The 110,042-nt window shown below is 47.0% G+C and overlaps 4 protein-coding genes and 1 pseudogene across 5 annotated transcripts; 2 read left to right on the plus strand and 3 right to left on the minus strand.

The window, feature by feature from the left end:
* Positions 1-862: 862 nt before the first annotated feature.
* On the minus strand, positions 863-7,906 carry LOC146176203 (protein argonaute-2-like). Its single transcript, XM_084580933.1, has 3 exons — positions 5,885-7,906; positions 5,474-5,701; positions 863-1,180 (listed from the first exon to the last, which is right to left on the minus strand). The coding sequence occupies exons 1-3, from the start codon at positions 7,901-7,903 to the stop codon at positions 869-871; spliced, it is 2,559 nt and encodes an 852-aa protein (XP_084437059.1). The 5' UTR covers positions 7,904-7,906; the 3' UTR covers positions 863-868.
* A 24,109-nt stretch (positions 7,907-32,015) lies between these two features.
* Positions 32,016-32,789, plus strand: LOC146176204 (uncharacterized). The gene has a single exon (XM_084581277.1). The coding sequence runs from the start codon at positions 32,016-32,018 to the stop codon at positions 32,787-32,789; it is 774 nt and encodes a 257-aa protein (XP_084437403.1).
* Positions 32,790-39,261: 6,472 nt separating this feature from the next.
* LOC146176205 (protein argonaute-2-like) lies at positions 39,262-46,379 on the plus strand. Its single transcript, XM_084581278.1, has 4 exons — positions 39,262-39,507; positions 40,907-42,940; positions 43,123-43,350; positions 46,068-46,379. The coding sequence occupies exons 1-4, from the start codon at positions 39,262-39,264 to the stop codon at positions 46,377-46,379; spliced, it is 2,820 nt and encodes a 939-aa protein (XP_084437404.1).
* A 3,120-nt stretch (positions 46,380-49,499) lies between these two features.
* Positions 49,500-95,476, minus strand: LOC146176206 (histone-lysine N-methyltransferase SMYD3-like). Of its 2 annotated transcripts, XM_084582522.1 has the most exons (12): positions 95,204-95,476; positions 95,076-95,139; positions 91,403-91,513; positions 89,957-90,026; positions 86,125-86,252; positions 78,407-78,474; positions 75,925-76,033; positions 71,528-71,632; positions 67,202-67,280; positions 63,873-64,059; positions 57,927-58,035; positions 49,500-54,165 (listed from the first exon to the last, which is right to left on the minus strand). In XM_084582522.1, exons 1-12 carry the CDS (start codon positions 95,326-95,328, stop codon positions 54,010-54,012), a joined length of 1,311 nt encoding a protein of 436 aa, XP_084438648.1. In that variant the 5' UTR covers positions 95,329-95,476; the 3' UTR covers positions 49,500-54,009. The 2 variants fall into 2 exon arrangements, with proteins under 2 accessions (XP_084438648.1, XP_084438650.1); XM_084582524.1 differs by lacking the exons at positions 91,403-91,513; positions 95,076-95,139; positions 95,204-95,476 and adding an exon at positions 90,550-90,715.
* LOC146176207 (uncharacterized) lies at positions 72,596-73,306 on the minus strand (annotated as a pseudogene).
* Positions 95,477-110,042: the final 14,566 nt, after the last annotated feature.

The following is a 110,042-nucleotide window of genomic DNA, read 5'->3' on the forward strand; positions in this document are numbered from 1 at the left end:
ATGATTAAACTGCAATTCTGTACCAAGAACATAGCCTTATTTTCAGGAGTTTCGGGAACATCACCGAAAACCATTTTTGCCATCCCGCCGGGGTGGTGCAGTGGTAAGACGCCCGACCACTGTTCTGAATTCCCGGGTTCGAACCCGACCACGGCAGCTGCGTTCCGATGCAGGCGAAACGAAGTGGCGTCCGTGTGCTGTGCGATGTCAGCGCACGTTAAGGATCCCCAGGTGGTCGAAATTACTCCGCAGCCCTCCATTACGGCTCCCCTTTCTCTTTCCACTTTCACTCCCACCTTCATCCCTTCCCTTACGGTGCGGTTCAGGTGTCCACACCGAGTTCCTATTCCAAATTGGGTCCAGGACTCGCGGCATCAGAACGGGGGAATTTCGTGAATTTTCGTGTCCACATAGCAAGTGTAACAGATACTGCGCCTTTTCCTTCCTGTGAAGCAGTTGCATTATATTGCATTATAATTCATGGAAAAAGATATAATCACCCTTGTACGCAATCGGTCAGTTTGCACCGTTCTTTCTGTGCCTTTGTTCAACCACCCTCATGCCGAGGCGCTGTCTCTTACGCCCTCTAATGATTGCTTCTTGTTCAGCTGATCTGCAATGCAAACCCATTGCATTCGACAGTAGACTGCCGAGTATCTGCACCCAGGATGGAATCCTGGCCTCGACGGACGCTAGGCAGAACCCCCTTCCAACATCTTCCCCTTATAGTCAGTAGTTACCCCAGAGCCCTGCACTATGACGCCTGATGTCCCATACGTTACAAAACAATGCCACACCAAAGTTTATAAGGTAGTGTCAAGAAATGTTAAGTGAACAGTGAATTTCGCTCACCTGGCAGCGGTCCTTCTCAGACGAAGTACATGGCGGTCTGGAGGGAGTCGAGTACCTTTACAGCTTCTATGTACTGGCTCGTGGACACCGAGTCCCCGCTGCCACCGGACGACTCGCTACTGGAGCTGGATATGTCCACCTTGCTCATCACGTGGTTCTTGGCGCGGTACGCAGCCAGGTGAGCGTAGTACACAGGCGCCGGGATGCTCACGCTGCGAGCGCAGCGGGCATAGGTGTGGCAGAGGTAATAGCTCAACTTCTCCAGGTCGTCCGCCGTGAAGTGTGAATCGTCCCAGACGACATAGTAGTGTGAAGGCTTGCTCGTGCCCTGCGCCCCAACAAAAGCCATGGTCAGGCGATAGTAAAAGCAGATCAATCCACGTCATATGTCTGTCAGGTGATGTCGCATCACAACGCCCAAGACATACAATAGAGCAAACTCGTAACGTAGCTGACTCTGAAGTTAATTTCGGACAGTTGAGGCCTTTTTTAAACACATCGCACTCTGCGGGTAGTTTCAGTGGCTGTTGCGCCACAAAGCACACACGCACAAAAAAAAAACGCATGACATGTGACCTATGATATCAGCGAGATGCAGTGGTGCTGCTGTCACGAGGCAGACCCTGCAAGGGAAAGGCTTAGCGCACACAGGAATACATACAACCATAATTTTTCAATTGCGTTTTCTCACTTCACATTGCGCCCGTGATCACACTCGGGGGGGGGGGGGGGGGGGTAGAGTAATCATGAACATCCCAGAACAGATTGTGAAAGTAATAAATGCACAGCGTTTTCAAGAGATTCGGAAACGTATAGTGGTACGAGATGTGCACCCCGTGAAAATACATGTAATGAAGAGAAAATAATTATCCGCTTTCCGAGAGTACCAGCAAACGTGGTGGGTTAACTCAAAGCTAGCGTGTGCTCTAAGGGAAAATGCGACACACTTATGGATAGAGGATGGACAATTGATACAAAGAAAGAAAACATATCTGGCGCTCTACATCTATGGTTTTGCCCACAAATTTGTAAAAAGCACGGCATTCAAATTATTGCTACGGCTCCAGACAAAGCCATAAGTTTGTGTGCGCGAGTGAATGGGAAAGAATACATTAAGATGTGAAACAGTGCCCCGAAGGATATATTCAGAATGTAATCAAAAGATAGTACATCCGATTCCCCTGTTCTGTGACAACAAATAGATTGGCGAGACGGGGAGTGGGGAGCTAGATGTATCAACGACAGGATAAGAGAACACGGTACTGCAATATTGAACAAATATGGAGTTAATAACGCAGTTTGTTTTGAGAATGAATAAGGATAATTCGGAAGCCTGGGCGATATCTTTGGGTGGTGAGTATTGCGTTAAATAAAACAAGGAGAAAGTATCTTTAGATCACTGGGAGGACAGTGAAGGAAGAAGTGATGTGCACATAGTAACAGTTGAGAAAGAAGGTGTGCGGGTATAAATCATTAGTTATTAGCGCAGCATCGTCCTTGTCTACGTGTGTGTGTGTGTTTGTGCGTGTCATCTCTGCATTGTCAATTCAGGTGCATGTTTCATCATGTCCGAAGTCCAACGTACTAGCTCAACGTTCTGTGTTATGTTACGATAATTTTAGTGAACCGCGACATATCCTTGAAAGAGTCATAAACTGAGGGCTCTCCATCGCACAAGCCTCTCGCGTATTTGGACATCCTGCCACGCAAACTTTTATTTATTTATTTATTTATTGATACTGCAATCCCAGTGTTGGGATTTTAGCAGGGTGGGAATACAAACTATGTAGTATACAAAACAGGCAAAAAATAAACAATAATTACAGTACAAGTTGAAGCTCTTCTGAACAATTAATAATAAAACCAAACATATACAACACAGCAGTGAAATAACAAAAGCAATAAAAAGAAACTAGGTTATATGTTGCGAGAACAACGTCAGTGATGGCTGCAGCACTTCATTGTTAGTGAGGTTATTCCAATCGGAAATAGTTCGTGGAAGGAATGAGTATTTAAAGCAGTTATTTCGAACGCGAAAAGGAGTTAAAGTTAGCTGGTGTCGTTGTCGGGTTGCGTATCCGGACGAAAAAACAAGCAAATCGGTGAGTTCTTATCTGTAGTGTCCTTTAATTAATTGGTACAGAAATTTAAGTCGTGCACAACGATTTCGCTCAGTTATTGTCGGAAGGCCAGCTTGAATTAAAAGGTGAGTTACTGATGTACGCCGGTAATTATTATATATGTATCGTGCCGCCCTCTTTTGAACTTTCTCTAATTTATTCATGTTAGTTTGCGTGAATGGATCCCAAATGATTGAAGCATAATCTAAGGTAGGCAGAACAATAGATTTGTAAGCAAGCAGGCGTACAGATGGGGTAGACAACCGCAATGCCCGTCTCAAGAAAAAGAGTTTACGGAAAGCATTACACGTTATGAGATCAACATGTTTATTCCAACTAAGATTGTTACTGACCCAGAGCCCTAGATATTTATATTCAGCCACTTCAGTTAGTGTCATGCCGTTAATACAATAATCGAAGGGTAAGACTTTCTTTTTGTGAGTGATTCGCATTAGTACAGTTTTTTCAAAGTTAATGGACATTTGCCATGCTTCACACCATGCAAAAACTGTTTGTAACGCACTATTAAGTAGTTGTTGATCAGACACATTTCTCACTTCTGTATAAATAACACAGTCATCAGCGTAAAGTCTAATTTTTACAGGAATGTTAACAACAATATCATTAATATATATTAAAAATAGCAAAGGACCAAGAACAGAGCCCTGAGGGACGCCAGAGTGAACTGTAAGCCTGTCAGAAGAATGATGGTTAAAGACAACGAATTGTTCTCTATTTGAAAGGTAGGCTGATATCCATTTTACTAATTGTTTGTTATGAAGTATTGTATCCAGCTTATAAATTAACTTTTCGTTAATTTTCGTTAATTTTCGTTAACTACCTTCTCTCTTGAATTTACTGCCTGAAGTCGTGAAGTCGTCGATAGCCCTGCCATGGCTGGTTTCGATGGAGGCTTTGAAACGAAGAGGCGTCAGTGTTTTGTGCGATATCAGCGCCCGTTAAAGATCTCCAGGCGGTCGGAATTACTCCGTAGCCCTCCACTATGGCACCTTTCTCTCTCCACTTTCACTACCACCTTCTTCCCTTCCCTTACGGCGCGGTTCAGGTGTCCATAGAAAGAAGTGCGACAGATAATGCGCCTTTCCATTCCTGCGAACCAATTATATATTCTCATAAAGGCTGTCTTGCTTAGTTGGACACGGACAAAAGAAGATGTTCCAACTAGCCCAGTCCCAAGTAAGTAAGCGCAGCAGCAGTAGACGAACCAAGCCCATCTGGAAACAAAGGTTGCGTTCGTGGACGCCGTAGCCATCGGCCCTCGAATCTAGCGTTGTCTACGCCGCGGTCTGCTGCAGTGCGCCGCAGTCTTGTTTTCTTGCCATGACTTTGCAGGTTCTTTTAATGCAGTTCTGACTTTGCTATATAATTTGAACGAAAAGATCGTGTTATGCACGAGAAGCTTGCGCGATTCTGGTAAACACCCGGCGCGGAAATGGAGACGATTTCGGGGTATATCTGGCTTCACAAACATTTAGAGCCGCGTTTTGAAAACACTGTTCGAATTACGAAGCGTACTTTGTCAAACATTTCTTCAAAGCGCTCGTCAGCATTTAACAATCTGCGATCTCCACTGGTGCTTTGAGGATACGGGAAGTTCTGCATAAGCGTATTTCTCTGCATGGGTCGCACTCTCGACTTTTGCCCGTATAGGTTGCGGTTTCGATGGAGGCCGACGCGGATGAGCATTTTGACAAAGTTGTCCAGGCTGTCTCGCTGAGCGAAGCGGCTCAGGCAGAGTAATGTCCAGCGGGTCATCGTGGCCGACTTGTAGAAGTGGCGGCCGCGCAGGTCCCAGGTTCCGTCGCGGGGTTTGACGACGGAATTGTTTGAAACCACATTGCAGTTGTTCTACGACAAAGAACATCGAACGTGCCCTATGAAAACAAAAGCCGGCTTTGAAATCAATCGGTTTCGGGACTTTCTAAGCGGGTTTTTTATGACTACCCTCGGTGTGTCGCGGCGTCTGCGATCGCCCCCTTCGTTTCTAAACACCAAAAACCATAAGACACCCTGAGCCCCGTTCTAAGGTATCCCGTAGCAACTGCATCATTTCAGGTTTTGCAGCATAGCGAAACAAAGCTTGTCGAGAGGAACGGGCAAACACTGCGTTGAACAGACAACAAACTTTGTTGGCCTCGTGCCGTTACGCTGCACCGTCTGAAGCTACGTCTGATCAACTAGTCCATCAGTTGATGTTGCACTGCATCGTGCTAGTGGACATAATGCCACAAACCCACAGGTTCTTGGCTATCCGAGCTCCTTTTTCTATACGTTAGAGAGTTCAGCGACCCGATTATCCTCTCTCTATTATACATATCTACAAATATTATTAATGGCATTTCTTTATCGCGACACCGCCTACCTGAATGCCGAAGTCACCACCGTTTGTTTGGAATCATTACTTTCAGCCATCCTATGAGCCTCAACAAAGCTACCGGCAAATACCCAATAGTGGCATTTCAATGCCAAACACTTCCCACCTGAATGCCGAAGTGGCTGCAGAGATAGAAGTCAAAGTCAAGTGGATGAGTCACCACGGAGTCGACGATGGTGCCGGGAGGCACGTTGCGGCACTTGCCCACCCCGTCCCGGTCACTGACGGGCATGAAACGTGTGTGGTGGCGCTTTTGGACCACGATGAACGTCAGCGCAGGCTCGTACGTCTCGTTCGGGGACAGCTCCTGGCAGGCCAGTCGGATGGCGCTTACCTGGACAAGCAAGAATCAGGGAAGAGGAGCTAGTGGCATCTAATTTAAGAACCATCTGCTACCACGGTAGATGCGTTCGATGAACCAACGAGCCGATAAGATGCCGCCCTATCTATCGGTGAGTTCAGGCCAAAGAAATACCGGCGCAATGTTCGGCGAACTAGTTTCGCTTTTCAGACTCACCTCGCGGTTGCGGACCTCCATGAACTGCCCCTCGCTCACACCATCCCGGTAGAAGATGATGCGCTCCGGCTTATGCCTTGTCGCTCGGTAGAATGCCTTCATCATGTCTTTCATCATGTCCTTGAGGTCCTTGATGATCTCCAGGCGCGAAGTTGCGGCAGAGTCCTCCATCTGCACGCGAATGGAGGCGTAAAACTTGGACGGGATGGCGTCGAGGCTGCCGACACAAGCAGCGATCGAGGGCCTCAGCTTGTCTCCGGGCGCCGGGTGAGTCACATCCGCGCCAATGACGATCACCGGCTTCTGGAAGATAGGCGGCTTCTCCTGGGTCAATAGGCCGTTGTTGGTGCCGCCAAGCTTGGCGTTGATCTTCTGGCACAGGTTGGTGATGAGCGCAGCGTTGCACTTCTTGATAACATTGTTGTCCATCACGCACTGGGTGCGCAACCCAATCTCGGTCTCGGCCACCTGCTTGATCTCGGCGTAGTTCGAGTTCTTGGTGAGCACGATGATGACCATCTCTAGGTTAGCAGCCTTGCGCTGTTCATCGAGCAGAATCATCCGCATGGGCTTGCGGTTCGCGTCGGTCGTGGTCACGTCCAGCGGCTGTTCCACATGCATGCCAAGCTCCCGGCCGACACGAATGAGCATTTTGACAAAGTTGTCCAGGCTGTCTCGCTGAGCGAAGCGGCTCAGGCAGAGTAATGTCCAGCGGGTCAGCGTGGCCGACTTGTAGAAGTGGCGGCCGCGCAGGTCCCAGGTTCCGTCGCGGGGTTTGACGACGGAATTGTTCTCAAAGACGAGGGATGGCGCGTCGAGCACACGGCCCTTCAGCTGAGTCGGCTCGGTGCTAATCTTAATGCCGAACTCGCGCAGGCACGGATCGCTGTTGCTGACCAGGTCCTGTACCGACTGGCGGATCTCGTTGAAACGCTTGGCTGGTGGCTGCGCAGTGCGCTTGATCATCTCCGACGTCTGGTTCTCGTCAAGTTTCTTCTTGCAGTGTTGTCCTTCGACAATCGTGCAGACCTCCAGCGGGAGGTAAACCGGATTAGTTGCGCTGCCGGTCTGGATGCAGGGTAGGTGGGGGTACGTGAGGCGGCCGTAGCGGCTCATAAAATAGTCAGCCACAGAGCAGCGGGAACCGTCTTCCATGCTGAAAAAGAGCTTCCTCGCTGGTTCCTTCGTGACGCGCAACACCTTGTACTTGCGCGGGTAGGGAAGGTGTGTAACCTTAACACGCAGGCCCTTCAGCTCCTTGTTGAGACGAACGTTCTGGAAGTCGCGCAGATCCCTGATGTCTCCAAGCGACATCTCGCGCCGGCCCTCGCTGAACAGCTTGCACATGAAGTCGATAACTGGTAGAGGCTCGTAGAACGCAGTGGCCGACATGTCAACAATGAGCATGGGCTTCCACTGAGCTGCCCGGACGCTCGTGTAGTAGCCGAACCACACTTCGCGGCCACCTCCGAGGGTGTTGTCACTTGACCGAGGCGCCTTGAAGAAGGACCGTCCAACAGGCGTCAGTTTGATTGAAGGCCCGTGCCGCAGAACGATGTCCACGGCCTGGAGAACCTCCTGGGGAACCTGGTTGACGCAGTTACCAAAGACGCCATGCAAGGCGTCCAGACTGACGGTGGCCGCGTACTGGATCTTGACAAAAAACTTCTTAATCCGTTGGTCTTCTTCGAAATCGACCGTGAAGGTACGCTCGCGGAACTTCAGCTCCCGCCTCGTGTATAGGTTCTTGCGGCCGTCGAAAGCAGGCAAGCAGCCGCTGAGGTCGAGCCGGTACTTCTTGACAAGCATCTCGATGACCAGACGATTGATCTTGGTGCTGATGCAGCGGTACTTGCGCTCATCGGGGACTTTGGCCTCCTTGCGTGTTTCGGAGCAGATCTCCACATCGTAGTGGTACACGTTCCCGGTAGGGATCTCCACGTTGAAATGGTTGGCGGTCAACTGGATCGACCGGCCCAGACTGCCCTGAGCAGGCCGGCGTGGAAAGTGAGACGGCATGGTCCGCACAATTTCCTGCAGAGAGCACAGGAACAGATCGCGGCAGTCAAGCTGCACTTCTTGGACTAGTTTGACTTCATGCCTACGGGACTCGGCGCACAAAGACAAAGCCTAAGAACAAGGACGTCAGGACGAAGGGCTTCATCCTTGTTCACTGTGCGCCCAGTCTCGCAGGCGCGGCAGTCTCAGAATCCAGCTCCAACACTACATTACCGCTTACGAGTGCTGATAAGGCTTTCGAAAGGTTTGATAAGTTTTTGTACGTTCAATCGGCCGTATCACACCTGTTGATCACCTCAGTGGCACAGGCGAGCATACCGTATCGAGATGTCGGCTCCGTCTCTTATTTTAACTTTTGAATGCCATAAATTTTTATTGAAACTATAATTCGAGACCTCTCTCTCCTAGGAGAAGTAACAGCTATAGACAGCCCAAGGAAGTTTGTCGTGTCAATTCCAGCTCACTGTACATCGCTCACCAGGAGCTTGAGCTCGTCGTTTTGCCACTTTATGTTCCCAATGCCATTGCGGGCCCGCATAGGCGTGGCCATGGGCGACGGCGAGCTGGTGGGCGAGCCCTCAGTGGGAGCCACGGAGCGCGTGCCGTTGCCCTGGTTTGCGCCCCCACCGCGGGTGATGACGGCGGTAACAGTGGTGACGGAGGCGACGTTCGCGACTGCGGTGACTGTGGAGGAACGCAGCTGGGGAGGCGCCGCTGTAACCACGAGCTGCTGCATGGCGTGCCCGAATGAACTTCGCGAGGCGCCATTGAAAGTGAGAGCCGATGGGGAGACCTGTATGCATCCATTAGGTCCTCCTGGAAAAAAAGGAAAGCATCGCTGACGTTCATAAGAAGTACCAGTGTGTGAGCCTGACCACTCCATGATTAAGACCCGCCGAAGAAAGACGAATGCGGTCCACCAAAGTAAGGAAGACGACCGCTCAGTAGTAGTGCACAGGTAATGATACTTGTTACTCAATACATGCATCGCAGCGGGACATAAAACAGTCGTGGCAGGAGCTGCAACGAAAAAGGGGCATTGAAATACTTCTGGCTTCAGCATGACCTAAGAGTAGATTCGTGCTTTCCGACAACCTTTAGTCGCGAAGGTGCCGCATGGCAAGCCAGTTGCAAAGCCTAGCGTTAGGCCTATCAGGCTAGCGCAAGTGATAAAGATTTATAAATTTTAGAAGCGCTCATCAAAGCTCTTAAAAGAGCATCTGAGTCGGAAACAACCATGATGAAATAATCTTTCGCCGACAGCAGCATCAGGATTGATTACCCTGAAGGCGGGTTGAAGTGCTCAATCGTCATACTTTTGCCCTGCCTGCCAAATGCAGGGGAGCCGTAGCGGCCCCGTACACTCCTGACGACATCGCGGACTACGTGGTTATTGGATGGGCTGACGGCCAGCGATTACCGAAAAAAAATGCGCGCCATGAAATGCACTCACCTCTCCCGCGGCCTCTCGGCCGCGCTAGCGGGACGGTCTCCATTTGGGAAAAGGCACGTTTGTAGCGACACCGAAGGGGGGAGTCCTCTGGACAGTTGAGGGGGACAGGGCACCTTAGCCGCGAAATCGCAGCGACCGTCCGGCAGATGAACGAGCTCCTTCTGAAGCGAGCTGATGGAACGTGCCTCGCGCCTAGCCCCTGCCCCGGATGGGCAAGACCCCGGCCAAGGCCAATAGGGCATCGAGCCATTGTTGAACTCGCGCTGTGACGTCAGATACGAAGGGCAGGGTCGCGCACACGCTATCACGCCCACCTACTCGTGGCATGTGCTACTTCGTCCTCTTCGCATCCTCTTCGTCCTCTTTGCCGTCCTCTTGACCATGTCGTAGTCGACACGGTCAAGTGTAGCTCCGATCTTTCGTTCAGGACGTCACCGTGTAGGTGGTCGAGAAAAAAAGATATCCTAAGCTTTGCTTAGAGGAATAGAAATTAAATGGTGATGGGCTTAGTAGAGTGTATTGGCGCAAGGGCATCTGAGGACAAAGAGTGCCAGTAACAGTATAGTATGCAGTATGCTTTCCTTTTGTTACTATGTGAAATAACAAATAGTCATGAGATTCTGTGAATGTAGAAAAAGGATTTAGTCCACTGTAAATTGGTGGAAATATAAACGGAAAACGTATGACAAAAACAATGTGATCGCCCAGTAAAGAAAGGTAGCATGTTTTAAGAAAGTTGCAATGTTTGCAATGAGCAATAAGGCGGAAACATTCTCACCGTGCGTAACACAGAAGCATCAATGTGAACACTTCCGCATCATATTACTTTAGGAGTCTTCGCTATAAAGAGTACGGGAGGCACTCATTTCATCCCTGCAATGGATTTTATTGACGTAAGGCGCAGTAAGTGTTGGATTTCCCGGCGAACACTTGAACCGTGTCTTGGGGTAAAGAATGAACTGAAAGAAAATTGCCGCAGTCCCAGGAGCACTCCAGAATACTTCGGCCACCTGGAGACTTAAACGTGCACTGGCATCGCTTGGCACACGCATTCATCTCGCGCTTTGCCTCCATTGAAAAGCGGCCGGGTTCGGATCCGGAAACTCCGACTTAGTAGCCGAACGCTCTCACCACTGAACCACCGTGACGGGCGATGTCCGTACACTCGCGCCGTCGAAGATGTAGAAGGGAGGAGTCAGGACTGCGAGAGTGAGACGTGAGGTCCGCGGGCATCCAACGACGTCCGCAGGAACCGCTCGCTTTACGTATATTTTCCGTTGCTTTCGTGAGCGCCCTCTAAGCCGCTGCATTTCGAAGATGCCCAAATCAAGCGATGGAAATAGGGTTCCGCTGAGGGCAAGTCCTAAGATGTAAAGAGCATACCTTAGCATGACGTGAGCACGTGTGGTCGGTGTTACGGCACTAGGCTAAATTACAAATGTTAGAAGTCGTACTAGACAACTAAAGTGATACTCGGAGATTAGGGAGTTGAACAAGGTTCACATAATCTTTGCCTTCTGGTGCGCGTCTGGTCTGCGTGTCCGTTCGCCAGCTTGCCTCGACGATGTGTCTCTTCTGCTCCCCCTTGAGGCTAGCAGGGTCTCTCGATATAACAAGTAATCTCCACGGTCCCTCCGTCTGTCACCAGTCGGCGCTAGTCGTTCGTAGCGGGCGCACCAAAGGAACACAAACTCTGACTCACATGCCCCTCACTCATGTTGATCTGTCCTCAGATCACAAAATCCTTGAGATGTGCTGGGATGCGGCGTGTCCGTATGGAACGTGGTAGTGCTATTTGGGGCTGCATATCTTGTGTTATTTCACCCGGGTCAGAAGCTGTCCCATCACCGTCGGGAGGCTCTTGATTGTAGCTGTGATGGAGATGTTCAGTCAGCTCTGTTCTTTCACTGTCTTCGTTGCCTGCAAACTCACGTCCAATGAAAGAGACTCCGAGTTCAGGGAAGCTGGCTTCTCTTAGGGTATGTTTCCTCAGTTGCTCCGTGTTGGTGACTCTTTCTACTACTTTGTGCAACGTCCGATGTACACGTTTACTTCACAGTGTTCTTTCCCAAGATTTCAGAAATTTCATAAGGGCCGTCAAACAGGGGGTCGAGAGTTGATGATCGGGAGATGAGCGTGCACTAGACGATGTCACCAATTTGGAAGTTAGGTGCCTTGCGAGTTTCGTCATAACGTTCTTTGGCTTTCTTCTAGCTCTCCTCGAGGTTCTCTTTCGCTCGTGGCTTCTTCCAGATCTTCTTCAACATCTGAAAGGTGGAGTTGTCCAGGAAGCCGGGGAGTGTAGCCATGCATGAGTTCGAACGGAGTGTATGGCGTCGACTTGTTCTTCGAGGCGTTTACAGCAAGTACAGCTTCTGGGAGCTTCTTGTACTAGCCGATGCGTGTCTCTAGAATCTTTCGAAGTATGTTCAACACTCCCACTACTCGCTCCACCAAATCGTTGGCTTGAGACCATTATGGCGGCTTTGTGATGTGAGCGATTTCGAGACGGTGATGCATGGCAGCTGTCTTTTTGTTGATGAACATCTGTCACAATCATTTTGGGGATTCCGAATCATGGTATCCATCTGTTTAACATGTAGTCTATATAGTAGACTGCAGTTGTTGAAGGCACGGGGACTGCGCCCATGTAGCGTGTGGCATGGTCGACGCACACGAGTACGTAGTGATCGAGTGATTTGACTGTGTTTGAAAAGGTTGGGATGCTTCTAGGTTGCAAACAACCCTCCGCTATGGTCGTCCTTCGGTTCACCCTCTTGCAAGTGTCGCAAGACCTAACATAGTTATTCACTTCCCGTTGCATCTTTGGCCACCACTATCGTCTGGGAATTTGGCTTAAGAGTGCGCTGTGCATCCACGTGTCCCATGGAATCGTGACACATTTGAAGTACTAAGTCCCTCAAGACTAAGTACTACAACCTTGGCACCCTTTCCGTCTGCAGTATCCCTCAAGGATATTACTTCTCACTACAAATTCTGTTTTCTTTTTCAGCCTGTTGGCGTAGTTGTTCACAGACCGGGCCAGATTTCTGTAACTCACGCAGGCTGCTGCTACCTGTTCCTACTGCCATGCAGATGCTTGTTTCACTTGCCGTCCGGGGAAGTTAGAGAGACTCCGACTCTCCGGTGGGATTGTCTAGCCTGGAAAGTGCGTCTGCTTTGTATAGTTTCCTTGGGTGATGACGAACCTCAAAGTCATGCTCTGCTAGGTCCATATTCCATAGTGCCAATCGGCGATTTGTCGCAGCTTTTTGTGCCAGATACGTGAGGATCAGGTTGTCTGTCAGTACCGTGAACCGTGGTCCTCCTTTCAGGTAAATGGCAATTTTTTTCCGTGGCAGCCCAGTACAAAGACATACATTCTACTAAGTTGGAGTGGAGTTGGCTGTCATGTGCGTTTAGAACACGACTGGCATATTCGATCACACGCTCTTGCGAGTCTTGCACGTAAGTCAAGATAGCTCCAAGTCCATGCTGGCTAGCATCAGTGTGCACTGTAGACTAACAGTCGTTTCGAAAGTTGGCAAGCACTGGCGGATTGATCAGAGCATACTTGAATGTATCACATATCGTCTGATGTTCTTCAGTCCGTGTGAACTCATTGCCTTTGGCCAGTAGCTTCCATAGTGGTGAAGTCTGCAGAAAATCCTTGGATGAATTTTCTGAAATGGTTCGCAAACTGCAGGAACGAGTAAAGGTGCTTGGCATCCTTAGATGGCGTGAACTTGTTAATGGCTTCTATGCGTTTAGGGTCTGGGATGCGTCCTTCTTTCGTGAGCACATAGCCTAGAAAGGAAGTCTGGCTGCGCGCAAACTGGCACTTTTCAATGTCCATTGTCAGGCCATTGATATTTATGCGGCGTAAAACTTCTTCCAGAAGTTCTAGGGCCTCTGGGATGGATTTGCACCTTGCGCAATATCATCTATATGTGTACTTGTTCGTGGCAGGCCATCGAGTGTCTTTCTCATTAGTTTGCATTATTTGTGGGGCTTCACAAAATCCAAATGCAATACGAATGTATTCGTACTCCCCATCTGGCGTGACGAAAGCTGTTTTATGCGTGTCCTCAGGTATGACACGGATTGTGAGGAATGCTGCCTTGATAGCCATGGCCATGAAGTAACGTGAGCGATCTCGCATGACTTCATCCTCAGCATCTTCTATTAGCGGCATCGGATGTTGCGGGTCCACTATTTTGGCATTGAGTTTGCGGTAGTCATGATTCATGAACCATTCTCCTAGGTGTCGTTGGGTGGTTTGGCTGGTCTACGACAAGCAGCCGCTCGAGCCCTGGACTAGGGACCCCACCTACACATCCCCTCCCTTAAATCTACTCAATAATGTTTTTCACTCACTCACTCACGACGAGCGTCGGTGCAGCATATTCGCTTTGACTTGGTCTGACTATTCCTAGTCTGATGTATTCGTCGACATTTTTCTTCATGAACTCGCGATCTGTATATGAGGCACGGTATGGGCCTGATGTTAGAGGAATGCTGTCTCTCGATTCGATCGAGTGTTCTGTGTGTGGACACATTCCCAACTTATACTCCTTCGTAGCAAAGGCTTTGTGGTGAATCGTCAAGATTTCATGTAATCTCTCGCGCTCGTCTGGGGTTGCATCAGATGTCATGAGTGCAACTGCTTCTGTGATCTTCTCCCTAAGTTCAGGGTTTGTCTTCGGTTGCAAAGGATATGTGCTTCTGCCTCACCTGCAGGCTTCGAATGCTGGTCCTCCGCGACTGTACTACCGTCTACTGGAAGCTTCACTAAGGTCACGTTGTTGGACACATGAAAGGTGACATCGACATTAGCCCTTTTCCTCCAGTCTGAACCGATATGAATGTCCATCGTAGGTGGAAGGGGCAAAACAGACTTCAGGCACACTGATGCACACCTTGCCGACGCTGACTGACACGCATGTCTTCCACTCAGGCACAAGTGGCCGGTCCACAACGGTAACTTGTTCACTTGTTCCATTCCTGTACAGGCACCCTCCTCGAAGTCGGAAGACAGCACCTTGTGGTATATGATGAAAACGTTTGCTCCCGTATCAATGCATGCTCCCACTGGAGTGTTCCTATCGAAGTAGGCGGTGACGATCGGAAGTGTGTCCCCATGTGTGCGCAGGAAACAATGCACATTTCTGTCGTGGTTCTCGTTCAGCCTCCTGTTCCTTTTCTCTGCTCGTAGAGTTGCCTGCCTCCTTGGTTGCGGGCATTCTCGTGATATATGTCCCATTCCCGAACAGTTATAGCACTTGCGTTCTCTCTGTTGGTAGTTGTCCTGTGTCCTCAAGTTTAACTGTTCTCGCCGTTGCAGTAGGCGATGACTCGGCTGGCGTCCTAATTCTTGTCGTGGCATTGTGAGATGCCTTTGTTGGCGTCCTAGCACCCTGTATGCACTGGGGTGCCTTCCTTCGGGTGGCACCTGCTGCAGTTGTCGGCGACTGTCGAGGTTCGCGGCTCGATCGATGAGCTCTAGCACAAAATGACAGTTCTTGGCAGCCAGAAGAGTCGCCCACTTGTCTTCGTGAATGCCGCTCCGCATAAGAGATATGCGTTCTTCGGGGCTGAGGTTGTGCGGCGCTTTTTTCAACATTGCGTTTTTGGCATACATATACTGGACAAAGATTTCGTCTGGCCGAAGTGTGCGTTCATTTTGAAATTCTAGGAATTCTTGGAGGGCCATTTTCCGTTGAAATCGTTCAGCAATAGCTTGCTCCCATATTCTCCAATCATGAATATGGCTACCGTAAGACGCTTGCCAATGGCGTACTGCTTCGCGAAGTAGCGAGATAGTATTGAGCATCGTGAGATGAGTTCGCAAGAGATGCCACACGTTCAACCTCTTCGAGCCACGCTTTTAGGCTCTCTCGTACAGTACCTTCAAAGACGCGGATCGCTGCGGCCGTGTCGCCAGATGAATGTACTTGAAACCATATAGTTCCTTACACTGCCTATAGGGAAAGCTGAGGGCGCTGCACTTCAGCCACCATGGGCGCGCTAAGAATCATGGGCCGGTGTGCTACTTGTTGCGAGACAGTCGGTTTTTCTCGGGTACGTGGAGTGGCGTTACTGCGATGTTTCTTTTTCGTCATCATCATCATCTGAAGGTGCGTACATAGACCGCAAAAACCATAGTAGCGAAGGTGCAAAAGCAGACGTCGCCAATAAATGGTTTCTGTTTCCCGAAATGCCACTGAAAACTTCCTTAAGTGATTGCACAACCATAAATATTTTCATAACGTTTTTTTTATTTCAAAGTTTGGGTATTAGGTGCGAAATATTGGTATTTGTGCTGCTCAAAACTAAGCCAATAGGAGAAAGAGCCATCGCTTATATTGGATAAATCTCACCCTGACATGCTGTTTCTCTCTTTTTTTGCAATTTATAGTCAAAATATTCAGTCTTAGGACATTATTTACGGTAGAGCAATGTTTATCTTTGCATTAGTTTTGACCAAAAGTTGTAGTTCTGCACTCGGTAGCTCTCCGGCCCATAATGCTTTGACCGCCCATGGTGGCTGAACTGGCCGTCTGGAAACTCCATGTAAACTCCCATAGACGGCAGCATAGCTTTCCCTCTAGGTAAGAGTAAGAAACTCTATGCTTGAAACGGACGCATGTTCTGCTGCATGGCTTGGGCTAGCTGTCGCTGCGTTTCTGCTATCACGCCGAGGATGTCGCTTGAACTTCGAGGCCGTGTCCTACAGTCTTCGTCTGCGCAGACGGATTCGTGCGTTTCGTGGACGCCGCTCGTTGCAGTGCCGGGTCCTTCGTACCGTGGCTGCAGCCGTTCGCGTCTTGCATGCGAGACGCGTACCGCTCCCCCGGCTCGTTGATCTTGACCGTGATCGTTTTCGAGGTTCAAGGCGTGCAGTAGCGTCTGTAGCTGCGTCTGGATGTCCTTGACTTCATTGTGAAGATCTTTATTGGGGCTTCGCTCAGCTTCTGAGGTCGAGTGCGCCATATTACAAGTCGTACTAGACAACTAAATTAATACTCGAAGATTAAAGAGTTCAACTGGGTTTATGAACCAATGAAAAAGTTTACATAATCTGCCTTCTGATGCATGTCTGCGTGTCCATTCGCCAGCTCGCCTCGGCGATGATGATGATGATGATGATGAAGATGTTGGCCAGTCCCTTTGTATCGGGTGGCCACCAGGTTGGTGCGATGTCTCTCTTGTGCTCCCCCTTGCGGCTAGCAGCGTCTCTTGATAGCCACGCCGAGGTGGTGCAGTGGTAAGACTCCCGACTACTGTGCCGATGTACCCGGGTTCAAACCCGACCTCGACGGCTGCGTTTCGATGGAGGCGAAACGAAGAGGCGTCCGTGTGCTGAGCGATGTCAACGCACGTTAAAGATCCCCAGGTGGTCGAAATTACTCCGTAGCCCTCCACTACGGCTCCTCTTCTTTCTCTTTCCCCTTTCACTGCCACCTTCCTCCCTTCCCTTACGGTGCGGTTGAGGTGTCCACAGAAAACAAGTGAGACAGTTACCGTGCCTTTCCCTTCCTATAAATCAATCCTCCTCTCGATAAAACACGTGATCTCCACGGTCCCTCTGTTTGTCACCAGTCGGCGCTAGTCGATCATAGCGGGCGTACTAAAGGAACACAAACTCTAGCTCACAAAAATTACTCATCAAGACAACCATATGTCAGAAATATATGAGTACGAGCAAGCAAAAGGACATGAAAACCAAACCTTAGAGTGGCCTATAAAGGTTTTGTTCAATGAACAAGAAAAAAGTCAATTCGTGAAAAGGCAAAGCAAACATCCGAGAATAAAATTTACAGTCCAGTGCGCGAGTAGAAACTAGGAATATAGGACAAAGGTGGAACTATTTCCCTATATTACCCATTCCATTCATCATTAAACAAAACTCTTCACTGCTCCAATGAGCCACAATAGTGGCATGGCCAATCCGCACCTTATATCTGCGATTGCAAACTACACGTCGACGAATAAGCGCAATTTGCCAACATAGTGCGAACCGAAGTAACCGAGCCCCCTGTGAGGCTGCGGCAACCAATAAATGTGCGCGCGACGCGTATCACTGTTGCACAAGTCCGCCTATAGGTAGCAAAAAGCATTGAAAAGATGCTAGTCTTTAATGATGCCTTTAAATCACTACTCATTACGAAATTATTCGTCTCCTCGTTTAGGTTAAGTACGAATCGCAAGAAAAAGCATAAACCATGAGCAGCTGTTCCAAGGGTGGAACACTAGTACTGCCATGTCAACGATCATGAGAGTCTTCTATGAAACGTAAACGCATTCGCACCACGAAAACTTCAAAAGAACAAACCATGGAGGAAGCAAACAACTTAGGAGAGGCCCTTGCCACTCCCAATGCATTGGAGAAAGTGTGGCGGAAGTGACGTCAAAATTAAGGGTTAGTTAAGTCGGGCAATAAGCAACGGCGAGGCTGTTGCTATGAAAACTCGGGCCACTAGCAACAGCGTTGCTAAGGGCTCTAGGTGCGTGAGCGTCGCGAACAAAGAAAATGTGGAGGGTAAAGAAGGAGGAGAGACGTTGCAGCGTCCGGTCACTGCGCGGCCGCGCCGGCTTCAAAAAAAAATTACGTCAGAGCCTCTCCTAAGTTCTTTCCTTTCTGCATGGAGCAAACCCATGGAAGTTTCCCTCAACATTTGTTCTCGTTACGTTGAATAATTCTCGATAACCCGCCCAAGCCAGCAATTATAGTGTTTGACTCATCCCCGCGCTAGATCAAAAGAATGCAACAAAATACGTATTTTAACCTGGCGACCGGACGGCTCCTAATTATGCGAAAGAATGGACAACGGGTAGTGCTGTTGTAGTGCGAGGTTATTTGCGTTTCAAGGCAACGCCCGCGCATTTCGAACGTATGTTCTCTCGCGCTTCGGAGGTGCCCCGTGGTGAAGCACCAGGAAAAACTCGAGTGAAAAAAAAAATAAATCTACTCACTGCGAACTCCCCGCATGACTTCAACTTTCGACATCTTGTCTTCTTCGAGTTGCTGAAGAAGAAATCCAAATCCTTGTTGTGGGGACGTTGACTACGCCGGGTCCCTCGCAGATTTCGTCTTCGTCCGTCCTATGCCAGCAATGGTGGTGCCCTGCACGAAATAAAAGACGATGTAAGAAGAGCACAGTCACTGCCGCAGTTGTTGGAGCATAGGTTACAAATAGGAGATGGGGCATAAACTGGGAACCAGAAAATTACGCATAAATGTGCGAGCACTGACAGAATTGACGCAAAGGAGAGTCAACCCTCCCTGCAGTCCTGCGCGACTAGAAAGATGACACTGAAATGACCGTCCGCGCTTTCGTCTACTTGTGATGGCGTGGCATATCGTAGTCTCGTGACCTACTTGTGGCGCCACGCTACTGGCTGAAACCTCGGGACACGCACGTTTTTTTCCAGTTCTACCAATGTCAAGTAGACACGAAGAAGGCGTGCGCGCGTGTTCGCGCCCTTGCTTGTGCTAATGCATTCTTCTTCTTCTTCCTTAATAAATGGCACATACCCACGAAGGGGATTGGCCAGGGTTCAGTGTGGACTGCCAAACGTCCTACAGATACTGAATTAGCGTATTAAATTAAATATCAAGTAATAAAAAACTAAGATTTAGGATCACAAAATTGAATGAAAGGAAAAAAAAAATGGAGCAAAAATTTTGAAGTTTGTAAATTTGGAATACAATTAGCAAGAAAATCTGACCTTAGCTGTGATGTAGCTATGCAAATACTGACAAATTTGAGGCAAAGCAAATTGTGTGTTTCTTTTAGCCCTGCAGAGTCGATTTGCAGGTTAAAGTGCCGCCCGCGACAATGTGGTAAACTAAAACTTTTGGAAACTCCGGTCATTCATTCCTTCATAAATCTTTATTGAGCATGTTAAGAATAGTTATAGCGTTTGGTTTGGTTATAGGTGGCGCCATTATGTGGTAGTCAGGTTATATATATATATATATATATATATATATATATATTGCCGCGAAACCTTCAAAACAGTATTTGCTGTATTTTTAACAGCCGCCGGCATACAGGCTTATCACTCTGATTCTGGACCGCGTATCAGTTCCGTAATTTTGTTTGTTAATGCTCGATGTCGCCAGTCACACCTTTATCAGTTTTGTTGTAGCGAAAGATGCACCGAGATCTGTCTCGAAGGTTCCGGCCACTCGGGTGTCTTTCCACAATGTTCCAGCCCGTGCTGGTAGCTGTTTGCGACGTTATCTAGATTGTTCTGTGCAGCCTTTAAATTGAGCGTTGACGAGTGTGACAAGCATTCTTTGTTCGACGATCGACCAGCACGTTTGTTGCTATCGCCGCCGCCGAGTTGCTTAGTTGTTTTGCGGGCGCAAGTCAGCCCAAATAAAGTTTCTTTAGTGCAATCATCGACCCTTCATTTGTGTCGTCGACCTCGTCACCACTACGTGACAATATATATATAACTAAATAACTAACCTAACTAACGGACATCCTGAGTCAATGACGCCGAACCAAGTGTTGCAGGTCTATACCAAGATCAACTGCCCCAACTGCCCTGCTGACTCCGTTAACCTGCAGCACTTGATCTGGGCCTGTCCTGGCACGGCTAGCCTCCGCGCACGCTACACGTCTGCTCACCACTTTCAGACTTACGAAGACTGGACAGCCCCCAATACCAACGCCAAGCGCAAGCTTAGTGCCCTGCTAGACTTCATTTTGGAGTCTGGCACCCTCACCTTCACCTAACCCACCCCCTTCCCTTCTAGGCCTCAGGTCATCCTCATGAATAAAGGTTTATGAATGAATGAATGAATGAATGAATGAATGAATGAATGAATGAATGAATGAATGAATGAATGAATGAATGAATGAATGACCAGAGTTTCCAAACTCGCTCGTTTAATAAAGTGTTTTCCTCCTCCTCCAAGAATTCCTGCAGATTGACTATGCAGCGCTAGAAAGAAGCGGCGACACGTTACAAAAAGCATGGCCACAGGAGGGTTGCAAAGTTTCTCAGGATTTTTGACTGAAGGCCTCAACCATTTCTTTAGAATGTACTAATCTTAGCTGGCTGTTTTCTTTGAGTCCCCTGTTCTTGACAGATACCTTCTGATGAGACCCGTTACTTGCGCACCGTAGTTCTGTAGTTTGAATATTAGGGACCCGTTTCTGCCGTTTGCCTGGATAATGAGTCCAAGGATCCTAATCTGATTCACCTGGCGCACGTTTTGACAATCCAGTGTGATTTCGAAGCTTGTTTTCTCCTTTTTAATTGTTCGTGTATATAAGTAGCTGCAATTTTTGCGGTGAACAGTTGAGGCCAATATTTTCCGCGTACTTTGTGACCGTTCTATCCGCGCGCTGGAGCTTCTCCTGTATTTCTGCGTCTGAGCCTGTGTTTATCCAGATGTTGATATCGTCTGCGTAGAGGCTTAACGTGATACCTGGTATTGTTTTGAGCAGGGGCGAGATGTTAATCATTGTTATGTTGGAGAGCAATGGGGAGAGCACCGAACATTGTGGTGAGCCCCTGCATGTTGTCCTGATGATGGGAGATTCTGTCTCTAGGAACTTAAGTCTTCTCTTTGTGAGAAAGCTGCTTACGTAAGCAAAGGTTCTTGCACCAATGTTTAGCTCTTCAAGGTTCTTGAGGATTGCATCGTGCCTTACATTATCGAAGGATTTAGTTAAGTACAGGCTTATAATGACTTTTGTGTGTTTGGATGTTCTCTTGTTCATGATGCCATTTTTGAGTCTCAGCATGACTTCTTACGTACGGAGGAGCCTTCAGAAGCCAATCTTGGAGCCATAATTTTTCTGCATCCATATTGTTGACAATTCTTGTCTGGACCACTTTCTCCATCAGCTTAAGATGGGTCTTAGATTTTCTAACGTGTCGTTTCCCTGGCTTCGGTATAAAGATAACGTCTGCTGATCTGTATTGTATGGGGAGCTCCAGTTTCTCCCACATTTTCCGAATGTACTTGGTCAGGCTGACAATGCAATCGTCGTCTAATTTTCAGATTAATTTGTTGGTTTTACCATCCGGTCCAGGAGCGGAGTTTTTTTTGAGGCTGCCTATCTCTGCCCTGACCTCGGATTCTGTTATGGATCAGTATCATCCCGGGTTGTCTTGTCCACAATATGTCGGCAGGTTTTGGTTGATGCCATCTCCAACGTAGATGACTTTGAGCTGATTGAAGAAGTCCTCATCCGTGCCCTCAAAGACGTGCCTTATCTTCCGCTGGTTTATGCTCGAGTTGGTTTTGGACTGCTCGGGGCATAACAGGCAGCGAAAGATGTTCCACGTTTTGGGGAGTGCCATTTGTTTCTCCATATTGTCGCAATTGGTAAGCCAATTTTGCTCACATAGTTTAGGGCATAATTTTCCATCTCTGTTGATTGCGTGCATTTTTCTTAGGTTTTTATTCCATCTATGTCCATTTAGTCTCTTTTCCATGCTCCTTTTGGCCTCCCCCATGATGATGATGATGATGATGACCTGAGACAAAATGGCCCATACCCACGGCGGGGGATCGGCCAGGGTGCATTGTAGTTTGTAAATAATTATGTTCAAGAACTGGAGTATTCAGATAAATATGTATTTTTAACTAGAATTTGGAAAAAAATAAAAAGGAAAAGAAAAGATAATGAAATCGTACCTAGCATAGGAATCTACCTGTTGAAATTATGTAATCATGAATGAAATAGCAAACTGGTTTTAAGGCATATCCCTTGACGCTAGCTCCGAAGGAGAGAACTGGAATGGTTAGTTGAAGGCCTAATCACGAAAGGGGAGTTGCTAAGTAAATTTTGCAGAGAGATGCGAACCTCCGGCAGAAAAGAAAAAAAATGATCTATGGATCCACACCCCCATGTGTAGGAGGTGCGGATTCATGATGGCGGGGGCGTCATCTTCTTCCACGATATTTGTATTGTTTCTGACGAGCGTGCGAATCTGTTCAGTCTATTTTTCTGTCCTCGATTCTCCCAGACGATGTGTTCTGGGTTCTCTCTTCCCTAAATTTATCCCAGTCAATCAGTTTTTGTGGGTTTCCTCTTTTTTCTCCAAATTTCCTGTCTTGAGGGATCATGTGTTTTAGAATGAAGTGGTCGCTGCCCAGATTATGGGTAGTGTTTACCCATTTGAGACCCTCAAGTTTTTTTTTTTTTTTTGCTTTTTCTTTTTTTTTGGGGGGGGGGGGTAGGGGGGATCCAATGGATGGAGGTTTGGTTCCCGGCGGAGTCAAGGTTTATTTACTTTTATTGTGCGCTCTCGGAAGTGTGACACCCTCTACCGACAGCCCCTATTTACAAGATGAGGTATTAAAGGCTTTCGTCTTAATAAATAAACCTCGTCTCCACCGGGAATCGAACCTCCATCCTTTGGATCCCCAGCCGAGCCCTTTACCAACAGCGCCATGCCTCGGATCGCGAAACGTTCATCATAATTCCCTTTGTCCACCGCGAGGATAGCGGGATTCCGCGAGTGACAGATACTGCGCCTTTTTTTCCTTTAAACGAATTATAGAAAGCCGGTGAAACTGGATGCATTTAATGGAATGCTGGTTGCGTTCGACAAGAGGCGCGCCTTGTACCGTCACGACTGGTCATGACGTCACAAGGCGATTCATGCATAGACGAAGCTGACCCTGCCGGCCGTCCGATCCAGACATCCATGCGACGTCTTTCATTTGGCGCTTCCTCGAACACCGCACCACACAGCAAACAGAAGCAGACCACGACGTCTAGGAGACGTTAGTGCAGCAGGTATCGGCGGAGTTTGAAATTGATTTACAGGACAGATAAGGCGCAGTATTTGTCACAATTAACCGCGGACACATCTACCACGCCGTAAATGAATGGAGAAAAATGATGAATATAAAGCCTGCGAGGCGATAGGGGCCCTCGACCATATACTTTGGGAATGCCCTAAGTCTCCGGGCGCTAGGGACAACATTAGTAAAGAAGCCTCGGTAACCCTCCTGCGAAGCGACGTCCCCGCTGACCAGCAAAGAACCGTCCGCCTGACGGCTGAAACCGCAAATAACCAATGTATATTCGCCAGCCCTTAGTCGCGGAGGTTCCATCCCCCGTTCCTCAGGCTTGCGTGCCAGGAGCTGGGAGTAGCGGGCCTCCTAAATCGGTGGATTGGATTGCAAAACATTTATTTCGTCGCTCAAGCTGGTGTAAGGAGAGACGTACTAGATGACCGCTAGTCCATGGCTGGCGGTGACCTCAGTAGCCCGCTCGATGGCCCGTAGTTGAATCTTTATTTATTTTATCGATCAATCAGGAAGGTGGCAGTAAAAGATGAGAAGGAGGTAGGGGTGCCTTAGTGGAGGGCTACAATCCACCGCGCTATAATGGCTTTCGCCTCATCGCACTTTAGCTGTCCAAAGAGCCCACAAGAATTTTTGGGAAGTATTGAGCAGGACCTCTCCAGGTGTTGGAATATGCTACCGTTCGCCGCACCTCACTGTGCATTTCTACAGACGGACGTTTTCTCCTAAAGGCATGATATGATAGTGACCATGCTCTTTGTAACGGGTCGCCGCTTCCTTGTAACGCTGCAGAGTCAATTTGCAGGTTAAATTGCCGCCCGTGGCAATATAGTGAACTGAACTTTTTGGAACCTCTGAGAATTCATTCATGCATATATCTTTATTGAAGAATAGTTATAGCGTTTGGTCGTAGGTGGCGCCGGAGGAACACTAGTAGTTCAAGAAAAGGCGCAGTAAACCAATTATATAAAACCTGAACTACCACAAGCTATACCTATTCTTACCATTAGCAATAGATTTATGAGTGAATGAATGAATGAATGAATGAATGAATGAATGAATGAATGAATGAATGACCAGTCATTCATTCATTCCTTCCTTTATAAACCTTTATTCCAAAAATTTTAGTTCACAATATTGCCGCGGGCGGCAGTTTAACCTGCAAATCGACTTCCAATCCCCCTTCGTGGGTATGTGCCATTTATCAAGGAAGAAGAAGAATGCATTAGCACAAACAAGGGCGCGAACACGCGCACATGCCTTCTTCGTGTCTACTTGACATTGACTGATAGGAGCATGATAGCTACTGCTACCACCCTGTTTCAAAGGGGACGCTCCTATATTCCATCCATCCATCCATCCGACTCTTCAGCGCTAAAAGGAAGCGGCAACCTTACATATATGAGCTGCTGCACGCACACAGAAACACACAATTAGCGTTGCCTCAACGTTGTCAGTATTTACATAGCTATACATCACAACTACGGACAGATTTCTTTGCTAACTGTATTCCAAATTTACAAACTTCCAAATTTTTGCTCCATATATTTTTCCTTTCATTCAATTTTGTGATCTTAAATCGTAAGTTTCTGTTTACTTGATAGTTATTTTAATACACTAATTCAGTATCTGTAGGTCATTTGGCAGTCCACACTGAACCCTGGTCAATCCCCCTTAGTGGGTATGTGCCATTTATCAAGGAAGAAGAAGAAGAATGCATAAGCACAAGCAAGGGCCCGTACACGCGCACATGCCTTCTTCGTGTCTACTTGACATTGGTAGACCTGGAAAGAACGTGCGAGTCCCGAGGTTTCAGCCAGTAGCGTGGCGACACAAGTAGGTCACGAGACTACGATACGCCACGCCATTACAAGTAGGCGAAAGCGCGGACGGTCATTTCAGTGTCATCATTCTACTCTCGCAGGACTGCAGGGCGGGTCCAGGCGTTCGATTCATTCGAATCGATTCTCCTTTCCGTCAGCGGCCGACCAAATTGTGTCAGTGCTCGTACATTTATTCGTCGTTTTCTGGTTCTCAGTATATACCCCATCTCTTATTTGTAACATATGCTCCAACAACTGCGGCAGTCGCTGTGCTCTCCTGACATCGTATTTTATTTCGTGCAGGGCACCACCATGGCTTGCATAGCACGGACGAAGACGAAATCTGCGAGGGACCCGGCGTAGTCAACGGCACCACAACTAGGATTTGGATTTCTTCAGCAACTTGAAGGAGACAAGATGTCGAAACTTGAAGTAATACGGGGAGTTCGCAGTGAGTAGATTTTTCATTTCACCTCGAGATTTTTCTGGTTGTTTACCACTGGGCCCCTTCCTCCGAAGCGCGAGAGAACATGATGCGTTCTAAATGCGCGGGCTTCGCCTTCAAACGCAAATAACCTCGCACTACAACAGCACCACCCGTTTTCCATTCTTTCGCATAATTAGAAGCCGTACGGTCGGGAGGTTAAAACTACAAACTTTGTTCTTTTGACCTATCGCGGTGGTGAGTCAACATTATTGCTGGCTTGGGCGAGTTATCGAGAATTATACAACGTAACGAGAACAAATGTGGAGGGAAATTTCCATGGGGTCGCTCTTTTGAAGTGTTCGCGAAGCGAATGTGTTTACGTTTGATAGAACACTCTCTCAGGATCTTCTGACATGGCAGTATTAGTGTTCCACCGTTGGAAAAGCTGCTCGTGGTTTATGCTATTTCCTTGCGATTCCCAGTTAACCTAAACGAGGAGACGAGCAGATTCGTAACGAGTAGTGATTTAAAGGCATTTCTTTAAAGAGTAGCATCTTTTCGATGCTTTTTTGTTACCTAGGCGGACTTAAACCTTCGCAACAGTGATACGCGTGGTGCGCACATTTATTTGTTGTCATGGCCTCACTGGGGGCCGGTTACTTCGGCTCGCGCTATAGTGGCAAATTGCACTTATTCGTCGACGTGTAGTTTTTCAGTGCACTCGCAGATTTAAGGTTAGATTTTGAAGTGTCATGTGACTGCACTGTGACCGTCTGGAATCAGTGTCGCGTGGGAGTGCTGCTCTCTGTTTAAAAAGGCGAGCGAGCACATCGCTCAAACTGCGTGAAAGGTGGCAGTTCCTGGCCCTACGGGGCTGGGACGGTAGGTCAACGCCGCTTGCGGCGGGGGCTAGCAGCCACCGAATTTTCTGTTGTAGGCGGTCATTGCACCCGTCACTGCTTCGGTGGTAAACGACGGCTGTTGTTGTGGCGCTCGTCTTTCTTTCCCTCTTCTTTTTCATTTCTTGTCTATTTTGTCTTCTGTCCGTACGAGGCAGGGGAGGTGGCTCAGCAACAGAGCCAGTAGCAGGCCCGTGCACTTTCTTTTCCTTCTTCCTACAGCCACAACGTCGCTCAAACTAGTGGGAGAGGGAAGAGTAGCTGTTCCTGGCCCTACGGGGCTGGGACGGTAGGTCAACGCCGCTTGCGGTGGAGGCTAGCCAGCCACCGAATTTTTCTGTGGTAGGCCGTCATTGCACCCGCCACCGCTTATGTTGTGGCTGTAGGAACAAGGAAAAGAAAATGCACGGGCCTGCTACTGGCTCTGTAGCTGAGCCACCTTCGCTGCCTCGTGCAGACAGAAGAGATTGATTTATTGTTGAGCGGTAGCCGACGAAGCCGGAGAGCTGCTAACACAGTCTTTATTCGAGCCCGGCGTAAGCCTAACTGCGCCGCACGAGCCGCGCCGAAGCTCCTGCTAGCTTCCGCAAGCGCACAGCAGCGCCTCCCAGGCTATCCAAGACGAGCCACTGCAAGTGGCTACTGCTTACGACATCTCCCCTGGAATGACGCAACATCCACACTGTGTGCTAGTGGGAGGCGTCAGCGCAAACTGTGTGTGAATCTCTTGGAGAAACTGAAACCTCCGGGAGCGTTAGGTCCGTGCCGTCACCTTCATGTGTGTCTTCATGTAGAGAAACCTCATAGACATCTTGGTTATCTCGCTTCTCTTCCGCAGGCTTGAGAAAAGGGACAAGATGGGTCCGATTTCGCCACAGAATGCCGTCTCAGGTGTCAACCATAAACGATCTAGGCTCGCCCAAGGGTGCCACCACGGTTCCTTTTCGCTTTAAGTCCGTCACCCATACTTCATCCCCTGCCAAAAGGTTGGGAAGTTGCCGCACACCATGTCGCTTATTGTAGTTTCTTCGCTGCTGTTCGCGGTATTGGGTTTCAAAATTCCCGAGTTTAGTGACCTCAGGCAAATGGGGAACAAGCATTCCGGGAATAAGAGGAAGCTTTGTCCTTAACCGCCTCCCCATCAACACTTCAGAGGGGCTGTAGCCAATTTTCAATGGAGTCGCCCAGTAGGATAAAGCGTCAGGTACGGGTCTTGAGTCTTCTTCATTGAAGTTTTGATGATTTTCACAGCAGCCTCGGCGAGTCCGTTGCTCTGAGGGTAGTGTGGACTTGATGTTTGTGTTGGTGTTTGAATCCGTATTCTTCAGCAAACTTGGTGAAGTCAGAGGACGAGAACTGCGGACCATTGTCGGAGACCTCCACCTCTGGAATGCCATGTCGGGCAAAAATTGATTTGCAGTGAATGATCACTGCACTCGATGATAGTTTCTCTAGACGAGTCATTTCCGGGTATCTGGAGTAGTAATCAGTCACAATCAACCACCAGTGGCTATTGAACAAGAAAAGGTCCATTGTAACTCTCTGCCATGGTCTTGACGGAAACTCAGTGCTCTGAAGGGGCATTTTGCGGTTGCTGGACGTCTTGACACATTCTTGGCAATGTTTTACGGTCGTTTCGATGTCTTTGACCACTGTAAGCCACCAAACGGAGTCCTTCGCGCGGGCCTATGTCTTCGTGATGCCGAAGTGGCCTTCGTGCAAAAGGCGCAAAATTTCTTTCCTGCACGTGAGTGGCACCACCACACGTGTTGCGTAGAGTAGCGAACGTCTTTTAAGGTGAGCTGTTGACGATGCTCGTAGAAAGCTCTTACGTCCAAGGGCAAATCTCGTCGGGAAGGCCAGTCTTTTGTGCAGTGTTCTCTGAGATATATGCACACGCGATCTGATTTCTGGGCTTCTTTTAGCCACTCAAGGCAGTGCTGCTTGATAGGAAGAGTTGTCCTCATGCAGCGGACGAAAGCTTCGACATCGCTCTCTAGCTCTATGTCGCCAGTCTCCTGCAAAGGTGCTCTAGAAAGCGTGTCGGCCGCGAGGAGGTCTTTCCCGGGGACGTATATCACTTCGGCCTGGTACCTCATCATTCGCATTTTAAGTCTTTGCACCGCGGTGTAAGGTCATCAAGACGTTCTTGCATAGAGATAGGTACCAACGGCTTGTGGTCTGTTTCGAGTATAAATGACGTGCCGACCACGTAGCCCTTGAACATTCCGCAAGCCCAAACCAAGGAAAGAGCCTCTTTCTCTATTTGAGCGTATCGTTTTTCAGTGTCAGATAGAAGCCGGGAGGCATAGGCGATGACTGAAAACTTGCCACTGGTCTATTTCTGTCGAATCACATGCTCCCAGTCCAAATGAAGAAGCATCTGCACTGACCACTGTCTCCTTAGCAGGATCGTACACCCCTAGCACTGGGCGAGATGAAAGTAGCTGTTTCCATTTGTCGAACGCTTGCTGTTGAGGAAGGTCCCAAATAAAGTCTTGCTTAAAAAACAGCAAGCAAGTAAGCAAGTCCGTAAGGTTGGGAACAAATCGGGCAATATGTGTAGCCATTCCGAGCATCCTTTGCAACTCACTTCTGTTAGTTGGACTGTTCATTTTTGATACGGCTTCAACCTTTTCTCGTCGGGTCTGATCCCGTGCTGGTCAAACTTGTGACCTAGGAATGTGAGCTGGCCGAGCTGAAACAGGCACTTGTTCTCGTTTAATATGACACCTGCCTCTTTTAGTCGTTGAAGAACGGTGCGAAGCGTCTCGTCGTGCTCTGTTTCGTCTGAGCCCCAGATAAGGATGTCATCCATATGGCATACTACTCTGTTGACGCCTCCAAAATATTTGACATCTGCTTCTGAAAGTGCTCTGGAGCGGACGCGATGCCAAACGGTAGCCTGTTGAAGGAAAACCTCCCGAATGGGGTAATGGAGGTAGTAAACTTCTTGCTTTCTTCACTGAGCGGTATCTGCCAAAATTCTGAATTGGTATCGAGCTTTGAAAACACCTTTGCTCCGTGAAGTAGCCCTAGTGTATGCTCGACGGACGGGATTGGATGCCACTCTCTCAGGACATGACGGTTGAGTTCACTGAAGTTGAAACACTGTAACATCGCCGGTTGGTTTTTGGACTACCACCATAGGCGTGCACCATTCAGCCGGCTCATCCACAGGTGCAATGACGCCAATTGTTTTCATTCGCTGCAGTTCAAGCCTTGTTTTCTCGTAGAGAGTTAGTTGGTATGCGGCGAGGGGAACTCAAAGCAAATGGTTTCGCTCCTTCGCGCAAGCAAATGCGGTGCTCTCTTTGTAGCTTGCCGAGTCCTTGAAACAAAGAGGGAAATTCGTCTCTTGGGCTCACCTTCTTTGCGATGGTGCTGACGAAGGTTAGCATCTGCAAGTCTTTGATGGCGGGCTTACCGAGTAGGCGAGTGTCGACATCTTCCAGGACGTAGACGTCTTGCAGCGTTTCACGTCCACGGTAGGAGAGTAGAAGACGTGCTACGCCTTTGGCTGCCAGAAGTCTCCCATCAGGACCGTAAAGCTCAGGCGGAGCACACAACGGAGGCTGATGTCGAATCATGCTGAAAGTCACGGTAGGGAGGACAGACTCGTCGGCGCCTCTGTCGATTTTGAATTTGGCAGGTTGGCCTTGTACGAGGACAGTCGTCTGCCATTTCGATGTATCGAAGGACGAGACCGTTCCAAGAAATGCCTCTTCGCTGTCGGGTCTAGATGCTTCAACAATTTCAACCCGGCGTGGCATGCAGACAGATGCGTAATAGCCCTTTTTGTGGCAGCACTTGCATACCTGTGACCGCGCTGGGCATAGTGAACGCGGGTGTCTGTCTTTTCCACACCAACGACACGTTGTCGGAACGTCGTCAGGTGCACATAGATGTGGTCTTGGTTTAGACTGCGATCGGCCGTCGTTGACATGAGTAGCGTTTGTAAGATGCTAGACTTGCTGCCTGCCTGTTGCAACTTAGCTGACGGTCAGCGTTTCTGCGTGAAGCCTGCCTGATGGACTCAAGTGCCTTCTGAAGGGTAAGATCGGCATCAAGTTGCAGTCTCGCAGACAACTTCTTATCCTGAATGCCGACGACCAGCCTGTCTCGAACCAGTTCCTCTCGGAGGGTGCCATACTCGCAATGGTTGGAAATCGTGTGAAGCGCAGTCACGAAGTCTTCCACGGATTCACCGTCATGCTGGACCCTCGTGGTGAAGCGTGCCCGTTCAAAGAACACGTTTCGCCGCGGAATGAAGTCATTGCTCTTGGCGTTCTCTTCGGAGAGTCTGAATGTTCCGAAAACGTCCTCGGCCTGATCGCCCATCAAGTAAAAGAGCGTGTCTACCTGGTGTGACGCTCACTTGTCGCAGAGACCAGAAGCCATGTAAAAACGCTCGAACCGATTCCTCCATTTCGGCCACTCGCCAGGAGTGGTGAAGCAGATGGCCTCGGGCGGCTGAACGACGAAGGACGCCATGTGCCGGCCGCGTAATCCAGGCCGTAGACGCTACTTCGACGTTTGCCGATGTAGAAGGGGTAGCCGTGCGACAGGAAGGGGCCCCGGGCTGGCTTACTGTGGGAGAAGTGTCACTTCTGACACCATGTTGAGCGGTAGCCGACGAAGCACGAGAGCTGCTAACACAGTCTTTATTCGAGCCCCGCGTAAGCCTAACTGCGCCGCACGAGCCGCGCCGAAGCTCCTGCTAGCTTCCGCGAGCGCACAGCAGCGCCCCCAAGACTATCCAAGACTAGCCACTGCAAGTGGCTACTGCCTACTACATTGATTGATTGATTTATAGGAAGGGAAAGGCGCAGTAACTGTCTCGTTTTCTGTGGACACCTCAACCGCACCGTATTGGAAGGGAGGAAGGTGGGAGTGAAAGTGGAAAGAGGGAAAGAGGAGCCGTAGTGGAGGGCTGTGGAGTAATTTCGACCACCTGGGGATCTTTAGCGTGTGCTGACATCGCACAGCACACGGACATCTCTTCGCTTCGCCTCCATCGAAAAGCAGCCGCCGAGGTCGTGTTCGAACCCGGGTGCTCCGGCACAGTAGCCGGGCATCTTACCACTGCACCACTCCGGCGGGGTAGACAGAAGAGAAAATAGAGAAGAAAAGGAAGAGGGAGAGAAAGACGCGCGCCGCAACAACAGCCGTCGTCCACCACTGAAACGGTGGCGGGTGCAATGACGGCCTACAACAGATAAACGTTCTGTGGCAGGCTAGCCCCCGCCTCAAGCGGCGCTGACCTACCTGTCCCAGCCCCATCAGGGGAGTACCAGGTGGGGCTGGGACAGGTTATTTGGTGGACGACGGCTGTTGCGGCGCGCGTCTTTCGCTTCTTTTTCTTTCTTTTCTACTTTCACTCTTCTGTCCGCACGAGGAAGCGAAGGTAGCTCAGCTGCAGAGCCAGTAGCAGGCCTGTGCATTCTTTTCCTTCTTCCTACAGCCACAACAACAACGTTCAAACTAGTCTTGTTCTGTACGGCCCAACATGCCGAATAAACATGTTGCTTAGTCGCTCTGCCTCCGCTTCGCTCACCGCGGCTACAACATAATTGGCGACGAGGACGGGATGCTGCCGGACTGCAAAAACCGACGGTGTCTGACTGCGTGAAACTCATCGCAGCGTTCGCGAAGGGACGCTACCGGTCTGTGTAAACCGCATCGCAGCGTCCGCGGAGGGTGCTCCGGCGAGGCTTAGGGATGGCAACGCTTGGAAGATTCAACCAGTTCGTCGAGGACGGAGACGAGGACTTTGTGTCCTACGTGGAAAGATTCGAGCACTTTTTGAAGGCCTCCCAGGTGAGCGACGGCTTCAAGGTCTCGATGTTTATAATGGCGATAGGCAAGAACGCTTACAAGACACTGAAGACTTTGCTAGAGCCTCAAAAGCCAGAGGACAAAACATATGCGGAACTGGTAGAAGTGTTGCGAAGTCATTTCACATCGAAGCTTATGGTCATCGCAGAACGATTCAAATTTAATCGGCGGTGCCAGCAAGACGGAGCATATGCAGTGGAGTTGAGGCATTTGGCAGCGTCCTGTGAATTCAGGGAATTTCTAGACGAGGCTGTTCGAGATCGCTTTGTAGTGGGCCTCTGCGACAGCGCAACGCAAGTCGAGCTGCTGAAAAGGAGCAAGTTAACGTTTTCGGATGCCTGCGACATCGCGAAAAGCATCGAACTGGCGCGAAAGGACAGTCTGGCATTCCAACCAACCGGGGTGCAAAGCGAAGTGAACGCCGTGCGTAATAAGCCAGGCGGTGGGAAACAGCCGCAGCAGCATGGAACTTCATCCGGCGCAGGAAGGGACCGAGTGTCTGAAACGCCGGACTGTTTCCGGTGTGGCTCAGCTCACGAAGCGTCCAGCTGCAAATTTCGCAATTATCGCTATCGCAACCGTTACGGACACTTGGCAAAAATGTGCACGTTCAAGTCTAGACTCGGCAAATGCATTAGAAGGGGAGGCGGATTGTGACCAAGTGTTGCTTCACAATGTCTATTCTTGTGAGGAATGTCCAGGGAGCCAAGAATGTCAACATGCAAATAGACACGGGTGCGTCCGTTTCCATTGTGCCAAAAACGCTATACAGGAAACTCTGGCCCAGTCTACCTAAAGAGCCTTGCCACATAAAGCTGAGGACATACGATGGGTCGGCGCTAAGTAACAGGGAAGTTGACGGTTCCAGTCGAACATAAATGGTCAGTACAAGCAACTTCCGCTCATTGCTGTTGAAACCAACAATAGCGATATTGCGTTGCTAGGTTGTGACTGGTTGGAGGCTTTTAAGCTAGACTGGTCAAGCGTGTACGATGTGTATTTAGACAAAGTTGCGGCGGTACTTGAGATCCCTCCCCTTATCCTGAAGTTTTCGTTTTTGATAAAAAATGAAAAAAAAATCAAAAACACCCTTACACCCTTTGAGATAGGCGGGGTGCATTTTACGAAATCAACCTCTTCAACACCCCAGAAATTCTGAGCGGAGGTAAAATGGGTGTGAACAAATAAGAACACCCATTTCACGAAAAACATGGGTGTTGTAATGGTGTTATATGACTAATATACCCTTAAGGGTGCAAAGTGGTTTACAGTGTACTTGAAAGTGTTCGAGCCCACTCTGGGGCTGATTAAAAGCTGTCCAGTCAGGTTGGTTTCGAAAGAGGGGAGCAGCCCCGTATTTTTCAAGGCGCGGCAGGTGCCATTTTCTTTGAGGGAGACTGTGTCACCTGAACTGCCGTCTCTCGTAAACAGGGTTTTTCTGTACAGAAAAACGACTGGGCGACGCCCCTAGTTGTTGTGCCTAAAGCGAACAACAAAGTCAGAGCATGTGGTGACTTCAAGGTAACATTGAATCCGTGCCTGCGAATTAATCATTATCCTCTTCCCATGATAGGTTTGTTTGCAAAGTTGTCAGGATGCAAGTATTTCACAGTGCTTGATTTGTCTATGGCGTACCAGCAACATGAACGGCATCCAGAGCCACAATCATTGGTGGTTGTCAAAACACAACTTGGCCCGTATTCCGAGTTTGCGTCGTTATCGAAGTGTCGCTATCTCACGTGACCTCTAGCTATCTGATTGGTCGAAACGCCGGAACTGGGTGTTGCCACTGCGTAACCGGAAGAGGTGGCAACATCATGTTCCGGCGTTCCCACCAATCAGGTGACTCGAGGTCGGGGAGATATCGACACTTTCGATAACGATGCAAACTCGGAACTACACGTGTTTGCCCTATGGCATCACAAGTGCACCTGCTATTTTCCAGTCTGTCATGGATGATGTGTTAAAAGGGCTTGAGCGGGTAAGCTGCTACTTGGATAATGCACTTATCGAGGGTTCAACATTCGAAGATGCTTTCAGAGTGGAAAGTGTGTTGGCAGGTTTTCTGGAGAGGCATACGATTGCAAAGGGAAAAGTGCAAATTCTTTCAAACGTCTGTCTCTTACCTAGGCCACATTCTTGACAAGGCCATACGAAAAAGGTGAAAGCTATAAAAGAAGCACCTAGGCCAAAGGATGCTGCACAGTTGCGAACCGTACTTGGGTCTGATTAACTTCTACGGGAAGTTTGTGCCGAACATTTCAGCCAAGCTGAAGCCTCTTTATAACATTCTGAACAAAGAAAAGGGATTTCAGTGGTCACGGGAAGCTGAGCAAGCATTTCAAGAAAGTAAGAGCTGATTAACGCAAAGCAATGTGCTGACATACTATGACCAAAAAAAGCCTATAGGACTATTGTGCGACGCTTCGGCTTACGGCGTAGGAGCCATTCTTTTTCATAAAATCGGAAGCGACGAAAGGCCAATTGCTTATGCTTCCAGAACGTTAAGTAACGCAGAGCAGGGTTATGCTCATATTGAAAAAGAGGCCCTTGCTGTTGTTTTTGGGCTGAAAAAGTTCCACAAATATCTGTTCGGGCATCACTTTGAGATTTACTCTGACCATCAGCCATTGGTATGCTTGCTCGCTCATGGTAAACCCGTACCAGTGATGACAGCAGCTCGCATGCAACGCTGGGCTTTACTGCTTGCAGCGTGCGATTATTGCTGGGTTTACCGCAAGGGTCAAGATTTTGAAATGCTGACGGTTTTTCACGATTACCAGTAGCGAATCGCAACGATGTCTCGGATTATGCGCATTCTTTTCAGTTGTTGATGAAGTGCCGTTGTCTGCGGTTGAAATTCAGAAATGCATTAGAACTGAGAGTATTGTCAAAGTGTTGGGGTACACGATGAATGGTTGGCCGGCGCATGTCACAGATGGTGACCTAATGCTTTATTTCACTCGGCGTCATGAACTGTCTGTGGATCAGCAGTGTGTTACATGGGGAAATCGTGCGATTATACATCGTGGGTTGCGCAATCAGGTGTTGCATCTGTTGCACGAAGGACACCGCGGGATAACGCGAATGAAAATGCGCGCCCGTAGCTTTGTGTGGTAGCCTCAGCTCAGAGGACATTGAGAAGGTTGTGAACAGCTGTGGAACGTGTCAGTTAGCACAAAATGCTTCGCCACGTATTCCACTACTAAAGTGGGGTTGGCCGACGCGCAGATGGAAAAGAATTAATTTGACTTTGCTTTCATGGATAAGCAGATGGCAAAGAATTCATTTGGACTTTGCTTTCATAGATAAGCAGATGGCAAAGAATTCATTTGAACTTTGCTTTCATGGATAACCAGTGGATGCACATTCCAAGTGGACAGAAGTGTTGGTCACGCCATCCACCACTACCGAGAAGACCATTGAAAAGCTTCGGAGTGTATTTGCGTCTTGCGGACTACCGGAAGAACGGCCCTCAGTTCTGTGCCAAGAATTTCGCAGACTTTCTCCGCAGGAATGGGGTGCGGCATACCAGGACGCCACCGTACCACCCCGCCTCAAATGGAAGTGCAAAGCGGTGTGTACAGACCAATAAGCGGGACCTTCAGCGACAGGTTCTTGACGAGCGAACAGGGATAACAAGAACTTTGCAACATCGGTTAGACCAATTTCTGCTCACGTACCGAAACGCACCAACCGCAGCCACGGGTCTGACACCCGCGGAATTAGCTCGTGTCATGGAAGCCGCGTACACGCCTGACCTTTCTCCAACCGAACTTGGAAAAGCGTATGGACGAGAGGTTCTGCCAGACGAAAGAGAAGGTTGACGAGAGAGGGCGGTCATGGAGATCATTTTAGGAGGGCGACCATGTGCTCGTGTGAGGACTCGTCCAGGGGAGGAAAAGTGGTTACGGGGCGTCGTAGAACAGCGGTGCAGTACATCCACCTACAATGTTAGAATCGGGCAGCAGCAGAGGTTCGTGCATGTCGACAATCGACGTCTGTGTTCGTTTCAAAGTGTTGAAGCCGGGCCAAGTGCGCATCGCTCTGTGCCCAGTTCAGTTTTCGACTCTGTACCGGAAGGGTTATCTGCTGAGAACCCTCCCTCGGCTACGTCTGAGGCACAAGTCATCAGCACTACAGCCTGTGCACCCCGACCAAGCATCTACCTTGCCGGAATAGAACTGCAGTTCGCCCGCAAGGTCCACGTTGCAGACACCACCGCTCCTGGAGCCAGTGCCACCTCCGAACACGCCACCTCTTCGGCGCAGTGCTCGATCTCGAAAGTCCCCTAATCGTTATACCCCATATGGCTCGTGTAAAACAGTTAATGGGGAATAGAATGAAGTTTCATGTGATTGCACTGTGAGCGTATGGAATCTGTGTCGCGTGGGGGCGCTGCTCTCTGTTTAAAAAGGTGGGCGAGCACATCGCTCAAACTAGTCTTGTTCTGTGCGGCCCAACATGCAGAATAAACATGTTGCTTAGTCGCTCTGCCTACGCTTCGCTCACCGCGGCAACAACAGATTTGCAATGTCACTATTGTGGCGCATTGTGGCAGCGACTTGCTTTGTTCAAGGATAAATGGAATGGCTAATATCGGGAAGCAGTTCCACTTTTTTCCTCCATTGCTCATTTCCACTCGCGCACTGGACTATAAATTTTATTCTCCGGTGTTTGCGCTGCCTTGTGGCGAATTTGCTCCTTTTTTTTTCTTGTTCATTGAAGTAAACTTTTAGGCCATTTATTTTTGGTTTTGAGGTCGTTACGTTACACTTACTCTTACTGCTATATTTTGGACATATGTGTCTCTTGACCAGTAAGTATGACTTTAGCCTGGTACCGTACCGCCGACCACACGTGTTCACGCCATGCTGCGATATGCTTTAAATCTTTATACTTGTCCTCAGTGGAACCTTATTTCCATTGTGTTTTTTTTTTCTCTCGCTATAGGTTTACGTTAGCATCTTTAGCTTCGCTGCCTGCAAATCTTCGTAGCGGCATTAGAAAGCGGCATTAGAAGGAAGGCGCTCACGAAAGCAACGGAAAATATGCGTAGAGCGAGCGGTTCTCGCGGACTTCGTCGGATGCCCGCGGACCTCACGTCTCATTCTAGTAGACCTGACTCCTCCCATCTACATTTTCGACATGGTGGCTCAGTGGTGAGAGCGTTCGGCTAAGTCGGAGTTTCCGGATCCGAGCCCGCTTTTCGATGGAGGCGAAGCGCAAGATGAATGCGTGTGCTGCGCGATGTCAGTACACGTTGAAGGCTCCAGATGGTCGAATTATTCCGGATACCTCCTGAGACAGCGGCAATTTTCTTTCAGTTCATTCATTACCCCAAGACACGGTTCAAGTGTTCACGGGGAAGTGAAACACTTACTGCGCCTCACATTTATAAAATCCATTGCAGGGATGAAAGCACTGGCACTGCCTCCGGTACTCTTTATAGCGAATAGGGCTCCTAAAAAAATAAGATGTGGACGTGTCCACTCTGATCTAGTTTCTATGACATGCACAGTGAGAATTTCTCCGCCTTATTGGTTACGGCCCTGCAACTACCTTAAAGCATGCTACCATTTTTTTGCTGGGCGATCACATTGTTTAATGTCATAAGCTATCCGTTAATATTTCCACCCATTTACAGTGGACTAAATCCTTTTTCTACATTTATAGCATCTCATGACTATTTGTTATTTCACATAGTAACAAAGGGAAAGCATACTGCATACTGTACTGTTACTGGCGCTCTTAGGCCCCAGATGCTCTTGCGCCAATTAACTCTACAAATCATCATCTAGTTTCTATTTCTCTAAGCGAATCTTTGGATATATTTTCTCTCGACCACCTACACCGTGATACCATGAACGAAAGGTCGGAGCTACACTTGACTGTGTCTACTACGACACGGTCAAGAGGACGGCAAAGAGGACAAAGAGGATGCGGAGAGGACGAAGTAGCACATGCCACGAGTAGGTGGGCGTGATAGCGCACGCGCGACCCCGCCCTTTGTATCTGACGTCACAGCGCGAGTGCAACAATGGCTCGCTGCCCTATTGGCCCTGTCCATGGTCTTGCCCATCCGGGGCAGGGGCTAGGCGCGAGACACGTTCCTTCTAGCTCGCTTCAGAAGGAGCTCGTTCATCTGCCAGACGGTCGCTGTGACTTCACTGCTGAGGCGCCCTGTCTCCCTCAACTGTCCAGAGGAGTCCCCCCTACGGTGTCGCAAATCTGCGCTCGTTCAAACGTGCCTTTTCCCAAATGGAGACCGTCCCGCTAACGCGACCGAGAGGCCGCGGGAGAGGTGAGCGCATTTCACAACCCGCAGATTTTTTTTCGGGAATCGCTGGCCATAACAGCGTAGTCTGCGATGATGTCAGGAGTGTATCTGGACCGCTTCTGTAACCCCTGCATTTGGTAGGCACGGCAAAAAATATGACGATTGAGCACTTCACCCCGCGTCCAGGGTGATGCATCTTGATGCTGCTCTTATTTATTTCGTCATGGTTTTTTTTCCGACCTTGATGCTCTTCTATGTTTGATCAGTGGTCCTAAAATTTATCATTTTTTGTCACTTGCGTGAGCCTGCTAGACCTAACCCTAGGCTTTGAAACTGGCTTGCCATGCGGCACCTACGCAAGTACAGGTTGTCGAAAAGCACGAATCGACTCGTTGATCATGCTGAAACGAGAAGGTTCCCATGCCCTTTTTCGTTGCAATTCCTGCCTTGACTGCTTTTTTTTATCACGTCCTGCGGCCATGTGTGTTGAGTAACAAATATTGTTACCTGTCTACTACTGCTGGGCGGTCGTCTTTCTTATCTTGGTGACACGCATTGGTCTTTCTTCGGCGGGTCTTAATCATCGAATGGTTATGCTCACTAGTGACGTCAACTTCGCGGGAACGTAACTTGTTTCAGCCACGTTGGCGGAATATTGAAACACTTGTTTGCGAAGTGAGTTGTTTGGTCCCGAAATGTGTCGCACAACCTCCCACAGAGCTTACACACAGGTACACCTTATGAACGTCAGCGATGCCCTTTTTTCCAGGAGGACCTACCGGATGCAAACTGGTCTCTCCCTCTGCACTCCCTTTCAACGGCGCCTCGCAAACTTCATTCGGTCACGCCATGCAGCAGCTCGTGGTTACAGCGGCGCCTCCCCAACTGCGTTCCTCCACCGTCACCGCAGTCGCGAACGTCACCGCCGTCACCACCGTTACCGCCGTCATCACCCGCGGCGGGAGCGCTAACCAGGGCGACGGGGCGCGCTCCGTGGCTCTCAAGGAGGGCTCGCCGTCGCCCATGGGCACGCCCATTCGGGCCCGCAAGGACATTGAGAGCATAAAGTGGCATAACGACGAGCTCAAGCTCCAGGTGAGCGATATCGGCTGCGGTTGTGCGCATTCGGACCAACCTTCCTTCCAGTCCAGGTAGCATAACCATCGGCACAATATTGGGAATGATGCCAACAAACTCCAATATTAGACCGATGGTTTGTGCTGCCGATGCCTTCACGGGGTGAAGGTTCGGCGTCATGGGTCGTAAGTTAGCCGCCGAAAAGTGTATATCTGAGGCGCAAGGCAATTATTGCACGTGCTATGGCATAGGCGCTTTGGGGAATGCACCACTTGTGCTCATAAGGTTTCAGTAGAGTGCTACGGGAAATGGTCGTAAATTAGCTGCCGAAAAGTATACATCTGAGGCGCAAGGCAATTATTGCACGTGCTAGGGCATAGGCGCTTTGGGGAATGCACCACTTGCACTCATAAGGTTTCAGTAGAGTGCTACGGGAAATGGTCGTAAATTAGCTGCTGAAAAGTATACATCTGAGGCGCAAGGCAATTATTGCACGTGCTAGGGCATAGGCGCTTTGGGGAATGCACCACTTGTGCTCATAAGGCTTCAGTAGAGTGCTACGGGAAAGGGTCATAAGTTAGCTGCCGAAAAGTGTACATCTGAGGCGCAAGGCAAATTGCACGTGCTAGGGTATAGGCGCTTTGGGGAATGCACCACTTGTGCTCATAAGGTTTCAGTAGTGCTACGGGAAAGGGTGTAAATGGCACTGCCTAACAACTTGTACTGGCCAAGCGGCGCTGCTAGTGTTGTACCTGCCCAGCTGGCTGACGCAAGGCCTCGCACGGCGAAATCTGGCAAATGCTGTAGAAAGACAGTGGCTGCGCCTAAAGTCTGCTTGCTCCTCTTGCTGGAATGGGTAGAGTGAGCTACAATAGACACCGCAAATTTCCTTGGACTTTCTATAGCTGTTGCTTTCCCTAGGAAGGCGAGGTGTCGAGTCATCGATTTTCATTTGAAATTGATGGTATCTAAAAGTTAAGAGACGGTGCCGACATCTCGATACGTAATGGTCGCCCGTGCCACAGAGGCCATCAGCAGGTGTGATACGGTCGATTGAGCCCTCAAGGCCTTTTCGATGAATTCTGTGATAGCCGATAAGCCCAATGGCTAAATATTCATGCAACAAATCGCCAGCCAAATTATCAATGCTAGTACTTTGAGATGAAACGTACCTAAATGATCAGAGCATTCTCTTCAATTCGCATCAACTCGCTTTTCTGAGATTCTTTAGAAAGCGTAAGCGGAAATATAATGGTGGAGCTGGATTCTGACGTGCCGCGCTTGCGAGACTCGGCGCACAAGGACGAAGACTTGTTCTTAGGCTTCGTCTGCGTGCGCCGAGTCCCGTAGGCATGAAATCATACTAGTCCAAAAAGTGCTGCTTGACTGCCTTGATCTGTTCCCGTACTCTCTGCAGGAAATTGAGAGGACCCTGCCGTCTCACTTTCCACCCCGGCCTGCTCAGGGCAGTCTGGGCCGGTCGATCCAGTTGACCGCCAACCATTTCAATGTTGAGATCCCTACCGGAAACATGTACCACTACGACGTGGAGATCTGCTCCGAAACACGCAAGGAGGCCAAAGTTCCCGAGAAGCGAAAGTACCGCTGCATAAGCACCAAGATCAACCGTCTGGTCATCGAGATGCTTGTCAAGAAGTACCGGCTCGACCTCAGCGGCTGCTTGCCTGCTTTCGACGGCCGCAAGAACCTATACACGAGGCGGGAGCTCAAGTTCCGCGAGCGTACCTTCACAGTCGATTTAGAAGAGGACCAACGGATTCAGAAGTTCTTTGTCAAGATCCAGTACGCGGCCACCGTCAGTCTGGATGCCCTTCACGCAGTCTTTGATAACCGCGTCAACCAGGTTCCCCAGGAGGTTCTCCAGGCCGTGGACATCGTTCTGCGGCATGGACCTTCGATCAAACTCACGCCTGTTGGACGGTCCTTCTTCAAGGCGCCTGCGACAAATGACAACACCCTTGGAGGTGGCCGCGAAGTGTGGTTCGGTTACTACACGAGTGTCCGGCCAGCTCAGTGGAAGCCCATGCTCAATGTTGACATGTCGGCCACTGCGTTTTACGAGCCTCTACCAGTTATCCTCTTCTTGTGCAAGCTGTTCAGCGAGGGCCGGCGCGAAATGTCGCCTGGAGACATCAGGGATCTGCGCGACTTCCAGAACGTTCGTCTCAACAAGGAGCTGAAGGGCCTGCGTGTCAAGGTTACACACCTTCCCTACCCGCGCAGGTACAAGGTGGTGCGCGTCACGAAGGAACCGGCAAGGAAGCTCTTTTTCAGCATGGAAGACGGTTCCCGCTGCTCTGTGGCTGACTATTTTGAGAACCGCTACCGCCGCCTCACGTACGCCAACCTACCCTGCATCCAGACCGGCAGCGCAACCCATCCAGTGTACCTCCCGCTGGAGGTCTGCACGATTGTCGAAGGACAACACTGCAAGAAGAAACTTGATGAGAACCAGACGTCAGAGATGATCAAGCGCACTGCGCAACCTCCGGCCAAGCGTTTCAACGAGATCCGCCAGTCGGTGCGGGACTTGGTTAACAACAGCGATCCGTGCCTGCGCGAGTTCGGCATTAAGATCAGCACCGAGCCGACTCAGCTGAAGGGCCGTGTGCTCGACGCGCCATCCCTGGTCTTCGAGAACAATTCCGTCATCAAACCTCGCGATGGAACCTGGGACCTGCGTGGCCGCCACTTCTACAAGTCGGCAACGCTGACCCGTTGGACACTACTCTGCCTGAGCCGCTTCGCTCAGCGAGACAGCTTGGACAACTTTGTCAAAATGCTCATCCGTGTCGGCCGGGAGCTTGGCATGCATGTCGAACAGCCGCTGGAAATGACCACGACCGACGCAAACCGCAAACCCATGCGGAGCATTCTGCTTGATGAACAGCGCAAAGCTGCAAACCTGGAGATGGTCATCATCGTGCTCACTAAGAACTCCAACTACGCCGAGATCAAGCAGGTGGCCGAGACCGAGATTGGGCTGCGCACCCAGTGCGTGATGGACAACAACGTTATCAAGAAGTGCAATGCTGCGCTCATCACCAACCTGTGCCAGAAGATCAACGCCAAACTTGGCGGCACCAACAACGGCCTATTGACCCAGGAGAAGCCGCCTATCTTCCAGAAGCCGGTGATCATCATTGGCGCGGATGTGACTCACCCGGCGCCCGGAGACAAGCTGAGGCCCTCGATTGCGGCTTGTGTCGGCAGCCTCGATTCCATCCCGTCCAAGTTTCACGCCTCCATTCGTGTGCAGATGGAGGACTCCGCCGCAACTTCACGCCTGGAGATCATCAAGGACCTCAAGGACATGATGAAAGACATGATGAAGGCATTCTACCGAGCCACGAGGCACAAGCCGGAGCGCATCATCTTCTACCGGGATGGTGTGAGCGAGGGGCAGTTCATGGAGGTCCGCAACCGCGAGGTGAGTCTGAAAAGCGAAACCAGTTCGCCGAATATTGCGCCGGTATTTCTGTGGCCTGAACTCACCGATAGTTGGGCGGCATCTTATCGGCTCGTTGGTTCATCGAACGCATCTACTGTGGTAGCAAATGGTTCTTAAATTAGATGCCACTAGCTCCTCTTCCCTGATTCTTGCTTGGCCAGGTAAGCGCCATCCGACTGGCCTGCCAGGAGCTGTCCCCTAACGAGACGTACGAGCCTGCACTGACGTTCATCGTGGTTCAAAAGCGCCACCACACACGTTTCATGCCCGTCAGCGACCGGGACGGGGTGGGCAAGTGCCGCAACGTGCCTCCCGGCACCATCGTCGACTCCGTGGTGACGCACCCACTTGACTTTGACTTCTACCTTTGCAGCCACTTCGGCATTCAGGTGGGAAGTGTTGTGGCATTGAAATGCCTAGTCGGTATTTACTGGTAGCTGTGTAGAGGCTCATAGGATGGCTGAAAGTAAAGATTCCAAACAAACGGTGGTCACTTCGGCATTCAGGTAGGCGGTGTCGCGATAATGAAATGCAGTTTTTAATATTTGTAGATGTATAACAGAGAGAGGATAATCAGGTCGCTGAACTCTCCAACGTGTAGAAAAAGGAGCTGGGATAGCTTAGAACCGATGGGTTTGTGGCATTCTGTCCACTAGCACGATGCAGTGTAACATGACCTGATGTACTAGTTGATCAGAGGTAGTTTTAGACGATGCAGCGTTACTGCATGAGGCCAGCAAATGTAGTTGTCAGTTCAATGCAGTGTTTGACCGCTCCTCTGGACAAGCCTCGTGCTGCTATGCTTCAAAACCTGAAATGATGCATGGTCACGGGATACCTTAAAACGGAGCTAAGGGTGTCTGATTTGTTTTGGCGCCGAAAAACGTTTACAAACGAAGGGGGGCGACCGCAGACGACGCGACACACCGAGGGTGATCATAGAAATCCCGCTCATAAAAACCCTGCTTTCAAATCGCGGCTATTAATGTTTGTGAAGCCAGATGTACCGCGTCATTCCAAACCGTTTTCAAAACGCGGCTATAAATGTTTGTGAAACCAGGGGCGGTATTAAAGAACTGCGTTCAGTTGGAAACGCTCCGATTGGTTGGAAGCACTTCCGCTCAGTCTCTCAGAACCTGCGTGACGTAATAAAAGCAAAGCGCGCAGTTCAGCGGAAGTGCTTCCATCCAATCACAGAGCGTTCCGAAACTGAACGCCAACTCAACGCAATACCGGCCCAGATGTACCCCGAAATCGTCTCCATTTCCGCCGGTTGTTCACCCGAATCGCGAAAGCCTCTCGTGCCTGACACGATTCCGCGTGCATTCAATTCCCCCAGTATTGCTTTAAAAATTATATAGCGAAGTCAGGAAAAGAAACTGCAAAGTCATGGCAAGGAAACAAGAGTACGGCGCACTGCAGCAAACCGCGACGCAATGCTCGACTCGAGGGCCGATGGCTACGGCGGCTACGAACGCAACCTGTTTCCAGATGGGCCTGGCTCGTCTATTGTTGCTGCGCGCGCTTACATTGGACTGGGCTCGTTGGAACATCCTTTGTCCGTGTCCAAATAAGCTACTCAGCCTTTATAAGAATATAAAATAATTGGTTCGCAGGAAGGGAAAGCCGCAGTAGCTGTCACACTTGTTTCTGTGGACACCTGCACTGCGCCGTACGGGAAGGTAGTGAAAGTGGAGAAAGGTGCCATAGTGGTGCTCCATTGAAACCAGCCATGGCAGGGCTGTCCACGACTTCAAGACTGCCGTCAACGTAAACGTTAGTAAGGCAGTAAATTCAAGAGAGAAGGCAGTTTGCGTGGCAGGATGTTCAAATATGCGAGAGGCTTGTGCGATGGAGAGAACTCAGCCTATGACTCTTTCAAGGATATGTCGCGGTTCACTATAAAATTATCGTAACATAACACAACGTTGAGCTAGATCGTTGGACTTCGGACATGATGAAATATGCACTTGAATTGACAATGCAGAGATGACACATGCACAAAAAAACACACACGTAGACAAGGATGATGCTGCGCTGACAACTAATGATTTATACCCGCACACCTTCTTTCTCAACTGTTACTATGTGCACATCAATTCATCCTTCACTGTCCTCCCAGTGATCTAAAGGTACTTCTCCTTCAATTTAACACAATACTCACCACCCAAAGATATCGCCCAGGCTTCCGAAAATCCTTATTCATTCTCAAAACAAACTGCATTATTAAGGTCTGCCGGGATCCAGATTTGTCCAATATTGCAGTACCGTGTTCTCTTATCCTGTCGTTGGTACATGTAGCTCCCTGTCTCGCCAATCTCCTTCGGTGCAGTTTCACATCTTAATTTATTCTCTTTCCCGTTCACTCACGCACACAAACTTTTGGCTTTGTCTGGAGCCGTAGGAATAATTTGAATGCAGTGCGTTTTACAAATTTGTGGGCAAAACCATAGATGTAGAGTGCCAGATATCTTTTCTTTCTCTGTATCAATTGTTCATCCTCTATCCATAAGTGTGTCGCATTTTCCCTTAGAGCACACGCCAGCTTTGTGTTGCCCATCACATTTGCTGGTACTCTTGGAAAGCGGATGTATTTTCACGGGGTGCACATCTCGTACCACTATACGTTTCCAAATTTCTTGAAAACCTTGTGCATTTATTACTTTCACAATCTGTTCTGGGATGTTCATGATTACTTACCCCCCCCACTTGCCCCCGAGTGTGATCACGGGCGCAATGTGAAGTGAGAAAACGCAATTGAAAAATTATGGTTGTATGTATTCCAGTGTGCGCTAAGCCTTTCCCTTGCAGGGTCTGCCTCGTGACAGCAGCACCACTGCATCTCGCTGATATCATAGGTCACATGTCGCGCGTTTATTTTTTGTGCGTGTGTGCTTTGTGGTGCAACAGCCATTGAAGCTACCCGCTGAGTGCAATGTGTTTAAAAAAGGCCTCAACTGTCCGAAATTAACTTCAGAGGCAGCTACGTTACGAGTTTGCTCTATTGCATGTCTTGGGCGTTGTGATGAGACATCACCTGACAGACATATGATGTGGATTGATCTGCTTTTCCTGTCGCCTGACCGCGGCTTTTGTTGGGGCACAGGGCACGAGCAAGCCTTCACACTACTACGTCGTCTGGGACGATTCCAACTTCACAGCGGACGACCTGGAGAAGTTGAGCTATTACCTCTGCCACACCTATGCCCGCTGCGCTCGCAGCGTGAGCATCCCGGCGCCTGTGTACTACGCTCACCTGGCTGCGTACCGTGCCAAGAACCACGTGATGAGCAAAGTGGACATGTCCAGCTCCAGCAGCGAGTCATCCGGTGGCAGCGGGGACTCGGTGTCCACGAGCCAGTACATAGAAGCTGTCAAGGTACTCGACTCCCTCCAGACTGCCATGTACTTTGTCTGAAGAGGACCGCTGCCAGGTGAGCGAAATTCACTGTTCACTTAACATTTCTTGACACTACCTTATAAACTTTGGTGCAGCATTGTTTAACACATGGGACATCAGGCGTCATATGCAGGGCCCGGGGTTAACTTTCGACTATTTGGGGAAGAGGTTGGAACGGGGTTCTGTGTAGCGTCCGCCGCCGTCAGGGGTCCATCCTGAGTGCAGGTACTCGGCAGCCTGCCGTCGAATGCAATAGGCTCCTTGGCAGATCAGCTGTAATTACAAGGCATGACAAGAGCCAACGCCTCAGCATGAGGATGGTTGAACAAAGGCACAGAAGAAACGGTGCGAAGTGACCGATTGCGCCCACTGGCGATTCTTCTTCCATCAAATATAATGCAATTGCTGGCATTTACGGTGTTTCGGCGATGGTTCTGAAATTCCTGAAAATAAGGCTATGTGCTAGGTGCAGCATAACAGTTCGTATGACTCCTATTTAGAATCGGCTGTGCTATTACATTAGCAAGGCAAGAGTCACTTGATCGGCATTCATTATTGCACTTTAAAAGAAAACAACCGGGCAGCGAGCAGTGAACTGCATAGAACGTTGGTGCGCAACACTGGTGTTGCACACCAACGTTCTAGCGGTGTCTGTCCCTGGGACTGGTGTCTGTCCCTGTACGGTACAATATTACAAGTGCATTACTAAATCACAATGAAAGCTACAGACTAGCCCAATAGGAAACCAAGCAACTATTGGAAGGGCACTCAAGCTCATCTTCGGGGTATATGGCACGATGGATCTTTAAACATTAAGCGTGACATCGTTAGACAACTGCTGCTTACTGGCACTCTGCTATTCCTAGTTCGTGTACATGTACTTTGATACTCGCCTAATCTTTCATTCCTGCCTCTTACTGTCCCACACATACCCCTTAGCACACATAGGATAGCACATTATGTGAGACATACATAAATCCTCGCTGACAGGACGTGCATTTACATGTGGTTTCGTTTCACAGAGAAAGTTTCACAGCTTGAGGCTTGATTTTCACGAGCTCTCATTATTAAGCTCGTGAAAGCCCGGGGCACAATGAATGGCCGTTGAGTTGTGTGACGTTACGAGGTCATGTTACACGGCAGAATTGTTAGGCGCTGTCAATTCAAGCTTTGAGATGAAAGGGCAAGATCGGAGTCCAGGCCCTAGGCTTACTCCCTTCTCCTGGACTCCGATCTTCATGTGGTTTCGTTCTCGGCGAAACAAAATCGCATGTAAATACACACACCGGTAATTTGTTGAATAAGTGCTCCGGCCCTAAGCATCCTGCTGTCACAATGCGATCAGTGGTATAACTTATGAGCTTCAATTTTCGTTTCACTAATTTTTTGGTTGCACCTGCTTTTTTCCAGGTCTTGGGCAGCAAGGCAGACTTGTCGCACCTTTTTTTTTTTTCTTTTTTGTGCAGCGACAGTCAAGGGTATATGGCAGATTTTTGTTTTTGTTTGAAATAAAGTGTGTTGTCCTGTTTGCATCTCTGCATCCGTTTATTTAAAAAGCAGCAGGCCGCACACGCAAATACAAAATCGCTTTTGAGAGCGGAAGGCTGTTCAAGGTTTTATGTACGCCTTTTTTTTTTCTATGGCTGCAGTTTGTCTCAATGATGTGTGTCAGACTACAAACTCTGCATGTGGCATGCGTCGGAGGTAGTTTTTTGAAACCAGAAATGTTTTGTGAATGATTGATGCTTGTCTGCAGCTTTGTTATGAGCTTTCCTGGAGCACACAATCATGAAATTCTTCCTGAAGGTAGTTGTACACTAAAATGCAATAAGCAGAGCAGCCTGAAAGTGGTTTCTCGGCGACGGTACAAGAATTCTCTTCACCGCTGCACTGAGCTTAAGCAGCTTTGCTGCATACTAGAATCTCAAGGACAAGATTCGGGCAGTTTTTTCATCCAGAGGCATTTCATTTCATTTTATTACTCTCAAGGCCGGTCAGGCGTTACAGAGGAGTGGGGAAATAAAAAATAAAAGGAAACAAATAAACAGTTACAATTCATAAGCATTAACAGTATCCTTCAATTTTTCAGTCCTAAAAGTCCTAAAAAAAATTTTGAAAAAAAGTCCAAGGCAGTTCTGGGGACGAAGGAATTGTATTGGACAGTCCTGCAATGTTCGTATGGCGAACAGAAAAAGACATTCTTTGTGAATTCAGGCTGAGTCTTAGGCTGCATACCGCTTATTTGACTGATTTGCAAGGCATTGTGGAGTGCTTCATAGACCTCGTGCTCCAGGAACTGAAGATGCAGGCACTTACCACCTTTTCCTGTTGTGCCTGCTATTTTGTGTACCCTTTCTATGTCATTTTTATTTGCGCTACACACTGTCGTGTATCACCGTTACTGACTAGCCCAAGTTATCACCCTAGTGTTATCACGCTCCAAAGTAATCCAAAACATGTTGCCTGCCATGACAGAAATGGTGAAGCCATCGCACACGTTGTAGTGAAAGGCTTAAGAGTTACTTCGACTACTTGTTCCTTGGAAAGCCACCGACCCGCTGGCCTCATGCAACCTATGTGAACAAAATTAAGCTTGTCGTCTGTACAGTCATGGTCTCTCCACATTTGTTGCCGTTCCTTATTCCTGTGAATATGCTTCTGGTTCTATATAAATCTTCTAAGAAGGAACATGGTTCAGTTGTTTGTCCACCTTTCTCCGTTGGATATGCCACGTCTCCACCAGGCCGTGGCCAGGAAATTCCAGGCCACGTCTCCACCGCAACAATGACTGTGCCCCTGACTGCAGCGCTCTGCTTTTTCCTAGTGGCAGTCACGAGCAGAGGGCCACTCCTCTCAATGAGCAGCACATGACATTCTTTCACGCCTCCCCTTCTAGGCACCCAACCAAGGTTTAACCGAAAAAAAGTCTACGGGTTTAAGTGTTAAAGCACTGCTAGTCATTTCTTTATATATCCTCGTTTTTTTGAAGGCATCCTCTTATTTCTTAACGAATTTTTTTTTTTACACTGATGACTGCCAAGAATTACTGCTTGTAACCCCCCCCCCCCCCCCCCCCACTCCTTAAAATTTAGTCACATTTTCTAATTTCAGGAAACCCAATCCCTGCTGCAACTGGTGCTAACAAATGACTTTGAATTGAATTGAACTTTACTTCAAAACAAAAGGACGTTGCAAGAATGTTTTGAAAGATTATAGTGATAAGGATTCATCAAGGGGGGATGCGGGTCTCAAGGTCAACTTTTACTGCACCAATTTCTATGAAACTTTCAGGGATGGCTTCATCCATTTGACGCCTGCGAACTGCTTAAAGGGCAACTCCGGGAATTTTTTGACCGTACTAAAGTGTACTAGAAGAGGGCAGAGGGCTCATTGGCACCCGTTCCCCGACGCCGTTCATATCAAGTACGAGAGGCAGCGCCACGCGGCGACACGCAGTTATGTGCATGTTGCTTAAATTCTTGTACCTATTTTAATGGAGCTAACGGCCGACGGACTATCGGCACATGATCTATCTGCAATGACATTCTACGCAATGAGCAATATGTGTGACCTGATGGAAGCATCTGGTATCAAAATTTCATGTTTTTGTTCATGTTTTTGCGTCGACTTTTGCGTGCTGCCGAACTTCTTGCACGTCAACAAGAAATACAAAGCGCGGCAGTGATGGTACTTTGAACCATTTACGACCCTTTCATTACAGGTTTTAGCTCTATCTGGATGACGAAATCTATGCTGGTCCTTGTTGTCAACGAAAATTTTTAGCACATGCAGCCTTCCTTGAATGTTCTTTTGAATAACAAAATTTAAATATGTGCCAAATAATCGAGTGTGCAGTGAAACCAGAATGTGCATGCTTCTATTTTACCTTCTTTCACGCCCTCTTAGCACATTGGCTTAGCTGATTAATATATGCAGCGTGAAATGAGGAGCTTAGCAAAAGTAAATCATTGCCAGACCTCGAAAAAATTATCACTTATTCATTCATATCGTGAGCAACGGGTCAGCTTAGGATTATTTGCTTTTTCTCCCTTATACATCTTCTTAGAGTTTAACCCTTTAACATAAAAGCGTAGCCGAGCGATTACATGAAAGCTGATTATCTTGGCATAAAAGTAGATACATGCACGAGCGAGCCAAGCAGCCAACCTCTCGCCCCAGATTTTTTTTTTTGCTTTCACAACTGTCAGCACATACTGGAGTTTGTATATTATTATCTGAGCTGACTTCTAGCAACTAAGACAGTGATGCATATTCTTCGTCCATTCTTTCCGCAACTCTCCGTTTCTCGGGACTGCAAATAATATATTTAGGGCACCCTCGACGTGAACGTAACCCGTCCTCTTCCCTGATGTGTAGCAATGGTTTTTTCGACATTGCACGCTAAACAAATTTACGTGAAGTCTTTGCCACATTCACTATGAGTGCCTTTTTTTTCATTTTGCAGAAAAACTAAATTTCATAGACAAAACGCGAGAAGCAGGGCGTTTAAGAAAACGCGATAACAGCACACACGCATAGGTTTCAGCACTACAGTGAACTTGACATCAGCGCCGCGACGCGACCCCTCGAAGAAACAAAATTCGTTGACATTTGTGACGCCACCGCTAGCGTTCTTAGGAAATCAGTGGTAAATCACTGTGTTGTTTTCCGTAGGATAACTCGTGCCGCCAACAACACCACACTAGCTACGACCCATTTGCGCAAAAGAATGCATTAAAGTGTAAGCTGAAACTAAAAGACAGTGAGACGGTGATTTCAAAATCTATGCTGTTTGCAAGCAAGCTATCGGCAGTATCTGCGACGTGCCAGGCTGTTTCTGAGTAACGCTGCCGTCGCCCTGCCCCGTACCAGTAGCACCTCATAGGACCATACAGGCGATGCCACACCATACAAGCCGCGCCCAGTAGGGCCGTTGCTTTGTTGCCGTCGTCTGCTCGAAAACCCCCACACGGTGACGTCATCAAGTGCAGTGTTGGAATTTCTCTCTGGCAGTGCGAGTCTCGGGTCCCGGAGCGCTATATTTAAAATTACTTTGCGGGAAAACTAAAGCGTCCTCAACAGTATTTTTTGAAAGACGCAATATTGACGTTGAGAAGAACATCTGATGCAAATTTCGTTGATATCTGTGAGCACTGAAAAATTGCCTGAGTTGACCTTTAACCTCATCCGCCCACCTAACTTTCTGTCGACCCCTGCCATGCTTTCCTTCCCTTGGAATCCAGTTTGTTACCCTAAGCGACCATCGGTTATCCTCTCTTTGCACTACATGACCTGCCCAAGCCCATTTCTTCTTCTTTATTTCCACTACAATGTCATTAACTCTAATTACTTCTCTGACCCACTCTGCACACTTCCTATTTCTTAACGTTACCCCTACCATTTTTCGTTCCATAGGCCTCTGCGTTGTTTTCAACTTAAGTAGAACCCTCTTGGTTAGCTTCCACGTTTCAGCCCCATAAGTGAGTACAGGTAAGATGCAACTATTGTATACTTTCCTCTTGAGAGATACGGTAGCTGCTAGTCATAATCTGCAAACACTTGTCAAATGCGCGCCATTCCAATCTTATTCTCGTAGTTATTTCCCTTTCATGGTCTGGATCTGCGGTTACTACCTGTCCAAAGTAGACATAGTATTCGCCTACCCCTTTCATTGCTTCGCTACCTATTGTGAAATGCTGTTCCTTCCCGAGGCTGTTGAGTATTACCTTAGTCTTCTGCAGATTGGTTTTCGAGCCTATCTTTCTACTTTTCCTGTCCATGCCATCAATCATTCTTTACAATTCATCCGCTGAGTTACTTAGCAAGACGATATCACCAGCGAATCGCAGATTATTGAGATATTCTCCATCTACCCTTATCCTTAACTGATCTCATTCCAAGTCTCTGAATACTTCCTCTAAGCAATCTGTGAATAGTAATGAGGAGATAGTGTCTCCTTGCCTTATCTTGTTCCCAACAAAATTTTAGTTCTGAAACCACCTTGAAAGCAGCCTTTGGCAGAAGAGTTTGGAAATGGTAGTTTTCCTAATGGTTGTGCTGTTGTAAAAAGTGCAAACTAAGAAAAAAGAGTTCTGAAGTTTCAGAACACGCTATTCAAGTTTAGAGCCGAAATTCATATTTCAAAGTGGTTTGGTGCATATAATGCGCTATCCTTTTCAACATGACGCCGCTCTGTGGCAATTGCTTCGAGTTTTTCTCAGCTTTACAACTGTCCGGCGCCCTTGCCTGCACTCATGAAATTCTTTGCTTGGCTGGTTGCTCAGCACGCATCTTCATTTAGGCTCCCTATTCTATCTCCAACTTGTCAAGCACTTTGGCCAGCCAGGCTCCCAGTGGTGCGTGACTGCAAGTGGCACGATCAAAAATGGAGCTGCTTTTTATGCAAGGTGCGACGTAAACATAGCTGATTACTTTTCAGTCAAGAGATGGGAAGCTAAAGTGTTGTTCAGTTTAATGTTACCACTAGAAATTTCCCATTCAATGGGGTTATCACAACTCTTACTTTTGCATCTCCATTACTATGAGATTTGTGAATTTTTTTATGGTTGTGTAAGTAAACACTGCTGACCTACAGGTTAGCTGAAGCCTTGTTTTTATTTTCCTTGTTTCCTACTTGCAGCCCATCAATCTTTGACCATTCCAGTGTCCCAAATGCACATGCAGTTTAAAAAGGCCTCAAACTGCTGCTAAGAGCTGCAGAAAACATCACCTGCGACAGTGTTGAAGGTGTAAGTTGTGCCTGCATTGTTTTAATTCTTATTTAGGTAGAAGCGCAGTAAAGCCTCATTAATTCAAAGGCATTGTTATTGCGAAAAATATTCACCGCTAAAATGAGCTGTGCACACTACATCGCCGTCCCGCCAACACGCCTGGTTTCGTGGTTTCCGGTGAGATAGCACTGCAGTGAGTGTGCAGTTTCAAGCAATGAATGATAAAACACATTACAATGCCAGCAGTAGTCAGCAGTGAAATGGCGCTCCATCCTGCCTTCCACGCTTGAGCGCAGACGAAATGGCTTGTGGCAAATCTGTATGGCCATATAGTTTTGGTATAGTGTACTTACTCCATTTCATAGATCAGGTGCAACGCTCCCAAAGCTAGCGCTCTTTGTTGCGCAACCTGCATTCACGATATAAAATAGTGCATTGCTTGTGGTGAGCGAAAAATACCAAATGCTTTGCCAGCAGGCTTCATGGATAATACATTTGTCATCAGCGAGACAAAAACCGCTCTTATTGCGAGCGAATCGATCGAGATCTGTGATTTTGTATTTTACATTTGTCGCCTTTTTCAATTTCACATTTTCGCTGTCCCCTCAACCCTGGCCACCGTGTTTACTCTTTTCGGCTCCCTTTCACTTTCGAGAAAATGGTGTCCAGCTCAGCAGCCCCGGCCACCTTTCCTGTACGCATTTTCTCCAAGGTTCGTATGTTACTCGGGAATATTGATAAGGTGCGTTATATAGTTTTATTTAACATTTTCTATATGCATATTATGTATATAAATGCACATAAATCTTTGGCAGTCTTGTGTCGACTGAATGAAATCAACCCAGTCAGCAGGAGTGTGTAAATGATGGAATAAGAAGTTCTCGAGTATTCTCGAGCCGTGGCGGGGCACTCTGCACTTATGGAATTGAGATTCTATGTTCCTGCGGTTTAACACTGAACCCATCTACTCTTCCTGGATTTTCAAATTCAAACTTGCAGTGACTGTATGCTTCTGTGACATCCATGTAGAGTGGGTGAGAACGTCCATGGCTGATGGTCAGAGCAGCTACAGCCTGCGAACAACCCCATAATCACACATAGTTAATATACTCCCCACAATCTCATGAACCACAAATAATAAACAATTTTCTACTTTAACCCAGACTAGGACAGATATTCACGTTCTTAACACATTTTTCCAGAAAGTTCACACGCAAGATAGCCTATGCTGTTAGCACTGAAATCAACACCAGAAAAAAAAAAAAAGGTAGCGCCACCTTTTCAAAAAATAGGCTTATTAAACCGCGAGTTTCAATACGCCGCTATTATTACAGAGAATGCTGATCGTTTTAGTTCTCGGCGCATGCTGAATGGCGCGTTTTGTTAGAAATGCAGATCTCAAAGCAGCTATCTGTCGAACTTTCCATGGTGGCATATCGGTAATTCTTGTTCTCCCATTTTGGTTCAGCAGATTGCACTCGTCAAGATGAACTTGCTAAAGGCAGATCCTTCGATAAGGTTGATAATAAGAGACCATCTGGTCGATTCCCGTCGAGTTCAATGTGGAAAAAAAAAAACCTCAAGACGAACTGTTTCGAGTGCGCTTCAGTTACGAGAAACTTTCGCAGTCAAACCTTGCCTACCCTGTGCGAAGTGTCTGTGCAGCCCTATCAGGAAACGAAAAACTATAATTCTTACTTGGTTCCAATAGTGCCCTAGGCAGCCAAGCATGTGCAGCATGCTACGTGACACCCACCACTAGGCTTTGGTAAAGTTGACTTCACTGCCTTAGAGCAACGTGGAGTGAAATACCAGCTCAATAGACCGAAGGCCACCATCAAGCACACCCAAAATTTGCTTCGTCAATCGGTTTCGGAGCACCAGCGCAGCCAGCAGGTGCGCAAGGCCACAAGGCCGACCTGTCTTTAATCATGAAAAGTGATCGAACAGTGTTTTTAAGAGAAGTGTTACTAATACGCAGGTTTCATAAACATGAACGATAGTGCTATACTTTTGCATAAGATTCTTGAGCACACGTTATAATTCTTCGACATAAATAATTTCACGTACACACGAGCTCGACTGCAATTAGAATTAGGTAGGATTAAAGCGATCGCAGCAAGAACAGCACGTGAGTGTACTTGTGCTTCTGCTTCACCTCTGCTCTCTATTACTGCTTTCTTCTGTTGGCAGCCGCTCCAGCAGTCAACTGCGAGTGAAAATCACTACAGCCACAGAGACTAGCAATCTATCGAGAAGCCCGGTGCGTTTGCAGGAAATTAAGAAAAAACGAAAAATGCAGATGATTGCATAAGACTTTTTCACGCGATTAGATAGCAACAAACTTTCACTTGCTTTTCAATGTCTTCAGCTACTTTGTTCCCCAGCTTTTTCTTTTCTTTGTTTTGTTTGCGATCTCGTGAGGAAAGCGACAGGGAGGTCCTACTGTGTCTCTCAAAGTTGCAGTTGGTCTGGCAACTGGCTGGTAATGTAGGGAATGTCACTCGTCAGAGGAATGCTTATAACAACTTTTCGAAATTCTGAAACGAGAAAATTCTAAATACCGGTTCGTTTGAAAAATTCCGGGATTTTGAAACTTGCAAGCCGTTTTCCCCACATAATTAAGCAGGTAGCGTTTGCTGACCAGATTGTTTGGTGATTTTGGTTGCGGCATCCAAGAGTTCATGCACAGGTGAACGCATGCCGGTTAAGCACCACTTCGCCTCAAAGTAGCTGAAATATACCGTGTGTGGCTCCAAACCTTACTGTGTGAGTCTTACCAATTGCACAGCGCACAAACTTAACAAACTTCTGACCTAAACCAAAGTGCAGCATTTTGAGAGCATATTCTTCATTAAACTCTTCGATACTACATGCAGTGATGGTAAGCTCAATTAAGGGTGATCTACACCAGCGAGCAGCAAAGGAATTTGCCCATCACTGTGTCATATCAAAGGTTACGTAGAAATGTGTCACACAGACGTTCACTAACCGAAACGCTTGCGACTACACTTAGAAAATTTCTGGCTAGCTTTCCACCTTTTGCTTCTTTTTCATACGATCCAACGAGCAGCTAAGTACAAATATTTCTAGCAGTCCAATTGATCACACCAGGCACACTGCTTCTCCAGGCCCCACATTATCATTACTGCTCAAAGCTTTTATTTTGGCGAAAGCCATCACTTTTATCACGATGGTGTGACAAGTCTAATTTGAGAAACGCTATCCAAAATTATTGATTAGAACCCAACGTTTCGAGACCAACTGGGTCTTTTCCTCAGGGGAGACTAAAGTTCGAGGCCCGCAGTAGCAAGCAGCGGCCTTTGCTTCCCCTTTCCCAACACATGGTAGAGTCCAAATATGTATGCGGAGTATAGCGTCCCCGGTTTCCTATTCACTGCTGAAGCTGTCAGGCGGATGAACCACAACTCAATGCGATGTCTTTTGAAAGGATTGATTTCTACAGCAAGGACGCTCACCTCCTCTTACAACACAAAAATGACGTCTGGCAAATGAACTCTGAAAGCAGCCCCCTCGCCAAGCACTGCGAACGCGCCGACCACAAAATCGCCTCTGAGGAGGTGAACGTCCTTGTCGTGGAAACCAACCCTTTCAAACGACGTCATGTTGAGTCGTGGTTCATCCGGCTGACAGCTGCAGCAGTGAATAGGAAATCGGGGACGCTACCCTCCGTGTACACAAATGGACTCCGCCACGTGTTGGGAAAGGGGAAGCAAAGGCCGCTGCTTGCTACTGCGGGCCTCAAACTTTAGTCGCCCCTGAGGAAGGGACCGAGTTGGTCTCGAAACGTCGGGTTTTAAAAAATATTTTTAGTTGGTAATAGTGTTCTTCAATCTTTTGTTTCAAGTACCCAACCAGGCAGAGTTCCGCTGAAGATGTTCTCGTTCAAGTCTCATTTGACAAACAATGGCACAGTTGGCACAGGAGTGGAAGCACTGTAGAGAGTGTACACACAGGCGCTTAATAATAATAATAATAATAATAATAATTGGTTCACTGGAAAGGAAAGGCTCAGTATATGTCACATTTGTTCTGTGGAGACCTGAACCATGCCTTAGGGGAATGGAGGAAGGTGGGAGTGAAAGGGGTGCCGTGGTGGAGGGCTCCAGAGTAATTTGTCAATATTCTGTTGAATCTTTGTCCTCTTGCTTCACATTGAAAACAACTTGCTAATCCTGTATCAACCGGTGCAGTTTTCTACCATGATGGGTCAGGATTCAATCTGGACTATGGACAGGCATTCCAATTTGCAGGCTTTTGTGCATACAGTTTATTTTGAAACAATATCAGACTTTTTTCAGTGAGTTCATCTCTCCATACCAAGACGAAACAATTGAGATTTTCAGATCTGTACACGGCTTGGAAAAGACCCTACACTTTCAAATCAAGTCCCTGCGGCCTCTGAACAGGCATTTCATGGTAGCCACAACAGTGCTGTTAAATGGTGACCCCAAAAGTTTACTGTTAAATGATGACCTCATCTTCGTTGAATGCAAAGTTAGCGGCAAAGATGTGTTGCAAGCAGCTGAATAATGTTTAGCACTAATCTTTGTCATTTAGCTTCAATTTTGGATAGTAAGACAACCAGATTAGTTCAATGTATTATTTTAACCAATACAACGGCATTAAAATGAATAAGTTTTCACTAATTTAAAAATAAGTTCTACATTTTCTAACCCAATCAGATGGCACGAGGCCCCTTTGAGCTGAGCATAGGCCAAAACTGAGATTAGGCTCGAACAACATACAAGCAACATTTGGCAAAATAAAAAGCTGCTTGTTTTATTCCATGTGAAGCTTTTGGGCAGCTTACCTTCTCAAAGTACTCCATGGCTTTCTCAAGTTGGACTGTGAAATGGTAGAGCTTGGCTATGCTGCATAACAGCACAGTATAGACGGGACTGTACGGTCCATAACACTCTCTGCAAAATAAACAACAGCAGTAGGAGCAACAGTGTAAATCATTTGAACATATTACTAAAGAATAGTACTTTAGTCATAGACAACTTCGTACAGGCTCCAACCGGCATTTTTATACTGGCGATTTCCAGGTGATGAAAGTTTGCTACTGCTACAATACACCGTTGTGAAAGTCTAGGACCATGATAAAAACAACAGTGAGATTCCACTCAACTACACACTCAATCGGAGACGAGTTCTATCTGGTGTGAACTGTCCAAATTTCAACGATTTCAGGCGAGATTTGTTGTCTCTACGATCAATTTCCTGTGGCCAAACTTGACCTAGGGAGATAGGCCTAATGGCTTTTAGTCGATCTTTCTTCCGAGTTAACACCCATTACATCACAGATCAGTACTCAGAATATACTGAAAATGAAATTAAAAAATGCACCTGAATTAACCATTCACACGGTTTTACCGGTATCAAATTAACCATTCACGCGGTTTTACCAGTATCAAATTATTTTCAGCAGCAGAGATAACAAAAGCGGTTTAGTGCAGTAATTACGAATTAGTAAAATATACTCCAAAATGCTGACAGGGGAGAATTTTAACGAAGCTGAACTGCAAAACAAAAGCACAATGGATAAACTATGCATCTAGCACCCACAGGAAGTGCCCTCTACTGACACAGTCTCCGCACATATGCAAGCATGCACACACATGCACACACAAACGCACACATCATACAAGGAACCCACCCTCAAGTTTGACTACGTGACTCCAGCGCGCACTACAACCCAAGAGACGAAATTCAGTGGTGCTCGCTGGGCCCGACAGTGCCTTGACTGACCGTGCAATTCTGTTTGCACCCGTTGCACTTGTTTCCTGTCGACTGCGGCGCGTGCAACAGATGCCCGGCAGCGGCACAGCACGCCGATTATGTTCTTCGGTGGGCAGTTTTGTGATGCTTGAACTGTGTCGTGGCTGCCTAAAAGCGGGGATTCGTCTCGCTTGCTTCCTTTGTGTCTTGGATTCCTCAGATGATGCATTCGCCTACTGGCTTGTGTGTTATGCACTGAAACCCTATGCAGGTGCAACGAATTGCATATGCAAGAAAAATGTCGATATAGTAGGTCACGACTTTACAGCTGTAACTGGGAAGTAATCAGATTGATACACTGCCTGCGGCCAAAAGAAAGAGTACACCAGTGGTCCTTCACCGTACAGTTTGCACCTACTTGACTCCTGTAAACACATGGGGTAGCAAGCAGCACAGCTTTGCAGTTTACAACCCCTGCACTTTATAGGTCTTGATGTGACCGCACAAAAGCGGTGCCGCATTAACCATATGCAAGCAATGTCACGGTAGTAGTTTTTGAGATCAACGACCCCAAAAACGACTGTAGCGGGCGGGCAAAGCCGCTTTGATTGGACCCAAGATCAGTTGACATTTGTTAGAGCACCCCATATGTTAAATACGCTAACCACGAATATAAATTAAAGCAGCATGCACCGGCTAAGACTACAAGAGAGCCAGGTGCCGAGTAAGGTGTCGGCTTCAGGAACTAGGGCACAGACAGGGCGGGTTTCGCTTAAGTAGAGACGGACCGTAATTTACAGAGAACTTAACAGCTTTATGATGAGCACTGGAATGAAGAACTTCCAGCCTTGTTCTTAAAGGGGTTTCCTGTGCACCTGTCTCTGGGTGGAGAATTTACTTTTTTCATAATGCCTAATCAGTAATCAGGCATTATGTGCAAGCGGCATTAAAGAAACACTTAACAGAGACATCCTCAGTGTACTGACTCCTCTTCCGGCAGGATGCCGACCTGGGAACAATGATGATGGGCTCGCAAATAAATATGGTTGCTGTTCAAGATCGGTCATATCGCGTCGCCCACGCAACTTAATTGTTGCACAGGGATGTGGAGGAGGAGAAGAGGTGCCCTTTTAAAGCTGCAAACACGCTGCTGTCATTGTGTGTGATTCCAGAGGCGCAGCTTTGCCCAGTCGTCAGTCAGTTAACTGGTGCAGCCAACTCCACGAAAACAAAAATGGGCACATTATTATACTGATACTCATCGTTACACGGCAACATAGTCTTCAGTCAATCTGGTCCAAGCTTAACAGGAAACTTTTTATTGCGAAAGCAATACCACTCTAGGTTTTGAGCCTTCAGTGTGGCGCGGCCGCACCCACGTGACGCTGTGATGTCACACCCAACGTGACACTAGGGTGAGAGCTGGGCTACCAACTCAAGCGGTCGGCGCAGCGCGGTCGCAGCCGCGGCGCAGCGTGTGACGTCACACCCCACGTGACACAAAACCAAGATGGTCTGACAGGAGCTGCCAACTTGGGTCTCTTGTTTCACATGGGACGGTTATGTCAGATTCAGCCTGCTAGGACCCTGGCATTCACGTTACCCCTATATGCCACTAAGGCAAGTTCATGCTAAAGCGGGGCTTTATATGTGGGCTGAGGAAGAAGAAAAAGAAAAGAAAAAGAATGCTCGGTCACTCGCAGCTGACGCTTTCGCTCAATATTTGGTTCAGCAGCATTGAGCCCTTGTAATTTTTTGCTGATACTATCGAATTAAGATGCCGCACCCCGAGTTGTTCATACAGCGTGAACTCAAGTGGTCGTGCACATCGAGTTTTCTCAGGCCAGCGGACGCCCAACTCACTACCGCTCTCTTAATGCGGACAAATGGTAGAAATGTCCCTCCCAAATTTCAGCCACCTGTGTTCATTCACATGCAGTGACATCACAAAATGCGTTTTCATTTTTCGGCCACATCACAAAGCGCCAAGAGCCAGTCAGGGACGTTCGGGTCAGCAGCCTGGAGCCAAAGCGAATAAAGCACTGTAGAAACAAAAAACAAAAAGTAACAGACTAATGCAACCAGACACGAACACCGCAGAAACAAGCAATGAGAGCCAAGCAAGTATAGTATGAAGATATGAAAAAGAGAAACACATTCGTGCCACAAATTTGTTTAGGGTAGCCTTTTAATTTTCACTTCGTATAGCACGTGATTACTCTCTCACAAAAAAATGGCTGAAGAGATAAGCACAAAATACAGTAAAACCCACTTATCACACTATAGAAGTGCCATCGAAATATCATTGTTATAACCAGGTTAGGCTGAAAAAACAAAGAAAACATTATAAACTACACATTTCATGAGGACGAGGCAGCTTACACTTTCTATATTGTAGCGGGAAGAAACTAATAATTCATAAGTGTCTGCTTCATGGCTATCTGGCCGACATCTTTCTGCAGGGCATCCAACTGCTGAACATAGTGCAGTGGAAGGCTCTTAGCAAGAAAAAAGTCCTGCAAAGCCTCCTGGTGACACGCGACCTGCGCAGGTTACAGTTGATTATCGTCGTCGCTACTATAACCGTCCTCCATGCCAGTGACTGCTGCGACAATAACCTCGTCTCTCAGCTCTTCATCTGTTGAGACTGTATCGTCGGCACGTAAAAATTCCTCATGTCCTGACGCGTCCCTGCCACTACCGCTCACTGTGGACCGAAGTTCGGTCATCGCTGTGTCCTGCAGGAGCTTCGCGACCTTCAGCGTCGCTGGCATCCCCAGCAAAGCCCGCCTGCCTTCCTGAAACTGTTCATGGTGGTGGAGGAGCTTACTTCTGCACATGCTCCAAAAATGAACCGCACTGCCGTCAGGAGTGAGGCCTTCAAGTCGTGACGGTCGGCGTTCTCGGACACAAATGTCAAGGTTCAGTGCGAGCCTGCTCAAAACACGTCGGCGATACAGTGCCTTGAAGCAAGCAATCCCATCTGCATCCATAGGCTGCAAGCCTGCAGTGGTGTTAGGTGGGAGGAGGAAAAGAGAATTTCGACGTGCGAGAGCTTCTGAACTGTTTGGTGCCCGCAGCCAGTGCTCGTCATGCGGAGCTGGTAATCAGACTAGGTGGCGAGGATGTGGAGAGGAGGTGACGCGGCGGCGGCAAAGTACAAAGCGCGGCGGTACTTTCTTCTCATCGAGGGACTTTACCAGACAACAGCTTTGGCTGCCACCTGTGAATGTCCTCAAGAACCGCAGCATTAGAATTCAGCCCTCTTTCAGCAGTCCTGCAACTAGCAGATGACATGTGCCCACATGTGCTGCAACTGCAGCTATCCTGACAACAAAATCTTTCGTTATGACTATTTTGGATGTCCTAGAGCTCCTCAAATTTTCCTGTGCGCTTTTAAGCCCTAATTATTCCAAGATGCTGCTCATTTAATTTGACCAGCGATAGCGACGTGATGCTGAAAAGAAAACGACGTCTAACACGTCACATGCCAAAAGGCAGTTTGGATGTGTGCTTGCTCCGGTTAGGTTCCCTACGAGATGAGTAGCTGTAAAGAAGCTTACATAAGAAAGCCACGTGCCTGCCTCATTCCAGTGAAAATAGACACAGTTCAAAACACATTTAAGGGGAAAGTGGGAATCGGATTATAAAAATTTCGAAAAAAGTTTACTTTAGAAAACTAAGCTTTTCGGCATCTACAATGCTCATTCTCTGTTCATAAACTTGTCACCCAAAAACAAATTCTGAGTGCTCCAAATAAATACCTGGGCTTGTTTTCTTCTTCCAAGGTTGGTTTAAGCCGATTACCATGCTCGTGAAAAGCATAACACTGCAATGGGTACACAGATTTGAATGCCGTTTGTTTTGTTATGATTGCTGACATGAATTTTGTACCCAGACAGACTCAGAGTTACAGTCTAGGCTCAAATTTTTTTATTAACCAATAATTTGGACATGATTCATTCTATAGGTTAGGATAAGGTGCATAGTATGCCCTTTAAAAAAAAAGAGCAGAAAAATTAAAAAAGAAATTAAGATTGTCTTGTTTCATACCACAGTTCTTAGCAAACATCAAAACCATTTACAGACCCATAGCCCATTTAGTTGTTGTGCTGCGCTTTTCAAGAGCAAGCAACATGTGAACAACATATAAATCGTGATAACAAAAACCCTTTAAGATACGATTGTGAAACTCTATATCGGACTGTTTGATGCTTTTTAAAGTGAATGTGCAATTTTCATTGCTTCAAATAAAAAAAAATTAGAAAGTTTGTCTCCGATTTCATCACAGGAACGAAATGGCGGTGGACACATTCCAGAAAGTTTTCAATAACTTTAGGGCGAAAGCCATAATAGCCCCGCCATGCAAAGAAGTGTCAGCCTGTAGACACTCAACAATACCCATAAGATGGTGTTGCAACAGCCGTCGTCTAGCCCCCGAAGCCGTGAATGTGATGACAGTATATGCACATAAGATATCACTGTGGCAAGGAGCCCCCCCCCCCAACCGGCGAAGGCTTCTCTTCAACCTCCGCCCCTATCTACAAAACAAAAAACAACTGCATTCTCGTAAGTTATAGGCTGCCTAGGTCTAGGCACCCGTGTATTTTTTTTTTTATTTGACCAACAACATTTGAGTGCCCTGTACAAGTTTTTTACTCAGTGCACAAGTGGCACAAGCGAAATGGCCGAACAACAAATCTCAGTACACTTTGGCATTTAAAAGGGCTGCTGGCACCAAACGTTTGTGAAATGCCATAACCATGAGGAATACAAGCTGCTGTGCATTCTGACCCAGCAGCCAGACTGAATAAACCAGTCTGGATTCGTACGTTCACCTCGCACGGTAAACCTGCTGATAACAGGATGCCTGTGCAAGACAGTGCTAGTATTTTCCCTTGCCTTCGATACAGCGACCCGCAAACTTTTGGTACTGTTTGTAGTACATTATGCAGTGTTGCACACTATGGCAGCATCCTCCTATGATTCACAGAGAGCTGCTACAAAAGTGCCAACTTTTGTTTTGCCCACATACTTGTAAACGGGCTCTTGCTCGAGGTACGGGGTCAGTGCAGCCTCGTAATCCTCCAGGTGAAGGTAGCACTTGGAAAGCAGGTCCAGGGCATGGATACGTGCGCAATCTCGCTCTGGAAGCTCATTCTGCGCCAGAAAGGCTTCCACCCACTGGTGGAGCTGTTGCACTGTTTCCTTTTGTTGCACGCCTGCGGCAGGGCAGAAGCAGCAACAGTGACACTGCTGTCGCAAGTCACTTTCCTGACACTTGAAAAGCTTTCGAGTCAGTGGTTTTAGTCGCTACTATTACGCCACCAACAATTTTTCACTGGTTAAGAGCGCAATCACAAAGGAGGCACTGCTGACGGACCTACTCTTACTCTTTCATTTCATTGCTGGCTTGGCCGATGAATGCACCAAAGCAAAAAAATGAGGGGGGAATATAACATTCAACGTGCAATCATCAGCCCTTAAGAAGCTGGCACGCACTGCTACCAAGCTCCAGTAATGATCTCAAACCCGAGCATTGAATCTTTTTTGTGCTCAGCGTTGTATGCTCCGGAAGCCACTTTTTTGGCATAGGCACTCACTGAAAGACACAAATGTTGGAAAAGTTTCCCATGCAAAAATTAAGTCATTCACCCCAGTATGGAAACAACACAGAAAAGTGAAAATTGTAGTCCAGCCCAATGTTTAGACACTTCCCATATTTTCTGTACATTACAATGTCATACACTGATAACAACAAGCAACTAAAGAGCCGTTTCCCCTAAAGGCAAGCAAGCCTTCGTCAGTGCATGTTTTGTTTCATAGCTCAAAATGCTGTTGAAATGCAAGTTTTGCTGTCATCTTGACAAAATCTTTGCGTTTTACAATTCTTCATTAGTGTCATATCTGCATTTATATTTACTCCCTAATTGTCTCTTCAGAAGCACATTTATGATAGTTTCTAGCATTTACCAATGGAAGTGTTTGAAGAGAGTTGCTTTTGTAACATCGCCAAGAAAGCACATTTTTTTTTTCTGAAGGCAAACAATTTTTTGTAGCTTGAGGTAATGGTAACCAAGAACATTGAAACTTCCAGGTGCTCTAAGCAAGAGAACAGGTTTTTGTACATTCAAGGGCCCCTATGATATTTAATTCTTTGGTGCCATACAAAATTTATTTACTCGCATTTTCATCGAGCTTTGGACTACATGAAATATAATTTAACATTACTATCTATCATAGGTATTTATTTCAAAAGCAAACCATAAAATAGCTTGTTCATTTGGCTTCATTTTGGTGTTCTGCATATTATTAAAACTAACAGACAGTTTTCAATCATAACAATGTACTAATAAACAGATATTAAATGCACATCTCTGCTGTGGTAAGAAAACAGTTAATAAGCGGTGTGTGGGATTTAACACCCCAAAGCGACTCAGGCTGTGAGGGACACCTTAATGGAGGGCTCCAAATTAATTTAGACATGCGCTGACATCGCACAGTACACAGGAACCTTTGTTATTTCATCTCCATTGAAGTGCAGCTGCCGTTCTGCTAATGATTTGTGCTAATGGTTTAAGATAATAAATCAATCCAAAGCAACCATGGGTTTATTTTTGATGGTTATTGCCAGCGTTTAGTATATGCAACTACCTATACTCCAGACAACTTTCTTGGCCACGCAGCCAAAAGCTACAGAGCCGAAACTTATCAGCTCACTGCGCAGCAGAATATAGTCCCTTCAGAAATTTCATAGACCGTGCTCTGGAATATTACATCATTATTGAAACATTCCCGTTATTATTACATCAAGGTTTGACTACAATACAAGCCAGTATACAGCGTCAGCGTAGTGCATTTTAAAATCGGCCCACTACGCCGTGTAAATGCGATGGCTGCGCCATCTGTCTAGAATTTCACGAAGCACATGTCGGCTGCTTCTGCTGCGTCTACCCACTGGTTTCTGTATGCTTTCTTGATGCGCTTGTTTGGACGCCATACGAAGCGTGAGATGTTCATTAACTGTGAATTTATGTTCGCTAAGGCCTTCAGTCGTGTAAAGAAACATATTTCTATGTCGGCAGCTCGAAATCGTAACTGAGGCCAGATACGCCAGAACTACTTGGTGTAGTAACACCACAATGAAAGCTCTGCCCCCGTAACCTTGGCTGCGTAGCTACAAATGGTTAAAAGTTGTCCATATAGCTAAATTTTAAAAATAATGAGCAATTAACAAAAGTTATGTAAATGTAGATCTTCGATTTCCAAATGCCGAACAAGCTCCTATGCAGTGCTGCACTGCACAATTTTTTACGTCGCCTCCAACTACTACAGTGAGTCCACTTATAATGATATTGAAAAACACTGAAAATACGATCGTTATAACCAATTATCGTTGTATCTAAACCGGCAGAGAAAAAAAGAAAAATGAAGAAAAAGAGAGCACACCCGCGTATCTTCCCATCCATGTAGGCTTGCCTACTTACTAGCAATGAGCAAATCGGGTTGAACAATGCTAATTATCGTAAAGAGCACCAAACATTCTATTACAGTATACATCAATAGCCACAAATAACTTTAGCATACTTAAAGAAGTTGGAAATTCGTGCTCGCTTGAGCAGCAGCTGAACCTTGACAATTGGTGTGAGCATCGCTTCCAGTAGCTTGTACACTGGCGGCAGTCCTTTTTGCGTGCACGAAACCGATTAGCGACTAGATGAACTGAAGGACATCTGAGGCCTTGATGATCATTAAACTCGTAGAGTGCGAATGTCTATTTTTTCACGATGCTTCCAACCTTGAAACCCTGCCAAAAAATCCCCATGAATCTGCCGTTTCATCTCGACAGCTATCGCGCCGTCCGTCAATGCGGTCGCCGCATTCTTTCACGGACACAGAATCGGCGATGACGATGCCGATATGGCTGCAGCAGCCCCCTTTGCGTGGCTGCGATTACGATGATGATAGTGCTCATTTTCTTCCGCTTTCGCCGCTTTCGAGTTTTCAGGTTATTGTCTTCTGAATATTTTATCTTTATTGAATATCTAGCCAAATTTCCGTGGTAAACACCTACCGGGCAGTAATAAAGCTATCGTTGTATTCGATGTACCGCTGATAATTGATCGTTATATCTTGTTTATTTTTACATAGGGGCAATAGTAAAAATGATAAATCTCAAGAATTTGATCGTTATAAGTGATATATCGCTATATCTGGTATCGTTAAAATTGGTCTGCACCGTAGCAGCCTGTCCTAGGCCTAAGGTTTCCTTTTGAAGAATGTATTGCAGCGCCATGAGGGTAACCATGGCGGCATTGCACTGAAAAAAGAAACAATTCAAAAAGTAAAGCAGTCAGTCCTCACCATTTTTCTCGAGCTCCTTTATCTTTTCTTTCACACTAGCAGTAAGTGTTGAAGACTTCTCCGTCACACAATCAGGTACCTGGGTGTTGAATGCAGAGGTTGAATTACTTAAGGCCCACAGCAATCCTTAAATTTTGGTGCCATATGCACGCACAATACAGAAAAACGACAGAACACTGACTGGTGCATTGTAGGGCAATCATATCATATAGACATAGCCCAGATATTTTCTGGACACCAGGTTCACACAAAAACCGGCAATTCCACATGTCTGTCAGAACTTCTGAGATTTAATCCTCGCATTAAAGCTGTGCCAGTGACCACCACTTGGACAATGCACTTGTAATACAGTAACGCTTCATTAACATGATTCCAGTTCACATGCGTAAAACCTAGAGAAACAAAATGACAAATAAAGTTAGTTTTTTTTTCTGGTTTAATGAAAGATACTGCACCAGGAATGCAGTGGTTTCTCATGCACTGTTCTTCACCACTGACCGCCAACTAGCCAAAACTACAGCATTAACGCTGTTTTAGTTCGTATGTTCCCATATAACATGACTTCCCAGCAAGTGTGTTCATAACTTCGCCTAATTCTGATCATGTAATAGCTTCAGCAACCAACAGTAGGAGCGGGCCAGGCTGAAGCGGCCGCTAGGGCAGCTCTTCCACGGTATATAAGTGGGATGGCCTGAAGTATCACCAGTCGTTATAAAGAGGCGGCAGTGCCAATAAATGCCTCTGAGTTGCATTCTTAAGTCACATACTTCAAAATCTGAATGAATTTTCGTGCGTTTTCTTGGGTAACAAGCTTTTCCCCGACATTTCTTGAAAAGCCTACCAACAATGCTCTACTGTATCTTAAGGGGAGATGTGCGTCGAAAAACCGAGTTTGTAGCGAACTTTTTCAGTTTTGAGTTTGACTATAAAATTATCCTTGGGCATTCAGCTGCAATTCCCCGAAAAATCAAGGCAGAATTCGAACGCAAAGTTAGTAAAAATCCCATTTTATTGAGCCACGGTAGCTTGAGAAACTGCTACTTTCCTTGGACTTTGTCAAGTTGCGAGCATCTGCCTCTCGAAAACGCGGCACCGTCCGCCATTTCCGTTTGCTCGAGGAGGTAGTGTAAGCCTTCTCACAGACAGCACCTTCCGCAGTTCCGTATTTCGACTCAATATAATTTAAAAAATGCGTTTTCAGCGCCTATGTCGAGCGCTTCTACTGGCCCTTTAAATCACGTGGTGCTCTAGCGTAGCCGCCATTGGCCGAGATCGATGCACAACTGTGGCGAAGCCTAACTTTCGCTATCGTCTGTTTCGTATTGTGCGCTGTACACATTGATTTTTCCAGCCCGTTTCTTCAATTTGTTAGAAATGAATGACGAACCGAAGCAGTGTGATTTTCGAGCCCAGAAAACTCAAACGAAGAAAGCATACCGGGGATGTTGTCGCAAGCCTCGACGGAAAACGACAGCCGAAGGCGTCACCCAATGCCAGCTAGCCCTAACCAGGGCAACGGCCACTTGGGTGAACTTGAAGCCCCGGTGAACTTTGTGAGCGCCTCAGAGGTCAAGATTTGACTTTTTGAAAATGACAGAGCAGAGAGCAGTTGCCATCCCACAAGTGCAGCGATATGTAACATCAGTGCACTTACGTTACTGGTAAGCGGGGCTGCTTGCCCAACGTGCACCCTTACGGTATGTGAGCCGCCCGAAAAACGGAAGGGCCTTTCAGCATTTCTTGAGCTCCGCTGCGAAAATAGCGAGTGCCCTGCATCGCTGCTTTCCTCTACATATACTTCATGCTGTGTTGTGCCCGGTGGACTTGCGGATGGAGCCTGTGAAAGCCGCAGCTATCGGAGTGGGAGCTCCCGAGACAGTTTCGCTATGAACATCAAGGTGATCGTAGCTGCGTGCGCGATAGGTATCGGGCACAAACAAACGTCTTGGTTTTGTGGCATTCTCGGCTTGCCGATGCTGTTGCATCATAAAACCTTTGCAGCGATCGGGAAAAAAGTTCATGCTGAGGCCATAAGAGCTGCAGCTGAAAGCGTGACCGCCAAACAGCCGAAGCCCGAGTGCACCGCCGCAACATAGTGAAAGGGCATGTCTGACGGACTCCATTTGCGAAGGCCAGGAGGGGCCAATGTATGGGGCAGGAGAATTGTAACAACATGGCTGTGTTTGAGACACACTTTTGTATCTTGTGAAGAAATTTCATGTGCTTGTGTAATGTTTTTTAAAAATACAGGCGTTTGAAACTTTCAGATGCGTTTTTCTCCATTTGCAGTTTTCGGTATTTTTGGCATTTTGTGCACAAACTTTCAAGTACTTATAATTGCTGGATTTGGATTAAATTTTGTACACAGCTGCTTCAAAGTGCGCAGAATGGGGATATTTATCTGAATTATCGCTATCTCTTCTACATTTTTTCGAAAAAGTTCAGAACTTTGACTAACAGCACCCAGAATATACACTTTTGGTGAATTTATTGTTATATAAAGGATATTGTGCATAAATTTCAAGTAGTTTTGCACACACTACTTTACCTAAGCAGCAATATGAGCTACAGCAGGCTGCTTCAAACGTAATTTTACTCCCTAAAAAAGTGTGCACAAAAAGCCCTAAATATTTTACTCTAGAGGTCTCTATTACACAAAAGCTATTCGAAATATATAAAAACTAAGACCATATTTGGAATCAGCATGAAAAACACTATCAATGAGCTGAGTTTCATCATTGTAGGTCCAAAATAAAGAAAAAACTTTTTCAAGAAGAATCTCCCTTAAAACACGTAGCATAGCAATGCACACCAGTGGCGTAGCCAGAAATTTTTTTCGAGGGGGGCTGACGTCGCTGCTCAGCCTCCTCCGTATCGAGATACCTATCACCAACCTGTCACCTCTCAACTGCGCCATAAATTGTGCATACCCGGATGGAAATATTGCGCGGAATAATAATACCGTCCGGGGCTTTCATTCCATCGACGGATGGAAATATTGCGCGGAATAATAATACCGTCCGGGGCTTTCATTCCATCGAGTGTCCTGCGCATGTATTGTTTCAGACGAAAATCATTTGTCTAATTTATCAAATGCAGAACTAAAAATTCATCATAGCTAGTTTTCCAGACGCACAATTAACATTAGTTCGAATACGGAGTCTTCCTGACGGACCGGCAGATGAAATGGTTGCTTGCACTCTCTCCAGTGTGCTTATAACTTTGATCATAATGCAGCATCTGCACTCTAACAAACTGAAGTATTATGAACAGACGAGGACTCTAAGCAGACTACTTCGACAGAGTTACCACCGGAGCATACATAGCGGCTAAAAACACCGAGAACCAGTGCGAACAAGAGGCCCGAGAGGGAGAAGACAGCGCGGCGTCAGAAGATAGAGTTTGGCCTGCGGAGGCTGTGCAGGTGGCGTCACGCTCCCTCCCAGTTTTTCTTTTTTTCTCCACGCATCCCATCTCTGCGTGCTTTGTCAGCTAATCTGATAGTATGGCTGCTCTCCTTTCTTTGATCCGATGAACAATTTCAGAAAACTAAATAAATCTTTTTTTGTTTTTATTCGCGCCGAAATCTCTTTTTTTTTAAGCGTGAAAAAGACATACTGGAGACAAAAGTCCAGATTGATTTCCGGCTCTGGTGATTGTCTGCGGTGTATGACAGTACGAAAAAATTTCGTGGGGGGCTGAAGCCCCATAAGCCCTCCCCCTGGCTACGCCCCTGATGCACACTAGTGAGCTTGAGAGCTGCTTTTAGAAACAAACAACGCAGGGACGCGTGGCATGCTTCTCTTCAGTCTACTTCGTGATGACCCAGACTGCACCAATGCGCATGGCTATGAAGTACCTTTTATTTTTGCATACCCCGTACTGCAGAGCACAATAGTACAGCAAGTAAATTTCAGAGAACATTTAGGAAGCTCACGATGAGTTACAGCACGAACAAAACACAGTGGATGGACAGGTAGACATGAAAAGGGAAGCTGTATAGGACTTCTGACTACTCAAACGCATCTACACAGAAGCACAAGATATAAAAGGAATACTGGGACCTAAAACAAAGTTGGCAACGAAAGCACATTGCCATCCTTGTAACAAGAGATTTAACATATTATACGAAAAAAAAAAAAAAAGACTGCAGTAAGCTAAACAAAAACCTAAACACCAAAGTGTGTTTCCCACTTCCTCTAGCTTTTGCAGTTGGATTGTATGGATAATATGACACAATGTGACTTTGAGAATCGGGGGAACACAAGCTGCAGTCCTGACCTTGACTACAAAATGTAGTACCAAGAACATGTGAGAAGCACGTACCATGTCGCTGCACCTTATACACGAACAGAGGAAGTAGTACTGGCTTGACAACTCCTGCATCCTCGCCTCCTTCGAAGCCAGCAGGTCGATGTAGCTTACTCTGATCTGAACGATAAAAACATTTGGCATTAAAATCGTTATGCGACCACACTAAAAATTCTCGGAAAGAATAAACATGTCGCACTTTATAAAAGTAACTAAGAAGAAAAGAGGGAAGGAGAAGATTTGATAAATTAACTGTACAACATCGTGCCACAGGCTTCACCAACATGCTATACATCCATACTACAAAATAAACACAAAATATTAATAAAAAAAGGCAGACCAGGGATGCATCATGCAAAAAAAACTTCAATGGTTAGCATAAATATTATACAAAAAAGAAGTACTGCTATATGTGGGAAGGTGGAAAATACAGAAAATCTGAGGTGTCCTAATCATAAACTGTTCATGCATCAATAAACTGCACAAAATGCTGCCAATTCGTGAAATCTCACAAGCATCTGACATTGCTCGCAACAATTTGCAGCCTTCAGTGCAAAAAGAATGGCAAGAAGAGACGAAAAAGGCTCGGACGTGATAAGCAGTAAGTTCTTGCATTATTAATTCAAAAATTCTGCAGGCATATTTTAAACCAATGCAGCATCGCAACACATTGTGACGCAGAGATTGTGAGATATTGGTGCCATGCGCATTGCCTGCATGTGCCTTCTATTGGAGTTAATAACAACTATGTCACAGAAGGAGCAAAAGGCAGACACATGGCTCCTCTGTTGGGCACCTTCAAAGCACTCAGAGCTGGAAGAAAAATCAAAATCAAAATGAGAGTAAACAGCACTCACTGCAAAACACAGTGAAAAAAAAAAAAAAAAAAAGAGATGGCAAAAAAAAAAAAGGACAACGTGAGCTTGTTGTATGCTCTTAGTTCTCAGCCCACTTAATGTACAGTGCAATAATTGTTTCATTTCAACTGTCCTCTCACTGCAAACCGTTTTATTTATTTGGATACATCCAGCATGCTCACAATTTTTTCTAGGGTTGAAAATTTTAACTTAACATTTAACTTTTAAATTTAAAATTTAATTTTTTAACTTAAATGGAACAATTATTGCTGAAATGCTGAAGACAACCGGTCCAATTTCAGCGTCAACAATCCTATTGCGTTGCCATGCTTCAGTCTCCATGCATGGCAACGCAATAGTATTCTGTTCTGAACTGTTCTGTTCATGGCAACGCATGGCAACGCAGTTGCCATGAACAGAACAGTTTTGCCAGTTTTCCGGCAGGAGCTTTTCCACCTCAGTCAAAGAGAACCATTTGCTGTAACTTGAGATGTATCCCTTCACCTGGCTCCAAAAAAATTCGATGGGGTTGAACTCGCAGTGGTACGGTGGTAGAAGCCCTTCGTGGCCATGGGTAGCTGCCAGGGTGTCGATGCGGTACACAACGCTGGGTGTGTTTACCTTTTGAGAAAGCTCCAGCAGTTCTGCTCTCACCATGTCCTTTGACCTCACAGAACACCCTCCTTTGTGAGCCAAAGCTGAATATCGGCTTTATGTGTAGACTTGGTAGGTACTTTTTCAAGAGCCACGCTATGATATGGAGCATTGTCCATGACGACAATGCTATTGGCCGGAATGTTTGGCAAAAGCTTGTCGGTGAACCACATCTCAAAGTAGCTGCCATCCATATTAGAGTGGTAGTCAGTGTGGTTGCCCTTTTTTGCTCTGAAGAAATTGGCAGCGTCTTGCATGAATCCTGTTGGACTGCTCCCAGCATGTACAAGGATTAAACAGGCCCCTTTGCCCGAAGGCGTAGCCAATCCCGCTGTTAAACCTTTCAGGAAGGCATCCCGAGATGACTTGACAGTCTTGTTCTGCTTTTCTTTTGTGTGCCCTGCATTGTCCCAATTTTCATCTAGGTAGATGATGCACCTGCAAATGCGAAACAACTGAGTGCATGCGTTAACCCTTTCCTGTCCGCGAAAAAAGTATTGGTTTTTGGGTGGTGTTATAATTTTCTTTTTAATTTTGTTTTAGCAAAGCTGGCTTGGTACAGGAGTGCATGGTACCAAATTGTAGAGGAGAAAGTTCTCTTCACAGTATTAATCACAATTAACATCTTTGTTGCGTAAGTGATGAAAAAAACTATCAGAAAAAATTGTTGCTAGAAAAAACACGCATCAAATTTTCTTCAAACCATAAAAAAATTTCATCATACACATTTTTTTAAAGCAAGGTCCAATGTAACATTGCTGCGAATTCTAGCTTTCTGTGTACAGTATTTGCCGAGTTAGGAAAGAAAATAGTAGTCGAGGTCGACTGCGCTGAGGTCGACCCCTGGCTGTCCTCTAGTGGAAAACACGACTCTGTGCGCTGGCTACGGCAAGTAATCCCACCCGAAAGACATTACCACCCTGCAGGTAACAGTTGTGACCTTCAGAACACTGATCCCTTCCGATCAGCACGCAGCAAAAGGGGAACTTTTTGGGGGCGGAAGCGAAACTTATCGGGGCATAGCTGTCAACATTTTGGGTCGGTTTGACGTAGGTTCGCTATCGGTGCTGAAGTCTGAAGAGCTGAAGAAGTCACCTTCAGAATCATCACTGATGCTGTTCGCGTCCAAAAATGAGCTCTCAGATGCGTCAATTTCCGCAGAAACATTCCGTTTCCGAGCAGCAGCAGTGCGTGACATCGACGCTATGATGTAAACAAGGAGCCTCGGCCACCTGACTCCGGAGACCAGCTAACAGCACAGCACGGCGGAAAAAAAACCGAGTGAAATTGAAAGAATGGTTCTCCTATTTCCCACTGGATGCCGCCACTTGTCAAGGAGTTTTCAAAAGCGGGAAAAATCGAATCGTGAAACCATCGATAGTGGGTTATCGATGTGAATAAACGCGGACAGGAAAGTGTTAATGCTTGTATGTAAACAAACATACTACAGCATGTAAGTAGGCAACGCATTGCAACAAACACACTGCTGACCACTGTCTCACAAACAGCCACTCAAAAACAATTGAGAAAAAGAATTATCTTGACTTTATTGCTCCCTTGTTGTTTACACTCACTGTTACGACTATGAGGTTGCAACACTAACATCAAGCTCTAATGTAGTCATCCTAAACTTGCTGCTTAAGAAAATGAGCAAGGAACGACTCGCACCTGCCCCGTCCCCGAAATTCCTTGATCGCCCACAGGTTCCCGCGACGCCAGGCAATGATGTCACTTCGCTCGATCAGCGCAAGGTTTCGTTTTCTTTTTTTGCAAATGTGAATCCGATGTCCTTCTCAACCTCCACGACGTCATTTCCTTGAAATTCGGCAGGTCATCATCCTCATTGACAGCCTTTAGCACTCTGTACAGTGTCAGGACTGCCTTGTTCGCGTACATACTGTGCACTTTCAGACGGATGGCATGGACTGTGTAGCTGTCATTCTTGACTGTTCGCAAGCTTGAATACTTCACGTTGCGAGGCCTTTTCTTTGGAGAAGCCAAAAACCCACGCAGACGATCCTCCCTGATTTTGGCAATGGTACGAGGAAGTATTCCGGTGTCCTCGCTCGCAGCACGGAAAACGGATTTTGGTACGGGAGTCCACATTTGCAATTACTTGCTTGGCGTGCCTTGACAAATTGGATGCACGAACTGTTGAGAAAATGCGTACAGGAGAGGTGGCTGGGGCCGCTGGGCTGAACACGATTTTCTCAAAAGTGAGAAAGAGCCGGAAAGAGTAAACATGGCAGTCAGGGTTGCAGGGACAGCGAAAGCGTGAAATGGAAAAAGACGACAAATGCAAAATACAAAATCACAGGTCTCAATCGATGCGCTCACAATAAGAGCGTTTTTTGTTGCGCCGATGACAAATGTACCATCCATGAAGCCTGCCGGCAAAGCATTTGTTATTTTTCGCTCACCACAAGCAACACACTATTTTGTGTCGCGGATGCAGGTTGCACAACAAAGAGCACTAGCTTGTAGCACCTGATGATGAAATGGAGTACAGTACTATACCAAAACTATACAGCCATGCAGATTTTCCACAAGCTATTTGCGCCACACTCGAGTGTGGAAGACAGGATGAAGCGCCGTTTCACTTTTGACCAATGCTGGCATCGTAATGTGTTTTACTGAAGCTGCATGAGCAATGCAGTGCTACCCCACAGGAAACCACGAAACCGGGTGTGTTGGCAGGATGACGAAGTGGCGTACGCAGCTCACTTTAGCAGTGAATATTTTTGCCTCCACAGGACTTTTTTTGCTGTGTTCAGTTAACAAAAAATCCCTGGTTGATTTGAACATTTTTTGCAATCCCAAAGACTTTGAATTAATGAGGCTTTACAGCGTATCTACCAAAATATTAAAAAAAAAAAACAGAACAACGCCGGCACAACTTACACCTTCAACACTGTCGCAGGTGATGTTTTCGGCAGCTCTTAGCAGCAGTTTGGGGCCTTTGTAAACTGCATGTGCATTTGGGACACAGGAATGGTCAAAGATTGATGGGCTGCAAGTAGGAAAACAAGAACAAGGCTTCAGATAGCATGTAGGTTAACAGTGTTTACTGACACAACCATAAAAAAAATTCACAAAACTTGTAGTAATGGAGATGCACTAGTAAGAGTTGTGACGATAAACTGCATCGAACAGCTGTAGAGCTGAGAAAAAAAGGGGGCAACTCGAAGCAATCGCCACAGAGCAGTAGTGTCATGTTGAAAAGGACAGCCCAGTATATGCACCAGACCACTTTGAAATGTTACTTTAAGCCCTAAACTTGAATAGTTTGTTCTAAAACTTCTGGACTCTTTTTTTTCTTAGTTAGCACTTTTTACAACAAACTCTTCCGCCAAAGGCTGCTTTCAAGGTGGTTTCTGAGCTAAAATTTCATTGGGAACAAGGTAAGGCAAGGAGACACGATCTCTCCAGTACTATTCACAACTTGCTTAGAGGAAGTATTCAGAGACTTGGAATGGGAGCAGTTAGGGATAATGCTAGATGGAGAATACCTCAGTAATCTGCGATTCGCTGATGACATTGCCGGCCACTTGCATCGAGGTTTGTGAGAACATAAATGGCTTAAAAATTCTAGGGAAGTAATGCTTCATATGCCAATAATTTGACCGCATTTAAAACCACTCGCTCGTTCTGCCCTTGTTGACCATGCAAGTGTAATATTGCTTGTTCCTTTTTTTTTTAATTGCATTTAAATGACTATAGTCCTAGCAGTCCCTGTCTGATGAGATCGAGGGATTGACGTTCAGACACCTAAGCAGAACTACAACGAGTACGTGCAGAGCGGCTGCACGCGTGCATTGTCATCACGTGATGTAATGCAAGGCACTGCTCTTCGGGCCCCGCGCAGGAGTTGCAATTTTGAATAAAGTTTTTTGATTACTTAAAGTTATTGCTTGGGTATTGCAAAAAATGTTATCGCGTAATATGATGACCAAGCCTTCAGCAATATAAATCAATCATTAACTCCGTATGTTCGAAAAATCGCTCGAGTTGCCCTTTAAGAAGTTCGCAGGGGTCAAGTGGATGCAGCTACGGTTAATTGGAGGAGCATGGGAGAGGCCTTCACCCTGCAGTGGGTGTAGTTCAGCTGATGATGATGAAGATCAGGTACTTTTTGGATTCCTAATTATTCATAAGAAAAAAAAATTGTCAAATATGTGACTTGCAATGACAACAGAAAAAGTTAGGTTCGCTTTTAAAGTGCTTAGATTTTTGCAAGAATGTCATAAAGAATCCGCTATTGGCCTCACCCTGCACGATGAACTATCTAAAAGTTATCTAAGCCCAAACGATTAGTACACCTTTATAACTTTTGAAATGACAGTTTTCCCAAGCTGACACACTCAATTACTCATTACGACAGCTACAACTTTTTTTCTATTTGTACTAAGGTGATGAACCTTAGAATACATTCTAATAGGAGGAAGATAAGCCATTCATGAAAATTTTATCGAAATCAGTCCAATAGTCCAAAGTTGACCCTTTAGCCTGGCATCCTCCCCTAATGCATTTATATCAACTTTCTAACTTTTTACTCTCTTTTCAAAACCTCCTCGCAACATCCTTTTGTATTGAAGTAAATTGAAGTAAATTTTAATTCAAATCAATTCAAAATCCTTGAAGTCATTAGCCACAGCAGGGATTGGGATTGCTGAAATTAGGGGATGTGTCTAAACTGTTAAGAGAGGTGCCAGGGGTTAAGGGTAAAAGAGAACCGGCAGTTATCCTCAGCAGTGATCAGTGTAAAAAACATTTGTTAGGAATTAAGAGGATGCCTTCAGAAAAACGAGGGTATATAAGGAAATCATGGCCAGCAGTGCGTTAATTTTATCAGAATACAACACTTAAACCCGTAGACATTTCTTCGGCTAAACCTTGGTTGGGTACCTAGAAGGGAAGATGTGAAGAACACCGCATGCTGCTCATTGAGAGAAGTGACCCTCTGCGCGTGACCACTAGGAAAAAGCAGGCCGCTCCAGTCAGGGGCACCGTCAGTGTTTCGGTGGAGACAGCGAAAGAAAGACAGTCAGCGCATGGTTTGGCGTGGTTTGTCCCTATGTGTTTTTTGCAGTTCGCTACATATATGGTGCTTGTTTATGCTTCCTGTATGTAGCAACGATGCCATCAACGTGAAAGGAAAGAATCAGAGAGATGGTGCTTCATTACTGGGTGCGGATCTGGATATAAGTCATGTTCGAATAACATGCCCCCTTCTTGGCACCCTAACCTTGGTAAGCCAGAAACTTAGTTTGGCTAACCAGCCACAGCCATGCTACCATTTGCTTTGGGTTCTGAATTAAGTAGCTGAAGAACTAAAATAAAATATAAACCATAGTTTCAACACTCTATGCAAAAGCAAACTCACCCAAGATATAACCCAGTTCCAATACAAGAATGGCCATCATCACAGATGCCATAGCTGTTAATAACCATCTGAAACAGACAATTTAAACATTGCATCATCTTTTTTGTACCACAGACACGATGAATCGGGGTCGACCTTGGCACTGCACTGAGTAGCAGCTGAAAGCGTTGCGGGCGATTAATTGATTTTTCTGAGAGCTTAGTTTTGAAGAGTACTGTAACTTCGAATAGTACTTGTTGCTAACAGCAGGCATGTACAAAACGTATTGATCTTAGATGTTCTTATTCTCCTATTTCCTGAATAGATATTTATTAAAAATTTCGGCAAATTTTTGTTGTAGCCTCTCAAATTTTGACAATCAAAAATTTTTTTTTTCCCCTTATGTAAGTAATGCGGTGAAACTACACGTAAGGGACCTCAGAAAAAAGTTTAAGTGAAAACGCGCTGAACCAAAATAAGTGCGCGGAACCTTGTTTGCATTAGCGGCAAGAAACACTGGGTGTTCACATTATATCCCAGCCCGTTTATCACTGCATTCATTTGCAAGCAAAGAACCTTGTCTGGCACAACAATTTGATGGGCAGCAAAGGCCTTCAGCCTCTGCAAGTAGACAACCAGCATGCGTATGTAGCCTTGCTTAGAGCTAAAAGGCCTAGTAGGGCTGAAGCAGGCTATGGATGGCTATGGCTGTGGAGCTTACTAAGCGTGCAAAGCCAGCAATTCAGTTCAAAGCTAAATGACGTCCACTTTTCCTTTTGGTCACGCAGTAATGAAACATGGTCCTCAACGTAAAAATGCTTGTTGAAGTGCCTCATATGGCCTGGCAGACATACGATGACGCCGCAGAAAATGTTCATACAACTGACGTGAGCAACACAATGAATTTCATCACAATGAAGGGCGTTTGCACAGCGTTCAATTGAGCTTCGGTGGGGAATCTAAGAAAGTTCGTACAACTGAATAATTTGTTTAAATAATTGTTCATTCAAGTGTTATTCTACTGCGCATATCTGCTTTTCTCTTAATGTTCTTAAATAGAGCCTTTCAAAAACCGCGCTATGATTTGCCGCAAAAAAAAAAAAAAAGAAAATTGTTTAAACATATTGGTGTAAAATCTTTTTTGCGCACCATAATTAGCAAAGAGGGCTTCATAATACAACCTTTCACTACAATAAAGTTTTTAATAAGGAACACAGGGTCAGTCACTAAATTAATGAGGTTTCTGATAAGTATGATCAGCACAAACAAAAATAACAAGTACTTCATACCTGGTGGTATAAATAATGTGGCAGCACATACATTAGTCTTGAATTATTGCTGACTTAAAGGTTAAATAAATGTCTATGATCTCTGCCACAGAATGTTACAAGATTGTGCCAACTGCTGCCTATGGAATGTCACTTTTTAAAGCAGAGGAGTAATAATGAGGCAAACTATGACGCTTCCAATTTGAAATAGCACAATATTCTTATTGTTACCTCAAATGCAGCCTAGTAAGTTAGTGCTGCCAAGCCTAGAACTGGGACAATATTCGCATTAAATTTCCATAGTCCATGACAGCAGTGCCCACCTATCAAAACCAAAGTAATAAATCTACAGACTTGTGCCACTCGAACCACAGCGGCTGGTGACGACAAGATCACTAATGCCATAATTCGGAACAGGAGCAACAGCAATATCAAGGCACTGGCGCATTTCATGAACAAGCATTGGGAAACAGGTACGGTGCCAGCACAGTGGAAACACTCGGTGGTCATCATGATCCAGAAACCCGGGAAAAAATTGGCAATAGAGAATTTGCGGCCCATCTCTTTAAGATTTTCGAGAGGGTTGTGAATAATAGACTGCAAAATTACTTAGAGGATAGCGCTCAGATGCCGGACACCATGTTTGGCTTCAGAGAAAAGCTATCAGCCCAGGACGTTCTCCTGCAGATCAAAGAAGAGGTCTTGACGGGTATCCCACGCTCGGCAGAACACGTGGTTTTGGCAGTGGACATTAAAGGTGCATTTGATAATGTTAGTCACAAGGCGATCTTAGATGGTCTGGCAGACAAGAATTGTGAAACCAGAGTCTACGAGTACATTAGGAGCTTTCTGAGTAACCGGACGGCCGAAATCAAGATTGGTAATATAGAAACAGAGACCTTCTCCCCGCCCAACAAAGGGACACCTCAAGGAGCAGTCATTTTGCCTACGCTGTTCAACGTGGCAATGATTGGCCTGGCCAGGCGCCTCGAGAAGGTGGAGGGCATACAGCACGCTATGTATGCTGATGACGTCACCATCTGGACGACCACAGGATCACTCGGGGAGAAGGAAGCGAAATTGCAAGAAGCAGCATCTGCCATCGAAGAATATCTAAAGCAGAGGGGCTTGGAGTGCTCATCAAGGAAATCAGAACTGATCAGATTCTGGCGAGGGAAGGGCAACCGCTCTGCTCCCACAGATCAAGGCCACAAGCTCAAGATCCGGCTGCAAGGGGAGACAGTACCCGAAAAGACAACCGATGGATCACTGCCTTGTCGTGGCGGAGGGGCTTGCGAAACTCGATGAAGTCGTGAGCTCTGCTGTGTAGGGCCACCCAAGATAGACAGGTCACGGCAGAGAGTTCTGACAAAATGTGAATCACTGGAGAAGGTAATGGCAACCCACTCCAGTATCTCCTGCCAAGAAAACCCTATGGCCAGTCACAATACCATTAATGATATGGCGCCGGAAGATGAGCCCCCCAGGTTGGAAGGCGTCCCACATGTTACTGGGGATGAACAAAGGGCGATTCCTAGTAGCTCCAAGACGAATGAAGCGGCTGGGCTAAAGCCAAAAGGACGCTCAGTTGTGGATGTGTCGGGAAGCGACCGGAAAGTCCGATGTTGCAAGGAGATACATCACATAGCAACATGGAATGTAAGATCTATGACGCAAGGTAAACTGGATATCGTCAAGCGAGAAATGGACAGATTGAACATTGATATCTTGGGTATCAGCGAGCTCAAGTGGACCGGAATGGGAGAATTTAACTCCGGCGACCATTATGTCTTTTATTGTGGGCACGAATCCAAGAGAAGGAATGGGGTCGCTCTCATAGTAAACAGAAGAATGGGCAAAGCAGTGCTAGGGTACAACCCCAAAAACGACCGAATGATTTCACTTCGGATCCAAGGTCACCCTTTCAACATAACAGTTATCCAAGTCTATGCACCGACCACTACTGCTGAAGAAGCTGATGAGAGATTTTATGCGGACCTACAATGCCTTTTAGACCGCACCCCATCATCAGACGTCGTTTTTCTCATAGGAGATTGGAATGCTAAGGTAGGGAGTGAAGAAATATCCGGAATTACAGGCAAGTTCGGTCTTGGTGAGCCAAATGAAGCTGGGCAGAGGCTAGTAGAGTTTTGTCAAGAAAACAACCTGACCATAGCGAATACTCATTTTCAACAGCACAAGAGGCGCCTGTACACATGGACTTCACCGGACGGTCTGTACAGGAATCAGATCGATTATATTATTTGCTGGCAGAGATGGAGAAGCGCTATACAAGCAGTAAAAACAAGGCCTGGGGCCGATTGTGGCACCGATCATCAGCTTCTTGTTGCCAAGATTAAGCTTCGATTGAGGAAAACGCAGAAAACTAGAAGGCCTTTCAGGTATAATCTGGATCAAGTTCCATTAGAATATGCTGTGGAAGTGAGGAATCGATTTCAAGAATTAGATCTAGAAGACAAAGAGCCCGAAGAGATGTGGTCTGATGTTTGTGATATAATACAAGAAGTTGCTACTAAGGTAGTTCCAAAGCAAAAGAAATGCAAGAAAGCAAACTGGTTATCTGAAGAGGCTTTGCAAATAGCTGAGGAAAGGAGGATGGCAAAAGTGGGGGAAAGAGAAAGATACAAGGTTCTCAATGCGGATTTTCAGAAAATAGCAAGGAGAGATAAGGATGCCTTCCTGAACATACAGTGCCAAGCAGTTGAGGACAACAGCCAATTAAGGAACACAAGAGCTCTGTATAAGACAATCAAAGATATCAAAGGAAGCTTCTGTGCTAAGATGGGCGTGATAAAGGGCAAACGAGGCAAGGACCTCACTGAAGCCACAGAGATAAAGAAGAGGTGGCAGGAATACACAGAAGAACTGTACAAGAAAGACCCGAATGTGCAAACCCAACATAAGACGGTTGTGATAACTGATCTCGAACTGGGCATCCTGAAGAGTGAAGTTGAATGGCCTTAGCCAGCCTTGCTAAGAACAAAGCTAGCGGAATTGATAGCATTCCAGCTGAGTTGCTTCAAAACCTCAACCATGACGCTGTTAACATTCTGCATACATTATGTCAGAAGATTTGGACAACCCTGCAGTGGCCACAGGATTGGAGGAGGTCAGTTTACATCCCCATTCCAAAGAAAGGCAGTGCCAAAGATTGTTCCAACTACCGCACGATCGCGCTTATTTCGCATGCTAGCAAGGTGATGTGATGTTGAAAATCCTCCAAGGTAGGCTGCAGCAGTATGTGGATCGGGAGCTTCCGGACGTGCAAGCTGGGTTTCGCAAGGGCAGAGGAACTAGAGACCAAGTTGCCAACCTTCGCTGGATCATGGAAAAAGCAAGAGAGTTCCAGAAACCCATCTACTTCTGCTTTATTGATTATGCGAAAGCGTTTGACTGCGTAGACCACAGCAGATTGTGGCAAGCTCTCCAAGAGATGGGAGTTCCAATTCACATCATCTGTCTCCTCAGGAACCTGTATGAAGGGCAAGAGGCCACAGTCAGAACTGGGCATGGTCTTACTGATTGGTTTCCGATTGAGAAAGGAGTGAGGCAAGGCTGCATACTGTCGCCCTGCCTATTTAACCTATATGCAGAGTGCATCATGAGGAAGGCCGGTCTGGACGAGTCTTCAGCTGGAGTGAAGATTGCTGGAAAACGTATCAACAACCTTAGATATGCGGATGATACCACTTTAATGGCAGAAAGTGAAGCGGAACTCAAGAGACTTTTGATGCGCGTACAAGAAGAGAGTGAGAAGTTTGGGCTTAAACTGAACATTAAAAAGACAAAGATCATGGCGTCTCGCCCTATCAAGTCCTGGAGCATCAAGGGACAAGAAGTGGAAGCTGTGACAGATTTTCTCTTCTTGGGCTCCAAGATTACATCGGAAGGAGACTGCAGCCATGAAATTAGGAGACGCCTGCTTCTGGGAAAGAGAGCAATGGTTAGCCTTGACCGCCTAGTAAAGAGCAGAGACATTAGTCTGCCAACCAAGATCCGTATAACTCGTGCTATGGTCTTTCCAGCTGTGATGTATGGATGCGAGAGTTGGACTGTGAAAAAGGCTGACCGCCGAAGAATTGACGCGTTTGAATTGTGGTGCTGGCGAAGACTCTTGAGAGTTCCTTGGACTGCCAGAAGATCAAATCAGTCAATATTGTCGACCATAAACCCTGACTGCTCTTTGGAGGGTCAAATTCTAAAGTTAAAGCTCAGCTACTTTGGTCATCTGATGAGAAGAGAGGAGTCGCTGGAGAAAGATTTCATGTTGGGAAAGGTTGAGGGTTGCCGGAGAAGGGGTAGGCAGCGAACGCGATGGTTAGATGGCATCCTCGAGGCACTGCAGATGAAGTTATGTGATGTTAGGAAGATAGTGAGAGACCGGAAAGCGTGGCGTGACATGGTCAATAGGGTCACGAAGAGTCGGACACGACTGAACGACTGAACTGAACTGAACTGAGGATCCTCGGGATGTGGCTCCAATCGAATCAAAGGTGTCAACACACACTTAATTTGCTCAAGACCTCGACCCAGCAGGTCGCCCGAATGATAGCACGGGTGACCAGCAAAAAGATGGGGATGAAGGAGCCCGACACATTCAAACTTGCCCGGAGCCTCGTTATTAGCAGAGTAGAGTATGCTCTACCCTACTTCAATATGACAAAAGGAGAGAAAGACAGAGCGGACGCCATCATCAAAATCGCGATCAAGACCGCGATTAAGACCGCACTCAAGCTCCCCAAGAACACACCAAACCACAAGCTAGCAGCTCTGGGTATACACAATACAATACAAGAATTAGCAGAAGCCCAAATCAAGTCACAGCTAAACAGACTTCTACAAACGAGGACGGGAAGATGGGTGTTGGAAAGACTGGGATATAGCACACACCTACAGGCTTATAACAAGACAACAGAGGTATCGCGGGAAGTCAGAAATTGGTACAGAGTTCGGCCCATGCCAAGAAACATGAACCCCCGCCTACACCCGGGAAGGAGACAGGCAAGGGCAGAGTATTATGAAAAAACAATACGCCAACAAGACACGTCAAGGTTCACCGACGCAGCCTTATACGAAACCAACGCAAAGAGGGCGATAGCCATGGTCACAGGCTGCGAAGGCCGGGAGGTAGTTAGCGCCTCGATCCAAAACTGTATGGTCACGGAGGCAGAGGAAGTGGCTATTGCACCGGCCATTAGGCAAGGAAGAGAAACGGGAGAGAGTCTGACGATACTGTCGGACTCTCAATCCGCGTGCAGAAATTTTCAACGAGGTAAATTATCTAAGGTAGCGCACCAAATCCTTACTTCCACAAGCGAGCCAACAAAACAATAAACTAAAACACTAGTGTGAATTCCGGGGCATGCAGGGATCACGGGGAATTTGTATGCAGACAGGGTAGCCCGAGGACATTCAACCTACCGTGCGCCCATCAGTCTCGCGGCAGAGGACCTGATTCCACTCGACCCTGACAACACCACAATACTACAACACTACGGAGGCTTGCGGAAAGTATATCCGGAGCCGCATAAAAAGCTCAGCAACGAGGAGGCCATAGATCTGAGGCGGCTACAGACGGGCACCTTCATTAATTTACACATATTACACATGATGCATCCCACGACATTCAGAGACGAGTGCCCGTGGTGCGGGAAGACCCCTACCCTGTACCACATAACATGGGAATGCAGCTCACATCAACTACAAAAAATTGAAAACCCAAATGAAAGACAGTGGGAGGCTTTGCTGGCCAGCTCTGACTGGGAGGCTCAGCTCTACCTGGTCACAAGAGCTCGCGAACTGGCGAAAGCCAGTGGTGCCCTGGACTGGGGGCGCCAACCGCTCGTCAGCCTCGGCTGAAGAGGCGAAGAAAGAGATCCCCGAGCAGTTAATAAAGTTCACTCACTCACTCACACCCCCTATATTGGTCATAGAGCAGACCAGATTCTAGAAATCTTTGCTACACAAATGCCCACACTGGCTGTCACCAATTTTCATGCCCTACTACCACAGGTAACTAATTGCTGTTAGCCAATGTAGTCAAACCTTGAAATAGCAAGCACAAATATTACGGATATTTTACTATATCGAACTCTTCCTAAATAGTTTTGATAAACACACGTAATTATATAACTTTATGCAACGAACGTGGTTCACCCTAAGACGGACATATAGGAAACGTCTCAATGTCAAGCGGCCCCTGATTATTTTACAGGCTTCGAGCCTAAGCTCCAGAGAAAGTCTCCCAATTTTTTTTTTTTTAGTAAGCATCACTGAAGTTGCTGTCTTTTCCCAGCCTGAACTACACTGCTTTTGCAAGCGTTCTTGACAAAATTTTATATTATGAATTTCGACTACATTAAGATGTCGTACGATTTTTCAAGCATTTGCTATTCTTTATTAGTATGTGCCTTAATCACATGCTAAACGCCTTTGATCCTCAATTTTCACCTTGCCATAGATTTCAAGGCCTACTTCAGGCTCTGGTATGTGCTTTTCATCCAGGAACACCTTGGCTGTCATCCACAGTTTTTGGAAATCATTCAAGCGACGCTGGTCCTTCTTGATGGAATCCGCATCTAAAAGGAAGGAAAAGAACAGTCACACTTTTTAGCACAAACTGCGTTACAAGATTCGTTAAATGGCACATATCCAGCATGGCAAGATGGCAAATAGCGAAAACCCATGTCAGTACTCTAGTAAGATATTGGCTGCTGCCTCATCAGGGGAGGCAAGGCGGAGGTTCTCTTCTAGATAGTTGCAGCTTTGGGACTACTGTGCTATAAGCAGTGCTTTGATATAAAAGACTTATGGTGGGATATGGCGTTCCAGATAAACTTTGCCCTTTCTTCATGAATTTTGATGAAAATTGGCAGAGTTAGTGATAGCGTTTTTGAGATACTATCATAAAAATATCAAATTAATATCCAAAAAATTTTTTTATCTATAGAACTTTTATAATTTTCATCTTGTACCAAGCCTCAGTGACCTAAAACACATGATAGAAGACTTGTTCATAGTGCTTTGCATTCCAAAATGAATGGACGAGATTGTGACATTTGCAGAATTTTTTATTCACAACGTAGATTTTCAGTTTTCATTTTTCGTTTTCATTTTACAACAGGCATCTAGACTCTGAACAACCAGTTGAGTCAAAAAGTCAGCAAACAATGTGCCAAGAAAGCAAGAATGTCACGGCCTGCAGCCTTTCTCAAGGAATGCAGCGAAAAAGAAACGGCACTGAATTAAACCCAACTGTCACCAAGAAATCAGCGGAACAATCAGATCAGGTAACAAAAAAAGCAGTTCTGAGAAAATGGCTTCCGAAGTTGTACCTCTTGTTGCACTTTATCAAAAGGCACCAGAGTTGTAGTTTTTTTAGTCCTTTTCAACACGGGGTTCATTGGATGCCTTGCCTTGGAACTGAAGTGCTCTTGCTACCTTTCTATTCCGCAAGGCATCCTTCTCCATTGCTCTGTGAAGAGCATGCTGGCCAGTTTGCAGATCAAATGTGGCACAGTATTCTGCATAAGCATGACAGGTCCCTGCATTGTACTTGCATACTGCCTCATTGACAGCCATCACCGTTTTTCAAACAACGATGCGTTTTCATCTTTTGGCAGCAGAGACCCCATGACTGAATGCAGGCCCTCAGCAGCATTTTGCATTGTTTTCCCAAGACAACGGCTGAGGAGCTGGACATCAGAAAGCCACTGGTACACAGGTAGCAATGCGTTTACAACATGATTTGCAAGTTGGTACTTATGAGGGGGTGGAGGTTTGCCCTCTGCTTTGGCAGCCCGGTTTTTGCACCAACTCTGCTGTCCTTGTGGGCAGAATTCATGATGTGGGTCTTCATTGGTGGATGTTATGCGGTAAAAAGTAGCCATCACGGCTTTTTGCATTTCTTCAACTTTTTTTAATTTTCGCGCAGGGCCTTGCCATATAAGTCTGTCAATTTTTTATGAGGTCTTGAGTAAGGCCACCTTTCCTGCCAATAGGTTGACCTTTCTTGCCTTTCATAAAAAGTGCACACAGGGCTGTGCCCGTCCTTTTCTTCATGTGGTTCACACAATCTTCTTTTGTGAATGGGATAAGACTGTAGGTCTCATCTACGCAGAGTGCCACAAAGGTTCTACTATCTCCATAACAAACACTGTTTGTGTATCGCAAACCATGCTTTGCAAAGCACCTTCTAAATAGGAGTAAGGCAGCCTCAACTTCCATTCTGCAAGACTCCAAGTCAGTGTTCTTTTGGCAGAAGTGCGATGACTTCTACTCATCACGACCAACATCTCCTTCTTTGAGGCCCACTTCACATCCATGACACCTATTTGACAGGATGACACAGTCGAGCGCAAGTCCTGTGCAAAACTCTATCACAGTGCCAACCCCTATGTGAGATGTGCAGCCACGTGTCAACCACGCCCCATCATAGACCACAGCTATGTTATTGTTAACCAGAAGGTCCATCTCACTGTACAGTGCGCACAGCCACTGCAGCATCAGAAAAAATCTTGGCCACAACTGCCTCACTGGCCAATCGAAATTCTGATTTCAAATACTTTTGGAAGGTTTTATGATGCAAACCCCTGTGAGACACATTCATTATCGACCAAAAATCTTTCAACGCTGTTGCTCCTTTTACCACTGCTTTTGACAGCTTGTATTGCCCTCAAGTTAACATTGAAAATTCGACCACCTTTCTGCGGCGGCGACCACTGTTTTGCGACGGTGGCGTAGAAAGCACATGTCAGCATCATTTGCGCTGCCAGCGGAACCGAAAGTCCAGCTTGCGAGCACTGCTGGCACTTGGCATTCTCCAGAAGCCCGTTTAGAGCCATGACTTCCACAACGACGAACTCGTTCGCTGGCTCTGCACTGGCGAATGCTTAGCCCTTAGCTTGCACTTTCGCGGCAACTTCCTGCAATGCCTTCTGGCGACAAAAAAACGTGGCTGCAGATATGCCTGGATAGTGCGCCCGGTGGCCGTCGACATCGCTTAAATTTCCAAGATTAGCGGCCTAATGACATTTCGAGCGACCGAGAGTGTGCGCATAAAGTTCATCAGTGTCCCCGGTGCTTTCAGACGATGTATCGTCAGCATAGAAAGTGCTCAGCAGCGGTTATTCAATGGCGCTGCAGACACCAGTAGCTGCACACGAAGCAATCGCCTCTGCGCCCATAAGTTCGGTGACACTCGTAGCCGCAAAAGAACCACTTGCTTCCGCACCCGTAACTATAGAGTGTTGAACACCAAAAGTTCTTGAAATAAACGACTTCTTCATCATCAATGATTTTCGCTTACCCGTGCCGTAGGCATGAGCCGTCTTGTACTTCAGTGGTTGTCGACCCATGACTAACAGTTAAGTCCACTTGCGAAACTATGCTCCACGCATACGTGCGAACATGGCAGATGCGTAATCCGTATACGAAACTATGCTCTGCGCAAATAACAAACATGGACATGCGGCGAGTCTGCGCAAATGACTGGAACGGTGAGCCGAGTCAAGAGGTGCGTGTAGCAGACACTGCCACTGCGGAGGGCACGCAGAGCAGATGCCACCGCCAAGGAGACCACTTGTGGAGCACACTGCTCTCACGTGATGCGCACCACCAATCAGGAATAGTCGTGCAACCCCGGAACTTTTGCTTGTTATGCGTTTGGCTATGCTTGAAGGCTGAAGTGGGAAATTTGAAGCCAAAGGAACGCACTTTCCATAAAGACCAAAATGGCCGCGCTCAGTTGGGTGGTTGCAGAGATATTTGGACTTGAAAAATGCAGTTTTCTCCCGATTTGGAAGAAGTTTTCCGTTACCTTTGATCATTTACACAGTGATTTGGAGTATTTGTAGATGGTTTTCGATGATGAAAAATCTTAATTACATAAAACAAGAATTGTAGAAGCAGAAAAGTTTCAAAAAATCATTTTTTGACCATCTTCCGCCTGTTGAAAGCCGCGTCCCCTTAAAAGACACTTTTGACAAACATGCTATATACAAAGGAAAACTGTGCACTTTAGTCGGTTTCTTTTTCTGAATTCAACAGAAATTATTGCAACAGATCTTTTTCTGAATTCAACAGAAATTATTGCAACAGAAGTGGCATGCAAGATAAGGATCTGTAAAGGCTTACAATATTTAGAAACTCAGGCATTATGTTTAGGGAAGTACCGATGAGTAAATTATTTACACACAACCATGACCTTTTCTGTCTATGCTCTATTTTTTTTTCTACAAGAAAGTAAGAAGATGTTACCCCATCAAAATGCATTCCTACTCACGTGACATGAGGTCAGCAAAACATCTTTTCTTTCCAAAAACCATTTCAGGCTCAGACCACACAGCTTTGTTCTGAAATGAATTGAAAACGGTTTAAAGCCATTTTAGCCTGGCTTGAATGCATACAGATCATCAAAAGCTAGCTTGGCAATGCAAAAAAAGAACCTGTTTACAGAAAAAGCTTGTTGACAAGCCCTGAACTGCAGTTACTGCTCCTTTTCAGCTACAACTGAATTACTTAATGATTGCGCATGACTTTCTCTATTTGCATAGCGATCGATTACTGTCAGTAAACATGCACATTCTCCTGTGCTTGCCTACACTTATGAACAAGATGAAAATTGCACGTCGTACACATTTTGAAAAACACTGCATCAAAAATGATCAATGAGAATCATATTAACATACTAGTTTGGCTATATATAAACAAGGAGCACTGTATACAGTTTTCTGCTATGCAAAGAAGTGGACATTTTCTAAATAAATGTTATGAAGCAATCACCAAATGGTGACACCTTCAACCATGTCACAAGCTGCCTCACATATAGAGTGGAAGTTACGGGAACTCATGCTTCACATATAGAGCGGAACTTACAGGGGATCTCCCTGCTCCTCTGAGCATGCTTCGACATGAATCCCGAGGCAGCGATCAGCCAGCGCGCGTCCTTGATGATGGGCCGCAGCGCAACGAGCAGAGAGTATAAAAAGCCAGACCGCAGCACGCCCATGGCAGCGTGCTCTGGGAAGATTCAGTCTTCCGGGCCACTCTCACGGCTGCTCACTTTGGGAAAGTGTCTTCTCACCAAGCCTGCGATCAACTCATCGTTTCTCCTCATCTGTACGGCCACTGCTATCGATCACCTCTGCGACTTCGACACCTCATCTAACAAGAAAGCCGTGAGAATTCCTTTTTGGCACAGAATGTCGGTTAATTATTGTTTTCACCTTGTTTAACCTTGATCTGGCTTAGTATTTTAGGCTGCATTTTCTGTGTAACTCTTGCCTCTATTATTCCAAATATAGTAATATCTGGAATAATTGCTTTGTTATCTTTATAATCTTTTTTTATCACAGTGTTTGTTCATTGTCGTTTTTTTTTCCCCTTGTCATTTACCAAGTGGTCTTTTACCACTATCGCGTCGTGGCATTTTTTTTTGTGTTCTATTATTAAGCAGTGTAATTTGGACTGCAATCTATAAATATCCAATTGTAAAAAAAAGTGACTGTCTTGGACTTATTTCTCAATCACAAACAGACACACATACTTCATGGGTTTACCGGCCTAACTTTTAAATGTGTTCTCAAACCTCATAGAGGCACAACGGGCAACCGTAAAGGGGATCCCCCGCCCCTGTTGACCATAAAGGCGGAGGTTTGTGACAAGCTATCTTTCATCAGCCTAACATGTCACAGAAATTTCGAAATGTAAAGAACAAGTTATTACTAACACTGAGCTTCACCAGCAGTCTGCAGAAGAAGCGTACTGAAGCTTCTGGCACATTGGGGGCCACTTTACAGAAGGCTGCACATTCCACCTTGTGGTCTTGCCAGGCTTGTGCCTGCACCAACCGAGGCAAAAAAAGGTGCAACGCATGTGGAGTGCAAGCCGGCACGCAGAACGTCTGAAGTACACGTTTTCATTCTGCACAGTCTTAGCAAACACAGGGAGAACTATACTTGTTAGAAAAATATGACACAAGCCTTACTGTCGTTACAGTAATAATTATGCTGAAGAAATAGAAATGATACGAAGAAAGAGACAAAGCATGCCGACCAAACAGGAAAACTGCATCAACTATAAATACAGAGTAGCTCTTCAGTTTCTTGATAGCGACCCTTGCATGAGCACAAATAGAACTATAAGGAAAAAAGAAGAAACACAAAGCACAACTAAAACAAACCTGCCTGAGTGCAGTTATATCCCACACACAGCAGTGTTGAGTATTAACTAAAATGTAAAATATGAAAATAGTTCTAAAGTCTTACAGCAAACCAAGCACTGTGAAATGAGCTCCCTCTCTTATGAACTGAAATGAAGTTTCAGACGCAAAAGGGATGGTTCACAGACATCTAGCTGGCTCACAATGAATTAGGCACCACTAATGTAGTACATGTAAAGCCAAATGCACACCGACACCATTGATGACTAGACGACTGTGCCCTTGCTAAAGAAAATGGTAAAGTTTTCTGACTAAAATAAATATGAGTATGTAGTAAAAACGTTTTTGAATGCTGAATCGAATATTTTTGTTCAATAATTGTAGGATAAATCCCAGAAAGCAGCAGCGAAGAGAAACTTTCTACTTGTATTCTACAGAAAATACAGTTACGCTTATGGGTGATCGCAAGGAGCAAAAATGGCCAAATCACATGACCAGCAACCATGTAGCTACCTTCATGTACGTGCGGTAGTGAAATGAAACAACTGTTGGCACACATCCCGTCTACATGCCTAGACTTCATTTCACACGTCCTGTACACTTTTGTCTCAGCAAATGAAAACGCATTCAACCGGACCGAAAATTAAAGGTGACCACACAAGAACAGCACAATGAAGGGGCTATGAACTACTGGGCACAGATAGAAAGTTAAAATAATCGGACACCACTGAAACAGGGAAAATAACCGTTATTACACCGAGAGGGAACTGAATGTAGTGCTAAAAAGTTACACATTATGATGACACAAACATGCCAAGCATGAAGAGAAGACTATGATGCAGTAATTGTGTACAAACTCTGCATTGGTACTAGTAATTAATGTCTTGCTTCTGCAACAGCTTCTTGCATCAAGCATTATTGTTATCATTGGCAGTGATCAATAATAATTTAATAATTATAATAGTACCTGTCACCATCATGAGTAGTTTTGAACTGAAACAACCACGTCATCACTAGCACTATACAAATCATGATGCATGTTTTTTATTTTTATTTCCCCTTGAAAATTTCTCAGTGTGCAAAATATTTTTGCCATCACTATATATATTTTTTTTGGTTCCCACAGATTAAGTAAGGATATTTCTGACTGTATGCACCATCATTACACCCCACCGGGGTGGCGCAGTGGTTACGGCACTAGACTACTGTTCCCAACGACGCGGGATCGAATCCCGGCCTCGGCAGCAGCTTTTCGATGGAGGCGAAAAGCAAGGCGCCCGTGTGCTGTGCGATATCAGTGCACGTTAAAGAACCCCAGGTGGTCGAAATTTCCAGAGTCCTCCCCTACGGCGCCTCTCATGGCCTGAGTTGCTTTGGGACGTTGAACCCCACAAACCAAACCAACCAACCAGCACCATCATTACAATTAAAATGTGACTTTCAGAGAGGGTATTAGCTAGCACATGATGTTTTGTAACTGCGTGCTCTTGAACTTTCACTCCACAGAGTGAAAGGTGCAATAGTGTATAGGAGCCTTGAAAGTTCTAACGTCTCCTAAAGCATGGATGCTTTCCCACATGCAGATGTGCCAAAGGCCACACACTAGCATGTTGCATTAGTGACAATGTACAGGGTTGTCCATTCTTAGTGGGAACATGCAAGCAGGTGGTAGCTCTCTTGAAGGCACCATTGCACCCAACACTGCTGCATATCAAAGAAAAGTAGCAAAGGCACAGAGCAATCTAGAGGCATTGCTTTGCAAGGCCTGCCACTCTTCAGTGCATGGTTGAGTCGGATGCTAGTGGCACTCTGAAGAGAGTGACCACCTGTTCAAGTGTCCATACTAAGATCGAAACACTGTACAGCCGCCCTGATTTTTAACAATATAGCGCGAGCATCGACCAAACTGCTGGTCAGCAGGTTACAACGGTGATAAGCGTGCAACACGGCGAGAGTTCGTGCATGCGCAAGAATGTGGAACGTCGCAAACAGATATTGTGGCAGGGCGTGTGTCTTTGTGATCCGAACAGCGTAGCAGAAGACGCTCTCTCTTCGTGCGCGCGCGCGAACTATCACAGTGTTGCACGCTTATCGCCGTTATAAGGCGCTGAGCAGCAGTTTGGTCGACGCTCGTGCTATATTGTTAAAAATCAGGGCGGCTGTACATTGCATGGATTGTCTTACAAGCACATTTCCTGCAATTCAGAATAAGAGGTTTAATAAGAAATAGCTTTGGCAAAAATGAATCAAATCAAAAGCCCAACTAACCACTTTCAGTTTTTCCTAACAAGAAAAATGGAAACAAAACACTAAGCTATTTATAGTGGGAACAGTAAAAGAAAACATGCCACAAATAATGAGCTTCTTTTTCACAAGTTTTCCTAAAGCTTTTTTTTGTTATGACAGCCCCAAAATAATGAAAAAAAAAATCGTAATCAATCGCTAAATTTATCGATTCCAGCACTCAATACCCATGTGCAAGCTGCAGCTTTCACAAGCTTCAGTAAGCATAATTGTTCCCAGTCAATATGTCTAATAACAGTGCAGCTTTTCCTCCAAAGTCATGAACGACTTTGCACAACTTAGTTTTTACAGTGTCACGCTTTCAGCGTTCTCTGGAGTAGTGTAGTTCAAAGTATTTTTTTCGTGAGGAACTACACTTGTGACTTTGGAGAAGAGGTTCCGAGCTTTCAAATTTCCTGAAGAATTTAGTGCGACGACTAAGGACTTTCAAACGGTTGTAAACATGCCACTTCATGCAGGTCCTTAGCTGCTCATGTGCCATAAACGCCAGCACAACACTTCATGCAAGTCAGTTTCAATTTTTTTACATAAGGTAACTCGGGCGTTTGCATTATCGAGGTATGGAGTAAGCATCCCTGCCATGAGACTGTGCACAGCAAAATCATTCAGTAAAATTTGTAACCTGTTCTTATACACGTGTACATCACCCTTGATATTGTGATAATGATTGACTATACGACTACCAGGCTATTTCGTTTTCTCCACTCGGCTTCAGTGCATAGTCGAGTTGGACGCTAGTGGTACTCTGAAGAGAGCGACCCGCTCGCGACGCTCTAACAACGGCAGACAGTACAGCAAGAGCAGTGCATGCCTTTTTCTGAACGGAAAAGATGATCGTTGAACCGCTCTTATTCTTACTTCGTACTCGATGACACGGACTTCTGGGCTCACCAATCGATCAGTCAACTCCGCAGCGATCCACCGCGTATGTTCTCACCTGACACTGCTTGTTGCAGAAGTAGGCGCATTTGCATGCAGCACATCGCTTCAGGCTACCGCACCTTGAAAAGAAAAAAAGGAGGAGATGATGTAACAGAATACAATCTGACAAATGTACGCACTTACACTGAAAAGCAGTAGTCGCAAATGCGGCCGCGGTTTTCTCTTCCCAAAACATAGACAAACGGCGTTGAAGATAGAATTTCGTCCCCCGCTTTGTAAGTAAGCGTTTTCTGGGGCTGCTGCGCCATTTATTCAAACAATGACACTCCCTCGACAACTTATCAACAATGACAGTCGCTCGACACCTCGCAGAGCTCGCGGAACGCGACGAAAGCGGCATTCAAAACACAACTATGCATGCGGCATGCGGCAACACAAAGTCACAAAGCCAACAAGGCTCACTACTTCACAAGTTCACAACATCCTGCACCAGGGCGGTCCCTCACTGCTCTCACGTGATTCTACGTCACCGCTAGACTGATCCCATGGAGGAAGTTGTTCAGTGCTTATCCCTCCCGCCAATTCCTCTTCCTCTACTACCACTCTCTTTCCCAATATTAACTCTGCCGCGCGGCTACGTCGCAGCATGGCCTCCGAGATCCGAAGGCTATGCTAGCAGACACTCCTCGCGTTAGCGGAGCAGCCGCTTGCAACTTCGCAAATTTTAATGATCTTGAAGGTGTTTCAAACCAACAGAAAATAAAAAAGGGCTACGAATGCAAAAGCGCGCCTGCATATGATTCGCGCGCGCGTAACACATGACCAACATTATGTTTACAAACAAAGGGGGCGCTCGCGGCGTCGCAGCCAACTGGGGGTGAAAAATAGGGTTAGCGCCCATAGGAATACATGGAAGCGAAATATTCCAAAGCAGTTTTCTCATTTCACAGGGCACCTGGGATGTCGTTATTCTGTACAAAGCAACTATGAACATCCTAGAACAGATCATGAAAGTATGAAATCTCATTAACGAGGCGAAGTATTTTTAAAATACCGCGAAACGTATGGGGGTGCAAGCTGGGAGGGCGACCCGTAGAAATACATGTAAACGCAACTTACCAGAACATGTTTCTATTTCGCAGAGCATCAGAAGTGGTGGCCGGTCGTTAAACGTTGACCAGCGCTTTGAAGAAGTGTGTGATAAAATATGGTGCGTCATTACGGTGGCAGTCTACTTTTAAAACTCCTCGAATAACCTGTGTTATGAATCCAGACACCGCCAAAAGGCAAGCTGGGTGTAGCGAATCACGCAGTTTTGCTTACAGTCTGATATGCTGCCGCATAGGGTAAATAAGCTTGGTAATACTGTCGCTCCAGTGATACGTGATAGACAGAATTACATTCAAAAAGCAGTTGTCAAATGCTATACGACAATATGAACCGAACGAGATTCACGCACTGCAGCAGACGACAGCGTAGCTGGCGAATACCCACCGCGGCCGCCTCCAGCTCCGGAGCGTCTGCTAGTGACAGCGCCGGTGGTAATTGCCGTCTGCAATTGTGCGCGGTCAGTTTATCGTGCTGTGAAAGGTCCCGCAAGTCGTCAGACTTGCAGTACTTGCAAGGGAATGTAGTGTGTCATGCAGCATGATGTCGGGGAGTGATACAAGACGTTCACCAAAAAATGAGAAGGGTTCAACGCTGCTGAACCTTGTAAAATGTTGCGGTAAGTTGTGTTTACATGTGTTTCTATGGGTCGCCCTCCCAACTCGCACCCGCATACGTTTCGCGGCGTTTTAAAAATACTTCGCCTCGTTGATAAGATTTCATACTTTCGTGGTCTATTCTAGGATGTTCATGGTTGCTCTGTACCGAATAATGACATCACAGATGACCCGTGAAATTAGAAAACGGCTTTGGAATATTTCGCTTCCATGTATTCCTAAGGGCGCTAAGCCTAATTTTCACCACCAGTCGGACCACGCTGGCGATAGAAGCGCCACCGCATCGTGCTTACGTCACATATCGGTGGTGGCAGGTTAGCCCTGTAACCTCACCTGACCTCAGCCTGCGGGGCCCTCCTGACCCGCTCCCCGGCCTGCGTGCCGGGGGCGGGAGATGAAGGGCTCCTTTTCGGTGGAAATAAAGTTTTCATTCATTCCGCAGCAAGCGGCGGTGACCTAACTGTCCCCAGCCCCATCAAGGTCAGGATCAGCCACCCCGCCTCTTAATGCGATGAGAGAAAAAAAAAATGACTAGGAGTTTTTGTAGCAATGCGTCCCTGTCACAGTGGGAGACGCGGCGCTTACTTTGGCAATCTGTGCGTGATCAAATTATCGCACTCGTTCGACCGCGTTCAAATTTTACTGAAATGTGACAGACGAGTGCTAAACGCTAAGAGAACCGGTGCCGACATTAGAAATGTAAACCAGTGCAAGCATGAGCGTCTGGCTAAGATTGTAGACATCCAAATACTCGCACAACTAAGGGACTGATAGCGTCCGAATCCGCGAGATCTAGCTTGGGACAACATTCAACAGCCGTTTCCCGGGAGTCACAACATGAACCAATACATGCAAGAAGAAATTTGGGCCACCTGCGATTCAATTACACGTTCTGACATCTCAATGTACACTGGCGTCTTTTTTTTCGGCGTCCTTCCAAATGCAGCCACCATGGCAACCTGTGTCCCGCGGCTTAGAAGTGGAGTATAGTAACCGCAGCCACCGAGGGCGGGTGGGCATATACGGTTTCGCGTCTACGAGCTAGCAACACATACTCATGGGCCTCGCTGAAACTACATGCTGGTCATGTCAACGTGTATACTATAAAAAAATTACGGTTAGGCTTTTGCAAGAAAGGAGCAGTCAATAAGGAGAAATGGGCTAAGAAACAAGTCACCAGGCAAAATTGTAACACGCTATTTTTCGGCGCAAACCGGTTAACTATTTAAGTGCTTTAAATGCAGACTCAGTGTGCGAACCGCAACATAAAATTTAATTTTCGTTACATTATTGGATAGGTCATACACAAATTGACGTTCCTTTGTCAGTATGGGCCGATGTCCCATTTCTGGTCAGTCTTCGAGCAGCGCAAGTTCGCGCTTTGCCTCGATGCCAAATTTGTTGTGTGAAAGCGCAGCACGTTCACGGCATCGGCAATGTTGTTGGCTGGGAAGAGGAGTACTGGATGGTTGTGGTTCCCAAATAATGGCTCCAGGGTACGCCATTGCGGCGAGTCGCGATGCAGCCACACGCATTTGAAGCGGAGTTTGTGCCGCTCCAGTTCTTTAATTGCACTCTCACTCTCCAAGCTCAGAAGTCGTGACAGGTCGTCTGAAGGTATGTAGCGCCGCTCATCCAGCCACACAACATTGAAGCTGACTCCGCTGGAAAGGGTCCCTCAGTGCGAGGCTGGTTTACAGCATAGGGCTTCTGCGGCTAGCTGTCTCGTCAGTGAGACTCCATCGTCTTGCAAGTCAACGTGGGTTCCATCGAAGAGGCATGTCAGCTTGCGACCCTGGGTCATCTCGCGCAGCCGTTCACAAGCCCTCTCGCACCATGCTCCTACTCCCGGGGGCAACTTCAGCGTCGCCACTGTACACAGTGCTGGAAGCGTCGTAAAACGTGGCGCAAGAGGTCGCAGATGGTGAGGCGCCAGGGAGCGACGTTCGCCAATGTCCACCAGCTCAACCTCCACGACGTCGTCTAGCACAGTGAGCACACGAGCGCGATACCATATATCCTCACACAATGCGGCACAAGGGCGATCGGGTATCGCTTTGAAAGGTGGTCCGAAGGCCGACGGTGAGTAGAAGTGCTCCATGACAACCCCCAGAAGAACCGGCAATGTATGCCTCATTGGTGCTTGCAGAGCCACGATCAATGCGGCAGCAGGGCCACCACGTACACCTAGTACTCGCTTACAAGATACGGCAGGCAAAGGTTCGGGGGGAAACAACACGGTGGGCGAACAGACTGCTGGCTGGAGAATCAAATCGCCCGAGTCAGAAATCCTCTTTCGGAACAGACACGGCCAGAGGCAAATGAGCTCTTCGATTCCTGAGATCGGCGGCGTGCCTATTTCTCGTGTATAGGCGTCGGCGAAGCGTGAAATATAAATTCCGTCTGGGTACTGCTCCAATACGGTAACGATAGATTGTGTCAGGCCCCTCACATTCTCTACTGCCAGACGGACGCACGCCAAGCACTCTTTTAGGGATGCGAAGCCGTACTGCTTAACATTGAGCGCCGTGCCGAAACGTTTATAGTACCTGTACCGTACCTGGCGCGCTTTCACAATACCTTTGCTCATGAGGTTCAGTATGTTTTTGAGTACGACTATGGGTAGCTCTGGCGTTCGCCGGCTTTTCAGACCTGAGCACGAGACAGGACGCATGGTTGTTTGGCCAGCATCATGAGCTTGCATCAATGTCTCTACTTCGGGAACACTTCGGCCGAGATATGCGCTGACGAACGTGTTGCCTTCAGAGAACTGCACGCGCACTGTGTCCGGTAGAGGCTTAAGGCAGCTGAGACAGTCGCGATACTGAAACTTGATATAGCTCATTGGGCAGCCTGATTGTGCACAATGGTAGTCGCTTATAGTGGGCCACTCTTCCCCGGAACCGGGGAGCGTCTCACTCACTTTACGGAGAAACGCGCGATCCCCGTGGCTTGCAAAGTCCAGTTTTCTTGCTTATACGTGACGTCGCAATGATCCTCCAAATCGGTGCCTCAACTCACTACTTCAAAGTGACGTTGACTCCCAATACTTGCAAGCACTGTGAAAGCGTTCGATGTATACGTGGGCAGCTCTGGATGTTGACGTGGCTCACGAGGAGGTCAATCCAAAGAATGACCATTGGCTCCAGAAGAGGGAACCATGAAGCGCCCTCTGCGTTTTCTATCCTTGTTTAATTTGGCTGGGGCGGTACTACAGAACTGCGTTCAGTTCGGAACGCTCTGTGATTGGCTGAAAGCAGACGACGCGAAAATGACGACACTCTCCTGCTTTAGGCTTTGGCTAGTATAACACAACCTGAACTCTTTTACGTCAGCTGACACGTACTTCCAGTGTGGAGTTCCACCAAGAGGAAGAGCTCGAGGCATGACGTGAGCCGTATAGAGGGATCATATAAAAAAGTACCTTCGCTTCCTCGTTGGCTGTAATATTCCGAGCAATGTCGTCACAAAAACTGCTGTTACATCATGCCTCCCTTGCCCCGCCGGGGTGGTGCAGTGGTAAGACGCCCGACCACCGTGCGCCCGACTACTGTCCGGAGTTCCCGGGTTCGAACCCGACCACGGCGGCTGCGTTTCGATGGACGCGAAACGAAGTGGCGTCCGTGTGCTGTGCGATGTCAGCGCACGTTAAAGATCCCCAAGTGGTCGAAATTACTCCGTAGCCCTCCACTACGGCTCCCCTTTCTCTCCTTCCACTTTCAGCCCCACCTTCATACCTTCCCTTACGGCGCGGTTCAGGCGTCCACATAGCAAGTGTGACAGATACTGCGCCTTTCCCTTGATGTGAACCAATTATTATTATCATGCCTCCCCATTTTCGGCAACTCTACACCGCAAGTGCGTCTCCGGTGACGTAAAAGCATTCAGTTTGCGTTCATTTTCTAATACTGGCCCTGGCCCGCAGCTGAACAACGACCCTCGTTTCGGTTTCTAATACTAACGGTGCAGAACGCACTGAGCTCAATCCATGACGTTAGCGATTTCTTTCCATGCTCTCATTTAAAAACTTTCGGCAGCGTAATAGTAATAATAATTGGTTCACAGGAAGGAAAAGGCGCAGTATCTGACAGACGACTTTCTATGCGCACCTGAACCGCGCCGTAAGGGAAGGGAGGAAAGTGGAAGTGAAAGTGGGAAGTGAGAAAGAGGAGCCCTATTGGAGGGCTTCGGAGTAATTTCGACCATCCGGGGGGATCTTTTATGTGTGCAGACATCTTAGAGCACAGGGACGCCTGTTCGTTACGCCTCCATCGAAACGCAGCCGCCGCGTTCAAACAAGCAATGGCGGCAGCGGCAGCCACTGGGACTCCACCTAGTGTTTGTGAGGGGAAGGGCACTAAGCCTGATCCCAGAGCAACCTTCATCTCACTCCTTTTATTGCGAAAGCAATACTGCTAGCACTTTTCTGCCTTCAGTGGAGGTCGTTCCTTCGCTACCACGTGACAGCGTGACGTCACGACCAGAGGAGAGCAGGGGCCACGTGACGGCCTCCTCGGCCCGCCGCGTGAAGGCGCTCGCTAGGAGAGGATAAACGAGACGCCGCAGGCGCGCTCCGCTTGGTCATGCCTGAGGAGTTGTACAAGGCGTCGCTGGAGCGCCGTGCTGCGCGCAAACGCCGACGCCGTGCCGAGGAGACAGATGAAGAAAGGCAAGAGCGTTTGGCTAAGCAACGCGCCTATGCCGCAGAATGGCGAGCCCGGCGGCGTTCTACAAGTTCAGTGAGCAAGAGTACTTTCATGGACTCTCTGAATGCTGAAGAATCGTCTATTAGTAGTGCAGAGCGATATAATTACCACAGAAGCAAGCGACGTGTAGAAGAGCCACCGGACCGGAGGAAGAACGGCTTTCTAAAAGAAGAAAGACGTATGCAGAGAAGAAGCAGAACGTTGTGGTGAACCGAGGCGGCGGTATTATGGCTCAACGACTGGCAGAACAAGAGATCAGAGTCGACGAGTTTGAGTCTGCTACGCGTGAGTTTGAGAAACGCTTCACGAACTATCCGATTTTAGCTTCGGGGCGTTCGTTAGCCATGTTTGGCGGTAAGTAGCCTCGCTGATTAAAGAACATGAGGCGCCCGTATCGACCTCGAATTTTAGCGGCCTTCCCTACCAAGTCACTACTTTACGGACCACCAAAGCGTGTTGATTGGAATAAACAAACAGTAAAAACCATGTTTTGTCTGGAGTAAATCCTTTAGTTGCACAAAAGGCGAAGCCATGCCAAACCACCAGCAGCCAGCAGCCAGGGAGGTATTGCTTTCGCAATCACTCAGACTTAACCAGAGCTAAGCCACAGCTAATTTTTTAAATAAACGTTTTCGCAACCCACCGCCGCGGTCGTGATCGAATCCCGGTACTCCGATTACAAGAAAAGAACCACATCACGCGATAGCGTTTCACACACACACACACACACACACACACACACACACACACACACACACACACACACACACACACACACACACACACACACACACACACACACACACACACACACACACACACACACACACACACACACACACACACACACACACACACACACACACACACACACACACACACACACACACACACACACACACACACACACACACACACACACACACACACACACACACACACACACACACACACACACACACACACACACACACACACACACACACACACACACACACACACACACACACACACACACACACACACACACACACACACACACACACACACACACACACACACACACACACACACACACACACACACACACACACACACACACACACACACACACACACACACACACACACACACACACACACACACACACACACACACACACACACACACACACACACACACACACACACACACACACACACACACACACACACACACACACACACACACACACACACACACACACACACACACACACACACACACACACACACACACACACACACACACACACACACACACACACGCACGCACACACACACACACACACACACACACACACACACGCACGCACGCACGCACACACACACACACACACGCACGCACGCACGCACGCACACACACACACGCACGCACACACGCACGCACGCACGCACACACACACACGAGGTTTTTCACTTTTGTTGAATTTTGATCTTTTAACCTGTTTACTATTATTATTTTATATATTTTTAGACACCGGGAGTAATCAGCATCAGCAAGTATTCCGTAACTTTACAATTTGAATCTCACTTTTTCTTTATATTATTCATTTCTATTAAATGGTTCATCAATTAGACGCATTAAATTTTCTTCAGTAGCATCAACCATTGTCTTTTCATTCTGAGAATTATGAAAGCTCTGGGCCCTATCCTTACAATTTTTAATTTGTTAAATTATTTCAACGATTAAGTGTAATAAAGTTTATCTTTAGCTTCAATCATTGGCGTTTTATTAAAAAAATGTTTCGTTAACTTTGAGCCCTTTTTAAAATTCTTCGTAAAATAAAGTTTTTTCCTCCTCCTCCTCCTCCTCCTTTCTTTTCAAAATATTTTAAAACTTTTACCCCCGTTTCCCGTTTTTCCTTTTGTCCATTATTTCAACAATTATTTTATCGATTATACACTCTAATTTTTAATTGGCATCATCAAGCATTGGGATTGTATTCTGACAGTTCTGAAGCTCCCTTTTCACGATTGTTCGTTATTTTCAATTATTTCATTGGTTAATTGGTCAATTCAGTCATATAAATTTTCTTAATTAGCATCACTAAGCATTGGCCTTTCATACTGAGCGTTTTAGCACCACTGAAGCTCCATTTAACATTTTTATTATGTAAATTATTTGAATCTAATTGATCAATTGTACTTAACCTTTTAACATCAGCAAGCGTTTGCTTTTACTTCTGAGTATTTTGACACCTTTAAAACGCGTTTTTAATGCAATAATAATCATTGGTTCTCAGGAAAGGAAAGGCGCGGTATCTGTAACACTTGTTTCTGTGGATACCTGAACTGCGTCGTAAGGGAAGGGAGGGAGGTGGGAGTGAAAGTAGAAAGAGAGAAAGAGGAGCCGTAGTGGAGGGCTACGGAGTAACTTTGACCACCTGGGGAACGTGCGCTGACATCGCACAGCACACGGACGCCACTTCGTTTCGCCTCCATAGAAACGCAGCCGCCGCGGTCGGGTTCGAAACCGGGTACTCCAGCACAGTAGTCGGGCGGCTTACCACTGCACCACCAAATTTCTGATTTTATTAAAGTGATAGAGGTGCCGAAGTGGAGTGCTCCGGCGCGTCGACCGCCTGGGGATTTCAGCGTCCATTGACATCGCGCAGCACACTGGCGCCTTTGCATTTCGCCTCAATCGAAACGCGTACGGCACGATCGTGTTCGATCGCAGGAGCTTCGGACATCTAGCTGAAGATATTAACCACTGGACCACCGCGCCTAGCGGGTTCTTGTGATGCCACCGCTTCGTTTAAATATCTATCAGCATGCCCCGTCATTGGTGGTCTCCGATTGACAGTGGCTGAGCGCGATAAGTGCAAACATTTGGGGAACGCTAAACTATAGACGCGCCTTTAAGACAGCCTTTTCATTCAACGATATTTTTTCATTTTTGTTGAATAATTTGTTTTTAGAGAAAAGAACGCTTCTCACTAGACAGTGACTCTTACAGTTAACGGCATGAAATCGGTTGCAAATGTGTCGTCGGTTCTAATCCGTTCTTTAACTAGCCTCCAACTTAACAGTTGGATGCTAAATGGGAAGCGAAATGGTATGACATCCTGAACCGACACTGTCACAATTTTGATGAGAAATCAAGTGCATGTAAGAGGGTTTGTCATAATAAAAGGAAGACAAACTTGGAAATAAAAGCCAAAAACAGCTTAGCAACCACATGGCCTGTCTTTCCGTTCAGATGAAATCTTTTTTTCCCGATCAATGTGACCGAAGTGGTTAAAGACGAGTGAAAAAAAAACAATTGGCAGTGTCTTAGCTCTGCTATGCCAGGATGTACGTGGCGTGAGCTTGGTTTAACTTGTCTTGTACCGGATTTTCCTTGCTTATCTTAATTTATCTCATAGTTTATGAGCGCCGGTGAGAGAACACCAGTGGTTTACGAACGCTGGTCTACGAACGACAAGCTAGGAACGCCAACCTACTCTGCTATGAGCCCGGTTGCTCTCCTTTTGTCTCTCTCTCTGGTTCGACAGGCCCCGGTATAGAACACTTAAGCTACCCTTTAAAAGTGGAACGCGACAGCGTTCTCCCCCTTCTTTTTAGAGCGCAGCTCTTTGGCGTCCGTTCCTGGATTTCGCGTCGGCGTCGGCGTCGTCGTCGGCCTCGTAACCAGCTCCGCCCCCCTTTCATCCCCCCAGCGCTAGCAGCGACCGACTGATACCGCTGGATGCCGCTGACGCCGCTAGAGAGTCAAGATAACGTGACTGCATAGAACACCGTCGCCGCCATGCAGAAAGAGGAGGGGAGGGTCCCCCCCTGTTCCTGTGTGGCGGATAGGGTGCTCTTCAGTTGCCGACGCGCCGGTTATTTCACGTAGGCCCCGGCACGTCGACGAATACGTGACCAACTTCCCACGGCTAGACCTGGTTCTTGGCGCTGCGGAAGCGAGGGTATCATATTGTTTGCGTCGGCATCGGCGGCGTTGTCCCTGAAACCAACTCCGCAGCTGGGGTTGACTCACTATCGGCGTCAGCAGCATCAGTCAGTCGCTGCTATCTCTTCCCTCCTCTCTTTATCGCGTTGTCCGCTTGCTGCGCGCGCTTCTGCCCCCATCGTTTGCCGCTGGGTGTACACGCCGCCCCCTCCCCCCTCTTCCTGCGAGTCTCCGGTTGGCAAAGCGCCGGCTCGAACTTAATTCCTTTCTTCGCTCCTCCAATGCAATCCCTGTGCGGTGGCAATCAGAGAGCTAGATCGGTGGCGGCGGATCTGTATATGTGCACCGCCCGAGCCGAAATTGCCGCTGCCGTTCGCCACTGCGAAATTATCTGCTAGTTCTTTCTGAGCCATGAGCGAGACGACCGGTGGAAGTCCTCCGTCTGCTGCTGCTGCTGCTGCTGCTAAACGAGCTGCCAGAGCAGAGGGACCAAGTCGAACATATATCAGTCTATTTCTCCGACCATAAAGCTTCCTTCATGACTGTCAAGAACTGTTAGTGGAGTCTTTGTTAAAGGAATACGTGGGAAAAATAATAAAAAAAAATCTGTAACAGCGCATACATGTGTTGCTCGATTTCTTTGCCTCAATCTATCGAAAAGGTGAAACAGCTTATTTGCTGCGCTCAAATTTCGCATTAGGAAGTAACGTAATCGTCGGTAATTTTTTCATGTTATAAACGCCGGTGCGCGAGTGCCGGTCAGCGAACACCAGTTAACGAACGCGGGTCTACGAACTACAAGCTAGGAACGCCGAACTACTCTGTTCTGTCATGGACACGGTTGCGCTCCCTTTCTCTCTCTCTTTCTCTCACTTGACACACCGGTAGAACCAACGCCCTCTTCTTCTTCTAGGTGGTGTTGATAGAACGCTTAAGCTTGGCTTTTAAGAGTGGAACGCGATAGCGTTCTTCCCTTTCTTTCGTCCATTGTTGTTGCGACTGAAGGAAGAAAGAAAAGAAAAAAATTACGAGGGGCTATAGTGACTAAAGTAGTGGAAGGCGAAAGCCTGAGAAGTCTGATCTTGTCTAGCGTTCCCGCCATCTGCAATACCACACTTGAACGCGCACCAAGGAACGCCACGCGACAGCCGCCGCAAACGTGGTACACACTTTGTCCACGACAGAATGAGTCATTAAAGGATTTCGCCTTAAAATGCAAGGCCGTGCTACTGGCTCTGTAGCTGAGATACCTCCGCTGCCTGGTGCTGACAGATGGATGGATGGACTAAACTTTAATGTCCAACATAGAAGGTGATCTACCCGCTCCCCGACGAGCACGTCAAGGGGCGGATTCCGCCGCCTCATATGCATGCTGGGAGGTTTTGGGTGCCAGCAGCCCCTTCACCCAGTTGGACGAGGAGGAGCCGGAGCTCAGGGTCCGAGTTTCGCAGCAGGGTCTCCCAGATGTCTCTACTGCCTATATTGTGCGCCCCTTGGGAGAATACAGGCATTCCCATATTATGTGGTCGAGGGTCCCTCTCGCCCCACAAAGATTGCACTTATCATTCCTGGCCTCAGGGAACATGTGGTTCGCCATAACCGGATGCGGCTACGTATAAGCTTGCAGTCGCCTCCACGCGACTGCTTGTCTGCTGTTTATTTTGGGTCTGGCGGGCGTACCAGTCTACGATCCAATCTATAGTGCTGCGTGATCTCCCCATATGTTAGCAAGTGCGGACAGATGAGAATAAAAATTAGGGGGTCTCTTAGATGTCTCTTAAGAGCAGAATGATGAAAGCTTACCCTTCCTATCCTATAATATCCTATAATATCCCATCGTTAGCCTGTTGTCGGCATTCGTTGCAGTGCTACATATAATTATAATTGGTTTACAGGAAAGGAAAGGTGCAGTATCAAACTTTCTCCAGCAAGTGTGTTTGGACGGTACACCATCGCTCCTGTCGCGTGGCGTTCCTTGGCGCGCGTTCGTATAGCATTGCAGATGGCAGGGATGCATCCCGCCTCGGCCAATCAGAACGCTGTAAAAGTGGGACACACTTTGTCCACGACAGCATAATCCATTAAAGGCTTTCGCCTTAAAAATAAAGGGTCTCTTTGATGTCTCTTAAGATTATAATGGCGAAAGCCTACCCTTCCTATCCTATAATTTTCCTCTGACGGTGAACAAGTTGAATCCAGCGTAGGCGTTGTTCCTGCTCCCAATGTCCCGTCGGGAAACTGTAAAACTTGGTCCTTGGTGAAAACGAACGACGCAGAAATTTCTCGAACTCTTCACAGGCTCCATTGCTGTCCGAAACGACCTCGGCGGTGTACCGCAGCATAGTCATCACACAGCCGCTAGCGCGTTCGCGGCGATTTCTCACTCAGGACGCGCGCGCCGCCGCTCGTGGCACGCGCGTCGCTCCGGAGTTACATGCGCACGTTGCCTGTAGACCCTGTTCACTATCAGGTCTAGCAGGCGGCGGTTGTGGCAACCCTGTATTGCGGAGACGCCATAACGTTGGGCGGTTCGAAACTAAAAAGCGTCTACCAGCGTCCTCCCTGCTGCGTGTCGCTCATTTGTCGGATACCTGAGACGCCGTTTGCAACGCCGTCCAAACACAGCTGTTGTTGTTTTTGTGGCTGTAGGAAGAAGAAAAAATTACCGATGATTACGTTACTTCCTAATGCGAAATTTGAGCGCAGCAAATAAGCTGTTTAACCTTTTCGATAGATTGAGGCAAAGAAATCGAGCAACACATGTATGCGCTATCACAGATTTTTTTTTTTATTTTGCACACGTATTCCTTTAACAAAGACTCCACTAACAGTTCGTGACAGTCATGAAGAAAGCTTTGTGGTCGGAGAAATAGACTGATATATGTTCGACTTGGTACACCAATGCTTGATTCTCACGAGATCTATACAAGTGCCTCGCGAGGTTGTCACAGCCGTGGGACGCGTTACGAGCGAGAGGAACGGGATACGAAGAGGCGTCCGTGTGCTGTGCAATGTCAGCGCACGTTAAAGATTCCCAGGTGGTCGAAATTACTCCGTAGCCCTCCACTACGACTCCTCTTTTTCTCTTTCCACTTTCACTCTCGCCTTCCTCCCTTCCCTTACGGCTTGGTTGCGGTGTCCACAGAAAACAAGTGAGACAGTTACCGCGCCTTTCCCTTCCTATAAAAAATGAATCAGTTTTTTACGCGGTCATGCCCCGCCGGGGTGGTACAGTGGTAAGACGCCCGACTACTGTCCGGAATACCCGGGTTCGAACCCGACCTCGGCGGCTGCGTTGCGATGGAGGCGAAACGAAGAGGCGTCCGTGTGCTGTGCGATGTCAGCGCACGTTGAAGATCCCCAGGTGGTCGAAATTACTCCGTAGCCCTCCACAACGACTCCTCTTTCTCTCTTTCCACTTTCACTCTCGCCTTCCTCCCTTCCCTTACGGCTTGGTTGCGGTGTCCACAGAAAACAAGTGAAACAGTTACCGGGCCTTTCCCTTCCTATAAAAAATAAATCAGTTTTTCTACGCGGTCATGCCCCGCCGGGGTGGTACAGTGGTAAGACGCCCGACTACTGTCCGGAATACCCGGGTTCGAACCCGACCTCGGCGGCTGCGTTTCGATGGAGGCGAAACGAAGAGGCGTCCGTGTGCTGTGCGATGTCAGCGCACGTTAAGATCCCCAAGTGGTCGATAGATAGATAGATAGATGGATTTATTGAAAGGAAAAGGCAGAGAGGTTGGCCCGAATAATTCAAATCTGGCCTGCTACTCTGCACTGGGGAAGGGGAAGGAGAGAAGAAAGAAGGTCATGATGGGTGACGATGTGGGAGAAGGCATATGAAATATATATACAGACACAGCGGCTTGCTTTACAAACGTGAATCAAGTCCGCTGGCGCTCAAATAACGGCAAAGAGCGCGCACTGCCTGGACGCCCTTCCCCTTGTCCTGCCAAGCGCCCAGCAGCAGTTCCTCCGACAGAGGCCTCTTGTCTAAACGCTTCAAGGAAGCAGCTAGCACATTTCTTTCGTTCGCATACTCTGGGCACACCAATAATACATGGTCCACAGTCTCTGGGATGCCACAAGTTAAACATTCCGGTGAGTCCAGCTGTCCAATTAAATGTAAGTATTTGCGCGTGAAAGCCACGTTTAAACGAAGTCGATGTATCAAGCATGTCTGATGACGCGGAATATCACGCGGAACATAAAATTTAAATGTTCGATCAAGCCTTCTTAGACGGATGTGTCGGGCGTCTGGTTGAGCCCAGTAAGCTGCTGTAGCAATATTCATATAACTCTTTAGAAGACACGTCGTATCCGCTCTTGAAAAAGGCACAGCTGTTTGGAAGCCATTGATGAGTGCGCTTTTCGCTTCAACATCGGCCTGCTCATTCCCATGGAGGCCGCAGTGGGCAGGGATCCATTGAAACATTATCACGTGGCCTTGCAGCTGGGCAGATGTGATGAGATCCATAATGTTTAGTGCCAGGGACTGATAGGCAGTGTGGCGTAAGAAGTTTTCCAAAATTTGTAATGCAGTCTTCGAGTCCGTGAATATACACCATTTTTGAGGTGGTTCCCCACATATATAGCGAATAGATTCTCGAATGGCTACAAGTTCGGCAGCGGTTGATGTAGAGGTATG

Source organism: Amblyomma maculatum, chromosome 10 (assembly GCF_055883805.1).
Source record: "Amblyomma maculatum isolate TAMU_Amacu chromosome 10, ASM5588380v1, whole genome shotgun sequence".
Taxonomy (NCBI): domain Eukaryota; kingdom Metazoa; phylum Arthropoda; class Arachnida; order Ixodida; family Ixodidae; genus Amblyomma; species Amblyomma maculatum.

Excerpts from the sequence above, each read along its gene's own strand:
- LOC146176203 (XM_084580933.1), bottom strand. The coding sequence starts at position 7,903 with ATGCCGTCTCACTTTCCACGCCGGCCTGCTCAGGGCAGTCTGGGCCGG. Across the intron at positions 5,702-5,884 it reads TGGAGGTCCGCAACCGCGAG|GTAAGCGCCATCCGACTGGC; the intron begins GTGAGTCTGAAA and ends TTGCTTGTCCAG. Across the intron at positions 1,181-5,473 it reads GCAGCCACTTCGGCATTCAG|GGCACGAGCAAGCCTTCACA; the intron begins GTGGGAAGTGTT and ends GTTGGGGCGCAG.
- LOC146176204 (XM_084581277.1), top strand. The coding sequence starts at position 32,016 with ATGGCAACGCTTGGAAGATTCAACCAGTTCGTCGAGGACGGAGACGAG.
- LOC146176205 (XM_084581278.1), top strand. The coding sequence starts at position 39,262 with ATGCAGCAGCTCGTGGTTACAGCGGCGCCTCCCCAACTGCGTTCCTCC. Across the intron at positions 39,508-40,906 it reads ACGACGAGCTCAAGCTCCAG|GAAATTGAGAGGACCCTGCC; the intron begins GTGAGCGATATC and ends TACTCTCTGCAG. Across the intron at positions 43,351-46,067 it reads GCAGCCACTTCGGCATTCAG|GGCACGAGCAAGCCTTCACA; the intron begins GTGGGAAGTGTT and ends GTTGGGGCACAG.
- LOC146176206 (XM_084582522.1), bottom strand. The coding sequence starts at position 95,328 with ATGGCGCAGCAGCCCCAGAAAACGCTTACTTACAAAGCGGGGGACGAA. Across the intron at positions 90,027-91,402 it reads GACTGCTGGTGAAGCTCAGT|AACAAAGCTGTGTGGTCTGA; the intron begins GTTAGTAATAAC and ends AATTCATTTCAG. Across the intron at positions 64,060-67,201 it reads AAAGGAGCTCGAGAAAAATG|GCGTGCAACAAAAGGAAACA; the intron begins GTGAGGACTGAC and ends GCCCTGCCGCAG.